The 144,179-nt window shown below is 38.6% G+C and overlaps 2 protein-coding genes, 1 long non-coding RNA gene and 2 pseudogenes across 7 annotated transcripts; 3 read left to right on the forward strand and 2 right to left on the reverse strand.

The window, feature by feature from the left end:
• Positions 1 to 8,098: 8,098 nt before the first annotated feature.
• On the forward strand, positions 8,099 to 25,563 carry LOC143869853 (DExH-box ATP-dependent RNA helicase DExH3-like; annotated as a pseudogene). Its single transcript, XR_013244915.1, has 19 exons — positions 8,099 to 8,589; positions 10,420 to 10,574; positions 10,800 to 10,887; positions 10,981 to 11,217; positions 11,962 to 12,057; positions 13,325 to 13,513; positions 13,592 to 13,751; positions 13,832 to 13,962; positions 17,044 to 17,214; positions 17,322 to 17,593; positions 18,776 to 18,947; positions 19,148 to 19,331; positions 19,499 to 19,568; positions 19,836 to 19,844; positions 21,568 to 21,627; positions 23,357 to 23,509; positions 23,606 to 23,715; positions 23,763 to 23,853; positions 24,211 to 25,563. The product of XR_013244915.1 is annotated as a DExH-box ATP-dependent RNA helicase DExH3-like (transcript).
• Positions 25,564 to 26,398: 835 nt separating this feature from the next.
• Positions 26,399 to 47,487, reverse strand: LOC143855497 (uncharacterized). 2 transcript variants are annotated; one of them, XM_077365631.1, is made up of 2 exons: positions 46,132 to 47,487; positions 26,399 to 27,752 (listed from the first exon to the last, which is right to left on the reverse strand). In XM_077365631.1, exon 1 carries the CDS (start codon positions 46,996 to 46,998, stop codon positions 46,159 to 46,161), a length of 840 nt encoding a protein of 279 aa, XP_077221746.1. In that variant the 5' UTR covers positions 46,999 to 47,487; the 3' UTR covers positions 26,399 to 27,752; positions 46,132 to 46,158. The 2 variants fall into 2 exon arrangements, with proteins under 2 accessions (XP_077221746.1, XP_077221741.1); XM_077365626.1 differs by lacking the exon at positions 26,399 to 27,752 and adding an exon at positions 28,306 to 28,718.
• A 4,103-nt stretch (positions 47,488 to 51,590) lies between these two features.
• On the forward strand, positions 51,591 to 67,923 carry LOC143869854 (DExH-box ATP-dependent RNA helicase DExH3-like; annotated as a pseudogene). The gene is made up of 19 exons (XR_013244916.1): positions 51,591 to 51,614; positions 51,663 to 51,716; positions 51,810 to 52,038; positions 52,792 to 52,887; positions 54,155 to 54,343; positions 54,422 to 54,581; positions 54,662 to 54,792; positions 57,871 to 58,041; positions 58,149 to 58,421; positions 59,600 to 59,794; positions 62,310 to 62,513; positions 63,293 to 63,362; positions 63,545 to 63,697; positions 64,152 to 64,456; positions 64,552 to 64,611; positions 65,798 to 65,950; positions 66,047 to 66,108; positions 66,243 to 66,294; positions 66,652 to 67,923. The product of XR_013244916.1 is annotated as a DExH-box ATP-dependent RNA helicase DExH3-like (transcript).
• Positions 67,924 to 68,141: 218 nt separating this feature from the next.
• Positions 68,142 to 72,955, reverse strand: LOC143855504 (uncharacterized). The gene is made up of 2 exons (XR_013237901.1): positions 72,101 to 72,955; positions 68,142 to 70,026 (listed from the first exon to the last, which is right to left on the reverse strand). It is a non-coding gene; the product is annotated as an uncharacterized LOC143855504 (long non-coding RNA).
• Positions 72,956 to 87,093: 14,138 nt separating this feature from the next.
• LOC143862731 (Phototropic-responsive NPH3 family protein) lies at positions 87,094 to 89,211 on the forward strand. 2 transcript variants are annotated; one of them, XM_077373818.1, is made up of 3 exons: positions 87,094 to 87,208; positions 87,308 to 87,374; positions 87,503 to 89,211. In XM_077373818.1, the coding sequence occupies exons 1-3, from the start codon at positions 87,117 to 87,119 to the stop codon at positions 89,066 to 89,068; spliced, it is 1,725 nt and encodes a 574-aa protein (XP_077229933.1). In that variant the 5' UTR covers positions 87,094 to 87,116; the 3' UTR covers positions 89,069 to 89,211. The 2 variants fall into 2 exon arrangements, with proteins under 2 accessions (XP_077229933.1, XP_077229932.1); XM_077373817.1 differs by having other exon boundaries at positions 87,096 to 87,208; positions 87,302 to 87,374.
• The last annotated feature ends 54,968 nt before the right edge of the window (positions 89,212 to 144,179 follow it).

Consider the following 144,179-nt stretch of genomic DNA (forward strand, 5'->3'; position numbering starts at 1 on the left):
CAAATCTTTAATTGAATTGATTAAATCACTTAGTATTTTCCATGAAATTAGATTTCAGGAGATTTTTCACATAGATTGAAAATGAATAAATCAAGAAAATCAAAAGACATCTAGGAATCACATTGAAATTAGATCATCTAGGATACATGTCCCGTAGTTTGCACATGAAGAGAGTTTAAATGAGCCTTTTAAAGAAATTTAGATGAGTTATTCATTGGAATTGAAGACCGGATTATCGGGCAAGAATGGTGCATATAGTGGTAATCCGCCATACCTTCCATTCTCATAATCAGGTAACGAATCTAGACTTCTGTGATCGCATATCATTGCAGTGTCACTTATGGGTCCTAGGTCCCTTACTTAGGTGGCGACTCTGGTCATTCTCTTTTGCGTGAAATTTAGATTGCTTTAGTGATCCCAAGTTCATGGAAAAGATGATTTATATTAATAATTAAAAGCACACGCCACTCGCGTGGGTACGAGAGACCAAGAAAGAGAGGCAGGTCGCGCCCTTCTCACGGGATCGGGTTCCACACCTGGCAAGGGTTGTTCAATCACTTCGGCAAGAGGGACATTCAAGCCTTCATCACAATACATAAGCCCAACATACGCACGTAGATGTTACCATGCCCGCATAGGGCATGCTGAGCTTAGAGTTAGGCGAAGCCAAAACCAGCTACTCTCGAGAGATGTGAGCGTCTTTCCAAAATAGGAATACACTAAACCTTTGGCCCACCTCGGGCATGTCGAGCGAGTCTAGAAAGGTGTCCCTGAGTTGCCTTTTCTTGCTAGGGATGTCATCACCCTAGCCCGATGCTCAAACGGTCGCAACTCATTTTACCCGAAACTAGAGGTTATTTCAAACCTTTAGTTTTGTCCAGAGTCATGTTTGCAAACCCATATCATCACATTCCTTGGATAAGCAACTATTGTACCATGGAAGGATGTTCGTCTTACGGTTAATACGCTTAACCAAAAGACCCTGACTGTGGTCCCATCTTTTGCAGGTTATTGTAATCCCTCAATCATCTTCCTATCCAGACAATCTTGGTCTCAGCCTCGTCAGGCTCTACTGCTTTTCGCGTCTCGATCCATCCTGACTATCATTATAGTCAAGACGGCGAAGCTCTGCTCGGATAAGTTTATCTTCCCCTAGACTTGTCTCAACCACCCCGGTTAAATCGTCTTTGAAGTTGTCTTTCTCACACAGAGATGACCTTCCCGACCCATGTTATGGTCAAAAGCGGTGGAGCTCTGCCCAAATAAAGCCGTCTTCTTGTACGAAGATAATCTTGTCATTACCATTGCTATGGTCACAGTACCCGAGCTCTGCTCAAATTCTAGTCAGTCTTTCCAAAAGGTTAGACTCATCCCGACCATCCATTATGGTCAAGACAGCGGCAGAAATCTGCCCGAATTGTCTTCATCTTCCTCTGGGAAGATGACCTTTTTCTGACCAGTGTCTTGTTCATAATTCAGGAGTCACACTTAGGTTTGTCTTCACTATTGAAATACAGGTGTGACAATCTAAGAGGGGGGGTGAATTGGTCAATTAGAAGTTTTAGGCTTAATTAAAGAAGATTAAAAATTAATCCATTTAATTAAACACTAATTAGTTTAACCCTTGTTTAAATAAGTATATCAATAAACTTTAGGGATTAAACTTTCTAATCATGCACATTTAGCTAACCCTTGTTCAAATAGATATTATAATACAATTTAGGGTTTAGACATTTATCTTAAGTGCATTCACTAACCATTGTTCAATTAAAGTATAAACATAAGTAAGGTTAGAGATTACCAATTACCATACGTGCGAGAGAGAGAGAAAGAGAGAGAGAAGAGAGCAAACATCCATAAGGCACAAGATTTATAGTGGTTCGGTCACAACTTGACATACTCCACTCTTCCAAGTTTACTTCCTTGTGATCTTCACTAAAATGATGAAGCCGTACACCCAACTCCTTCATATCCAAAGGGAACAAACCCTTACTTTTCCATTCTCAACGGCCAAAGCGAAGCCCTTCGCACAAAGCCTTGACAAGGGATTCGAACCCTTGCACATGATTCACCGTTCTTCACGGGCTGAATCGGAACCCTTTTCTTCACCTTTCTTTACGGGCCGAAGTGGAGACCCTCACATGAAGAACAAATAAAAATAAAAACTCTCTTGCCTCTTAATAGGCGGATTACAACATTGAAAGCTCACATTCACTCCAAGAAATAAACAAATAAAAGCCCTATGGAGTGCCTCTTGATAACATGTAGAATGAAAGATCAAAGAGGTTTTTAGCTTTTGAAATAAAAAGGTTGAAGCTCAAAGAGAAATGGGATTTGATATTTCTCTAATGTTCAAAAGCTTCTAGAGATAGGTTTTGAATGATGTATATATAGTGTAATTGAAAATATGACCGTTTGGGGTAAAACTGTAAATAAACAGCTTGAAAAAGTCAAGCAGAAAATGCCCCAACGGCTAGTTTGCTCGACCGCGGCGCTCGACCGGGCTATGGTGGTCGTCGGCTCCTATCGGGCGTCCTATTCTATTTTTTAAATTTCATACCGTCGCGGTCGATCGGCCACATGGCGGTTGCCCGGCGAGGGCTTACTGTTTGCTCAAAAAATTTGTTTCAAAAACCTATCTCAGTTGACCGACCTACGGCGGTCGCCCGCCCTGGACCAAGTTGGATTGTTCTGTTTGAAACAGAAGCACATCCGCGGTCGCCCGGTTTAACCCGGTCGACCGGCCCGATAAAATTCGAGATGGCCTGGATTTTCAGGTTCCATCCCGTGGTCGCCCAGCCTAGCTCGATCGACCGGCCCTGAGTGAAATTCCATTTTAACTTTAAAATCCAGGGACTTTTGGGCTATGGTCTTTGGGTTTAAGTCCAAGGTTTTCAAACACATTTTTGGGTGTGTTGATGGTTTTCAAAGATGTAAAATGTTAAGTATAAAAACCATTTGAAAACCTTTTGAAAGTGCATTTAAACATAAAATTAAGAGGACTCCAAATACATTCTAAAAATGAATACCATGGGTCTTCTTGGAATGTCTTGGCTCCTTTGCACTTTCTTGGACTTCTTCGGCTTGGGTGAACATCTTGACCTTCGAGAAACGGTTTGCGACTCAGCGCGGAGGTGTCCGTGACATTCCATACTAAAGGAACCGCCCAGGGCTCACTGGATTCCCTGTCCTCAACGTAGAAGAACCTATTCTTCCACGAGTGTATTGAAGAGGGGATGCCGGTGATTATTTTCAATTCAGGGCGCTGGCTAATGTAAATCCAGCCCCCCTCCTTATGCCTCTTCAGATGTGCACAAGCACGGAATAGCGGCACAGACACGCTTCTTTCCAGCCGGCCATGAACTAGGTACATGAACCTAGTCAGTAACCTCCACAAGTTCGGGGCAACCTGGGCTGGGGCCAGTCCGTAATATCGAAGCACCGCGGCGAAGAACGGGTGCAAGGGAAACCTCAGTCCGGCCCTCAACGACTCATCATAGATGCAGACGTCCGAACTTTTGTTGCAAGCCCTATCTCCCTCTATCGCCGCCCTCAGCTCAAACCTCGGGGGCACACAGTATTTATCTCTAATATCCCTCATCATGGACTCATTAAGGTGATTCTCCTCGATAAGAGCCCGCATGTTGTATTTAGGGTTGGCTTCCATCCGGGCTCTAGCGACGACTTCAACAGCCCGGCCAGGAAGAAATGTTGTGGACGCCTCAACAACGTCACTACTAACACTCCCTTCTGCTCGGTGATGACTATCCGTTGGGAGTGGGGTGACGTTCAGATCCAATATCCCCTCGTCCTGATCCACCCCATCGTCGCTGTCTACAACATTTACTCTAACGACTGGACTAGCCATTACATGACCCTGAGTTGGACTAGACTCTGAGCTACTACTGGAGGAGGTCTCAGAACCGGACTCGGAACTTGAACTACTATGAGACATGAAGCAGAAAAAAGAAAGGCTGAGAAGAATACTGGGCAGAGTAGAAAGCTCCTAAATCCGCGCACGACTCCAACCACGAACTACGCAGGCCGAACTGGCAGAGCAGAAAGAAGAAGAAAAGAAAAAGAGAAGTAGAAAGTGAAAAGTGAAAAATGAGAGGTAAAAACCTCCTTTTATAAACTTTGCCCAAGGCGGTGGGCATTTAATGTAGGGCACACACTTCGAGGGCGCTTGAATGGTGCCACGTGTCTCTTATTTATGATGGACACACACTTCGAGGCAAACGCATGATCAAATACGCGCGTATCTCCAAGAAGCTAAGGGTCTCCGCGCGTATCTCCAAGAAGCTAAGGGTCTCCAGACAGAAGATAATGGTTGAGTCCATCACAGGAATCAGTCTGGCCCAAGCCGGACTAGATATGACGCGTCTTGCAAAACGACAAAAATCAGTCCGGCCCAAGCCGGACTGGATATGACGTGTCTCGCTAAACGACAAGAATCAGTCCGGCCCAAGCCGGACTGGATATGACGCGTCTCGCAAAACGACAAGAATCAGTCCGGCCCAAGCCGGACTGGATATGACGTGTCTCGCAAAACGACAAGAATCAGTCCGGCCCAAGCCGGACTGGATATGACGCGTCTCGCAAAACGACAAGAATCAGTCCGACCCAAGCCGGACTGGATATGACGCTTCTCACAAAACGACAAGAATCAGTCCGGCCCAAGCCGGACTGGATATGACTCGTCTCACAAAACGACAAAAATTAGTCCAGCCTAAGCCGGACTGGATATGACGAATTTCCGGACTCATTTCCGGACTGAATTTCCGGACTCATTTCCAGCCGAACTGAATTTCCGGACTCATTTCCGGACTGAATTTCCGGACTCATTTCCAGTCGAACTGAATTTCCGGACTCATTCCCAGCCGAACTGAATTTCCGGACTCATTTCCGGACTGAATTTCCGGACTCATTTTCAGCCGGACTAACGAATTTTCGGACTCATTTCCAGCCGGACTGACGAATTTCCGGACTGAATTTCCGGACTCACTTCCAGCAGATTTCCGGACTCATTTTCGGACAGACTTTGCTCATTCAGGAATGTGATTAACCACACTTCCCCAAGTCACTCAATGACTTGGAGAACTGGGGGGCCACTGATGGGGTGTAAAATCTTCAGCCTGTAACAGGCCGCCACCTGTCCTGGAGTAGGTGACCTCAAGCCTATCACAGGCCGCCACCTGTCCTGGAGTAGGTGAGCTCCAGCCTATCACAGGCCGCCACCTGCCCTAGAGTAGGTGAACTCAAGCCTATCACAAGCCGCCACCTGTCATGGAGTAGGTGAGCTCTAGCCTATCACAGACCGCCACCTGTCCTGGAGTAGGTGAGCTCCAGCCTATTACAGGCCGCCACCTGTCCTGGACACCTCACTAGGTTTTCCCCTATAAAAAGGGGTTCAAAGCTCAAACCAATGGGTAATAACCTTCATCTCCACCCGAAAAACTCTTAAACTAGCTCTGCACTCCTGCTCATAAACTGACTTGAGTGTCGAAGGGCCTGTCCAGAGTAAAACCCGGGTTGGTCTTCTGACCTCGCTTGCCTTTGTGCAGGACTCAGCCCTCATATCAAGACTCAGCCACTTCATTCCACTTCACTCCGGTCCCTCAGGACTCACCTCCTCGGGTCATCCGGCTTGCTCTTACGTCACTGCTGTACCTGTTACCGATTTTCGGTCTAACAGGGATCATCATCGCAGAAGGTGAACCACCCACTTTTTTTAGACCTTAGGTGAACCACGAACAATGGCTTTGTCTATATCTTTCTTGATTATAGAAATCATGTACTCAAGGAAAAGTGAAAATTTTAGGGAAATTATTCACATTTCTATGTATTTCTTTTGTTCTACTACATATAATTACTTGGGATTTTTGAATCATGACTCATCCGCTAATAAATAATAAAGATAATCCAATTCTGATCTTTATTAATTGATATTAGGGCCAAATTGGATGGTCCATATGTTGAAAAATTGATAATCAATAAATGTGGGAAGAAACATTTGGACCCATTTTAATGGGGCCCACAATATTTTTATTTGGGCTCCTAATTGGGGCCCACGAACTCCCTATGGTAATTGTGAAAACTTAGAATGTAAAACTTTGTTAGGACTTGAGAATCCTTATTTCTTTACGACTAACGCAAAACTTGAAGCCTCGATGACTCTAAAATCCCTACCTGAGGAATCCCGGGCATTCCCAGAATGACCAACAATCCATTGGACCTCCCCAAGTGACTTATAGCCCAGTAATTCGTCAGGGGATTTAAAATCCCACACGACTAAACCCTCCCTAACTTTTGTGCAACTGCAGCTTGCAGCTAGGAGGAGGAAGCGGATACCTTTGCTGCCTCCGGATCCACGTCATGCATCATGGATTCATGGCACTGAGGCTCTTTGCTCCAACAGATGAAAAAGAACCACACTGCAAGGTATGAAAATCCACAATTTTATATGATGTGCGCGCCATTTTCTGAAAGTACAGTGGGGCCCACTTCTTAGGATGATCCAAACCTTTCATTTGATGGGCCACATCGTAAATAGGCTGTACCCAAAAATCATCTTCATAGGATGATCCTAACCATCCGATCTATAATGGAACAATAAATTATATAAATATCTACACAGAGTTAGGCTCATACTGGACTTCATGTGCGCACATCATATAAATCTGAAAATCCAATCTCTTGTAGAAGTCTATGCATTAAATTATCTAATCGTTCATTTGATGGGCTCTACTATAGATGACCTATAATCCCTCAAAACCGAAATGGACAGTTATGATCACAAGGAATCCATTAAGGGCCCGTTTGGATGCCGAGAAGATTTTGATTTGGATTTCTCACATTTGCAGCCCTTTTTGCGCTATAATTTGGATAGGATCAAATTCTTGGAAATTCTTGGATTTCTAATTCAGCAGCTGACAGTGAAAAAATTAGATTTCTAAGTTTGCTGTGGAAATAAGAAATTGGAAATCCACAAATCTAGGAGTTTCCTTCACCTTCTTTGCTCCTCAACCTCGCCCCTCCCCTAGGAAGTACGCCCTTCCCTCTCTATCTCCCTCTACATGAGCTGCCAGATCTATTCAATTTGTATTCAAAACTCAATTCCATATCCAAATACAAAATGGGAGGTATCCAAACGGGCCCTAATTGTTTGCCTGATGAAATTTTCAGAACTACCCATTGATTGTGGGCCTTGACAGATTAATGATATTCTTTACCGAGAAATTATATGCCGAACGAGCGTATGAGATCGTACTCAGCATTATCCTAAAAGCGGGCTTGATATTTGATCCCACATGATAATCTTAAAAAGCGGGCTGCTGTTGGATCAAATATCAGGGGTGGGATGATGAATACCACCTTGTAAGCCCGTTCCTCAGTTAATTTCTTCTTCTTTACCTTTCACAACTTCATTTAAGTTGGACTTGATTGGCTAGGCTTTTGAGGCCAAGGAATCTGCTTCTTGACTGTGGGAAGCCACTGCTGAAGAGTCGGGAGCGTGTTACACATTACGATTACGGAAAGTTTGTTTCCTGAGTTGTACGGTTGCAACTTTGGTTGGGTTTTATCCGCCCCTCGACCCGATCTAAAAATAGCATGGGTCGGGTTTAGAAATCATAGTTCTTGGGTTGGGTCGGGTTTAAGACAAAATCTGGTCGATCTCAAAAAGAAATTATGGTTTGGATCATCCCATGATGTAAGCCTTTGCTGTACATTTGAAAAAGGGCAACGTTTTCAGCACTACTCTATTTTGACGAGGGCACTCTAACTTTATTAAAAGTACGGTATGGCCCACACCATAAGATGATCCAAACCGTCCATTAATGGGCCACAGCCTAAATAGTTTGTGCCCCAAAAATTGTTTCCATAGGTTGAACCTAACCCTCTGATCTATAGAGGGTTAGGATCAATACTCCAACATTCCGATCGGAGGGTTAGGATCAACCTATGGAAATGATTTTGGGGGCACAACCTATTTAGGCTGTGGCCCATCTAATGGACGGTTTGGATGATCCTATGTTGCAGGCCATACCGTACTTTTAATAAAGTGTCCGCCCTCGTAAATACAGTAGTGCTGAAAACATTTGCCTTGAAAAATACCGGACTGTAGGGCTTAAACCCTATAATGGTTTCTATCTTCTGCGTTGGATAAAAACTCACTCCCTCGCTCTCATTTCAACTCTGCAAACTGTCAAAACCCTAGAATTTCGAATTTATTCAATCTTCGGCCATGCTCTCGAATTCCATCTACCGAAATCTAAACGATTTTTTTCAAACCGTGTAAACTAGGGTTTCATAAAGAGCCATGTCTGTAGAGATTTCAGAATGCAATCAGGGTTAGGGTTTTTTCTAAGGTTCAGCAAGTTGGCAGCAACACTGTCAATTCGCTGTTTTTCGACTCGCGATTATGCTTTGCCCAATCTCCTTCGTTTTTCAATCTGCAATGGAAGAGATTTCAGAAATAGGTTTGGGATTTGGTCTAGAGCTTTGGTTTCAGAAGGTCGGAATTATTGTGGATACGCAATAGAACAGTATTCAGATGATGAGTACGAATGCGAATTCGATAATCATCAGGTTCTTTTGTTTTCTTTTCTCATTCAATCCTTTTTCCTTTAATTGCACAATTTAGAAGGAAATGATATGATTATGATTGATATTTAGATGTATATGATTACACAATTTAGATGGAAATGATATGATTATGGTTTAATTTAGACGGATATCATCATAATTTAAGGGTATATCTGAATAGGTTTGTTTCAAGTTCATCTTTTTGTTTATGTGAAAAAAGTAGAAAATTTGTAAAATATTTTCCATTTCCATTTAAATTTATTTTCCAGAAAATTGCAGGAAAAATTTTTTTGACAAATTTTTTTTCTTGGGGAAATTTTTCTCTTTCTACGATTTAGAAGAAAATGATATGATTATGGTTAATTTTGACGGATATTATGTTTAGTGCCTAATCGGCCGTAACACAAATAAACAAACGGAAAATAGAAAAAGAGTGGGAGAGAGGTTGATTCGAGGCAACCGGTGACTCTCCTACAAAGATTCCTTTCTCCTCTCATTTCATTGAAATGAAGAACATAAACACAAGCACAAAGAGAAAGCCACATCATCAACCCATTTACCCCACTAAGCACTAACATGACACATGATTAAAACTAACACCCATAACCCTAACATAAATAACCATCTAATAACTACTTTGTAACTATACTACATACACCATAAGAGGTACGTATCATATTATTATAAGTTGAAGGTCCCTCTTAGCAAAAATTGAATTGGATTGGTTCAATTTATCTCTTTTCATGTGGAAAAGAAATTCGGAAAGTGTAGAAATATTTTCTTTTACAAGCGTTTCTAGAAAATTCTTGCAATCCAATGTGGAGTGGAATTGATGGATTTTTCGTGTATTTTCTATGGTAACAGTTGAACAGATGGACCATTGAAGTACTGATGTGAATCTGATTTGCTTCCTTGACTTGTGAAATTATCGATGGAAGTTTGATGATTTCTTCCCTTATATTTGTTTGAATTTTGCATTGGAAGGGCGTTAAGTAGTTTATTTTTATTTTTTATGGTATTGTCTTGACGATGAAAAATGGTTATATGCGTTTTAATTAACCTTTTGAGTTCTATTGACTAGAATTTTGAGGCATTTATATGGGTACATTTGAAGAAACAAATCATAGACTGATGAACATTTCATTTGACTAGTGGAAATTTGATGCCCCTCTTATCATTTGTTTTGAGTCTGCATTGGAAGGGCTTTGAATAGCGTTACAATCCATTTGATTGTTTAGGCCCTGTTCGTTTGAGACCGTGTCAACCGATTATGAGCCCCAAACCAATTATTTGACTCAAAATTACGTTTAATTTAAGTCCAATAATCTGATAGTGGCTCACAATCGGTTGTCAAACGAACAGGGCCTTAGGGTTTTGCTCCAATGAAGAAATGATTTTTTTTTTCTGAATTGAAGAAATATGGAATCTTTAGTTCTATCACTATTTTTGAGGTAACTCTTTCAGTCCTATTGGTGTTTTTTCAATGGGATTTTGTGGAATTTGCAGCATTTCTACTGTAAACTTCAAGATGTGCAGATCATTAAAATGTGGTCAATGTTGTTTTACTTGTTACTTATTGTATGTATTTCTTTACTGAAAATCCAAGTCAATATTTTGTTTAAATTTTCATTTGAAAGGCCTTATTTAGTGTTATAATTCATTCAGATGTTCTAGAAAAGTGCAGAAAATGTTATAATTCTTAAAAAGAAAATGAATTTGCATTTGAAGGACTTCGAGTTTCCCTTATTCTCAAGATCTTTCTTGTCATTTCCTTGTCCTTTTTTTTTATCAATTTAGAAATGAATTAGTTCTAAAGTGAGATTTTCATGGTAGGCATCTTCGTCAGTGGCCAACATTGATGAATGGAGATGGAAACTTAGCTTGCTTTTACGTAGTGAAGAAGACCAGGAGATAATTTCTAGAGATAAAAGAGATAGGCGTGACTATGAACAAATCTCCAACCTTGCCAAAAGGATGGGCCTTTACAGGTAGCGAAACATTACGTTCTTTATCTTATTTATGTTCTAGTTATCAATTGACGGTTGTTTCTGTTATTGATGTTTCCTTAATAATGTTCTTTTAAATTTCGTAAAAAAAGTTCTATCGTTTCAAAAAATAAAAAATAAAAAGTAATTATTGCGATTGAAATTTTTTCTCATGTTCTATATTGAACTTATACACCATTTCTGATACAATATTTATGACATATTTAGTGAACTGTATGGAAAAGTGGTTGTGGCAAGCAAGGTTCCTCTGCCTAATTACAGGCCTGATCTTGATGAGAAGCGTCCACAAAGAGAGGTAATATCCTTTCTCTATGAAAACCCATGCATTTTATTTTACATTTCATGCAGGGAATCAAATGTATCTCAAAATTTCATGTTGTTTTAACAGGTCGTGCTTCCACTTAGCTTGCAGAGGAGAGTTGAGGGTCTACTTCAAGAAAACCTTGACAGAATGCAATTAAGTTCTGACAAGGTCGGAGATAATCTTGTAGATATCCCAGTTGCCAATCAGATTGAAGATGTGAACGTGGATGAAAGCCAGGATTCTTTGCTTGATGAATCAGTCATGGAAAAGATTCTCCAGAGAAAGAGTTCCCGTATGCGTAATTTGCAGAGAGCTTGGCAGGTTAATCATCTATCAGCTTTCATTTTTTCTCTCTCTCTGCAAACATTAGCTATATGGTGTTAATTTATCATTTGTTATGATTTAAAAAAAATTATTATGTAATTAAACAATTCATTGCAGTACATTGGATAGTTGTAATGTTATATTATGTTCTGCTGTTGCTCTCTTTCAAATGAGATATTTTTCTCTCTTTCCCTCATAGGTACTATGTTTCATATTCCTATTTTCATTCTTATTTTACTTTATGTACATCATGTTTCCTATCCCGGTCCCATGTGACTCAGGTGTGACTTGTGTCCTGGTTTCAGACATGTGCACCAGGTGTCACACACAATGACCCGGGAACATCCATTTCGTTTTGTGATAATATTGAATGGTGTATTATCATACAAACACGAGTTTGTGATGGATCACTTTCACAGGGCTACTAGTGATCTGCCAACAGTTCTTAGTTGTGCTAGGTTGAGCTTTAAAATTTGAATTGAGTTATAGAACCCTGGTTTTATGGGCCTGTAATTTTGTATTTTTCACTACTCGGATGAAATTTATTATCATTTTAGCCCCTCTAGATTTTTGGGCTTCTAATAAATGTTTTTTTTTTTTTTCAGAATTTTGTGAAGTGTCACTTTTAAACTACGTTTTGTTGAATTTATGTTCCCATAGCATCTATTGACGTTTCAAGTTTATACTTAAATGATTGCTAATTCCCGCAGCATTACTAAATTGGTGAACTTCAATTAACAGGAATCACCTGAGGGCATGAAGATGCTGAATTTCAGGAAATCTCTCCCTGCTTACAAGGAGAAGGAGAGGTTGCTCTCTGCGATTGCACGGAATCAGGTGTTGCTTTGGTGCTGAGATCCTTCCCTATCAGGGTATTTTCAGCCGAGTATGTTGAACATCATTTATTGCAATAATGGAAAACTTGTTAAGGAAGCCGGATTAAGATTGTCTTATAAATTTTGATTTTATTGCATGCTCAATTTGGCATACAATACAGTATGTTGTAGAACACCAGCCTTTAAGTGCAGACAATAATGAAACCTAAATGCACCTTCCTAGTTTCATGAGCTTTTCTGTCTGATGGAAGTAAATGAGCTTCTGCAATCTCTTGCTATTGATTCGCAAAATTTTCCACTAGGCTTCCCTTGTATTATGCAATGTAATGAACATAGATGGCGTTGAATTCTCTTATATTTTTTGATTGCCATTCTGTCATATTTTTGGAGTGTCATTCTGCCGTATTCTTGGAAATACTTTATCTCAAATTTCACACAATTGCAGGAAACAACAATGATGGGGACCATCTTGGGTATTAAAGGGGTCCTTGTTTATTTTTGGAGTGTCAGGAAACAACAATGATGAGGACCATCTCGGGTATTAAAGGGGTTCTTATTTATTTTTGGAGTGTCATTCTGTCATTATCATTCAGGTGTTGTCACATTGATGTGGAGTGTCTACCATTGGAATGGGTCTTTAATTATAATGAATTTTTATGGATTTATGATATTTAAAATTAGAAAAATGTATATTGAATAAAAACTAATCATATATGTTTTTAGCTATTTATTTTTGTTAAAAAATCTTTAAAAATGCCGGGGTTTTCAAAGGGCATGCAAAGAGTTGTGATTATCTTTTTACCAAAGTGATAACCCTCACAATCTCATGGGTGAAAATTGTGCCTTGCTTTAGATCTGTGTCCGCTTTCGATCTTTGGCATGGGTGGGCGACAAGCCTTGGGTGTACGAATCTGTGCATGCAAAATTGTAAGATCAGTATTAATTTGGATCCTCATCTTACATAATAAGGGTTAATGTACTATGCCACTCTATCTTATGTGTTCACCACTTGGTTAAATTTGCTTGTCAGTTGTTGCATGGGTGTTCTGCTGGAGCTGATATTATATGCCAGCCATTGATATCTTTTATGAACTGGATATGGTCATGGAATTCCTGTAAATGAATCTCATCAAACACAGCTTTGTTGTTGTTCTAACATTTAGTGTTTGCAAATTATTAGGTTACACAAATATCGGTTAGTTACTTTCTTTTGGTTATACATTTTTTATGTCACGGGCTTGATTTGCTTTCACCATTTATAATGGCAGGTTGTAGTGATTTCTGGTGAGACAGGTTGCGGCAAAACTACTCAACTTCCTCAGTATATATTGGAATCAGAGATAGAATCTGGCCGTGGAGCATTCTGTAGTATCATCAGTACACAACCCCGAAGAATATCTGCTATGGCAGTTTCAGAAAGAGTTTCTAGAGAAAGAGGAGAGCATCTGGGTGAATCAGTAAGCTTTATTACACTCAGTGCTCATTTTTTTTCGCAATGCAATCTGCCTATTTATAATGTAAGCTTTTTTTGGTAGGTTGGTTACAAAGTTCGATTAGAGGGGATGAAAGGTAAAAACACACATCTGCTGTTTTGTACCAGCGGTATTTTGCTTAGAAGGTTGCTGGGGGACCGTAATCTCAATGGTATAACACATGTCTTTGTTGATGAAATTCATGAACGAGGCATGAATGAAGGTGTGATTCTTGACGAACTCGATCAAATCTCAGTTCTCTGCTATGTAGTTTTTACTGATGACAGTAATTGTATACTCCAGATTTCTTATTAATTGTGTTGAAGGATCTTCTCCCACGTCGTCGGGATCTGAGATTGATTTTAATGAGCGCCACTCTTAATGCTGAGTTATTTTCAAACTTCTTTGGCGGAGCACCAACAATTCATATTCCAGTAAGATTATGCCTAACACTATTGGAATATTATGAAACTCCCCTTCAAGAAAAAGTCCTCTACTTTTGTTTTCTGCATGATGCATCAGTGATGGCAATAGCAATGGTGGTCTTTGTTTTTGACTTACAGATTTCTAATAGATATTATTTTCTGAGCTTAACTCATGGTAAAGGATATCATATGTTCTCATGATGCTATTTTGACTTGCAATTACATTTTTGACATGCATTTATTTGCTCAATTTTTCCGTCTAGTAGGTCTATTTGGAGATCCTGATTAGTGGGTTGCTTGTCTTTGTTCCTTGTACTAATGAAAAATGGAAATTGATTTGTAATGTTGAATGAGGCTAATGATGGCAGTTGCCAAAAAAAGCTGCAAGTCTAAGCTGTTGAAGTTAGCAGGTAGGAAATCGAGATTCCACGTTGTTGGTAAAATTGCTGTTCTGATGTTATTTCCATACATTGGCCTCTATTTTGCTTAGTTAAATTTATCTTGATTCTTGAGTTGTTTCTTGGTGAGTTGTTAAGCCATTATAGATGGTTGTCTTGCTTATGTGATGGATTCTAAGGATGTATTTGTGCTTATCCTAGCATTTTTCGAAGTTTCATTCTAAAATTCTATCATTTGCATATGTTCCCATTTATATCCGAGATTTTACAGGATTATCACCTAAATTTCCAATTGAAACCGAATAATTTCCGTTTATGTAGCGTAGGAAACTGAAATTTAAAACCTTCTTTTATTCCACCCTTCCAAATAGCGCCCTCCACCTCATATTTCCAAAACCATGTCTCTAGAAGAGCTTTGTTCCTAGTCCCTGATCTTCAATCTTCTATTTCACCCTTCCTATTCGATTTACTTTCTCCCATTCCTTTAGGTGATGAAATTTTTTACCATCCTTACCACCTCCTTGAAGGAAATCTCTTTGCATCTGTTTCAATTTGTTTTCCATCATTCCATGAACTTAAAAAAGGACATACAATACACCGATGGGTTAGAGAGGCATTAATGAGAGAAATCCTTTCGCCCAATGATAGGTAGTTTCTCTTACAAATAACTACCTTTCTTCCCACTCTTTCAGTTATTAACCTCCACAAATATGGATGGAGATCTCAATCCCAACGAAAACCTAAATAATCGTTAAAAATTTCCACCTCACTACAACTAAACTCCTTCATCTTTACTACATTACCTCAATGTAGACCTCTTACCCGAAGCCATCATCAACTCAAATCAACTTAGGATGCATGGTAGATTCTTGGTCGCATTTGCCTCCACAAAAAAACCAATGTCATTGATAGCCTTCAAGTGTGAGTTGGGAGGGATAGAATTTTCCACGACAAATTAGTGTTTTGAGATTTAAACCCAGACGATAACTCGACCAAGTGAAAAAAGAGTCGACTCACGTGAGTCAATGATTGATGCGAACAAATTTTCATTAACCAAGGCAAATCAAAGTAGTTTTTTATTGACTTGGTATGGCGAAACTTAAACTTGGATGAGAACTCGGGCAAGTTATAATCTAGTCAAGGCAGGTGAGTCGATGGTTGACTTGGGGAGTTTAAACAATTCCATAAGCCTTCAATCAACCTCCATGCTTCCCCAACCCTAGCATTTTTCTAAAAGCTTCCCCTGCCATTGTGAAAAGTAGAGACAGTAGATCTCTTTGTTTAAGTCCTCTTGAAGTAATGAAGTCTTAAGACACCGATAGGACTCCTATTAACAAAATGGAAAAATGAGTTTTAGAGATACATCTATGAGTTCATATCATACATTTTGTCCCAAAATCCATTCTATCCCTCACGTAGTCAAGGAAAAGATCTATCCACGTGGTTGTAACTGTCATCCATATCAATTTTACAATCACTGTTAGTTTACCTTGTTTGTTTTAGATTGATGGCATTCATTAGCAAGAAGAATTCCATCAAGTATTTATATCTGTTCAAAAAGCACCTTTAACTTGAGATAGAATCTTCACCAATACCTTTAATCTATCAAAAAGAATCTTCCCAGGCAATTCTGTGGAGACCAAAACCCCAGCTAATGGGTCCAAAACCCTTAACCTTTATAGCATCAACCTTTTTGGGAATCAGACAGGTAGAAGTAGAGTTGGCCTATCTATCAAAGCAACCCTCCCATAGAATTCCTTCACTATCTTCATAAGGTCGTCTTTGATGGAACTCCAATTCTCTTGGTGGAATTTCATGGAGGAACCGTTTGGATCTGACTCTTTATCATTTTTCATCTTGAAAATACTCTCTTAAAATGATATGCAAATGTGACCTTACGATGCTCATTCTTCTCCAATATGATTTAAGCTTTGAAAATTCTTTTGATGCAAGTTTTCCTCCTATTGGCCATTCCATGGAGAAACATGGCGTTCTTATTCTCTTCTTTAAGCCACTTTAGTCTAGACTTTACCTCAAACTTATTTTCTCCAACTTCATGATGTTTTTTTTCTGGTAACTTCATGATGTCGTCAAAGTTTTTAAGACCTCCTTTCGTTTTCCTCACTATCAAGGTGTGTGACCTCTAACACTGAATCATCTTCAATAACTTGATATAAATTGACTTAATATATTAAGAAGATAAGATGTTTATACTTCTGTCATACTTGTTGAAATATTTAAGTTTACCCGGTTTTCGTTTAGTTAAGTAGCTGCAAGATTTTTTATATTGTTTTTACTGTATCACTGTGCTCAGCATTAATCAAATTTGCACCAGTGCTTGCGTTTGGGCTTCCATGAACTGTCAATAATACATTACAAATAATTGTTAACCGGAAATTTTTAAGTTTAATCGATTTTCATATAATGTGTCTGCAATATATTTTATATTGTTTTTACTGTAAGACTGTGATATACATTAATCAAATTTGCACCAGCACTTGCGTTTGTGCTTCCATGAGCTGTCAATAATACATTACTTATAATTGTTAGCTGGAAGCATGATTTTAAGATGCCATGATGATTACATGAAACTTATCTTTCAAGATGATTACATGAAACTGAGCAAGTTAGGATTCCTTTCTGTTACTCATTCAGTATTCATTTCAATGTTTGTATCTAATCTTCACCCCAGGGCTTTACATACCCTGTAAGGGCGCACTTTTTAGAAGATATATTGGAGACAACGGGATATAAGTTGACTTCATTTAATCAAATTGATGATTATGGTCAAGAGAAGTTGTGGAAAACACAGAGGCAGCTATTGCCAAGGAAGAGAAAAAATCAGATCACTGCACTTGTTGAGGTATATCATTATCTCGGGAAGCATTTGATTGAAAATGTATATATTACAAGATTCCTGCCTTGAACTGTTGTGAGAATACGATTATATTTCCTGCTATTTTTGTGCAGGATGCACTTAGCAAATCAAGCTTCGAAAACTATAGTTCTAGGGCACGTGATTCTCTGGCTTCTTGGACACCGGATTGCATAGGATTTAATCTCATTGAGGCTGTTTTGTGTCATATATGTCGGAAAGAATGAGCAGGTGCTGTTTAGTATTCATGACAGGGTGGGATGATATTAGTTGTTTGAAAGATCAACTTAAGGCACATCCGCTCTTAGGAGATCCAAACCGGGTTCTGTTGCTTACATGCCATGGTTCAATGGCTACATCTGAACATGTGTGTTTTATCTTTTGAACATTGTAAAGTTGCTTATGAACTGATTAGTTGCATATCCATGTACTATTTTGTAACTTCTTGCCTATGAATTGCAATTTTTACCATTTTCACGATTTATCACAAGTTTTTCTGCTAAACTATGGAGCAGCTATCTGGAAAGGGATACAATGATACAATACATGGTTAGAGAACTCATTTTCAATTTCCATTGGACCATAACGTTTTGTATCTTTAAGTCAGATTTAGATGGTCATCTCTTGGTGGAAAGGAACTCAAGCAACATTATATCAAAGGGCATCGATGACGTCTGTGGGGCCATAGCCTCTAGTGGATTTTATTTTGGATGTTCTGAATTTTTGTGAAAGGATAAAGCTGTCCTTGAAGCACATAAGGAGATCAGAAAATAACTAAATGGACTTTTTAGCAAGTGAGGGTGTGGAAAGTTTGCTAGTGTTAGGAAATAGTGTTAAGAAACTACTATTCAATTTAACTGTCACTGTAGTGGACTGTTAGTTTTGTTTGTACTTGAATAGTCAACCTGTCGCTCTCTAGCTTCTCTTTCTCTTCTTTATTTACTCACGCTTATTGATACTCATTACTAATATTCATGTATTGTCAAACAAAAAATTTATCTTAAACTTTAATGATCTTATCAAGATAGTGTGGGTCATTTCCTTCCTTTCATCCAAGTAACCATTTGTTTTTTTGTTAATTATGTTATGATTTGATTAGTATGAAGCTGAGCTATCCATGGACACAGGGCACCTTTTTTTTTATATCTGAGTAGTGAGTAGAGAATTGGACTTGATTCAAGGATATCAGAAATCGCTTTCAAGTATTAGTTGACCAGCACATTGTAAAGCACATAAACTTGACAATAGAGATGAGTTGTCTGTTGATGCATGCTGAAAATGCTTAGATGGGATTACGTTACGGATGTCTACCATCTGTTGTAGAATTAATTTTAGTCATTTACGATTCGGTAGATTGCACTTATCATGTAAGTCACAATCGCTTTTGGTGTTCTCTCTTTTCAACATGTTTATCTCCATTATTCAAAAACCTAAAAAAAATCTTACTTGCATTCGAACTGCTCAATTACCTGTTTATTTTGCATAAATGAAGGAGATGTAGGTTTATATAATTACCTACCAACTGATATGTTGGTGATTATGTTTGCAGAAACTCATATTTGAGAAGGCTCCACCAAATGTACGTAAAATAGTTCTTGCTACAAACATGGCAGAGGCAAGTATTACCATCAATGATATTGTTTTTGTGGTTGATTGTGGAAAAGCAAAAGAGACCACATATGATGCCCTAAACAATACACCTTGCTTCTTCTGCTCGCCAAGTAAGATATCTCATACCATAGCTTGTCAACTTTCCTTGCAATTACGGAAGTACCATTTTTTTTTGTTTTTTCATCTTTCATGGATTGCTAAGCAGAGAACTTGTCCACCATTTACTTTGAGGTGCTGTTGAGTATCAGGAGTTGCATGTTACTCTTCTAGATGAAATTGCTTGATTCTGTTTCTTTTACGTTTTTGCAAGGTGTGCTGGAAACAAATGTGACAAATGGACCTATCGTAAACTGTAAAACCAAATCATATTTGTTTATAAGTTCTTATATTAAACAAACTGAATCTATCAAATCATTTTGTTTTGAATTCTCCACCAAGCCAAGATGTGCGGCATTCCAAAAAAAAAAATCAAGCCAGGATGAGCAGATAAGCTTGTAACTGCAATCATATGTTTCATTCTTATATGATCTATTTACCCTAAAGTCATGTCATGAGCAGGTTTACCTGATCATGTTGATGACTCCTCGTCTGGCCGGCATCAAGGATGGGCTTAGAGACAAGGTAGTCTCTGTTTTTTTTACCTTCGTGTTGCTAATTTCAGTGAGGCTGAAGCTAGAGCCCTCCTTGAAGGTCTAAATGCTTCTGGAGATTATTCGGGAAGACATATTAGGGTAGAAGGAGACTGCTAATATTTTCTTGTGGGCTTCCTCCAAGTGCCTCGATCATTGGAGAGTAGCTAACTACATAACTCATATTAGATACATCAGTTGAGGGTTGACATTTCTTTTGCCCATATCATTCGTCTAGTCAATGTCATAGTCGATAATCTCACTAAATTCAGGTCATACAGGGAGAGATTCGCAGTATCTAATACCTTTTTTATTGTCTTGTGTTCATTTTATTTCTGCTGTTTTTATTCTTTTTCTATGGATATGCAGCCACACAAGGTTAGATAAAATTAAAAATGAAGACATCCATAAAATGGTGGGGGTGGCACCAATTGAGGAGAAGATGAGAGAGCATCGCTTAAGATGGTTTGGGCATATCCAACGTAGGCCTTTGGATGCTCCAGTGAGAAGAAGTGACTCGTGCCAAGTTGATGGAGTAAAAAGAGGAATGGGCAGACTGAAAACAACTTGCGTAGAAACAGCGAGGAAAGACTTGATAGCTAGGAACATAACAAAAAACATGACCTTGGATACGACAGAATGGAAGAAACTGATCCATGTAGACGAACCCAACTAGTGTCAGGACTAGACATGGTCAATTTGAGCCGGGTAGATTCTTTCACCTTCTTCATGAAAATTTTCCAAGGGATTCATTAGCCGACCTCAACTAGTTTGGGAAAAAGGCTTAGTTGAGTTGAGTTGAGTTGAGTTGAGTTTCTCCTTGTAATAGGGGGCTTCCTCAGCACTTATCCTGTTTGGTTTTTCTTTAATGAAGATGCTTTCATCAGAAAAGAAAAAAAGTTTCCATTACTGCATGTTTTGTTGTTGTAGGCAAGAAGTTATCAATCTTATTGCATTTTGCTCATCTAAGGGACTGTCAGTTGAGATTGTCCATATGTTTCATTGGTGTTCTACTGTTCTTATTCCAACTTCTTACATACCACATGACTACTTCTGATAAACTATAAAGCAATCAGAAGCTAGCAAGCTCATCCCTTCTCATAAGGTACAACAGCAAAATCTTTCTAACCAAGAGCTGCAAAAATGTACTTATTGCAAAAGTATCCACACTCCCCCGTATGGATATTTTTTGTAGGATGCTATATTTATGTATGCTATGTTGCTTTCTGTTGTAGTTGAAATTCCCGTTGGATTTTTCGTTAGTCGTATACTTGGATCCTCTTGTGTCTTCTTTATGGGTACACATGTACTGAGCGATGTATATGACATTCTCAAAAAGTATATACCTTAAAAGTATAAAACTAATCCTACCCCTGCACGCTGACTTGTTTGATCAATTGTGTACTGTGTACTTTCTAACTATCACTAGCACAAATCTCTAGATAATCAAGTGGATTCCATGATGAACAGTGTAGTTTTTATTCAAAGAGAATGAAGGAACCTTCTTTCCACTCTGTTAGCTTTTAGTCACTCAGGGCGTTATCGAGTACAGTGTCTTTCATGCCACATGTTTGACCTGCTTAGCATTGCAGCATCTTGGTTTCTGAGTTTTATGTTGCACCATTCAACTGTTAAATCTTATTTTCATTCCATACTTCTTTTGTATACAAGGTAAACTCTGTTTTTATCTGAATGGTATGAACTCTTTTTTGCATATGAGATTACTAAATCAAGCTATGTTACTGTTTGCATCAGTTTGGCACCCACTTTGAGGTATCCATGTAACATAGCTTCGGCATCTTTAAATGGAGAGATTGTTACGGCATACTTCATGAAAAATAGCTAAAAGAAAATCTTTTGCATCCATGAATCTATATATAAGTCTTGAACTAGTGTGTAACCACATTTATATTCTAACTTGCATATCTCAACATATTGTTTATGTGAACGATCATCTTATTTCCCGCTGTCTTTGACTTGCTTCTGTAGAGAAGGGGTAGTGCTGGCCGTGTTCAGCCAGGAGAGTGCTATCATTCTGTTATTGATGTTGGTGACATAACATTCTTAGTTTACCTAATTCATGTATAACCTTAATGTGCAGCACAGAGAGAAGTCTATGTCTTTCAAGACAATGGATGATGGCCAGGTTATGCTATATGCGGTAAGTGTGGGATATAGTAGTTAGAAATGTTATTAATGGGAAGGTAGTACATGTTCTATGTGGTTGCGGTCCCAAAAGAATGTGGGGGAAGAAATTGCTATGCAAATTCGTGAAATGGAATATGTTTGAAAAGAGAAAGATGGGTTGACATTGAAAAAGAAAATGGTAGTGTTTGGAGTCGAAATTTTTTTCAGTTCTTTGGAAAAAAATGTATAGGTTTTTAGCCTTTCTTTCCTTCTAAACCGCAATAAATAAAAACAAAAAACTGTGTTAAGAGTTGATTGAAATATTGAGATAATAGCTCTTGATGGAACAAGTGTGTTTCTTCTGTATTAATGTGGCGTTGGGTAGGTCCGTCTCAAAAAGAAATTATGGCATTGGGTAGGAATCCCGTAATTAAATAAATGGGAAGAATTGTTGGGTTGGGGCCTAGGGTGGAATTCTTTTCACATTTGATTTAATGATGAATATTGTCTAACTAAATTGCACCCAAAATCCAACCAAGTTGCACACCCAAACTAGCCCTAAATGATCGGTCCTCATTTTGAAATTGCCATGTGTATGTTACTGTGCAGTACTTATGTTTCTGCAGTTTAGACTCCATACCCATCCTTATACACGAAAGAACAAATACGGGTACATATCTGGATATATGTGTATTCATAATGCCATTCACAATCTCATAAATGACTTACTATTTATGTTTACCCTTGCGAATATGGATACATATGCACAATCACACATGCACACGTTATACATGCACACACACACAGGGAAATAATATCTTGACTCTTGTTTAGATAATGGTACTCAGGACTTTGTTAATCACTTTTTATTGGCTGCTGATAGTTTTTTGGAAATTGTGACACTTTTAACTGCTAACTAGAAAAATGTACAATGATGAAAGGAGTGCTATTATTAAAACACGTGCACATATCTTTTCCCGTGTATTTACACATTGTGTGTGTGTGTGTGTGTGAATATAGGAGTGCCATTACTCTTCTATGACTTGCATTAAGGCTTTTTTTTATAGTTTCTATGATGCTCTCAATAACCAGTCAGAAAAGTGGTTAATAAAGGGCGGTGTGCCATTATACATAGGGAATTGCTAGCATCCATCGCAAAAGGCATTTCGCGGCTGGTCTGTCACATGTCAGACCACCCACCTCGTGAATGGAGACAGAGAGCAAAATGCCTTTTGCTATGGACCCTAGCAAATCCCTTATATATATAATAATAATATGAATATAATCTATTATAATAGAGGAATGATAGATACAAGGGAGCCCTTGCATAAAGAGCCACAAAAGGGCTCTTCATTGGATCCAAGTCATCAAATGTAACTGATTTTACTTTTTCAACCAATTTTAAAATGTAACTGAAAATGACGTGGATCCAATGAATAGCCCTTTTGCGGCTCTTTATGCAAGGGCTCCCTTGTATCTATCATTGCTTATTATAATATTATATAAAAAAGATATTGTTGTATGTTTGGGTGGTGGATATAGATATGGATGCATGAAATGGATGTTTATATGCTTACATAGTACATGGATGCATTTGTCATAATGCATAGTTACATTTTTTTTCTGAGGAGAAATAGTGCACGTCTACATTCATCAAAATAGTATGCCTGCTTTTTGTTTAAATGCTTCACGTCCTAAAACTATGGATATTCATATAGTTCTCAATTCAATTTAACCCACACATGGTATTGGACCTCTTTCAGAATTCTGTGAATGCTCGTTACCAGACCATTCCCTACCCTTGGCTGGTCTTCAGTGAGAAAGTCAAAGTCAATACCGTTTTCATACGCGATTCTACAGGTGTATCTGATTCAATACTTATCCTTTTTGGCGGTGCTCTTGCTCGTGGAGTGATGGTAATTTCGTACGAGACCTTTTTTTAATCTTTCTCTGCTAACTTAAACTATTCCAAACTCCAGCGGCAACTAAAATGGCTTTTATATATATTTCAGGCAGGGCATTTGAAGATGTTGGATGGCTATATTGATTTCTTCATGGATCCGACTTTGGCAGAGTGCTGTTGGAACATTAAGCAGAACTCGACAGACTTCTCCAAGAGAAGGTAAGCCACACTATATAGGGTAAAGACCTCACATGTTTTGGGCCAAGCTCTCTTGGCTGTGAGCATCAGAATGTGAAGCTCACGAGTTCCTGCTGTTGGAACATTAAGCAGGAACTCGACAGACTTCTCCAAAAGAAGGTAAGCTACACTATATAGGGTAAAGACCTCACATGTTTTGGGCCAAGCTCTCATGGCTGTGAGCATCAGAATGTGAAGATCACGGGTCCAATCCCAGCTTTCCACCATATGGTTGAAGTCATGTGAACTTCATGCTAGGTTTGAAAACTCAAAACTCAACCCAGAGTCGAAGACTCTTGGTTGAGCAGTCGACAAATTTTTGAGTTTGAGCGAGCCTATTTGTAATTTTGATTTTTTATTACTTGAATGAGTTCTTTCATTTGCACATAAAAGCTGCAATTCAATTTGAGTCTTGATTTAGTGGAAGTATTTTGAAAACTCAAATCGAGTTTCTAAACTTAATGTGTGTGCTTGCAGCTTCAAGATCCAACACTAGACATTCACAAGCAAGGCAAATACCTTATGCTTGCTGTGCAGGAGCTGGTAACAGGAGACCAATGTGAAGGAAGGTTTGTATTCGGCCGGGAAAGCAAGAAGGCTAGGGTTACTACTGATGAAAACGACAATAAAATGAAGGATGGCACAAACCCTAAAAGCTTGCTTCAGACCCTGCTAATGAGAGCAGGACACAGCCCTCCAAAGTACAAGACTAAACACCTCAAGACCTATGAATTCAGGGCACTGGTGGAGTTCAAAGGGATGCAATTCGTGGGAAACCAAAGAAGAACAAACAACTTGCTGAGAGGGATGCTGCTATAGAGGCATTGGGCTGGTTGACTCACACCTCTGACAATAACAAGGGTGAAGATGACGATTCCCCACCCGACGTCACTGATAACATGCTGAAGCTTCTGGGGCGGCGCAGGCGGTCTAAGCGCCGCCCAGGTTGATGACTTTTTTTTTAATGACATAGGGTATCCCCACCCCAATTTTTATGGCGGGACTATTCCCTACAGATGCGCACAATCACCCGTAAACCACACGCATCAGGTAAACCCAGGGGATTCGTACTCGCGTCAATGGGGAGCATACCCATGACTTCAAGCCAAAGAGCCACACCCGTACGGGTTAAGCTTGATGACAGTTATTAGTGTCTGATGTGTCAATTGGATGCCAACTTGGTTACAGGCCGATGAGTTATAACTATACCGTATATGTGGGTGGCCTACATTCAAGCAGAGATGTGCGAATTTGCAGTAATTTCTGCCATTCTTTCGGAGTAAAAGTCGTGATATGGCAGATTTGCCGAGTGAGATCTGCAAGTTTCGGCTTCTTATTAAAGGTGGCAATAAATATCAGAGAGAATGCCAACTTACCAGTGGAGATTTCGCCCCTTACAACGAACGGCGGGTAAGGTATGAATTAGCGTAAATCTTTGGTTATATGTATAAATTTATTAATTTAAGCGTAGTAACCATTTCTTGGAATACACAATGTTCAAACAAAGAAAAATCCCAGAGTATAGATGTTGTTCTACTTATTGAAATCATAACAAAAAGCTTTGGATGATAGAAGGGATGCAGGATTGACTGATTGTGGGCATCTGTGAGATGTGGTTGGTCTAGATTATATGCAGTGATCAGGCACACCAGACCCATGGAATGGTTCAATATTCCAAAGAAAATAGTGGCTGTTATCTCGTGCAAAATTCAGCTGTGAAATAGCTTTCTGCAAAATTGCCTAGCAAATCCCTATATATTTAGTATTTGAATGTGTAATTTCTTTTCAAATGTTGAGAGAGAAAAAAAAACCAAGTTGAAATGCCTCTTGCGATGGTCCCTGGCAAATCCCTTATTATATTGTGTTTTATTATGCAACTCCGATTGCTTCCTTGGGGATTCTCATATCGATCTAACTTCTAATCATGATATAGACAATTTAGGGATGCACTAAAAACATCCATGTCTTATTAAGATTAGTGCTTTATCTCTGGTCGGGTTGGATCGAGTTGAGACCAACCCTAACCCAACCCGAGATAGAATTCCCTCAACTCTAATCCCAACCCAACCCAACCCGAGCCTTGGGTTGAGGATGGTCAACCCTAACCCAACCCGTCTCTAAATTTCTCAACCCTAACCCAACGCATCTACCCAAAATTGGGTCGGGTTGAGTCGGGTTGGTTCGGGTGGGTCAAACGGAATAATACAATAATCCAAAGAAAATCAAGATAAAATTAGAGGACGGAGGTCAGGTAGGGTTGCCAAGGCCTCAACCCTAACCCAACCTGAAATTAAATCGGGTTGGATTTTCCCAACCCTAATCCAGCCCTAAGAATGCTAACCCAACCCGAGCCAAAATTGGGTTGAACCCATTGGGTTCGGGTTGAGCCCAACCCAAGTTGTACCCCAAGATAAGATGCATTGGTCTGTGTGGTTGTTATATCGTGCAAAAGTCAGCCACCAAATGGATTTCCGTTAAATTGCTTAGCAAATCCCATTAAAACAGTAAGTATGGTTTCTCGTCTTAGCAACCCAAATAAAACTAAACAATATACGCATTAAAAATATGAATAAAACCATATGTAAATGAGACGATAAGGCCTATTTGAAAGCTAGTAACTATATCTTCTTTTTTTTTTTACCGAACCCGAGGTTGAGTCCGGCCCAACCGACACCAGTATTTTTGTACATAAATAAACATTAAGACTTCTTCAGAAAAGAATGGTGTGATCTTAAGGTGCAAAAACTCTTAGCACCTAAGTGCTAAGTAGACAATGCCAGTGGCACAGGCCGATCCATGCTACTCCTGCGTCGCATGCTATCTCTGTTGCTCCTCCTCTTCTTCTTCATCTTCTGAACAAAGGGATCGCTTGAAGGTAACTGCAACTCCTTTTTTTTTTTTGAAAGGTGACAAAGCAGAAACAAGAAAGCCATAGGGACAATAAGGTCCCATGCAGTACTTACAGCAGGACCCTCAAAACAGAAACCCACACAAAAAAACCATCCACCCTCCTAGCCTTTAATTCACTTCCCTCACATCCTCAAGTCCTGAGAATTAACAATCTCCAGACCCTCCTTTTCGACTCCGTTTGGCAACTATCAGCGTGTTCATTTGCTGATCTCTTCATACGATCGAAGGCCGGTCCAATTTTCAGAACTACATCTCTAGTTTCTGAGATGATGTCTACTAACTTCCATGGTCCACTTGCTTTGTTGCTGGCCCATGCTATAACATTTGCGTAATCACATTGTATTATTAAGGGGACAGTCATAAACTTTTTGTACCATCTTAAACCCTACAAAAAATCTCTTGTTTCTCCCTGTCACACACTCCGAATGGACTCTAAAAGAATAGGAGCACTCATCTCCTAGAGTGACGGACGATGCCTCCAATGCCCGCACTCCTAGGATTGTATTTTTAGCTTCCATCAAGAGTGAGTTTCACCCATCTGATTAGAGGGGTGGGGCACCACGTTGGCAAAGCTTTAAACTCCATTTCTTTTCAACCATTATCGTTCTCCAATTTCTAAGGATTTCTCCTATACTATAACTAGAAGTAAACATGTCATTTCTTCCCCAAGAATTGATATTGATTTTGATATCTATCAATATTCTTGCCCATTATCTCTTTTGATCATTGAATATTGGATTGTTCCTCTCTTTCCATATGTACCAAATCAATGCAAAGGGTCCTAACCTCCATTGCGCCTGACCCGCTTCACCAAATGGCCCACCGCTCCAATGCACCATGATGTTCTTGATAGTTCTATGGAGTACCCAAGAAAGACCGAAACATTTGATAGTAGATTTCCAGTCGACGAGAAGAATCTTGATTTCATTCAAAATCTTTAGTGCTATAAACTATTTTTTGTTTCCTATAATAACAATTAAACCACCAAAACTTGATGCATAAGCCATGTCTACCTGCAATTGATGTGATATATATTGGCAGTCATTGGACGACCTACGATTGGATGACCCTTTGGCCTAAACGTTGCACCAATCGGTGAACTCTTGAGCCTACAGACAGTTAAGAATCCATTAGTGTGTTTTTCGGGCTACTGCCCATCCAAGTGATGGCCCTTCAATTGGACAAGTTGGATCAATGGGCATGGCCAATGATTTGATGGTAACAAAGGTTAAATTCTGAGCAGTTTATGATTCACAGGATCATAGCTCCAATTGGTATTGCCAGCCACTTGTTTTGGTATCGTTTGTGTGAGTCAATGGAAAAGATCCTTCTTAAAGGGATGGATGGATAGATACCAAAACAAGTGGCTGGGGAATATCAGCTTCAAACAACCACACCTCCCAAAACAGCATTTTGCAGTTCACATTTGCACGAGAGAATGGCCACCTCAGATGAATTAAATGAAAAAAGATAAAATCTGAAATCTGCTAAAAAGTGAGGCTGTGTGGCTGTTCTCTGCTGCAAAAGTGACTCGCGAAATGGCTTTCGGCGAAATTGCCTAGCAAATCCCCAAGTTCAATTACTGTAGTCTAAAATGAAAAAAGAAATCCTATGATTAGAAAGATCTTACATGGTTCAAGAAAAGCATGCTCAAGAAAAAAAGAAACTAAATCAACCACCAATGTACATTAGCCAACCATGTAAAAAGTTCCACATGCAGTTCGTAAAAGCACTAAGATCTATAGCAATCAAAGTCCTGAAAAAGTGCCAAAAACTATGAACCATGCTTCCATGTCCTTTAGCTTCCTAATCTGGAACTGAGGAACATTAGATTCTAAATTGATAAATATTCACTACTTTGATATAAAGTCAGCAATCTAGAGAAAATAAATAGAGAATCTTCTCGGTAGATTTTTGTAGCATCATAGAGAAAAGAGTAATCTTCCACTAATCTCAGGAATCATCAAAGAAGCTCCTATAAGCAAACTCAAATGAACCCAAGAAGCCAATGACACAAGAAACTAGCAAAAGATAGAAGACCCCATGGTATCGCAAAAATGGAATGAAATTTGACCCTGCCCATGAAAAAAATGGTTGAATTGATCATCTGAATCAAGCATTTGGTTATGTTTAAGTTCTAAACAATGTATGGATAGATAAAATTGAGTGTCAGCTATGTGTAATTAATACACATTTTGTGATCTGTAAATTTAATAAACAAGTCACAGGAGAAGCTACAAACTATTCCTCTTAAGAGGGACCCAAAAGACCAGAACGTTCATGTTGTGAAATAGTAGAATAGTTCACTTAATGAGTATAGACACGGTTTTCTTAACTTCAACATAGATTGGTAAATGTTCTGGAGGTCAACAAAAAAGACATCCACATATCAGCCAAGGAAACCACTCTATTGAGTGAATAACAATGAACTTGCAAAGATTAGCACACTGAAAAGGTATTGAATTCTTGACAGTCAAAATACTATTTCTCATCTAGATAATCTTTGTTTCATACTCTCTATACTGTGAAAAGGACAGTAGAACTTCACAAAATATAATATGGAGTAAAACATCAAGACTTGCCTCATAAAATTAATCCCTATAAATTATCTCCCTTGTTGCTAAAAGGTAGGATTGCAAGATTAGAAGTAAACGCCACTGCCATAATTCCCATTAAGTCTCCAAGCTAGAATCTGACAGGTAAATTCCTTCCAACAAAAATATTAGTATGCCCTTCCACCGTTCAATATTCTCATATGCACCATTAGAGCATGGATTAAATGTCAATCTTCACCCATGGTCCTCAAAATTATAAGGGCCCATCATCAATAGGACCCCCAAAACCATTTGTAAATCTGTTTTTTACAAAAGACTGTTGTATAACAAAAGTAATGAGTACTATTTCGACTTGAACCTCAAATTTGATAAAAGAGGTTGCTTCTTCAAAAAGCGGAAGAAAACACCAGTTACATTAGATCAATGAGCACCAAACATCCAGGGCACAAAACCAATCAACACGGGATTTCCAACTGCCTCACAAGTCACACACATGCTAGGTCCTCGTACAACTCTTCAGCCACCACCGAGGTTCCCGTCCACAGCCTGCTGGGCCTAGGGTGTTGAAGCATGTCACGGGAAGCCAACCCCTTGAGGTATGAGGGCATCCCAGTGGTTTGGATAGGAGTGCCCACCTGACACTCCGACAACATGACCCTTCCTGACCTTCCTCGCCCTTCTTATACCACAATGCACCCAAATTCTGCAAATCATTGCTTTTCTCACTTCTCCTGACCTAGGGTGTTGAAGCATGTCACGGGAAGCCAGCCCCTTGAGGTATGAGGGCACCCCAGTAGTTTGGATAGGAGTGCCCACCTGACACTCCGACAACTTGACCCTTCCTAACCTTCCTGGCCCTACTCGTACCACAATGCACCCAAATTCTGCTAATCATTGCTTTTCTCACTTTTCCTGACCCAGGGTGTTGAAGCATGTCACGGGAAGCCAACCCCTTGAGGTATGAGGGCATCACAGTAGTTTGGATACGAGTGCTCACCTGACACTCAGACAACTTGACCCTTCCTGACCTTCTTTCCCCTTCTTGTACCACAATGCACCCAAATTCTGCAAATCACTGCTTTCTCACTTTTCCTGGAGTTATCATCCGCATCACTGGTTTTATGCCATTGTCCCTTTGAATTGGCATTGGACACCAACACTTTCATTGGGCACACCTCTGTGCAACACATTTCAATGATGGTTTTGAGAACTCCATCAAACACAACTATGGTTTTTCGTGCCCCCTCCAACACGAAAGATGGTTTCTTGAACTCCAAACATGCGGTCGACATGCAGTAAGAGACGCTCTTCACGACCCCCCCTTAAATATTCTAGCATTCATCTCTTTCCACAACACCCCCATACAGCAAGGAATGAAATAGTCCACAATATCCTACTTTTTTCCTCCAAGGGGCCATTTGCCAACACTGCCTGTTCCCCTAGAAAATAGAAGCCCACTTTTGGAAATATATGTCATACTACAAGAGATGATAGTATCATTACCGAGCAATACAAATAGGATCAGATGGTACCGGAAGTATGGCACAATATAGAGCTTGCTTTACATAACTCTCTAGCCTAGTGCAAGGAAGCAGGATTCTTCCCTGGAGCCTTCGATTCCCGCTTTGGCAAACTTGAGCAGGATTCTTCCCTGGGAGCCTTCGATTCCCGTTTCGCTTCCCGCTTTCGATTCCCGCTCTGGCAACCTTTGCCCTAGTGTTTCTAGACCCGAAGATGGATCAAAAGGCTAGCACTCTAGCCTGCAATGAACGGAGATCTTTGCACAACTCTTCAACCATCACCAAGGTTCCAGCCCAGAACCTGCTAAGCCTGGGGGGTTGAAGCATGTCAGCATGTCAGCATGCCACAGGAAGCCAGCCCCATAAGGTGTGGGGGTATCACATTAGCTTGGATAAGAGTGCCCACCTAAGGTGCTGTAGTCGCACACTCTCAAAGAAGCAACAAGACAAGGTCACCTTTCTAATACCAGCTGCATCCCCAAGACAACATGAACTACATTGCACCATACCTCTCATCCTTAATTCCTTATAGAATTTACTAATGGAAAATGAAACTAGACTGCGCTTGGAATCTTTTGCCTCATTTTCATCCTTGAACCATATAATTTCATACGAGCTAGGGTGTATCACCATCTTTAGCTGGACCATGATTTGCATTACAATGTTCTCACAATTGCCCTATTACTATCAAATTGCACACTTCTTGTTTGTAGCACATCGGTTGTGGAAGATGTGTAGCCAGTCTTCTTCTACAATCCTAGAAGAAATCATACTTCTTTGGGTGACTAATGCCTCACCATGATCACTCCATGTAAGCTCGTCCTATGTAGTTCACTGTCGTAGACTGGATATCCTGCATCACTTCATTTTCCTCTTCTTCAACTAAGTTTATAAACTTCTTGTTTAAATAAACTAACGATATCTGCCCAAATCCAAGGCATTGGAAGCAATTAACAGTACCTCCATACTGATTTGCACAACTAGTTCCCGCTCAAACATATCTAGCTACTGAAGTTGGCAGATTTTCTCTTCAACATTGAGGATTGCTGAAAGAGCTTCATTTGGACTACTCAAGACTTGGAATCCTTACCGTACCTTTGGATGTGCAAACCCTCCAAAAAGGAAAACAACCTAAGACACGATGCAAACCTAGGGTTCGGGAGCCCTTTATTGGGAACTTTTGGAGCATAAATTAGTTGTAGCTTCAATAAAAAAACAGCGCCACCATTCAATTAATAGAATAAACAATCAATGATAATCAAAAGCAATCATGTTTAACCAAAATTTCTAGCCTTCAAGATATTACATTAATGGGAAAATTCAGCCTAGTAGTTTTGCAAACAGAAGGATCGAGAAATTAGATCCATAAACAGTAACAAGAGTCCACCAATCTGTCCATAAAGTGGAATAATGTATACTGTCAAACTAGGGCCCAAATAAGCTAGGATAAATGTAGGGGAATCAAAGGTGTGAAGATACGGGGAGGTGGACGGGCTGGCCAAGAAAAAAAGGTTGTATATATATATATATATATATATATATGAGAAAAGTGTAGCTACACACTCATGTAGCTAACTTAGCTACACCGACGGCTTAAAATAAAGTGGGCCCCAAATTGTTTGGGTGATGCAAACCATTCATTTGAGGGGCCCTCACATAGATAGGTTGTGCCCAAAAAATCAGCTCCATAGGATCATCCCAGCCCTGCGATATGTGGAGGCAAAAATGGACGTGTAAAAACCTTCACAAATCTGTCCATTTTTTCCTCCGCAGTTTGAAGGGTTGGGATGATCCGATGGAGCTGATTTTTTGGGCACACCCTATCAATGTGAGGGCCTATCAAATGAATGGTTTGGATCACCCAAACAATGTGGGCCCACTGTATTTTAAGCCGTCGGTGTAGCTAAGTTAGCTACATGAGTGTGTAGCTTCACTTTCCTCTCTCTCTCTCTCTCTCTCTCTCTCTCTCTCTCTATATATATATATATATATATATATATATATAGAGAGAGAGAGAGAGAGAGAAAGAGAGAGAGAGAGAGAGATAAGCTTATCTACTCGGTCGGGTTAAAAACAGTGGGGGCCCACATTTTTTGGGTGATCAAAACCATTCATTTGAAAGGCCCTTACCTAGATAGGGTGTCCACAAAAAATCAGCCCCATAGGATCATCCTAACCCATCCAACAGTGGAGGGAAAAATGGGGAAAAATGGACAAACACAGTTTGTCCACAAATCTGCCCATTTTTCCCTCCACTGTTGGATGGGTTAGGATGATCCTATGGGGCTGATTTTTTGTGGACACCCTATCTAGGTAAGGGCCTTTCAAATGAATGGTTTTGATCACCCAAAAAATGTGGGCCCCCACTGTTTTTAACCCGACCGAGTACGCTCACCTTTCCCTATATATATATATTTGAAAATGGTAGCCAAATTTCATTATAAACAAAAGAGGACCAAGATGGTTAATATAACGATGGAAAAAACAGAAATCAGACCAAAACAAAAACTAGTACAACTCAAGGTGGAAGGGAGTCCAATAAAGCCAATAAAGCCAAATATTCCTTGGAAACTCCAAGCCAACAGAGGGACCCTTTGTCTCCTCTGCTATTCGGCTGCATCATGGAAATCCTCTCATGTATCCTGAAGGAAACTGTGCATATGGGTCGCCTAACTACTCCATTTTCTAAGGGTAATCTCTCCATATCCCACCTGTTTTATGCTGACAATGTCATGCTATTTGCAGATACAACGCAAGCCAATGCAAAGCAGATTATGGAGTGTTTAATCAGATTCAGGGATTGCACTGGATTCGAAGCAAATATAAGAAAGTCAGAGGTCATCTTTGCTAGATGCAATCAGAGACTTAAAGGGAAGATCAGTAGAATTCTGCAAATGAATGAAGGAATCCTCGCTATGTAGTATCTGGGCCTCCCCCTCTCTTCTAAAAGAATTACTAGTGCTGATTGTGCTGGTCTGATCTCTAAAATCCGAGGGAGGATTTCCGCCTGGACCAATAAACTCCTTTCCAGGGCGGGGGGAGTAGAGCTTGTAAAGACTGTTTTAAACTCGTTTAGCATTTATTGGTCTACGGCATTCAGATTACCAGTTGGAATTTTGAATGAAACTGACAAAAAATTTCATAATTTTGTTTGGGGAGGTGCTTCTCTGACTAGATCATATCACTCGATTAATTGGGATCAGGTCTGTTCCCCGAAGGAAGAAGGGGGAATCGGAATTCGTAGCATTCATGAGGTAAGCAGAGCTCTTCAGATGAAATCTCTTTGGGGGGTGCTGAATCGCAAAGGGAGTCCTTGGGCAGATTGGTTCCACTGGAAATATGTCAGGAAAAAAAAATTGGACGATTAAATCCCTCAGCATCCTTCATGGGGTGCTAGGGGCATGTTCCACATCAGGGAAGAGGCAAAGAAACTCATATGCTACTCCGTTGGTAATGGAGAAGGGATTGATTTCTGGGGCCAACCTTGGCATCCATCGGGAGTGCTAAACCAAAGAACTTTTGATGATACACTAATAAAATCGATCCCAACTACTACCCCCATCAGTCAGCTTATGGAGGATGGCATCTGGGCTGAAAGCGCAACTAGGATTGAGATGGGAGAACTACATCATCTTATAGACTCGGCTATGATCGATGCTAAAAGTTACCCTGTGTAGATCCCCGAATCAAATGGAAAATTTTCTCTCAAATCTGCATGGAGTGAAATAAGAAATCATCGTTTGAAGGTCTCGTGGGCTTCCTCTGTATGGTTCAGAGGGCATGTTCCTAAGCACTCGTTTTCTGTGTGGCAGGCAATTCAGAACAGGCTCGCAAAAAGGGACAGATTACTATTCCTTGGTATCTCCAGAGAAACCAATTGTTTACTATGCAATTCAGATAGAGAATCTGTGAATCACTTCTTTTTCCAATGTGCCTTCTCGGCTTGGATATGGAGGTCAATTCTCTAGCGATTTGGTGAGAGACGAAGGCCAAAAAATTCTACTTCTGATGAAGAGGAATGGATCAGATCCCAATTTACTGGAAGGGACCAATGTGCTACTGCCATTAGAGTACGGTTCTACAATTTATCATATTTGGCGGAGCGCAATGTTCGGCTTCATGGGGAACCACCGTCTCATAAACAGATCATTCTTAGAAGAGTGCTTGGTTGTATCAGAAACAGATTTCTGTATCTGAAGCTGCCTGATGAGCATTATAACCGAAATTGGAGCTTTGCGAGCAGTTCAAGGTGCCCCCTATTTAGCTCTAATCATTCTCCTAAAGAATGCTATTGGGTGAAACCGGAGAGGAATATATTCAAGCTAAACTCTGATGCTTCGGTAGCTGAGGGAGGTGCTGGAATCGGGGGAATTATCCGGGATAGCAGTGGAGACCCGATTGGCCTATTTTCTGAATCTGTTGAAGCTAAAACAAATTCACATCTTAGAGATGGAGGCTATTATGCAGGGGCTGAATCTGAGGAAAAAGAAAAATTGCTTGAACATATGGATTGAATCGGATTCCCTGGTTGCAGTTAAGGTGATAAATGGAGATTACGACTGCCCTTGGCGAGCTATTCCCTTGCTAAACAAACTTCATGAGTCCCTGGATAGTTTTGAAGCCTGGTAGGTATCTCACTCGTGGAGGGAAGCTAATCAACCGGCTGATTTTCTGTCTAAATATGATTGTATTTGTAAGGGGTTGGATATAGACTCTAGAGCTATGCCCCCCGACCTTATTTCCCTTGTTCAGCAAGATGCGATTGGCACTTGCTATTTCCGTGTGTAATTTTGTTGCCTTCTTTCTAATATACGCTGGTCAGGGTCTGCCTTAACCCCAGCTTGCCAATCAAAAAAAAAAAAAAAAACTCCAAGCCTAGCAAGACTATCAGCCACTGCATTGGCAGACCGTTGCACATGCTGAAAAACAACCATGGAATCTCTCACACAGTCAAACATCTCGTAAAAAAATCTGTCAAATCTCCAAGGATGCTTTTTAACCCCATTGAATCATCGGATCACATTCAGTGAATCCCCTTCCACCACTACTTTACTAAATCCCCTTCTAGCTAAAAGGTTCAATCCTTGGTAAACTGCTCTGACCTCAGATTCTGTTGCATCCGCTACTCCCAAAGGACCCGCAAAAGCCCAAATAACCTCTCCCTTATCATTCCTTAGGAATCCCCCTACCCCTGCTGGGCCTGGGTTCTCCAAGGGTTGTGACTATAATTGTGTGGTTCAAAAAAGGTAGCAAAAGGATCTATGATGTAATCGGGAATATGAGGAAAGGCTTACCTTGGTCGCGTGTAGGCTTGGGTCTCGTACCACATAGCCTAGGAGCTTCCAAGAGCTGATAGAGCTATAGTGGCAGCCATGGTCAGCCAATGTGTTATTCTAGCAACCAAGGAATGGAGAAACTGGACAGGAAAGGTTGGGAAAGGTAGGGGACAACAAGTGGCAGCAGCAAAGCAGTAGAAGGTAAGCTAAAACCGTTGTAATTGCAGTCCTAACAGCAAAGGGAAGTCCGGGCAGCAACGATGTGTAAAACAACAGATTTGGTGTAGAGAAGAATGGAGGAAAGTGGGGAGACGGCTGTTGTAACAGCAGTATTACAGCAGGAGAAAAGAATGACAGTTGCTCCAATAACAGCAGAAACTGTCAGAGAAGAGAGGAGAGAAAGGGATAAAAAAGGAGGAAGGGGGGGGTTGAGCTGCAGTCCAGCAATTAGCTGGTTGGCCGTGGAAAGGTAAGTGCAGGGAATAAGGTGAAGGGAGAGTAGGAGATAAGGATTGGGAGGAAAAAAAGGCTGACGTCTGCAGCCTTGGGGGAGTGTTGGCCAACAACAAGGAGGGGGGACAAACTGCAAAAGGGAATAAAGAAATACGGGGAGACAGAAGTGAAGACAAAAGAAAGGAGAGAAGGAAGGGTGAAGAGAAGGAAGAGAAAGGGAGGAATACAGAAGGAAGGAGGAGAAGGCGGGTAATCGACAGAGAGGCGTGGGGAGGTAACTTGCAGTTGCCTTGAGGATGTCCAAAGGCGGGGAACCAAGAGAGAGGGAGAAGGGGCATACCTTGTGGTTGCCTTGGGGGAGTCTTTTCTTCAAATCATGTGACGCCCTTAGGGTTAGGGGATTTGGGGTATTTATAATTGTTTGGGAATTTAAGCAGGGGGGCCACTAAGACTCCAATAAACAAAAATTAAGTCAGTTTAAGACTATTTACGTGAATAAGTGGTGGGCTTTAGGGGCACTTAAGTGGTTAAGTAGTAGCCCGCCACCCCCACCCCACCCACCAAACCGCCCGCCCGCCAGCCCAAATGGTCCCATATGGAATAAAAGACCATATAAGTGAGTGCGCCATGGAGTTGGCTAGGGATAAAACAGAAAATAAAAGGGGAGTGAAGTGGGCCCTATGTGATGTGGACAGCCACCAAATCTAAGATAAATATGAACTACAAATAGTAATAAAGCCTAAAAATGTAGCGAAAATAGAAATAAAATATAAGCTAATCAAGTCTCTAAGCACCTAACATCCTTCTATGCTTTTTGTTATGTCTTGTACAGAAAAATAAGCAAATGTAGATGCATGCGTCATAAATAAAAAATGTGTTTTCTTACAAAGTTCCTTAGAAGTCATTCTGTTTTCTCCTAACATTTAGCTTGTAGACTTATTTCTGAAGCCGAACTCTGTAACTATTCTAACTATCCTATACGTCATGCCTAACTTAAAAATTCACAAGCCCCTTATAATTAAAAAAAAAGGACAAAACTCACTAGTCCCACAAATGGTCCTCCAAGGCCTTCACCCCAGACTCATAGACACATCCTTGGATTCTCACCCCTCAAAACCAATCCAACATCTCCCTCCCTCCCTCCATCATTACCTATTTCCACATCGTCTCCAATTCCATTGGCCCAAAAGCGCCTTTCAACCTTCTATACCCAAGCACACCCTCCTTCGATTTACATCCTTCCTCCTACTTTATCAGAAGATACTTCCTGTAATCCTCATCATCATTACATAAGAATTTCCTTTGAATTTTCTCAATTTGATATATCAGATAAACTGAGCACTAAAATAAAGACATTATGGACATGACAGAGCCAATTTAATCAGGTTAATCTGCACACCCAAAGATAGATATAACTTTTTCCACAACAAAATCTATGTCTCCACCCACTACTAGATCGCAAATTGCTTTTTGAGGCTTTCTAAGATAAGGCCTATTCAATATTGAGAAAGAAGGCCATCTAATAGTATTATTAGAAATTTCCATATTGTTGTTATGCCAATTTGATTTGTCTTACTAAGGCATGAGATTTGTTGATCACATATGAATGGATGGAAAGTCTCTTCTTTGATAAATCAATCTAATTCAACAAATTCGTTCTCACATTGGTTTCTTTCTTCGGACATAGCGCCGGACAGAAGCATGTGACGGGGCATGGAGCTCAAAAAGAGGATGGGGTGAATTTCTTTGTGATTATCCTTCCAAGGCGAGAAAAAGTCATCTTCATGAGCACGGGCATTCTAGTCAGGTTTGCTATATGTCAGGCAAAAAGCCTTTTTTCCATGAGCATGCGAGGCAAAATCGACAAGGGAGTGCGCTGTTAGGGCTTTCCGTTGCCTTATTCAGATAGCCTGATAATGACAGAGTTAATAAACTGCAAGATCTGTCTCACCATTCGTATGGAAAGCACCAACCAAATCTAGCTCCTTAGATAAAGGAGACACCTCATCTTGGAGATCACAGCCATCCTCTAAAATAGTGGAGCTTATCTTTTATGATGGAGATGCCACAACACCAAGCTGATAAACATCTCCTAAATCTCACGTGAATGTTAGCTATTAGGAAAAACCAGTTCATTTTCCTTATCTTTTGATTGGTCCATTTGAATTGTCATAGCTATCATGTAATCTTTTGATTGGACCATTTGAATGGTCACAGACTCATAGCTATCATGTAAACTACACGTAAACCATCTATATATGAGAGAAAAACTGTGTGCAACAGAACGAACAATATCAGTCCACTTCTTGAAACGTCTTTATGGTATCAGAGCTATAGATCTATTGAGATCTCTTGCTCTTTGCGATCATAGCCTCACCCACCTCATCTAGGCAAACTTCTACCACAAACACCCTCGGTGCAACTCAAGCTCCATCTCCCCCAATCTCTCTCACTGCCATAGCCAACTTGATTTCAATCAAGTTAACATCCACAAATTACCTAGTGTGAAAAAACCAGTTCCCTCCCATCCTCCAGGGTCAAAAACTCATTGGATATGTTAACGGGGACATCATGCCGCCTCCTCAATTCCTCCAAATTAATGATGGTTCAATGGTTCCTAATCCGGCCTACGATGCGTGGGAGACTACTGATCAGATAGTCTTAAGCTGGATCAATGTCACGCTCTCGGAGGAACTATTGACAGAAACTCTCGGACTTCATTCGCCGTGTGGAAGTCCTTGGAAGATACCTACGTGCATCAAACAAAAGTGCGTGAATTTCAATTGCGGCATCAGTTGCTTTCTTGCAAACAAGGTACATCGACTATTCTTGATTACCTGGGGCATTTCAAAGCCATTGGAGATGAGCTAGCTACCATTGGCAAGCCTATCCCCGACAGTGACAAAGTATTTTCAGTGCTCCATGGAATTGGACATGATTATGAAGCTCTTGTCACCTCTATCCTGGCAAAACCCCCATACCCAATATATGATGAACTCGTTCCAACGCTCATCAGCCAGGACATACAAGTTCAAGCAAACAAATCTGTTTGTGACACGCCTGACTCAGCCTTCGTTGCTCGCCAAGGAGGAAGTCAGAAGAAATCTCATCAAAATTTCAGTAGTAGGAACTCCAACAAGCCTTCTGGCAACACCAACAATCATAGATCCAATGGTCAAAATCACAATCATCGCGGCTCGAATCAGAATCATCGATCGAATCCAAACAATACTTCCAACAACCACTATGGTGCTTCGAGCAGCAATCCAAAACACCACATCCTAAGTTCAATCAAGATGTTTGCCAACTATGCGGAAAACGATAAAATAAAGCGATAGATTGTTGGGAAAGGTTTAATCAAGCTTATCAATCAACCAACATTCCCACCTCTCTCGCGGCTCTTTCCATAACAGATCCGGATGATTTTCAGTGGGACCTCAATACTGGAGCAACTTCTTACATGAGCAATGATCCGGGTAATTTAGCTTCTCTGAGTCCCTACAATGGAAAAGGGTCGTGTGTACGTTTGAAATGGGGATGCTTTACCCATTACCCACATTGGTTTTACTAAGATTTCTAGTACATGTGGAAATCTTTCTCTTAAGAATGTCTTACTTGTTCTTGCTATACAAACAAAAGAATCTACTCTCAGTTAGTCAGTTATCCAATAATCATGACTGTACAATTGAATTCTCACAATTTGGCTTTGTTATAAAGGATCGAAAAACGGGAATGATTCTAGCAAAAGGACATAAATGTGGTGGTCTCTATTCCTTCTTAAATAATGGTGAAGCACACCTTGCAATAAGACCCTCTTCCACTCTTCCCTTAGAAGACGTATGGCATCAAAGGCTGGGACACCCTTCGATGAAGGTTCTTCAATTGTTGATAAAGGGTGTCAATCTACCAATTTCTAGGAACGATAAAAGTTGAGCGCCTCTGCGAGGGATGCCAACTTGGAAATAGATGCCGTTTACCATTTGCAGATGAGGAAGACTTATGCTCCATTCCTTTCATGTGAATTCACTCTTATGATTTGGCCAACACTTTGAATAGGGGTGAAACTTGGGTCGGGTTGAACCCGAATTTGGGTTGGGTTGGGTTGGGTTGGGAAAAATCAACCCGAATTGGAAATCGGGTTGGGTGGGGTTGGGGTGTCGGGCAACCCAACCCGACCCGAAACCCGATTTCCAATTCCGATATGTATAAAAAGTTTACTTCTATGTTTGTTTTGTCATTATATAACTCAAATCTAGAAAGAAATAAAAAACTTGGTGAAAGTTGTCCTAATTAACCATCTTGTTGGGGAACATCTAATGACTAGGTTGAGATGGAAATACAAAAATAAAATGGAGAAATCAAACAAATGGTGAAATCGGGTTGGGTCGGGTTGAGAAAATTACAAATCGGGTTGGGTCCAGTCGAGTTGGGAATCGGGTTGGGTCGGGTTGGCCTCAACCCGACCCAACCCGACCCGAGTTGCACCCCTAACTTTGAATTTATTGCTGACACATGTGTCGTGTCCGACACGAAACCCGTCTCCACACGCGTCGGCACTCTTTAAGACACTTTTAAGTGTAAAGCTGGAAGTGTCATTAACTTTATATGCATGTACGTGTATGAGTGTGCCACTATTTCTAGATTTTTAGGGGTTTCCATGTCAAATACCTCGTATCCGTGTCAAAACTCGGCACACGAATTTGTGTCCACAAATCATGATTATATGTACTTTCTGTTTTAGCCGTGTCCCCATTTCTAAATTTGGGGAGTTTGCCGTGTTAGACACTCGTGTCCGTGTCCACAAATCATAGATTCAGTCAGACATATGGGGACCTGCTCCAATTAGCTTTGTAAATGGCTATCAATTTTATCAAATTTTTATTGATGAATGTAGTAAGTTCACATGCTTTTATCCGATGAAAAGCAAATCTGAGGCTTTTGCTTGCTTTAAGAAATTTCAGTCGATGGTGATGAATTTCTTTGGAAAACCAATTAAAATATTTCAAAGTGATGGGGGCGGAGAGTACAAGTCTCATCAATTCATTTCTCACCTTGATTATTGTGGCATTAAACATTATAGCTCATGTCCCCATACACCACAATAGAGCGGAATATTAGAAAAGAATCATAGACACATAATGGAGACAGGTCTTCTTTTTCATAGTAAAACCCCCAAAAAATTATGGGTAGAAGCCTTCACCACTGCCACATATCATATAAATCAACAACCCTCCCATGTGTCGCATAATGCTCCCCATACTCAGCTCTCTATGGATCTCACCCTGATTACACATTCCTCCGTCCGTTTGGATGTTTTCGTTATCTGTATCTCAAAGACTACAATGCACACAAATTCGTACTTGGCATACCATGTGTGTTTGTCGGCTAAAATGACATGCACAAAGGGTTCCACTGCTTACATCCTCCAACCGGGAGACTACATATCCCGGTATGTTGTCTTCGATGAATCAATCTTTCCTAGTCACCAACATTGAATCTCACCAAAGAGCTTCCCATCCTACCCACAACCACATCACCTTCCCCACCATCATCACTAGAAGTATTAACCACGTCACCTTCACAACCACCATTACCAGTCCACTCTGATCCACCATTTTCACTTCAACAACCACTATCCTTTTCGCCAAATACAATGACTGCCTTGCCAAACTCCCATGTCATCCTTGAAGGTGAAATATCCGTTTGTCTCCCTCCACTTTCTCCATCCAGAGTCCCCACTTCGGTTCCTTCCTTAGAAACCACATCTACTCACCATATGATAACGCTTTCAAAAGCTAAGAATCACAGACTAATTCATACACCCCAGCCTCTTAATCAATTGGATTCATCACAATTGTCCTCTATTCAACGATGTTTACTTGCCTACATTGATGTGCTTGATGAACCAAAGTCTGTTAAATCTGCCTCCCTATGGTCCAATATGCAATAAAACTATACAAGACAATATAAGTGAGTGGGCCATGGACTGGGCTAGGGATAAAAAAGGAGTAAAGTGGGCCTTATGTGATGTGGACAGCCACAATATCTAAGACAAATATGTACAACAAATAGTAATAAATCCTAAATAAAATGTAGCAAAAATAGAAATAAAATCTAAGCTAATCAAGTCTCACATGAAATAAAACCAGCTCATCAAGTGTGCTGGATCACATCAACTATGAATCCTTCAAGGATCATCGAAAGATGGTCCAAACCAATAAACTTCCACTCCTCTCTAATTTCCGAGAACCAAGGCATTCTTGTCATTGGAAATCATATACAACAACCAAAAAGACGAGTTCATGGCGTTATTGCTGCACTATAGATCCTCCCAAAAAGTAATTTTATCGCTCACAAGTACAGATATAACATTATCCAAATAATTGGAAAAAATCTTAAAAATCCAAAAAAAAATAAAAAAAATTTACACCTCATTTCCCGAATCAAATGTGAATTTGACGAATAATTCATCAAGTTCTTATATATTGTTTCAAAATCTCGTGAGAAATTCAACATTAAAACTCCGTTTCTTTCAACGTAAATTTTTTTTACGTTCATTTTTACAGCATAAAACAAATTCTACGTCCATTTTTACGTCGAAAGAAACAGCGCCTAATGGAAAATACATTGTAGCAGAAATAAAACTCACATCCTAATCTCGCAAACACAAGCACCTAACATCCTTCTATGCTTTTTGTTGTGTCTTATACAGAAAAATAAATAAATGTAGTAGATATGTGTTGTAAATAAAAGAAGTGTTTTCTTAGAAAGTTTCTTGGAACTCTTTCTGTATTATCCTAACATTTACCTTGTCGAGTTATTTGTGAAGCCCAACTCTGTAGCTATGCTTACAACTATCCTATGCGTTACGCTTAACTTAAAAATTCACTAGCCCCTTATCGCTCAAAAAAAGGTGTTGGGAGAGGGGGGGGGGACTCAGGAGCCCCACAAATGGTCCTCCAAGGCCTCCATCCTAGACTCATAGACAGATCCTTGGATTCTCACCCCTCAAAAGTCAAAAGTCAAAACCAATCCCCCATTTCTCTCCAATTACCTATTTTCACAAACCTTCCACATCGTTTCCAATTCCATTGGACCAAAAGAACTTGCCTCATCTCCTTCAACCTTCTGAACCCCAACACACCTTCCTTCGAATTGCACCCTTCCTCCTACTTTATCAGAAGATACTTCCTGTAATCGTCATTATCATTCCACAAGATTTCCCTATGAACTTTCTTAATTCGATATGACATAAATTGAGCACTAAAATATAGACATAAAGGACATAGACAGAGCCAACTTAATTAGGGTAATCTGCCCACCCAAAGATAGATACAACTTCTTCCACCACAAAAGCTATGTTTCCATCCACTACTAGATTACAAAGCCCTTTTTGAGGCGAAGCCCAAATGTGATGACGGAAGACCCACCCTCCCATCCCAAACCCCTAGGAATAAACACCAAAGTTATCAATATGCCCAAGTCCTCTACATTAATCTCCACCACCATCAAATTTGCCAAATAAAGTGGCTTCAAGGCATCTAACAGCATCTTGCAAATGGAAGGTATGCTCCTTCGATGCATCTCTTAGTTATCTAATCTAAAGCCATTGACGCGCACTTCTTGATGCTTTCACAGTCAGCCTACTAAGTACCTCATCCACCAAGGTGAACGGGAAAGGAGAAAGTGGATCACCTTCTCGAAGACCTCCTTGCTTTTAAAATAGCTTTTGGCAGAACCATTCAAATGGAGGCATTGTAGGACTTGTGCATGCATAAGAATATATTGGGAGTGTCGTTTCTTTCGAGTCCACCCATTAGGCTAAGAGGCCAGAGGGGATGAATGTATGTAGAGTTGTCCTATCAATGAATAAGATATGCCCGTCAAACTTCCTAGCCTATAATAAAAGTGGTGCGTCTTATTGATGGTGATATTCAGATAGACATGGCCTACATTACCAGACAACAATACATGCAAAATAAAGGACTAAGGGTAATTTAATAATGTCGGGAAGAATTCGAAATTGAATTTCAAGATTATTGGTCGTCAATGAGAGTTACGGATAGGTTGATCCCTCCAACTTTTTTTCTAAAACCATGCTTCTACTATGCAACGAAAGCAAATCCAGAAAAAGGTGATTGAGGATTTGATCTTGCCTTGGATTGTCTGGAGAGAAGTTGACATTGCCATAGAGGCTTCACAAGCTACTGCGGAACTCGGAACTTGAGAATACTAGGTAGTGTAGATGGACACCATAGAGAGGCATGCATTAGCAACAAGTGGGCATTGAGGAGGAAGTATACACCAGAAACTTCATACTTACTTCCCTATGAACTCTACCAGTTTTTCTTTTCTTAACTTTTACTTGCAAAAACAACATAGAAGTGCAAAATTTGAAGAATTATGCAATCTAAACTTCAGAAAGATGAAATGCATGTAATCAATCTAGGTATGACTTTGAAACTATAACCACACAAAAGATGCAAAAATGAATGCGATGGAAAATATGCTATTTAAGAGTCCCTATAACCTCATATAGATACAAAAACTGATTCAAAAATGAGTTTACAAAAACAAAATTGTTGTTAGATTGACTCTAGAGAACACAGACTTCAACAACCGTGATCCTATAAAATCTACAACCGCCGGTTATCTAGGACTATAAACTGATTCAATTGAAGCCATGTCCTGGCTACAGTTGAACCAATCTTCTATTGAGGGTGCCGATACCTCTTTAGGTCTTACAATTCCTAGATGCTTCGGGTCATAAAATAGCTTATTCACTTCTTTTTTTCTTTTTGAACAATAAAAAATATCTCATTTACTATGTTTTCTATGTTTTTGAATTGTCGCTAGCTTCAGGTTTGTGCATTCACTTTCTACTTATGATAGCTAACGTGTGACCACACGTCCTAATTTTTTGGGAAATTTGAAATTCAGGAAATTTGCAAAATGGATGACCAGTGTATGAAAATTGCTAACTTTAGCACAACTTTTTCAACACCACAACCTAAAAACATGATCTAGAAATGTGTTTGAACTCTGAACTAACAGTATTTAACTGTGAATTTCTTGTTACATTTTCAAGGTCAAAATGCATCCTAGCTTTGAAACATAAAGGCTGAAGATAACATCAAGGAAAATTTTTTTATTCCTTGTCACTTTAGTGGGCTTTTGGAATTATTCAGAAACAATTATAACTTAAACAAATAAATCAATCAATTACAAGCTAAAAATGATGGTAACAAATCAAAATACATAGAAACTCAAGGCAACCAAGTGCTAACCTATGATCATAACATTATAATAAATAAAAAAATGCTATTAATTGACTCATACGCAGAAGCAACACAAGCAAAGTATTAATTAACTCATAAGCATAACCAACCCAAACAAACTTCTATAAGCATTAATTAGCTATTGAGAACTTATCAAACCAGATGGTTCTATTTCTCAATCTTTCTAAAGAAACCAAGGCCAAAAGGATTGAAAAAAGTTAGTCATGATGAAGTTTTCCTCAAAAAGTCAAGCCAATCCAAATTTAACAACATAAAAAGCCTACCATCCACATTCTCAAAGAGTATCACTACAAACCTAGATAAAAAGAAACCCACAAGATAAAAAAAACATTTACGAAAAAGATATTAATTCATGCCCAATAGCATATTATACCAAAACACATACCAAATCATTCAGATCACTCCTAGTCCGCTACTGCTGATTCTGCTGCTGTTGCTGAGGATTTGGCGGTGGTGGCATACCAGGGCGAGGCGGCCCATAAACAGGAACAGACCCACCCGGCGGAGGAGGCATACCCGGCCTAGGCGGAGGCGGAGCCACCATACCCGGCCTAGGCGGTGGCGGCGGGCCCCTCATCATCTGAGGAGGCGGACCCATAGGCCGCTGCCCATACTGCGGCGGTGGCCCAGGGAAAGCCGGCGGGCCCCCACCAGGCCTCACCGCAAATTGCATACCCATTGGCGGAGGCGGCATGCCCCGACCCATACCAGGCGGAATCTGCCCAGGAAATCCGGGCATATGCCCGGGCGGAGGCGGACGAACAACCGGAGCCGGAGGATAAGTCATAGGCGGCGCGGACAACTGAGGACGAGCCAATTGAGGCTGCATCATACCAGGGGACGGCCCACCAACGCCTCGGACCGGGCCCGCAAGGCCAGGCTGAGCTTGAACAAGTGGAGCAGTAGGGATACCACGGCCTGCGGCACGGCCGAGGCCAGGGCCGGAGATTGCGGCTGCTCCGGCAGCTTTGGCGCGAGATTCTTCAGGAGGCGGAGGGCCTTCGACAGTCATGGAGATTACCTCTTCGCCACGGAGGAGGACTAACCCTAGGGTTCGGCGTTCTTCACGTTCTTCGTTTTTTTTGCCTTTGGCAGGTGGGAGGCGGCGAAATTCTTCGCAATCGCCTAGGACGAGGTTCATGTGGCGATCGAAGGCCATGAATTTTCCTATGAGTTGGCGACCGTCTTGGATCGTGACTCTCATTCTGTAGTTGATGTATTGGAGCATTTTCGAGCTTTTTGACATCGACATTTTTTCTTCCTCTTGATTTTGGGTTTTTTTTGGGTTTGGGTTCTGGAGATTTATGGTGGCTCTCGGATGGGAGTTAGGGTGTCGGATGGGAGTTGGCGACGGTTGAGGATAAGTAATTGTGCTGGGTGCCCAAGGTTGCAGATGGGTTAGGACTTGGGATTTAGGGTTATGATCTATGAAGAGAAGATGGGGGTTTTGAAGATCCTCTTGAAGAATGTCATAAGAGACGCCGTTAGCTATACAGAGCACGCAAGGAGGAAGACGGTCTCCGCCATGGATGTCGTGTGCGCACTCAAGAGGCAAGGGAGGACTCTGTTTGGATTCGACGGTTGAGGATAAGTGATTGTGCTGGGTGCCCAAGGTTGCAGATGGGTTAGGACTTGGGATTTAGGGTTATGTTTCTGTTTTTTTTTCTCTGTTGTGGTGTTTCTGCTTTTTGTAGTTGTGGGGTCCGTAAAGTTCGAATGTTGTATGTTGCAAAGTGTCTGAAAATCAAAATTTGCATGCAGTAGTGGAACTATCGGAATATAAAGAGCGAGGGGCCCATAATTATTCCATGGAATTACTTTTCACGGTTGCCAAACACTGCCTTGGTGATGCAAAAAATCAGCATCTTGAAAACATCTTAGAGAAAGTCTTTTTCATTACGCTTGATCAACGGTCTACAATCATCTCATGAGAGGCCAAGGGCAATATTCCAGGTTTGCGATGGCCTAAAATATTCATGAACATATATGGTTTGGTGATGGAGGCAGGGAAAGCTCAACCCAGCTTTACCTCCGAAAGCACATAGAAATCAAGATGTAGTCAAACAGATGGAATGTAGAAGATCTAAAAATAACAACTATAGTTTTTCCCCAGGCATTTTGGGAGAGAATGAGAAGCCTTGCATAACACGCCCTTTAGTCTCTATTAGAGTTGAGCCCATAGCTTCATGACTGGTGCTCAATGTTTAGTATCCAAATCATAATAATAATAAGGGATTCCCCAGGGACAATTGCACAAGGCATTTTGCAGGTCGGCTGTGTTGTAAATTTGAGGGCACTGTTGTTGATAAAAAACAAAAACTTGTTGCTTCAAGGTGTGATATCACTTTCCTTAAGACAAGATTCGCCCCCACTAGTAGTGTGCAAAGGGGATCCGCGAATTGCCTCAAAGATACAATGAAGCCTAGTAGGGAAGCCCTACTAATGTTTGATGACGCGTAGCACTAGCGGAATCAAACCCGAAATGCCCTTCCGAAATTTCAAGCCTTAGAGAAATTTCTAGATAATGTTTCTGCAGAAAAACAGTATCTAGAACAGTAAACGAAAGAAAAACAGTATATAGAAATACTTGGGGATTTTGTAGGAGTGTAGAAGAGAGTGTAAAGTCTGTCAGAATTGCCAATTCGTTTTTTTTTATATGAAATGACTGAATTCTGCACATTTTATAGACAACCTGGTGTCTTTTCAGTGTGAAAAACACCTCTACAGGGCACCTTTCCAGAATTTTTGAAATATGACCGTTAGATCGCACCCATTGATATTGAACGGTCCTGATCGATTCTAGAGGTGACTGTTGGTTTGAGTAAAACCTCTCTCCAACCCAGTCATCGTTAGATCAACCATCTATGGTGTGGATCGCACCCCCTTGGCACATGACCGTTGGGGGAAGGGACACAACCCATTTGATCACACTCTTTGACCGTTGGAGTTATGGGCCCGTTGGGCCGACCGTTAGGTCTGAACCGAAACGGGCCCACCGTTAGGCCCGAACCGAAGCCCAACCCAACCGAACCATTCGGCTTGATGGCCCTACAAACCATTTGACCCACCCATCCGACCGGTCCACCTTCATCTTGATCCAACGATGCATATCAAATCTGGAAAAATTAAAGGCTCCAATCGCTCCTCGCGACATTGCGTACGTGCGAAGTGCAAAGTGCGCCTAAAAAAGCGCCACTATGCGCCCTATAGCCCATTGCCCACGCCGCGCGCGCGCGTGTGCGAACGGTGCGTTGCACCGTCCCGCGGGTCCAACCATGGGTTCAACCCAATGTGCAATCAACAAGAGTTAGAAAAGGTAGTGCTTTATAAGCCCTTCTCTTTCTTTTCTCTCATCCGCTACGGGACTATCTTTTCAACTACACTTCTACATCCTTTTGTAAAAGCAAATATTTCCAAGAAAACATTTTCTTTTTCCCAAACGCTTTTGATAAAACATTTTTTAAAACACTAAAACATGTAAAATACATGATTTTGAAAATGCAAAATCACTAACAATCCCCCACCATTTTCAAAATCAAAGAAAATTTTCTCATCAGGCTTGGAAATCTTATGCATAGATGAAGGTATCTCTTGATTTGAACCTTCACTTAGTGAGGACATATCAAAGTTAACCAGAATTGCATAGTAGACGTATCTTTGAACTAGTTATTCTATATGGTTAACCGGATACGTCTCACACACAAGATTTGACCTCTTTGGGCAATTTCTAAAACCGACACATGTACTGGCCTTGTGTCTATATCTTGGTTTCATGAGCGCTCTAGAGACTAGCCAGGTCTCATAGGAAACGGCACCACTCCCACACTCACATAGGTAGGCTTATCAAGAGTGCCCCTGTAACTGAAACACTCCAACACTATGTTATAAGCCTATTAAGAGTTTAAATACTCAGCCTTCTCCTTTTAAACATTACAGGTACCAAGCACTTTACCTTGGGATGGCAAATAATACAGATTATAGTGCTTGCAATCACTCCATATGATGTACTTGGACTCATTGAACTCAAGACTTGATGTTTATTCAAGTGTTGAGTTGATGTTCCATCATTGGTGACTATTGGTTAATGGCTTTAACCCCATCCCTAATGATGTTTTACACACCAGATCTCTTGCAAGAGCTTTAGTGAATGGATCGGCCAAGTTTTGGCTCGATCTCACAAATCCAATAGTTACTACTCCATTAATAAGTAACTCTCTTATAGCACTATGTCTAAGTCCTATATGTCTGGACTTACCATTATAAACATGATTATGTGCCCTTGATAGTGTGGCCTGACTATCACAATAGACATAAATCGATGGCATTGGTTTAGACCATAACGGAATTTCTAATAACAAATTCCGAAGCCATTCCGCCTCTTTACAGCATGCTGCCAGAGCTATAAACTCTGCTTCCATAGTTGAAGTTGTTATGCATGTCTGTTTCTTAGAGGCCCAGGAGACTGCTCCCCCACCAAGGGTGAAAATCCACCCACTGGTTGATAAATGGTCTATCCAACTAGCATCAGAGTATCCTTCTATTACAGTTGGATACCCACTATAACATAAACCATAGTCTATAATTTTCTTTAAATATTTTAAAACTCTATAGACTGCATTCCAATGAGAAAAACTAGGATTACTGGTAAACCTACTAAGTTTACCTACAGCAAATGCTATGTCTGGCCTAGTACAAGTCATAGCATACATAAGACTACCAATTACACTAGCATACCCTAAGTTGAGAGATAGTCCTGCCACTATTAAGATACAACTTTATATTTGGGTCAAAAGGTGTTGAAATGGGTGAACATTCAAAATGGTTAAACTTTTTAAGAACTTTCTCAATATAATGTGACTGTGTTAGAATAAGACCATTATCCTGTCTTATGATTCTAATACCCAAAATCACATCAGCTTCACCCATATCTTTCATATCAAAGTTTTGAGAAAGATATGATTTAGTACTTTGAATGCTTTCAATATCGGTACTAAAAATTAACATGTCATCAACATATAAACAAATAACAACACCTTTGCCACCCTTAAATTTACTGTATATAAATTTATCTGACTCATGTATCTTATAACCATTTGACACTAAGACTTTATCAAATCTTTCATGGCATTGTTTAGGGGCTTGCTTAAGCCCATACAAAGATTTGATAAGCTTACATACTTTATGCTCTTGGCCTGGCAGAATAAATCCCTCAGGTTGTTCCATATACACTTCTTCATCAAGTTCACCATTTAAGAATGCAGTTTTAACATCCATCTGGTGAATGTGAAGTTTGTATATGGAAGCAAGGGCAATCAACACTCTAATGGTAGATATCCTAGCAACTGGTGCATATGTGTCAAAGTAATTAATACCGGGTTTTTGAGTAAACCCTTTGGCAACTAACCTTGCCTTAAACTTTTCTATGGTCCCATCTACTTTGATCTTCTTCTTGAAGATCCATTTACATCCTATAGGTTTAGACCCAGGTGGTAGATCAACCAAAATCCAAGTTTTATTACCAATGATAGAATCCATTTCGTCATTAATTGCTTCTTTCCAAAAAGCAGCATCTTGTGACTTTATGGCTTCTCCATAGGTTTGAGGGTCACTTTCTATGCTTAAGTTTAACAAGACAGAACCTTGGAGTTTTTCTCTTGTCCCTTCTACCAGGTAGGTTACAAAATTAGGGCCAAAACTCCTATCCCTTCTATCTCTTGAACTTCTTCTTATTTTATTAGGCTGTACACTGGTTCACCAACTTCTGTTTGTGATTCTAAAGGATGATCTACAGAATTTGTAGGTTCAATTTCTTTAGGAATTGAAGTGAACCTATTTTCATAGAAAATGGCATCTCTAGACTCAATTATGGTATTGACATCTATGAAATCATTAGGTTCTATAACTAAGAACCTATAGGTTCCTCTGCCTAATTACAGGCCTGATCTTGATGAGAAGCGTCCACAAAGAGAGGTAATATCCTTTCTCTATGAAAACCCATGCATTTTATTTTACATTTCATGCAGGGAATCAAATGTATCTCAAAATTTCATGTTGTTTTAACAGGTCGTGCTTCCACTTAGCTTGCAGAGGAGAGTTGAGGGTCTACTTCAAGAACACCTTGACAGAATGCAATTAAGTTCTGACAAGGTCGGAGATAATCTTGTAGATATCCCAGTTGCCAATCAGATTGAAGATGTGAACGTGCCAGGATTCTTTGCTTGATGAATCAGTCATGGAAAAGATTCTCCAGAGAAAGAGTTCCCGTATGCGTAATTTGCAGAGAGCTTGGCAGGTTAATCATCTATCAGCTTTCATTTTTTCTCTCTCTCTGCAAACATTAGCTATATGGTGTTAATTTATCATTTGTTATGATTTAAAAAAAAAAATTATTATGTAATTAAACAATTCATTGCAGTACATTGGGATAGTTGTAATGTTATATTATGTTCTGCTATTGCTCTCTTTCAAATGTGATATTTTTCTCTCTTTCCCTCATGGGTACTATGTTTCATATTCCTATTTTCATTCTTATTTTACTTTATGTACATCATGTTTCCTATCCCGGTCCCATGTGACTCAGGTGTGACTTGTGTCCTGGTTTCAGACATGTGCACAAGGTGTCACACACAATGACCCGGGAACATCCATTTCGTTTTGTGATAATATTGAATGGTGTATTATCATACAAACACGAGTTTGTGATGGATCACTTTCACAGGGCTACTAGTGATCTGCCAACAGTTCTTAGTTGTGCTAGGTTGAGCTTTAAAATTTGAATTGAGTTATAGAACCCTGGTTTTATGGGCCTGTAATTCTGTATTTTTCACTACTCGGATGAAATTTATTATCATTTTTAGCCCCTCTAGATTTTTGGGCTTCTAATAAATGTTTTTTTTTTTTTTTTTCAGAATTTTGTGAAGTGTCACTTTTAAACTACGTTTTGTTGAATTTATGTTCCCATAGCATCTATTGACGTTTCAAGTTTATACTTAAATGATTGCTAATTCCCGCAGCATTACTAAATTGGTGAACTTCAATTAAACAGGAATCACCTGAGGGCATGAAGATGCTGAATTTCAGGAAATCTCTCCCTGCTTACAAGGAGTAGGAGAGGTTGCTCTCTGCGATTGCACGGAATCAGGTGTTGCTTTGGTGCTGAGATCCTTCCCTATCAGGGTATTTTCAGCCGAGTATGTTGAACATCATTTATTGCAATAATGGAAAACTTGTTAAGGAAGCCGGATTAAGATTGTCTTATAAATTTTGATTTTATTGCATGCTCAATTTGGCATACAATACAGTATGTTGTAGAACACCAGCCTTTAAGTGCAGACAATAATGAAACCTAAATGCACCTTCCTAGTTTCATGAGCTTTTCTGTCTGATGGAAGTAAATGAGCTTCTGCAATCTCTTGCTATTGATTCGCAAAATTTTCCACTAGGCTTCCCTTGTATTATGCAATGTAATGAACATAGATGGCGTTGAATTCTCTTATATTTTTTGATTGCCATTCTGTCATATTTTTGGAGTGTCATTCTGCCGTATTCTTGGAAATACTTTATCTCAAATTTCACACAATTGCAGGAAACAACAATGATGGGGACCATCTTGGGTATTAAAGGGGTCCTTGTTTATTTTTGGAGTGTCAGGAAACAACAATGATGAGGACCATCTCGGGTATTAAAGGGGTTCTTATTTATTTTTGGAGTGTCATTCTGTCATTATCATTCAGGTCTTGTCACATTGATGTGGAGTGTCTACCATTGGAATGGGTCTTTAATTATAATGAATTTTTATGGATTTATGATATTTAAAATTAGAAAAATGTATATTGAATAAAAACTAATCATATATGTTTTTAGCTATTTATTTTTGTTAAAAAATCTTCAAAAATGCCGGGGTTTTCAAAGGGCATGCAAAGAGTTGTGATTATCTTTTTACCAAACTGATAACCCTCACAATCTCATGGGTGAAAATTGTGCCTTGCTTTAGATCTGTGTCCGCTTTCGATCTTTGGCATGGGTGGGCGACAAGCCTTGGGTGTACGAATCTGTGCATGCAAAATTGTAAGATCAGTATTAATTTGGATCCTCATCTTACATAATAAGGGTTAATGTACTATGCCACTCTATCTTATGTGTTCACCACTTGGTTAAATTTGCTTGTCAGTTGTTGCATGGGTGTTCTGCTGGAGCTGATATTATATGCCAGCCATTGATATCTTTTATGAACTGGATATGGTCGTGGAATTCCTGTAAATGAATCTCATCAAACACAGCTTTGTTGTTGTTCTAACATTTAGTGTTTGCAAATTATTAGGTTACACAAATATCGGTTAGTTACTTTCTTTTGGTTATACATTTTTTATGTCACGGGCTTGATTTGCTTTCACCATTTATAATGGCAGGTTGTAGTGATTTCTGGTGAGACAGGTTGCGGCAAAACTACTCAACTTCCTCAGTATATATTGGAATCAGAGATAGAATCTGGCCGTGGAGCATTCTGTAGTATCATCAGTACACAACCCCGAAGAATATCTGCTATGGCAGTTTCAGAAAGAGTTTCTAGAGAAAGAGGAGAGCATCTGGGTGAATCAGTAAGCTTTATTACACTCAGTGCTCATTTTTTTTCGCAATGCAATCTGCCTATTTATAATGTAAGCTTTTTTTGGTAGGTTGGTTACAAAGTTCGATTAGAGGGGATGAAAGGTAAAAACACACATCTGCTGTTTTGTACCAGCGGTATTTTGCTTAGAAGGTTGCTAAGGGACCGTAATCTCAATGGTATAACACATGTCTTTGTTGATGAAATTCATGAACGAGGCATGAATGAAGGTGTGATTCTTGACGAACTCGATCAAATCTCAGTTCTCTGCTATGTAGTTTTTACTGATGACAGTAATTGTATACTCCAGATTTCTTATTAATTGTGTTGAAGGATCTTCTCCCACGTCGTCGGGATATGAGATTGATTTTAATGAGCGCCACTCTTAATGCTGAGTTATTTTCAAACTTCTTTGGCGGAGCACCAACAATTCATATTCCAGTAAGATTATGCCTAACACTATTGGAATATTATGAAACTCCCCTTCAAGAAAAAGTCCTGTACTTTTGTTTTCTGCATGATGCATCAGTGATGGCAATAGCAATGGTGGTCTTTGTTTTTGACTTACAGATTTCTAATAGATATTATTTTCTGAGCTTAACTCATGGTAAAGGATATCATATGTTCTCATGATGCTATTTTGACTTGCAATTACATTTTTGACATGCATTTATTTGCTCAATTTTTCCGTCTAGTAGGTCTATTTGGAGATCCTGATTAGTGGGTTGCTTGTCTTTGTTCCTTGCACTAATGAAAAATGGAAATTGATTTGTAATGTTGAATGAGGCTAATGATGGCAGTTGCCAAAAAAAGCTGCAAGTCTAAGCTGTTGAAGTTAGCAGGTAGGAAATCGAGATTCCACGTTGTTGGTAAAATTGCTGTTCTGATGTTATTTCCATACATTGGCCTCTATTTTGCTTAGTTAAATTTATCTTGATTCTTGAGTTGTTTCTTGGTGAGTTGTTAAGCCATTATAGATGGTTGTCTTGCTTATGTGATGGATTCTAAGGATGTATTTGTGCTTATCCTAGCATTTTTCGAAGTTTCATTCTAAAATTCTATCATTTGCATATGTTCCCATTTATATCCGAGATTTTACAGGATTATCACCTAAATTTCCAATTGAAACCGAATAATTTCCGTTTATGTAGCGTAGGAAACTGAAATTTAAAACCTTCTTTTATTCCACCCTTCCAAATAGCGCCCTCCACCTCATATTTCCAAAACCATGTCTCTAGAAGAGCTTTGTTCCTAGTCCTTGATCTTCAATCTTCTATTTCACCCTTCCTATTCGATTTACTTTCTCCCATTCCTTTAGGTGATGAAATTTTTTACCATCCTTACCACCTCCTTGAAGGAAATCTCTTTGCATCTGTTTCAATTTGTTTTCCATCATTCCATGAACTTAAAAAAGGACATACAATACACCGATGGGTTAGAGAGGCATTAATGAGAGAAATCCTTTCGCCCAATGATAGGTAGTTTCTCTTACAAATAACTACCTTTCTTCCCACTCTTTCAGTTATTAACCTCCACAAATATGGATGGAGATCTCAATCCCAACGAAAACCTCAATAATCGTTAAAAATTTCCACCTCACTACAACTAAACTCCATCTTTACTACATTACCTCAATGTAGACCTCTTACCCGAAGCCATCATCAACTCAAATCAACTTAGGATGCATGGTAGATTCTTGGTCGCATTTGCCTCCACAAAAAAACCAATGTCATTGATAGCCTTCAAGTGTGAGTTGGGAGGGATAGAATTTTCCACGACAAATTAGTGTTTTGAGATTTAAACCCAGACGATAACTCGACCAAGTGAAAAAAGAGTCGACTCACGTGAGTCAATGATTGATGCGAACAAATTTTCATTAACCAAGGCAAATCAAAGTAGTTTTTTATTGACTTGGTATGGCGAAACTTAAACTTGGATGAGAACTCGGGCAAGTTATAATCTAGTCAAGGCAGGTGAGTCGATGGTTGACTTGGGGAGTTTAAACAATTCCATAAGCCTTCAATCAACCTCCATGCTTCCCCAACCCTAGCATTTTTCTAAAAGCTTCCCCTGCCATTGTGAAAAGTAGAGATAGTAGATCTCTTTGTTTAAGTCCTCTTGAAGTAATGAAGTCTTAAGACACCGATAGGACTCCTATTAACAAAATGGAAAAATGAGTTTTAGAGATACATCTATGAGTTCATATCATACATTTTGTCCCAAAATCCATTCTATCCCTCACGTAGTCAAGGAAAAGATCTATCCACGTGGTTGTAACTGTCATTCATATCAATTTTACAATCACTGTTAGTTTACCTTGTTTGTTTTAGATTGATGGCATTCATTAGCAAGAAGAATTCCATCAAGTATTTATATCTGTTCAAAAAGCACCTTTAACTTGAGATAGAATCTTCACCAATACCTTTAATCTATCAAAAAGAATCTTCCCAGGCAATTCTGTGGAGACCAAAACCCCAGCTAATGGGTCCAAAACCCTTAACCTTTATAGCATCAACCTTTTTGGGAATCAGCCAGGTAGAAGTAGAGTTGGCCTATCTATCAAAGCAACCCTCCCATAGAATTCCTTCACTATCTTCATAAGGTCGTCTTTGATGGAACTCCAATTCTCTTGGTGGAATTTCATGGAGGAACCGTTTGGATCTGACTCTTTATCATTTTTCATCTTGAAAATACTCTCTTAAAATGATATGCAAATGTGACCTTACGATGCTCATTCTTCTCCAATATGATTTAAGCTTTGAAAATTCTTTTGATGCAAGTTTTCCTCCTATTGGCCATTCCATGGAGAAACATGGCGTTCTTATTCTCTTCTTTAAGCCACTTTAGTCTAGACTTTACCTCAAACTTATTTTCTCCAACTTCATGATGTTTTTTTTCTGGTAACTTCATGATGTCGTCAAAGTTTTTAAGACCTCCTTTCGTTTTCCTCACTATCAAGGTGTGTGACCTCTAACACTGAATCATCTTCAATAACTTGATATAAATTGACTTAATATATTAAGAAGATAAGATGTTTATACTTCTGTCATACTTGTTGAAATATTTAAGTTTACCCGGTTTTCATTTAGTTAAGTAGCTGCAAGATTTTTTATATTGTTTTTACTGTATCACTGTGCTCAGCATTAATCAAATTTGCACCAGTGCTTGCGTTTGGGCTTCCATGAACTGTCAATAATACATTACAAATAATTGTTAACAGGAAATTTTTAAGTTTAATCGATTTTCATATAATGTGTCTGCAATATATTTTATATTGTTTTTACTGTAAGACTGTGATATACATTAATCAAATTTGCACCAGCACTTGCGTTTGTGCTTCCATGAGCTGTCAATAATACATTACTTATAATTGTTAGCTGGAAGCATGATTTTAAGATGCCATGATGATTACATGAAACTTATCTTTCAAGATGATTACATGAAACTGAGCAAGTTAGGATTCCTTTCTGTTACTCATTCAGTATTCATTTCAATGTTTGTATCTAATCTTCACCCCAGGGCTTTACATACCCTGTAAGGGCGCACTTTTTAGAAGATATATTGGAGACAACGGGATATAAGTTGACTTCATTTATTCAAATTGATGATTATGGTCAAGAGAAGTTGTGGAAAACACAGAGGCAGCTATTGCCAAGGAAGAGAAAAAATCAGATCACTGCACTTGTTGAGGTATATCATTATCTCGGGAAGCATTTGATTGAAAATGTATATATTACAAGATTCCTGCATTGAACTGTTGTGAGAATACGATTATATTTCCTGCTATTTTTGTGCAGGATGCACTTAGCAAATCAAGCTTCGAAAACTATAGTTCTAGGGCACGTGATTCTCTGGCTTCTTGGACACCGGATTGCATAGGATTTAATCTCATTGAGGCTGTTTTGTGTCATATATGTCGGAAAGAACGAGCAGGTGCTGTTTTAGTATTCATGACAGGGTGGGATGATATTAGTTGTTTGAAAGATCAACTTAAGGCACATCCGCTCTTAGGAGATCCAAACCGGGTTCTGTTGCTTACATGCCATGGTTCAATGGCTACATCTGAACAGGTGTGTTTTATCTTTTGAACATTGTAAAGTTGCTTATGAACTGATTAGTTGCATATCCATGTACTATTTTGTAACTTCTTGCCTATGAATTGCAATTTTTACCATTTTCACGATTTATCACAAGTTTTTCTGCTAAACTATGGAGCAGCTATCTGGAAAGGGATACAATGATACAATACATGGTTAGAGAACTCATTTTCAATTTCCATTGGACCATAACGTTTTGTATCTTTAAGTCAGATTTAGATGGTCATCTCTTGGTGGAAAGGAACTCAAGCAACATTATATCAAAGGGCATCGATGACGTCTGTGGGGCCATAGCCTCTAGTGGATTTTATTTTGGATGTTCTGAATTTTTGTGAAAGGATAGCTGTCCTTGAAGCACATAAGGAGATCAGAAAATAACTAAATGGACTTTTTAGCAAGTGAGGGTGTGGAAAGTTTGCTAGTGTTAGGAAATAGTGTTAAGAAACTACTATTCAATTTAACTGTCACTGTAGTGGACTGTTAGTTTTGTTTGTACTTGAATAGTCAACCTGTCGCTCTCTAGCTTCTCTTTCTCTTCTTTATTTACTCACGCTTATTGATACTCATTACTAATATTCATGTATTGTCAAACAAAAAATTTATCTTAAACTTTAATGATCTTATCAAGATAGTGTGGGTCATTTCCTTCCTTTCATCCAAGTAACCATTTGTTTTTTTGTTAATTCTGTTATGATTTGATTAGTATGAAGCTGAGCTATCCATGGACACAGGGCACCTTTTTTTATATCTGAGTAGTGAGTAGAGAATTGGACTTGATTCAAGGATATCAGAAATCGCTTTCAAGTATTAGTTGACCAGCACATTGTAAAGCACATAAACTTGACAATAGAGATGAGTTGTCTGTTGATGCATGCTGAAAATGCTTAGATGGGATTACGTTACGGATGTCTACCATCTGTTGTAGAATTAATTTTAGTCATTTACGATTTGGTAGATTGCACTTATCATGTAAGTCACAATCGCTTTTGGTGTTCTTTCTTTTCAACATGTTTATCTCCATTATTCAAAAACCTAAAAAAAATCTTACTTGCATTCGAACTGCTCAATTACCTGTTTATTTTGCATAAATGAAGGAGATGTAGGTTTATATAATTACCTACCAACTGATATGTTGGTGATTATGTTTGCAGAAACTCATATTTGAGAAGGCTCCACCAAATGTACGTAAAATAGTTCTTGCTACAAACATGGCAGAGGCAAGTATTACCATCAATGATATTGTTTTTGTGGTTGATTGTGGAAAAGCAAAAGAGACCACATATGATGCCCTAAACAATACACCTTGCTTGCTGCCATCCTGGATATCACAAGCTTCTGCTCGCCAAGTAAGATATCTCATACCATAGCTTGTCAACTTTCCTTGCAAATACGGAAGTACCATTTTTTTTTGTTTTTTCATGTTTCATGGATTGCTAGGCAGAGAACTTGTCCACCATTTACTTTGAGGTGCTGTTGAGTATCAGGAGTTGCATGTTACTCTTCTAGATGAAATTGCTTGATTCTGTTTCTTTTACGTTTTTGCAAGGTGTGCTGGAAACAAATGTGACAAATGGACCTATCGTAAACTGTAAAACCAAATCATATTTGTTTATAAGTTCTTATATTAAACAAACTGAATCTATCAAATCATTTTGTTTTGAATTCTCCACCAAGCCAAGATGTGCGGCATTCCAAAAAAAAAAAATCAAGCCAGGATGAGCAGATAAGCTTGTAACTGCAATCATATGTTTCATTCTTATATGATCTATTTACCCTAAAGTCATGTCATGAGCAGGTTTACCTGATCATGTTGATGACTCCTCGTCTGGCCGGCATCAAGGATGGGCTTAGAGACAAGGTAGTCTCTGTTTTTTTTACCTTCGTGTTGCTAATTTCAGTGAGGCTGAGGCTAGAGCCCTCCTTGAAGGTCTAAATGCTTCTGGAGATTATTCGGGAAGACATATTAGGGTAGAAGGAGACTGCTAATATTTTCTTGTGGGCTTCCTCCAAGTGCCTCGATCATTGGAGAGTAGCTAACTACATAACTCATATTAGATACATCAGTTGAGGGTTGACATTTCTTTTGCCCATATAATTCGTCTAGTCAATGTCATAGTCGATAATCTCACTAAATTCAGGTCATACAGGGAGAGATTCGCAGTATCTAATACCTTTTTTATTGTCTTGTGTTCATTTTATTTCTGCTGTTTTTATTCTTTTTCTATGGATATGCAGCCACACAAGGTTAGATAAAATTAAAAAAGAAGACATCCATAAAATGGTGGGGGTGGCACCAATTGAGGAGAAGATGAGAGAGCATCGCTTAAGATGGTTTGGGCATATCCAACGTAGGCCTTTGGATGCTCCAGTGAGAAGAAGTGACTCGTGCCAAGTTGATGGAGTAAAAAGAGGAAGGGGGCAGACTGAAAACAACTTGCGTAGAACCAACGAGGAAAGACTTGATAGCTAGGAACATAACAAAGAACATGACCTTGGATACAACAGAATGGAAGAAACCGATCCATGTAGACGAACCCAACTAGTGTCAGGACTAGACATGGTCAATTTGAGCCGGGTAGATTCTTTCACCTTCTTCATGAAAATTTTCCAAGGGATTCATTAGCCGACCTCAACTAGTTTGGGACAAAGGCTTAGTTGAGTTGAGTTGAGTTGAGTTGAGTTGAGTTTCTCCTTGTAATAGGGGGCTTCCTCAGCACCTATCCTGTTTGGTTTTTCTTTAATGAAGATGCTTTCATCAGAAAAGAAAAAAAGTTTCCATTACTGCATGTTTTGTTGTTGTAGGCAAGAAGTTATCAATCTTATTGCATTTTGCTCATCTAAGGGACTGTCAGTTGAGATTGTCCATCTGTTTCATTGGTGTTCTACTGTTCTTATTCCAACTTCTTACATACCACATGACTACTTCTGATAAACTATAAAGCAATCAGAAGCTAGCAAGCTCATCCCTTCTCATAAGGTACAACAGCAAAATCTTTCTAACCAAGAGCTGCAAAAATGTACTTATTGCAAAAGTATCCACACTCCCCCGTATGGATATTTTTTGTAGGATGCTATATTTATGTATGCTATGTTGCTTTCTGTTGTAGTTGAAATTCCCGTTGGATTTTTCGTTAGTCGTATACTTGGATCCTCTTGTGTCTTCTTTATGGGTACACATGTACTGAGCGATGTATATGACATTCTCAAAAAGTATATACCTTAAAAGTATAAAACTAATCCTACCCCTGCACGCTGACTTGTTTGATCAATTGTGTACTGTGTACTTTCTAACTATCACCAGCACAAATCTCTAGATAATCAAGTGGATTCCATGATGAACAGTGTAGTTTTTATTCAAAGAGAATGAAGGAACCTTCTTTCCACTCTGTTAGCTTTTAGTCACTCAGGGCGTTATCGAGTACAGTGTCTTTCATGCCACATGTTTGACCTGCTTAGCATTGCAGCATCTTGGTTTCTGAGTTTTATGTTGCACCATTCAACTGTTAAATCTTATTTTCATTCCGTACTTCTTTTGTATACAAGGTAAACTCTGTTTTTATCTGAATGGTATGAACTCTTTTTTGCATATGAGATTACTAAATCAAGCTATGTTACTGTTTGCATCGGTTTGGCACCCACTTTGAGGTATCCACGTAACATAGCTTCGACATCTTTAAATGGAGAGATTGTTACGGCATACTTCATGAAAAATAGCTAAAAGAAAATCTTTTGCATCCATGAATCTATATATAAGTCTTGAACTAGTTTGTAACCACATTTATATTCTAACTTGCATATCTCAACATATTGTTTATGTGAACGATCATCTTATTTCCCGCTGTCTTTGACTTGCTTCTGTAGAGAAGGGGTAGAGCTGGCCGTGTTCAGCCAGGAGAGTGCTATCATCTGTATCCGAGATGTGTATATGATGCTTTTGCAGAATACCAGCTTCCTGAACTTTTGAGGACTCCTTTGAACTCTCTCTGCTTGCAAATCAAAAGTTTACAGCTTGGAACTATTGGGGAGTTCTTGTCAGCTGCTTTACAGCCACCTGAACCCATGGCAGTAAGTATTTCTTCTGTCGTTACTTCTTCTATTGTTATTTATGAGCCAAGAACGTTTCTCTTTGCAATGTGCATACTTCTATCTATGTGGTGGCTTCCATTAACCGTAATCTGTGTTTCACAATTTATAGATGAAATACTTGAGTCTTGACAAATGACAATAACCTCATGTCAAATTCGTATAATTAGGCTGGCCCAAGTTTAGTGTTATAGTTATGAGGATGTTCATCTCATTTCAAAAGGGAGAATTTAATGGCATTATTTGGATGCTGTTTCAATGAATACCTGTACATTGTCTCATGCGTATGATACATTCTAAAAATATTCCAGTAGCAATTTCTTAAACTTTTTGGCCATCGGTTGGAGAGGTCATTGGGCTCATTTTTCACATAATTTTCTTCTCATTTAAATTGCACAGAAATAAACAACTGAAAAATTGCCTGTGTGGAGAATCGACTCGATGTGTCTGACACGACAAACCCAGCATATCTGATGAATCAACTATTCGTTGCAGTTATTTATTATAATTTTTTTTTGAATGGTCAGTTATTATTATAATTGAAAGATAATTAAAAAAGAAGAAGTAAAGATAATTAGCGGCGTGCTTGTTTGATTATTTCTGCTGCGTATATTTATTCTGACTGGATATGTACTCAAAGAGATAGTAGATAATTACATGTTGTAATAATTCTCTCTCTTATTGGCATGGTGCCTTTGCATGTTGCTGTCCACACTTCCTTTTTGTGCACGCGATATTAACAAACTCCAGTGTACTGGCAGGTCCAAAATGCAGTCGATTTCCTTAAGATGATTGGAGCATTAGATGAGAAGGAGAACTTGACGAATCTTGGTGAGTTCACTTCTTGTTGAGTTTTGTGAGGTATATATTCTCTGGGAGGACATACCTGATAGCCAATCCGTTTTTTTTTTTTGAATGAAGATAGCCAATCCTTTATTTCTTAACAGTTACCATGTGTCATGCATCTTGTGCCTAATTCCATAGATACTCATCCATGTGTTTGTATTTTTCAGGGCAATATCTGTCGATGCTTCCAGTGGATCCAAAGCTAGGCAAGAAGCTTATCATGGGTGCAGTCTTCCTGTGTCTCGACCCTATTCTTACAGTAGTGTCCGGACTCAGTGTTAGGGATCCTTTTCTATTACCTCAGGACAAAAAGGACGTAAGTTTATATGTTGCCTTTGTGGAGACCATTTTCCTCTTAGTTCTCTGCTGGTTTTATTGACCACTTATCAATTGCAAATTTATACACTGCCATATCGCCTTAGTTCGTGTTTCCGGACCCCTCTCTAAATTAACAATGTCATTCTTGTTTAGAACTTTATCTTTACCTGATGGAAGATTTATTATTTTACTCTTTGAATTCTAGGATCCCATGTCATTAAATCAACATACTCTTCTCGCTGTTACTCTTGATGGTGTTCTCCACTTACATCCTAAGAAAGTTATTTGTATTGTATGATGATCCACACCATTGTCACGGTTGCTAATGATATATGTTGCAACCTCCACTTTTCATTTTTCGCTTTTCTTGTTGGGCTCAAAAGCAGGGAAAAATTAAGGATATACCGAGAAACACCGATAGGAATTACTGATGTTTATATTCTTTCATTCATGTAGCAGGGACCGCAAAATCAAGATTCTCTGCAAAGGACTATAGTGATCATATGGCTCTTGTTCGTGCATATGAAGGGTGGAAAGATGCAGAAAGAGAGGGTTCAGCCTACGAATATTGCTGGAGGAATTTCCTTTCTGCCCAGACTCTTCAGGCTATCCATTCCCTTCGGAAACAATTTAATTTTATTTTGAAAGATGCTGGGTTATTAGATTCAGAACCAGGCACCTGCAATAGTCTGAGTCACAACCAGCCCCTGGTTCGTGCTGTCATCTGTTCTGGTCTCTTTCCTGGTATATCATCTGTTGTGGTGAGGAATTCATTTTATTTACATGCATTCTGTTATTGATGCTGGTGACATAACATTCGTAGTTTACCTAATTCATGTATAACCTTAATGTGCAGCACAGAGAGAAGTCTATGTCTTTCAAGACAATGGATGATGGCAAGGTTATGCTATATGCGGTAAGTGTGGGATATAGTAGTTAGAAATGTTATTAATGGGAAGGTAGTACATGTTCTATGTGGTTGCGGTCCCAAAAGAATGTGGGGGAAGAAATTGCTATGCAAATTCGTGAAATGGAATATGTTTGAAAAGAGAAAGATGGGTTGACATTGAAAAAGAAAATGGTAGTGTTTGGAGTCGAAATTTTTTTTAGTTCTTTGGAAAAAAAATGTATAGGTTTTTAGCCTTTCTTTCCTTCTAAACCGCAATAAATAAAAACAAAAAACTGTGTTAAGAGTGGATTGAAATATTGAGATAATAGCTCTTGATGGAACAAGTGTGTTTCTTCTGTATTAATGTGGCGTTGGGTAGGTCCGTCTCAAAAAGAAATTATGGCATTGGGTAGGAATCCCGTAATTAAATAAATGGGAAGAATTGTTGGGTTGGGGCCTAGGGTGGAATTCTTTTCACGTTTGATTTAATGATGAATATTGTCTAACTAAATTGCACCCAAAATCCAACCAAGTTGCACACCCAAACTAGCCCTAAATGATCGGTCCTCATTTTGAAATTGCCATGTGTATGTTACTGTGCACTACTTATGTTTCTGCAGTTTAGACTCCATACCCATCCTTATACACGAAAGAACAAATACGGGTACATATCTGGATATATGTGTATTCATAATGCCATTCACAATCTCATAAATGACTTACTATTTATGTTTACCCTTGCGAATAGAGGAATGATAGATACAAGGGAGCCCTTGCATAAAGAGCCACAAAAGGGCTCTTCATTGGATCCAAGTCATCAAATGTAACTGATTTTACTTTTTCAACCAATTTTAAAATGTAACTGAAAATGACGTGGATCCAATGAATAGCCCTTTTGCGGCTCTTTATGCAAGGGCTCCCTTGTATCTATCATTGCTTATTATAATATTATATAAAAAAGATATTGTTGTATGTTTGGGTGGTGGGTATAGATATGGATACATGAAATGGATGTTTATATGCTTACATAGTACATGGATGCATTTGTCATAATGCATATTTACATTTTTTTTCTGAGGAGAAATAGTGCACGTCTACATTCATCAAAATAGTATGCCTGCTTTTTGTTTAAATGCTTCACGTCCTAAAACTATGGATATTCATATAGTTCTCAATTCAATTTAACCCACACATGGTATTGGACCTCTTTCAGAATTCTGTGAATGCTCGTTACCAGACCATTCCCTACCCTTGGCTGGTCTTCAGTGAGAAAATCAAAGTCAATACCGTTTTCATACGCGATTCTACAGGTGTATCTGATTCAATACTTATCCTTTTTGGCGGTGCTCTTGCTCGTGGAGTGATGGTAATTTCGTACGAGACCTTTTTTTAATCTTTCTCTGCTAACTTAAACTATTCCAAACTCCAGCGGCAACTAAAATGGCTTTTATATATATTTCAGGCAGGGCATTTGAAGATGTTGGATGGCTATATTGATTTCTTCATGGATCCGACTTTGGCAGAGTGCTGTTGGAACATTAAGCAGAACTCGACAGACTTCTCCAAAAGAAGGTAAGCCACACTATATAGGGTAAAGACCTCACATGTTTTGGCCCAAGCTCTCATGGCTGTGAGCATCAGAATGTGAAGCTCACGAGTTCCTGCTGTTGGAACATTAAGCAGGAACTCGACAGACTTCTCCAAAAGAAGGTAAGCTACACTATATAGGGTAAAGACCTCACATGTTTTGGGCCAAGCTCTCATGGCTGTGAGCATCAGAATGTGAAGATCACGGGTCCAATCCCAGCTTTCCACCATATGGTTGAAGTCATGTGAACTTCATGCTAGGTTTGAAAACTCAAAACTCAACCCAGAGTCGAAGGCTCTTGGTTGAGCAGTCGACAAATTTTTGAGTTTGAGCGAGCCTATTTGTAATTTTGATTTTTTATTACTTGAATGAGTTCTTTCATTTGCGCATAAAAGCTGCAATTCAATTTGAGTCTTGATTTAGTGGAAGTATTTTGAAAACTCAAATCGAGTTTCTAAACTTAATGTGTGTGCTTGCAGCTTCAAGATCCAACACTAGACATTCACAAGCAAGGCAAATACCTTATGCTTGCTGTGCAGGAGCTGGTAACAGGAGACCAATGTGAAGGAAGGTTCGTATTCGGCCGGGAAAGCAAGAAGGCTAGGGTTACTACTGATGAAAACGACAATAAAATGAAGGATGGCACAAACCCTAAAAGCTTGCTTCAGACCCTGCTAATGAGAGCAGGACACAGCCCTCCAAAGTACAAGACTAAACACCTCAAGACCTATGAATTCAGGGCACTGGTGGAGTTCAAAGGGATGCAATTCGTGGGGAAACCAAAGAAGAACAAACAACTTGCTGAGAGGGATGCTGCTATAGAGGCATTGGGCTGGTTGACTCACACCTCTGACAATAACAAGGGTGAAGATGACGATTCCCCACCCGACGTCACTGATAACATGCTGAAGCTTCTGGGGCGGCGCAGGCGGTCTAAGCGCCGCCCAGGTTGATGACTTTTTTTTAATGACATAGGGTATCCCCACCCCAATTTTTATGGCGGGACTATTCCCTACGGATGCGCACAATCGCCCGTAAACCACACGCATCAGGTAAACCCAGGGGATTCGTACTCGCGTCAATGGGAAGCATACCCATGACTTCAAGCCAAAGTGCCACACCCGTACGGGTTAAGCTTGATGACAGTTATTAGTGTCTGATGTGTCAATTGGATGCCAACTTGGTTACAGGCCGATGAGTTATAACTATACCGTATATGTGGGTGGCCTACATTCAAGCAGAGATGTGCGAATTTGCAGTAATTTCTGCCATTCTTTCGGAGTAAAAGTCGTGATATGGCAGATTTGCCGAGTGAGATCTGCAAGTTTCGGCTTCTTATTAAAGGTGGCAATAAATATCAGAGAGAATGCCAGCTTACCAGTGGAGATTTCGCCACTTACAACGAACGGCGGGTAAGGTATGAATTAACGTAAATCTTTGGTTATGTGTATAAATTTATTAATTTAAGCGTAGTAACCATTTCTTGGAATACACAATGTTCAAACAAAGAAAAATCCCAGAGTATAGATGTTGTTCTACTTATTGAAATCATAACAAAAAGCTTTGGATGATAGAAGGGATGCAGGATTGACTGATTGTGGGCATCTGTGAGATGTGGTTGGTCTAGATTATATGCAGTGATTAGGCACACCACACCCATGGAATGGTTCAATATTCCAAAGAAAATAGTGGCTGTTATCTCGTGCAAAATTCAGCTGTGAAATAGCTTTCTGCAAAATTGCCTAGCAAATCCCTATGTATTTAGTATTTGAATGTGTAATTTCTTTTCAAACGTTGTAAGGGGTGTGAATAATCCTATAGGGAGTGCGAATTTATCATCACCCTTGCAAAATTGCATAGACATTCCCCATTTATAAAGGAAAATGTATCAGCATAACCATATTTTGATATTTTCACTAGCCCATTTTCACTAACCCATCTTGTCTTTTAATTTTTAAAGATCCGTAAAAAGGTTATTACACTTCCCACCCAATTAAAAGAAGAAAAGTTTGTGGAATGTCAATGATACATTGAGTAGCAAAAAGATGCAAAATTAAGTTGCATCTTGAAATAAGCTACGAACATACTCAAACCCTCAAGTGGGCCGGATTCACATGCTAATTGGATCCAAAATTTATCTCCTTATCGGATCAAATTCAGATTCAGTCTATTCTTCATCTTCTTTTTTTTACCGAACCCGAGGTTGAGTCCGGCCCAACTGACACCAGTATTTTTGTACATAAATAAACATTAAGACTTCTTCAGAAAAGAATGGTGTGATCTTAAGGTGCAAAAACTCTTAGCACCTAAGTGCTAAGTAGACAATGCCAATGGCACAGGCCGATCCATGCTACTCCTGCGTCGCACGCTATCTCTGTTGCTCCTCCTCTTCTTCTTCATCTTCTGAACAAAGGGATCGCTTGAAGGTAACTGCAACTCCTTTTTTTTTTTTTTGAAAGGTGACAAAGCAGAAACAAGAAAGCCATAGGGACAATAAGGTCCCATGCAGTACTTACAGCAGGACCCTCAAAACAGAAACCCACACAAAAAAACCATCCACCCTCCTAGCCTTTAATTCACTTCCCTCACATCCTCAAGTCCTGAGAATTAACAATCTCCAGACCCTCCTTTTCGACTCCGTTTGGCAACTATCAACGTGTTCATTTGCTGATCTCTTCATATGATCGAAGGCCGGTCCAATTTTCAGAACTACATCTCTAGTTTCTGAGATGATGTCTACTAACTTCCATGGTCCACTTGCTTTGTTGCTGGCCCATGCTATAACATTTGCGTAATCACATTGTATTATTAAGGGGACAGTCATAAACTTTTTGTACCATCTTAAACCCTACAAAAATCTCTTGTTTCTCCCTGTCACACACTCCGAATGGACTCTAAAAGAATAAGAGCACTCATCTCCTAGAGTGACGGACGATGCCTCCAATGCCCGCACTCCTAGGATTGTATTTTTAGCTTCCATCAAGAGTGAGTTTCACCCATCTGATTAGAGGGGTGGGGCACCATGTCGGCAAAGCTTTAAACTCCATTTCTTTTCAACCATTATCGTTCTCCAATTTCTAAGGATTTCTCCTATACTATAACTAGAAGTAAACATGTCATTTCTTCCCCAAGAATTGATATTGATTTTGATATCTATCAATATTCTTGCCCATTATCTCTTTTGATCATTGAATATTGGATTGTTCCTCTCTTTCCATATGTACCAAATCAATGCAAAGGGTCCTAACCTCCATTGCGCCTGACCCGCTTCACCAAATGGCCCACCGCTCCAATGCACCATGATGTTCTTGATAGTTCTATGGAGATTTCATTTTTCCCTATTTCCAGACACTCTCCTCACTCATGCCCTCTCAATTCTCTCCCTCTCCCACGTCCCACCACTTGATAAACTAGTATTTCGTGGAAAATACTTTCATGGCAGCCTGCATAATCGGATAAACATCACTAACAATTACTTCCTCGTTCGCCAAACTGTTCCATGCCTCTTCTACATTATGGTATTTGAAGCATTAATTTGCCATCAAGGCAAGGGGGGAAAAATCCTAGTTGCCAAATATGCACTAATCTTTATCCTTCTCCCTCCTCTGCCCCTCACATAGCTGGGCCCATAATTATTCCATGGAATTACTTTTCACGGTTGCCAAACACTGCCTTGGTGATGCAAAAAATCAGCATCTTGAAAACATCTTAGAGAAAGTCTTTTTCATTACGCTTGATCAACGGTCTACAATCATCTCATGAGAGGCCAAGGGCAATATGCCAGGTTTGCGATGGCCTAAAATATTCATGAACATATATGGTTTGGTGATGGAGGCAGGGAAAGCTCAACCCAGCTTTACCTCCGAAAGCACATAGAAATCAAGATGTAGTCAAACAGATGGAATGTAAAAGATCTAAAAATAACAACTATAGTTTTTCCCCAGGCATTTTGGGAGAGAATGAGAAGCCTTGCATAACACGCCCTTTAGTCTCTATTAGAGTTGAGCCCATAGCTTCATGACTGGTGCTCAATGTTTAGTATCCAAATCATAATAATAATAAGGGATTCGCCAGGGACAATTGCACAAGGCATTTTGCAGGTCGGCTGTTGCATGAGAAAGCAGCCTCATAGGCACACTTTTCAACAGATTTTGTCATTATTCATTTAATTCATCTGAGGTGACTGCTCTCTGATGCAACAGCCGGCCCTCAAAATGCCTTCTACGATGGTCCGTAGCGAATCCCTATTAAGTTCAACTGATTTGCTAGGCAATTTCGTGGAAAGCCATTTCGCAGTTCACATTTGCACGAGAGAATGGCCACCTCAGATGAATTAAATGAAAAAAAGATAAAATCTGAAATCTGCTAAAAAGTGAGGCTGTGTGGCTGTTCTCTGCTGCAAAAGTGACTCGCGAAATGGCTTTCGGCGAAATTGCCAAGCAAATCCCCAAGTTCAATTACTGTAGTCTAAAATGAAAAAAGAAATCCTATGATTAGAAAGATCTTACATGGGTCAAGAAAAGCATGCTCAAGAAAAAAAGAAACTAAATCAACCACCAATGTACATTAGCCAACCATGTAAAAAGTTCCACATGCAGTTCGTAAAAGCACTAAGATCTATAGCAATCAAAGTCCTGAAAAAGTGCCAAAAAATATGAACCATGCTTCCATGCCCTTTAGCTTCCTAATCTGGAACTGAGGAACATTAGATTCTAAATTGATAAATATTCACCACTTTGATATAAAGTCAGCAATCTAGAGAAAATAAATAGAGAATCTTCTCGGTAGATTTTTGTAGCATCATAGAGAAAAGAGTAATCTTCCACTAATCTCAGGAATCATCAAAGAAGCTCCTATAAGCAAACTCAAATGAACCCAAGAAGCCAATGACACAAGAAACTAGCAAAAGATAGAAGACCCCATCCGAGTTATCGATAAATTAGGAACGAATCATAATTCCTTCTTTGAAAGCCCTTTTGCAATCCATACATGTTCACCTTTGAGCTTCTCCTTTAAAGCAAGGGCAAGAATTTCTCTCCATGCATCCTTATGAAGAACAAAAACCTCCTTCGTACAGACCTTGGATAAGGCCAAAGCAACGGTGGCAGAAATGATAACTCGGATATCCAATGAATAACGACTAACAGGGCGAAATTTAATGGAAACAAAAATGAAATTGGTATGCCAATAGCGAAATTGGGTTCAAGTAGTGAAGGAACTAGGATGCTAGTGATCAAATTCTTGAACATGAAGAGATCCAGACCCTCCTCCAACTCTTCTTCTTCTTCTCAAAAATCAAATCTTCAAACCCCAAAATATATTCCTTTTCCTTTTCTTTTAAAATGAACCTTGATCTTAAGAGACAAAGCGACAGCCTTCTTCTCAAACCCTTCTCAAGAAAATCACTCAAATACGCAAAAATTACTGGAGCTTCCAATTTTTACCAGTGGTAATGTAAGTGGAGTTTCAATAGGGTTAACATCAATACTATAACAATTACACTAAGTCATCTTACCTAATATAGCAATAAAGAACAAAGCCAGCAATAATTGGAAATTATGGAAGCTAAAATGAGCATCACTACATTTATTCAATGCACATGATCAATTCTACATAAACATCCTCAAATAGCTTAAGGATCACAAAACTCCTTTCTTCAATCAGTTACATAATTAATCTCAGTACATTATGACTGACTGTATTGGTAATCATAAATCATGTCCTAATTTCTTTGCTATCTTAAAGTATCAGCATAAATCAAAACATTGACCATCATTTCATCGATTTATAATCATAGATTAACAAGATTAGCAATATATTTAAACTAGCATCAACCATAGAAATCAAATCCAAAACTTTATAAACACTGAAAGAGGGAAAAAAAAATGGAACCTTAAGATCATGAAGGTAAAGTTTAATCTAACTTACCTGTGCTAGATGACTGTGATTTTCTCCTTCTTTACAAATCCTTCTTACTCTCTTGATTATCTCCGATCTTCTTCTTTTCTTTTCTTTTTTCTTTTTTTAATTCCTCCCGATCTCTCAATTTCTTCTCAAAATCAGCAACTTCTCTTCTCTTTCTTAATCAACAGATATTACAGATGGATCAAACAAAGAAAGAAAAAAAAAATCTGAAGCTTCTGATTTATAGATCGATGGTTAAGGGCTTCGGTTGTTAGAAAAATTTAGGGTTTCAAGCAAGTGCTTGTGATTTGAGGTCAAAGAATAGAGAAAACAAGAAAAACAAAGTGTAGAAAAGCTTGCTGACTACAAAAATGGCAGAAATTTTGCCAGAATCTTACCAGCGATTGGTCGGAGAAGAGAGAAAATGGTGAGGCTTAGCAATTTGGGTTTATAGCATGAAGAAAAAAAAAGAAAAAAAAAAGAAAGGGAAAAAGAAAGAGCTAATGAAATCAATTAGTGCTTTGTTAGCCGAAATCAAACCGTAGAAGTTGATTCGGTCAGAGGTTTGCCGGAACTTTTGCAGATCTAGCCGGAGAAGACGCAAAAAGGTTAGAGGTAGGGTTTTCTCTCTTCTCTTTCTCTCCGATTTTTACGAAAAAATGAGATCCTCAATGGCCTTTTATAGATGAGGGGATCAATGGTAGCGAGAGATGGCGAAGTGGAGATGGAGGCTAGAATCGGATTAGATCCATGGTGCTTGAACTCTTCTCCTCCCTCTCTTAAAACCTCTCTGTTTTCTTAAAAAAAATGAGATCCCCCTTGTTAGAAAACCCCACTCGATTGCCCTTTTAAAGGAGGGAGTGTGGGCTGATTTGAGCACCCTCCCAGCTTTGATATACCCACCCATATTTTTAATGACAATGGGTTACTCTCTTAAAACTATAGTGGGCGGCTCGGTTAATGGAGGGAAATAAAAAAAAAACAATGATAATTTGATTCCCCCATCTTCATATGTACAACCCCCTTAAGATCTAATTATGACCATTTTTTCTTTAGCCACGGGGAATGTGACTTTAGATAGAAGGACCAATTACCAATGGGGGACAAACATTAGGCAGAATTATCAACTGGACCCAGGCTTTTCAAAAATTACCAATGGGGGACAAAATCTGTCTTATCAGTAAAAGCTGGACGAAAATACCCTTTGGCATATAAAACACGTTTTGACTTTAAAAGGGGGTTTTCAAGTCTCTACGATTGGGGCTATTAGGTATCAAAATGGGTTACCAATTTCAGAATGGGCTTATCAAGTCCCTGAAAATTGGCCGAGAGTTCTGGAGTTTTGGAAGAGGGTTTTCAAGTATTTAGGAATGGGGTTATCTAGTATAAAAAATGGGGTTACTAATTTCCGAATGGGGTGATCAAGTTCTTGAAAATTGGCCAAGGATACTAGAGTTTTGGAAGGGGGTTTTCGAGTCTCTGGGATTGGGGTTATCTAGTATAAAAATGGGGTTACCAATTTCTGAATGGGCTTATCAAGTCCTTGAAAATTGGCCGAGGGTACTGGAGTTTTGGCATGGGGTTTTCAAATCTCTAGGATTGGGGTTATCAAGTATCAAAATGGGGTTACCAATTTCCGAATGGGCATATCAAGTCCCTAAAAATTGGCAGAGGGCATTAGAGTTTTGGAAAGGGGTTTTCAAGGGACTTGATAAGCCCATTCTGAAATTGGTAACCCCATTTTGATACCTAATAACCCCAATCGTAGAGACTTGAAAACCCCCTTTCAAAGTCAAAACATGTTTTATATGCCAAAGGGTATTTTCGTCCAGCTTTTACTGACAAGACAGATTTTGTCCCCCATTGGTAATTTCTGAAAAGCCTGGGTCCAGCTGATAATTCTGCCTAATGTTTGTCCCCCATTGGTAATTGGTCCTAGATAGAAATATAAGGAAAGTGATATATCCAAGGCTCCTTTTGCTTCATAGACAGCCCCATCTAGTGTCTTTTCTACTTTAATTCGATTACTGGGCAGTCCCTCATTTAGATGATTCACACCCCTTCCTCTTTCAAGATAACCCCCTCCTAAGACAATTCGTACTCCTCTTGCTTAATTGATTTATGGGCTGACCTGAGTGCATCCTTTCCTCAATAATGCACCCCACTTCTTAAACACATGTGATTGATAACAGTACACCCACACTTGATATCCACACCAATTCAGCTTGTCTTTTCTGCCATTATTCGCCTGTTTTCCGCAAAATTTTGCAGGGATACTCTAGGTATAACAAATGGCCCTTGGTAACTTCTTACACACTAATAGACAGTATATTAGAAGAAAGATCAAAGCATGGCTATAATCAAGTATTTGAAGCTTAGGGGTACAAATAAAATGGGTGTCAATACCAAAACTCAAGGGTATTTCTCAATTTTTTTCAAATCTTGGGGACATGAGGAATGGTATCGAGGTAATTGAACAGTGAATATTGATTAGGTTCAGAATCTTTCGGGCTCCACAAAGGCTTCAACAATGGTCTCCAAATGGGTATTTTCCAAGTTCTTTCACACTCAGGGCTCGATCTTGCGGAAATTTCGAGATTGGGCTTCAAAATTTTATTCGATTTCGAGAATTAGGGTCCGGTCAAAATGGGGTGTCTACAGTGCCAATGTACAAAAATATCATTCATATTTTCATTTATTTATGTCTATTTACGAGGTACTTTTGTAATATTTAGAAGCTCCTCAAAATGACAACCAACATTTTATCTTTTCTTAAAATGATTCCCATCTTTCAAGTTTTCCCCTCTTCCTTCTCCTAACCTTAAGCCCTAATTGCGTACGTCATAAGTAAAACATAGGACGTAGCACAGGAAGATGGACAGATCGATTCGAAATGAATCCTGACCCCACTCAATATAGGATACAAAAAGCACTTCAAAAAAGATTCGACCTATAATGTATCCAAACAGATCAGGCCTGAAACATAGAAAGATTTGATCTGAAGTAGATCTACTAACACCCCTACTTGAAAAGATTCTTCATCTTTTTCTGTCAATTTCTTGAGCATGAAATACCGATGCTGCTAGAATCTGTGATGGAGGGCGAACGACTCGGATCGCTGGTCCTACCTCCTGTTGGGCTCGACCTGTGACACCTGCCTCCGCGTACATGGTTAAGGACCACTCGCAGTCGGAACTCCAAGGGAACCCTTCATAACTCAAGTCAGATCGACACAGCAGGAAAAAGTAAGAGCTGGACGGAAGAGACGCGAGGAGATCGTCGTGATCAGATGGTGAATACGCACACCCGAGGGTCTGTTTTCCCGAAGGAGGAGATGGGCTGGGTTCAACTAGGGTTGCAAATTGGATCTGGTTTATGCCAACCTGAATCCAATCCGAAACTCTAAACCGTTAACCCAAATACAAACCCGACCCGACTCTCAACCCAATGAAGGCTAACCCAACCCGACTCAACCTGACCCGAAAATTTAATATCTCAACCCAAACCCGACCAGATTTCCCAATTCGGGTCAGGTTGATCCGGTTATGGCGATATCCCTGTAGGTTTGTATGTTCTAAAAAACCAAAGCAGGAAAATGGCAAAAAAACATTTTTTTTAAATGTCGGGTTTTGATGCGGGTCGGGTGAACCCAACACCTGAACCCGAACCCAACACGGGTTCAACTTCCCCAACCCGAACTCGAACCCAACCCAACCCAAACACAGCCTGACCAGCGATTTTTTTGGGTTGAACCTGACATGAGTTGGATTCCTAGGCTCAACAGGGTGCTTGATGTGTATTCTGATCCTGAGAAGACCAACAGTCTCAAAGATCCCAAAAGTCCCTTTCTTTGAGTGGGCGCTTCCCCCTTTGTAGGCGAGTTCCGATTTTCCTGGCACGATGTGGCAGTGATGTGGACCGCATATGTCGCGGGAGATCTCAGCATTGCAGGGTTAGTGTATGATCCTAGAAGACGATACGACGGGGCAGGAGGCCTGGTTCTTCTAATGGTGACAGGTTGGCAGCTAATAGATACTGTAACTACCCAAAATACCCTTTACGAAATTTCGTTCCCCTTTATTTCAAGGTGGCGTTTTTGTCATTAGAATCTGGCTTTGATTAGGGCTTCTTAAGAAAGCCTATAAATATATCATTTTGTAACTAAAACAAACCCTAAATGTTTTCTTCAGCCCTAGAGAAAGAAATCCGAGAAAGAGAAGGAGAAGACCGAGGAGATCGCAATTTTAGAATCAAAGCTGCGAACCAACGTAAGATCTATGTCCTATGAGAGATTCTATATATTAGGAACCCTAACTTAAGAGCTTTAGGATTGATAAGAATTGATTTAGATGTTTGATTTCATTAAGAAAATAAGAACTGATCTTGAATTCCATGGGATTAGCATCGTTCTTAATTCTGATGAACTCAAGATCAGGAAATTAGAGTTTTGGAGACTCGACTTAGAATCTTTAGGGATTTTTCTTAAATCGTATGTTTGAATTTGGAGCGTGAAATTAGGTTTGACAGATTCCTCTTATCGATACGAATCCATCGGATCTGACCTCACGCAATTTGGAGTCAGAACGAATAAGATATGAAGTTTTGAGAAAATCGGATTAAACCTGGAATTTTTAGTCAAAAAAAAAACCTAGCTCACACTTCAGACGCCCGCCTTAGGGTGTTCAGGCACCCGAAGGGGCTATTCGGGCGTCTGAACATGAAGGGACTGAAAACTCGAGAGTTGGATTTTGGAAAAAGTCTCAGAGACGGCCAAAGGGGGCGTCCGGATGGGGTGTCTGGGCATTCGAAGATCTTGGTTGGGCGTCCGAACCCGCCTGAAATTTGAAAACTAGTTTTGAGTTTTGGATTTTGATCTTTTGGCTTTTGGGTTACCTTCTGTTCAGATCAGGATATTGAAACCTAAACGGAATTAAGGAAAGAACAAATGACATTAAGGTGCGTAATAATGTACTACTTTGGGTATTTTGTAAACACTATACACTTTGAATTGATATTGACTATTGGAACCCTCTATTGATACCTTTGAATCTCTGAAAAAGCCTTGGGTCTAGCATGCCTAATTCTGTTCTTACCTATTTAGTACCGTATCATTATGAATCTGAACCTTTGAAATAACTGTTAGGAATCTCAGTTTTGAAATTTGAACCTTGGAATATAAACCTTGGACACTTTCTGAACACTTCTGTGGAGGCTCGGGTATTTCTGAAACCCTGCCATATGGGGGTAGTACAATTGGTGAATTTTGAAATCCACCGTGGGGGTAGTACACTGGAACTTCTGGCCCATCGGTGGGATAAATCTCCAGCCATGTCAACTTGTATCTGAATTTTGAGGAACTAGTTCCAACACCGTGGACTGTCGGTGTAAGCAATAACATGTCTTCTGGACAATGCCGATGACTCTGAAGTGTATTTGAATTCTGAAAACCTTTTGGCTTTGACCATAACTTAGATATTTGAATTGATTTGTTGCACCATTAATTCAGAACCTTATTTGACATGCACTTGTATCTGTTTTGTGCCTATTGATTCAGTTAAGACTTCAGTATTCAGTTTTGATTCTGTTTATCTGACCCCTATTGAGCCTTGGCATGCTTAGATCTGTACTTAGAGTAGTGCTTTGTTATGTACTGAGCTTTTAAGCTGACTGTGGTTATATAATATTTTTCAGGTCTTGACCCTTGTGAGGTTAACGAGGAACATGACGCTTAGCATTTGGACTGGACTTTGGCTTGGAGATTAGTCTAGTTATTTTTCAATTCATTAGGAAGTGAGTACTTGGAATAAGAAGTAAAGACTTAATTGTTTTATTTTGTTATGACTCAGGGGAGAGCTGAGATTTGATTTGACTCTGTGGGTCAACACTAATTGAGAATTTAATGTTTTAGGTACGAAATGCCAGGTTTGTTTCTGTTATTGCTTTGCAGCCTTGTACATTTGTGGGACTTGTCTTGCAGGTGTACGACACTTTCATGTCCTACGCCCAGGGTGGGGGTTTGGGGCGTGACAGAAAAGTGGTATCAGAGCCTAGGGTTTAGGACCTAGGTAGAATCATTTGAACAAAGGACTTTGATTGTGAGAATTGGGGATTTAGATAAGGATCATTAAGGAAGCGCTTGATGTGTTTGTTTGTTTCGGGGACGCCTGATAACACATAAATCAATCGTGCAATCAGGACCCAATTATAAATTCAAATGCACCTGAGGACGCTTGGGAAGCATGCGAGTTTGCAATTGGGTAAGAATCATAAGGAATATAAGAGATAGATATTAGCTCCAAATGGGAATGTTTTGTATTACGATATGAATACAACATTTGTATGTAAATATGTTGTAGACAATATTCTGACTAAATGTTTTATTGGATTTAGGAAGAATATGCCAACTCGAGGAGGACGTGGTGGTCGTGGAACTCGAGTGAACCATACTTGACCCCTCCATGACATTATGGGAGGAGATCAGGATGTGGCTCAAGAAGAGCCAGAGATTCAGGAAAATCAGAACTAAGGGGTTCAGGAAGAGCAAGTTATTCAGGACCCTCCAAATCAGGGAGGCCAAGTACCGAATGAGAATCCTAAGGCACCTCCGCCTCAAGATGAGATTGAAAAAGAAAGGACTGAGATGAGAAATTTCACGAGAGCCATGATTGGATTGAAAAATCAACAGCGTCAACAACCTCCGCAACACCAACCAAAAGTTTAAGGACCACCAGTGGCAGGACAGCCACACCAAGTGTTTGGAATTTTTGAATTTATGAGGCTTGCACCAAAAGCCTTCAAGGAATCGACTACGTCATATGATGCTGAGTCATAGTTGGAGAATGCTGAAAAGGCCTTTGAGGCAATGAACTGCAATAGAAATGAAGATAGGGTTAGATATGCTACCTATATGTTGGAAGGGAGAGCCCTTCATTGGTGGAAAGGAATTCAGAGGAAGTACGAGCATCATCAGGGACCTTTCACTAGGGCGATGTTTTGCACAGAGTTTCTTACGAGATTCTTTCCTCGTAGCACTCTGTACCGTATGCATAAGAAGTTTACCTAGTTGGTGCAAGGAGATATGACTGTGGAAGATTATGAAGCGGAATTTGATAGGCTAGCTCGCTTTGTACCTTCTATGGTACCTGGCGATGAAGCAAAGAGGAATAAATTTGAATTTGGATTAGCCATGTATCTAAAGAAAGGAATAGCTGGATCTACTGCCCTGGAATCGTATGACGATTTGGTAGAAAGGGTGAAGAAACTTGAAGCAGTTCATCAGGAAGCAAGAGCCTATGCTCAAGCTAATCAGAAGAAAAGGAATAGAGAAAGTGAAATCAAAGGAGGACAAGCTCCAAGGGGGTCAGCCCCGAATCAGCAAGCGCCCAAACCTCCTGCTTTTAAAGGGCCTAGAGGAAAGCAAGGAAACCGTGTGGGCTATCAGAATAAGTCAACACTGAACAGATCAGTTGCCCATAAATGTGAACGTTGTGGAAAGAACCCCCTACTGAGACTTGTAGATGTAATATTGCGCCTTGTTTTCAATGTGGCGAGGTAGGCCACAGAATCGCAGAGTGTCCACATCCAGCGGGCGATGCCCAATCAGTTCAGGGGACGCCTATGGTTCGAGCTCAGACAGTACAGACTCAAACTATTCAGAGCAGAGCCACACCAGCTACTTCTCAAGGGCAGCAAAGGACCGACAGGCCTCGTGTTCCTGCACAAGCTTACGTTGTCACTCATCAGGACGCTCAGGCTGTTGGCATAGTAGTATCAGGTACTCTGCCTATAGCATCCTCTTATGGCCATGCATTATTTGATTCTAGTGCGACACACTCGTTTGTTTTATCTACTTTTGCTTCACTACACTGTTTACCTACTGTACCCTTTGACTATGACTTGTGTGTTCGTACACCAGTCGGAAAGGAATTTTGACTAATAAAATCAGTAAGATGTGCCATATTAGAGTTGGAATAGAGAAATGTTAGCAGATCTTATCTTGCTGGATTTATTTGATTTCGATGTGATTTTGGGAATGAACTGGCTGTCAACCCGTTATGCATTGGTAAATTGTAATAAGAAGTATGTAAATTTTGAGATCCCCTAGAGAAGAGAAGTTTTGTTTTGAAGGGAGTGGAGCTCACTCGACTCCTATAGTTTTGTCTACAATGCAAGCTTGTCGGCTTCCTAGACAAGGTTGCGAAGCTTTCTTGGCATCAGTAGTTGAGGTTAATGATAATGATATGAAGGTTGAGAATATCCCTGTAGTTAGGGAGTTTGCAGATGTATTTCCTGAAGACCTTACAGGTCTACCTCCAAGCAGAGAAGTTGAGTTTACTGTTGATTTAGCTCCTGGAACAGCGCCTATCTCTAAGGCCCTGTATCGTATGGCACCTTTGGCAATGAAAGAATTGAAAAGTCAGTTGGAGTAACTGTTAGAGAAGGGTTTTGTGCGACCCAGTTTTTCACCCTAGGGAGCACCAATCCTGTTCGTTAAGAAGGAAGATGGAAGAATGAGGTTATGCATAGATTACAGAGAATTAAACAAGGTTACCATAAAGAATAAATATCTGCTTCAGCGGATAGATGACTTGTTTGATCAATTAGAAGGGGCATGCGTGTTTTCAAAGATCGACCTTCGATCAGGTTATCATCAGCTTAGAATTAAATCAGAAGATGTTACAAAGACAACCTTCCAAACTCAGTATGGTCATTATGAGTTTCTTGTCATGCTGTTTGGATTAACTAATGCCCCGACAGCTTTTATGGACCTGATGAACAGGATATTTAGACCATTATTATATCAGCTTGTGGTTGTGTTCATTGATGACTTTTTTATATACTCTAAAAGTCAGTTTGACCACGAGTATCATCTGAGAGTTTTCTTAGAGACTTTAAGAAAAGAGAAGCTATATGGGAAACTGAAGAAGTGTGAATTCTGACTCGACTCAATCTCCTTTTTGGGTCATGTGATTTCTAAAGACGGAGTATCAGTAGACCCAAAGAAGATTGAGGTGGTAATGTTGTGGAATAGATCGAATAATGTTCCTGAGATTCGTAGTTTTCTGGGTTTGGCGGGATATTACCGCCGTTTTGTTGAAGACTTTTCACGTATAGTTGCCCCTTTGACACGGAAGGGGACAAAATTTGTTTGGCCTGAGGATTGTGAAAAGAGCTTTCAGGAATTAAAACAAAGGCTAGTTTCCGCTTCCATCCTAACTCTGCCTATTAGTAGAATGGGATTTACAATTTACAGTGATACTTCAAAGAAAGGCTTAGGATGTGTGTTGATACAGAATGGCAAAGTGATTGTATATGCATCACGCCAGTTAAGACCTTCTGAAGTGAATTACCCGACCCATGATTTAGAATTGGCAGCCTTTGTGTTTACTCTGAAAACTTGGAGGCATTATCTGTATGGAGAACCATGTGAAATCTTTACTGATCATAAAAGTCTGAAATATATTTTTACTCAGAAAGAACTCAACATGAGACAGAGGCGTTGGTTAGAACTATTGAAGGACTACGACTTAAGCATAAGTTATCACCCGGAAAGACTAACGTGGTAGCTGATGCTCTAAGTCGAAAGTCGTTTGTTAATCTGGCAACTTTGATTTGTTCTCAAAAGCATATTTTGGAAGATCTCTGAAGAGCAGAAATAGAAATCCGTGGTCCAAACTTTGGGGTAATAATGGCAACAGTCCAAGTTCGACCCATATTGCAAGAAAGAATCAGAATAGCTCAGGAATCCGACTCAGAACTTTGTAAAGTCAGAAATAGGTTAGAAGAAGGATCTGAATCTGAATTTTGAATTCATAATTATGGTACCTTAATGTTTGATAACAGCATTTGTGTTTCGAATGACTTTGTTTTGAAAAAATGAAATTTTGAAAGAAGCTCACAGTTCTCGTTATGCTGTACATCCTGGACGTACGAAAATGTATAAGGACTTGAAATGAAATTACTGGTGGAATAATATGAAAAGTGAAATAGCTCAATATGTATCTCAGTGCCTAACTTGTCAGGTATGAAAAGAGAAATAGCTCAACATGCATCTCAGTGCTTAACTTGTCAGGTGATTAAGGCAGAACATCAGAGAGCACCCGAAACACTACAACCACTCCCCATCCCAGAATGGAAGTGGAAGGAGATTACGATGGACTTTGTGTCGGATTTACCTCGTACTCCCTCAGGCAATGATTCTGCATGGGTAATTATAGACAGATTGACAAAAACAGCTCATTTTATACCCTTTAGAAGTGGCCTGACACCCGAAAGGTTGGCCAGGTTGTATGTTGATCAGATAGTTAAGTGTCATGGTGTGCCTAAAGTCATTGTATCTGATAGAGACACCCAGCTTATGTCTCAGTTTTGGAATAGCTTACATTCAGCAATGGGATCTTCCCTTAAGTTCAGTATTGTTTTTCATCCTCAAACAGATGGACAAATTGAGAGGACCATCCAGATCTTAGAAGATATGCTCAGGGCTTGTGTTATGGATTTGAAAGGATCTTGGGATGATCATCTTCCCTTGATTGAATTATCTTATAATAACAGTTATCAGGCCAGTATTCAGATGGCACATTTTGAGGCACTCTATGGGAGGAGATGCAGATCACCTATATGTTGGGATGATGTAGGTGAGAGAGGGCTCTTAGGATAGGATTTGGTTCTGCAAGCAGTGGACGAAATTCAATTGTTTAGAGAGCTTCTTCGTGCGGTACAAAGCCGACAAAAGAGCTATGCAGATGTCAGACGAAAAGAATTGGAATTTCAGATCGGAGATAAAGTGCTTTTGAAAGTTTCACCCACCAAGGGAGTGACGCGGTTTGGGGTTAGAGGAAAACTCAGCTCGAGATTTGTGGGACCCTATGAAATATTAGAAAAGATTGTAAAAGTAGCCTATCAACTGGCCTTACCTCCATTGTTGTCTGGAGTGCACAATGTGTTTCATGTATCTATGTTACGAAAGTACGTACCACATCTGAACCATGTGATTGAATTGGAACCTCTGAATCTAAGAGAAGATCTGTCGTTTGAAGAGCAACCTATCCGCATTGTGGATCGTAAGGACCAAGTTCTCAAGAGAAGAACTATTCCGTATGTGAAAGTTCAGTGCTAGAATCACTCTAAATGTGAAGCCACCTGGGAGCTGGAGGAGAAAATGAGGGAAAAATACCCGTTTCTATTTGAAAATTCAGCTACGTGATAAGTAAATCTCGAGGATGAAATTTTTGTTAGGAGGGTAGAATGTAAATACCCAAAATATCCTTTACAAAATTTCGTTCCCCTTTATTTAAAGGGAGCGTTTTTGTCATTAGATTCTGGGTTTGATTAGGGCTTCTTAAGAAAGCCTATAAATATATCGTTTTGTGGCTAAAACAAACCCTAAATGTTTTGTTCAGCCCTAGAGAAAGAAATCCGAGAAAGAGAAGGAGAAGACCGAGGAGATCACGATTTCGGAGTCGAAGTCGCGAACCAAGGTAAGATCTATGTTCTATGAGAGATTCTGTATATTAGGAACCCTAACTTAAGAGCTTTAGGGTTTATAAGAATTGATATAGATGCTTGATTTCGTTAAGAAAATAAAAACTAATCTTGAATTTCATGGGATTAGCATCGTTCTTAATTCTTACGAACTCAAGATCAAGAAATTAGAGTTTCGGAGACTCGACTTAGAATCTTTAGCAATTTTCTTAAATCGTATGTTTGAATTCAGAGCATGGAATTGGGTTGGACAGATTCCTCTCATCGATACAAATCCATCGGATCCGACCTCGCGCAATTTGGAGTCAGAACGAATAAGATATGAAATTGTGAAGTTTTGAGAAAATCGGAATAAACCTGGAATTTTTCGTCAAAAAAAAAAAAAAAAAACCACCCTGCACTTCGGACGCCCGCCTGAGGGTGTTCGGGCGGCCGAAGGAGCCACTTGGGCGTCCGAACGTGAAGGGATTAAAAACTCGAGAGTTGGATTTTGGAAAAAGTCTCAAAGACACCAGAAGGGGGCATCCGGATGGGGTATCCGGACGTCTGACCCCACCTGAAATTTGAAAACTAGTTTTGTGTTTTGGATTTGGATCTTTTGGCTTTTGAGTTACCTTCCGGGACCCTTATTTGTTACTTATGTTCTGTTCTGATCAGGATCTTGAAACCTAAATGGAATTAAGGAAGGAAACAAACATCATTGAGATACGTAAGAATTGGCGAATTCTGAAACCCACTGTGGGGGTAGTACACTGGAACTTCTAGCCCGTCAGTGAGATAAAACGCTAGCCCTGCCGACTTGCTTCTGAACTTTGAGGAACTAGTTCCAACACCGTGGACTGTCAGTGTAAGTTTGAGGAAACAAACATCATTGAGATACGAATAAGATATGAAATTGTGAAGTTTTGAGAAAATCGGATTAAACCTGGAATTTTTTGTCAAAAAAAAAAAAAAACCCACGCTGCACTTCGGACGCCCGCCTGAGGGTGTTCGGGCGGCCGAAGGAGCCACTCAGGCGTCTGAACGTGAAGGGATTAAAAACTCGAGAGTTGGATTTTGGAAAAAGTCTCAAAGACACCCGAAGGGGGCGTCCGGATGGGGTATCCAGACGTCTGACCCCACCTGAAATTTGAAAACTAGTTTTGTGTTTTGGATTTGGATCTTTTGGCTTTTGGGTTACCTTCTGGGACCCTTATTTGTTACTTATGTTCTGTTCTGATCAGGATCTTGAAACCTAAATGGAATTAAGGAATGTGGGGGTAGTACACTGGAACTTCTAGCCCGTCAGTGAGATAAAACGCTAGCCTTGCCGACTTGCTTCTGAACTTTGAGGAACTAGTTCCAACACCGTGGACTGTCGGTGTAAGCAATAACATGTCTTCTGGACCATGCCGATGGCTCTGAAGTATATTTGAATTTTGAAAACCTTTTGGCTTTGATCATAACTTAGAAATTTGAATTGCTTTGTTGCACCTTTAATTAAGAACCTTATTTGACATGCACTTGTATCTGCTTTGTGGCTATTGATTCAGTTGAGACTTCAGTATTTAGTTTTGATTCTGTTTATCTGACCCCTATTAAGCCTTGGCATGCTTAGATCTGTACTTAGACTAGTGTTTTGTTATGTACTGAGCTTTTCAGCTGACTGTGGTTATATAATATTTTTCAGGTCTTGACCCTCATGAGGTTGTTATTTTCTTATGATGTATGTGGGGTTAGTTAGTGCATAATATTGGGTATGTGTTTTAGTGTAATGGCCATTAATTGTGGCAAATGTGTTTAGGGTAGTGAGAGTTAGTTATTTATGATGTCTTATTAGTGGGTAAGTATGCTTGTGATGTGGCACTCTCTCTTGCTTGTATTTATGTAGTAGCAATTTAATGAAAAGAAAGGAAGAAGATTTTTACAACAGCAAAGGAGACTTTGTTTTGGAGAGTCACGGTTCCTCTCGAATCGAGCCGCTGGGAGGTCCGGTTGCCTCGAATCAACCTCTATCCCCCCTCTTTTTCTATTTTCCTAATGTTTACTTGTGTTACAGCCGATTAGGCACGTAACAGAGGTTAACGAGGAACATGACACTTAGCATTTGAACCGGACTTTGGCTTGGAGATTAGTCTAGTTTTTTTTTTCAATTCATTAGGAAGTGAGTACTTGGAATAAGATGTAAACACTTAATTATTTTATTTTGTTATGACTCAGGGGAGAGCTGAGATTTGATTTGACTCTGTGGGTCTTCACTAATTGAGACTTTAATGTTTTATTTATGAAATGTCAGGTTTGTTTCTGTTATTGCTTTGCAGCCTTGTACATTTGTGGGACTTGTCTTGCAGGTGTACGGAGCTGTCATGTCCTACGCCCAAGGTGGGGGTTTGGGGCGTGACAGATACAGTGCCTTGTACGGTAGAGGCATGATTTGACGCAGATATTGGCAGTGACAAGGCGGGATAGAGGTAAGGCACCATGGAGCTTTCTTATAGGCCACACTAGGTGATTCAGAGGCCTTCACTCGGAGAGGGGATAGGGCTGAGGTCACTGGAATCTAGAGACGCTCCAGGACAAGATGTCCCTCCCCAAGCCCGCCTACGGCCTACTGCCTCAGCCGAGAGGCCTAGCCGTGACGGTGACGTCATTTGTACTCATTGTATTAGAGTCAAACTTTTTTACTCCAACATATACTTTAAAAAAAATATAACCTGTTGAAATTGGCTCGACCATGTTTTCATTTTAATTGTTGCACAAATTCAACTTCATCTTTTCTTTTTTTTTAATTGGCTTCTAAAAGAGCTTTTTGGGATATGTAATAATCTTTGACAGCTGTTTAAATAATAAAAGACAAGAAAGATTAGTTAGTGCGTTATCAAAGCATGCAGTGCCAATATCGGTAGCCAAACTATATCAAAGTAAATACCTGTAGATATCAATTTTTTTCTAAAAACTTTTTACAGAAAAGGAATATAATGAGAAACTTACGCTTAAGATTTAGCCGCGTTTGTATAGGAGATTCAAAAATGTACATAGAATGTATAGTGTAATATAGTAAATCCTACAAAGGGCCAAAACCAAGGAATCTATGCTTACCTAATCGACGGTTAGGATTGTGTGGATAGCGTAACATTTGAGATATAACACATCCATGGTAAGACCAAGTGAACCGTCCAGATCATTGATCGTTGTACAAGTCTACCACATGTACAGTTCTTACGGCTCTGTTACCATATGATGGTGTGGCGCACGAATATCACTTCATACTTGAATTGGTTCGACCCATATAACATAAATATGATTCCAACTAATTAATCCGTTCTGTGGGAGTCATAGCCGTAAAATCACTTTGATCAGACAATCTTAACCATTCGATCTTTGGCCTACAAATGTGCATTTGAGAGAGAGAGAGAGAGAGAGAGAGAGAGAGAGAGAGAGAGAGAGTGCACCTGATCTTTAGCTGTACGCTTAAATCATCCCGTTTGGAAATCATTGTGCACCGAGATATCTGGCTATTTGAAATTTGAATTATCAGTCATCTAACGGAACTGGTCTCTTTCAACATGCATTTTCCATGGCAAGGCAAAACAAACCACTCTTCCCAAGCTCTCCAACACACACAGAGAAATCAAAGACAATGGCCATCAATGACAGCAGAGAAAGCTGGTATCCTCTCTCTCTCTCTCTCTGTCTCTCTCTGACTAATGAATAATCAACTGTTTTCTTTCTTTTCTGTCTCTCGTTGTTATCTTTTTCCAGTTTCAGGTTTTCTGCATCTGGGTCTCTACCTATTCTCCTTCATGCTTATGGAAAAACCTTCCATTTAAACCAAGTAAGAACAACACTCAAAACAATCTATTGACTCATTTTCTTTTCTTAAACTGGCCTGAAATATATTGATCTTCTCTATAATTCTTCTCCCCTTTTCGTCTTCAACATAATTTTTCCTTTACATTACAGAAACATCTGATTTCAAGATCAGCAAAGCTAGCCTTAATACTTAGAGAGAAAAAGAAGAACCACCAAGATCTCTCTTGTTGCTTCACAGACATCCCCGTAGACGTGGAAACCTTTGAACTCGCCGTGAAATTTTGCGAAGGTTACGAACCCGAGCTCTCCTCAGAAAATGTTGTCTCTCTTGCTTGCATTGCATATTACTTAGAGATGACTGAAGAACACAGCCCCAATAATCTCCTAAGGAAGACTCTTTCCTTCTTCAAAAAACGAATTCTTCCCAATTGGAATGAATCCATTAAAGCTATTCGAACCTGCGAACCTGTTCTTCAACAAGCAATCCAACTAGGCCTCATTGATGCCTGCCTGAATTCAATCACTGCAAAGGCCCTTTCTGATCCAAATCTCCTTGGCAAGCCGATCCATAATCCGGCCAACCAGGATGAGACTAGCCTTCATAGGCCTAGTACAAGAAGAAAACTCTTTGAAGTTGACTGGTGGTTTGAAGATTTGACGACATTGACTCTCCCACTTTTCGAGCTTGTTATGTCGGCAATGATCCAGCAAGGAGTCCCACCAGAATACATTGCCGGATGCCTATTCAGGTATGCAAAGAACAAGGCTGTCCAAGAGGTAAAAATAGATAGATATGTTTATCATAGGAGTCCCCACAAGGAGGTAATTGAAGCTGTGGAGAGGCTGTTGCCTGATAAGAAGGGAATCCTCCATTGCAAGTTTTTGTTCGAAATGCTCCGATGGGCGATCGGAACGCAAGCTTCGGCCTCTTGCCGAAATGGGTTCGAAATTCGGATCGGAAAACAGCTTAATGAAGCTGTTGTGGAAGATCTTAGAATACCTTCTTATGGTTACTCATGCGAAACTCGATATGATATCGATTGTGTAATAAGGATGTTGAAAATTTTCTACGCAAATTATACTTCTCCAGACCCATATGGAGTAATTGGTGTATTGGAACTAGTAGATGAGTACTTGGCAGAGGTCGGAAAGGAGACAAATCTGAAGAGGGAGACATTCATGGCACTCACCGAGATGGCGGCGGGGACATCTAGTGTTGTGGGGCGTTGCACTGATGGCATCTACCATGCCATTGATGTGTACTTGGATTCACATAAGCATTTGACAGAGTTCGAAAGGGAGGAGATTTGTCAAGTGTTGGATTGTGAGAAGATGTCTAGGGCAGCAAGTGTACATGCTGCGCAGAACGAGCGGTTGCCCCTAAGGGTGGTGGTGCAGGTGCTATTTGTTGGACATCTGAGGTTAAGGGAGGATATTGCCGGAGTGTTGCCGGATTCTGATCGTGGATCGCGAGAGGAAGAGGAGAAGGTGGTGGAGGGTGAGGAGGATGAGATGAAGAGACTTGATTGTAGGGTGATGGAGTTGGAAAGGGAATGTTGCGAAATGAAGAGAGAGATTCAGAGAGGAAGTGGAAATGTTGGAGTTAGAGGGAGGAAGGAGAGCGTGTGGAAGGGCATGAAGAGGAAATTTGGGTGTAAGAGTAGCTTCCATGACTCTATTTGCCATGTGAAGGTATACCCAAAGCATGGTGTGTGAAATGGCTTTTGCTAATGTTTTTTTCCTGATAGAAATTTCAATGATTTGCTAACTTTGTGATATATTAAGCTTTCTGTGCTCACTAAACGTGTTTGGATGGATTTAGCTAATCCCTGGTGTTAATAAAATACTCATAGCTTACCTACCAAAACAAAAGAAAGGAAACAGGCTTTGGGTGGTTGTGAGAATTATTAACCTTTATCTCTTCTTCATATCTAAGGCTAAGAAAGCTTAGATGCGACTTCAAAAACTGAGATTCCTTCTCTTTTCTAAACTTTTGGCCACAAAAAGGTGTGGATTGTTTATTGTTTTCACTGGTCATCTTTTGCTATATTTTAATTGTTCCTGGTTTCCAGTGGTTTTCTCAAGTACATTAGATCAAACCAATAAAAAAAAAAGTACATTAGATAAAGGCTACGGATATTGACACTGCCACATTTTAATAATTGCACTAATTCACCTTGTCTTTTCATTTTTAACTGGCTTCCGAGATCTTTATGGAAGTGCAATAACTTTGATAACTGCGTTAAATAATAAAAGGCAAGCTGAGTTAGTGTAATTATCAAAATATGTTAGTGCCAATATCAGTAGCCTAGTTAAAATATACATAAGATTCAACTAGGGTTTGGAATTTGCAATCTATTTAGCAGACATAAGGTAAATATATTTGCATGGTTTATGGGAAGGGAAATGACATCCACACACCCCTGTTTTGATTATGGCATTTCTCACTTTATTAAATGAGATTTACTAGCTTCTATCGCGAAAGGCATTTCGCAGATGGTCTGCTGCATGTAAGAGCAGCCGCACAGGCTTACTTTTCAACATATTTTTTCTTCATTCACGAGGTTGCTACTCTGACATGCGACAGACCATCAAAAAAGGCCTTTTGCAATGGACAATAGCAAATCCCTTTTTAAATAGTACTCTAGTTGGGTGCTGATTCTTTAATGGAACTATAACATCCTATATCAACTGCAAAGTTTAACATAGAGGAGTGGCATTATAAAAACAAGAGAGTGTGAACATCATTCCATCTGGGTTACTGACACGGATACCTTTGAGGGGGAAAGAATGGTAATCCACAAGCTACCTTCTCTTAAAAGTCCTTACATCAATCGCGGCTAATCCCACATTACAAACTAATCTCCCTTCTAAAGAAATCTGAGCAGTTGCCAAAGCAATTGAACTAGTGATATCGAATCTATTTCCCGCAGCCATATTATGTCTATCAGATAAGAATAAGTAAGCCATTTTAGATGGCTCAATACTGACACTGAAACAAAAGTACTCGTCATTCCGATGATCGTCATAAAACAAGTGGATGATTTCTTAAGAATCGATCACATTTATATGTAGAAAACTCTACAATCAGTGAATTGATTCCCTCAATGATCTGGAAAAATTCATGCATTTATAACAGTAAAGAAGTAAAATTCAAAGCTCATAGCTGATTCAGTGGACAAGTTTCGTCAAGACTGCCTCAGCGCACTGCTCAAATCTCTGTAGAACCCAGTTGTTCTGAACTATGTCAAGACTTGAGACTATGTTTCTCTGCAGTCAAGCTCTCACACAAAAGGATAAGTTGTTTTCAGAAAGCAAATGGGAATGAGTGCATCCTAATAGTGATCAAGAAAACATGAATTTGCAGCAATAAGGTTTCTGTCCACATTTTTTTTATTAAATAATGACGGTTCATTTTGATATAAATATTAATAGGGGGAATTGGTCACTGTAATCGGGTTGGTGAATGGGCAGAACAGATCTGGATGTCACTGGGCCAAAACAAACCTTTGAAACCAAAAGGGTTGGCTTGATTTCAGTCACTGATTACCTCATCTTATAACCAAAAGCTAATGCCTCTAGTAGAGTGATTTGAAGTGGAAACTAGTTTAGACAAAAAAAGTAATAAATGCCTAAAAGAAACTAGTTTAAATTGGTACCAGAACTTTTCTAAATGCGATTTTAAGTGGAAACTATTTATACAATTAGGAATGAGTTTGACTGAAAGAAGACCACAAATTGGTACCAAGACTGCATGCAATGGTAGGGGTGTAAGACAAAGAATGAGCTGGTTCTTCTGTGTTTTTATTCCTTTTTTTCGAAGGTTAACCAATTCATTAGGGCCTTGTTTGGATTGCTAGAAAAACCTCACTGGCAGAAAATTTTATCATGGATGTTTTTTCTTTCCACAATTTAGAAGGAAATGATATGATTATAATTAATTTGGAGGCAATTTATCTCAAATCGAAGGTCCCTCTAAGCAAAAATTGAATAAGGTTGTTTCAGGTTATATTTTTTCATGAGTAAAATAAGTAAGAATTTAGGAATATTTTTCCTTTACAAACTTTTTCAGAAATTTCTGCAATCCAAACAAGGCCTAAGGGTCCGTTTGGCTGCACCAAAAAGTGGAAAAATCAAAGTAAAAAGACACATTTTCCATTTCCTGACATTGTTTGGTTGCCATTTACTATTCACATAGCAGTCCTTGCCGGCTGTCCATTTTCCAAATGCAAGCAGTTCTGTACAGTTTGACTTAGCTCTGAAAAGAAGAGAAAAGGGAAAGTAAAGAAATGGGAATCCATACTCCTTACCTTCTACCTTCTATATTATGAGCATCTAAATGAACCATAATGGTCGATTCCAGTAAGGGTAAATAACAGGGGGTAACCTATTTCGGGGTAAATCATTGGAGGGAAAACTAGGGTAGTAAATCTATAACTTTTCTAATAGATCAGAGGACTAGAATCACCATCTCAAGAAGTTTTTTGTTCCATCAAACTCCTTTAACACAGTATTGACCAACATGTTCAGGATAAGGAGTTAGTTCTGCATTTCAGATAGAGTATTTTGTAACAATAAAATGCAGTATACCTTTGAAGGATCAAAGCCAGACCCACCCATCGGCATCATTTGTTGTTTGTCATCTTGAGCTGAATCACCAATTATATTAGTTCCCAAAATAAGTACCGATATTTGTAGCTATGTCGGTCAATCTACACCTTTGGGTCAGAGGAAGAGGTATCTTTGCTGAAAGAGTAGAAATAGTGAAGCAATCAGCAACCATATCAGAGCATCCAATGACATATCTTTGAGTATAAAGACCAGAGATATAGAAAATAGAAGGTATATGACATAATGCTGTTCCAATGCTAGACTGGAAACTAGTAAAGTCAAACTGACTTAGTGAACAAACTAAAGAGGAATACTACGAAATTAAATACAAGCTAAAAGACAAATGCTACTGAAAAATTCAATTCACAGCCTGAAAAGAATGAAGAAAAGATATTTGACAGAAACTCAACATAGAAGTTATAAAAAAACTATTACCCAAAAAATCAGCAGAACATCTAAAGTAGTGACATTTGACAATAATAAAAGAGCAAGAAACTAAAGACAATAATATATAGTGGGCGATGATATTTTAACCCCCTCCCCTCTCTCTTTTAACATGATTTGACATAAAAAAGTGTCACTGTTCATGCTATAAGGGGGCGAATGCACACTGCAGGGGGGGTTGAAAATATCATTTCCCTATATAGTAGGCCAACATCATAAGCCAAGCCACAAGCTGGTATTATAGCCACTCATGTGTCATGTAGCAATTTACACTTAACAATTGTGGCATGTCCAATGTATCCTTGTTTCTGCAATATAGATGAGCTTACAGCATATGTACTAGTTTGAGAGTATCAGATCTTTGTTTATGTTTGACAACTTCCTATCACTGTATGAGATTTTCATTAGTGGGTATGATTTGAAGGGAATGATCTAACAGGACAGCGATGATATAAATCTTAGCATGGTAAAGTTTAATTAAAATCCGAAATTCTAACTATTGTTAATGGAGTATATTAGGAAATAGTTCTTAAGGATAACAAGTCTTCAAATTTCAGAGAAAAATGATGTTCGAATTACAGTGGACCATCTAAGCTTCAATTGACAGATATAAAGCTTTATTTATAGTGTACTACTGCTCAAAACGTCCTTTTTCTCTTAGTTTTCTAATATATGCACCAATTATACTGTCACCCAAATCCTTTTTGTTGTATAGCAAGCTCTAGCCATTCACATGGCATTTGAGTTTCTTCTTTATAGATATCATGAACAGTGAAGATGGTTTGCTGATTCTCCAACTGTGATTCTTTTAAGAACAAATTAATATCAGTTTGTTGGAGGGTAGCATAACCCTGAGCATTGTAAAATAAAAATCGGCATTGATCAGTACACACAGAAATCAACAATCTGTTTACCTCTATATAAGCATGAGAGGTTAGGGATGATCCTAAAGGGCTCATTTTTGGTACACACCCTATCCATGGAAGGGCCTTCCAAATGAATGCTTTGGATCACCCCAAAAATGTTGGGCCACATGAGTTTTTGAAGCAGCTGCTCAGATACTCTATCTGAGCAGCTGCGCAGGAACACTATTCTCTCTCTCTCTCTCTCTCTCTCTCTATATATATATATATATATATATATATATATATATATATATATAGTCTAGGATTCTAAGTCTCCTTCTCAAGATAGGATCGAGTCTAGGAATCCCACCCAAGTCTAACTCTAATTGCTTATCAAGATAAGCCAAAAAGAGATTTCTCATGTCCCATCACAACTGATTGGATTTATCCATTTAAGCTTGTTGAGCCCACCAACCTATGTGGGCGGATCATTGGGTTTGGGTAACTAAATGCATATCCCAACATCTCCCGCTCGCACACACAGGGAAGGAATCTCTCTCATCAAAATCTCTTCTACTCATCTCCTCATACTGGAAATGGAATGTTCGACCTAACGAGAAAAGAAATACAACAATAGGAGTCATGTGTTAAGTCATCATCTAACTAACACAGCACATCACTCGGAAACATTTCACTTATGTCCCAGACAGTTTGATTAGACCGGATTCAACACTGTTAATCCCTCAAAAATAAGCAGTGATATACCCCAAGATATGTAATGTACTCATGACTCATATCGAAAAATACAATTCGGACATAGTCGCCATGGCTATGAGTCACACAACATGGTGTAGTATAAAAAAATCTTCCCTAAGCTCTCATGCCACTTCAAATAGGCTCAACAGGTTTCCTAGACATGCCCCGCGAGGTCGCATCAATCATGATCCTAAGGTACATTCTAAAGTAGCATCATTGAGTTTCTTCTTTAAGACAGTCTAAGGTCAAATAAAGGGCACAAATAGGATCAAAGTATTATTTATGATCCATGTGGTTCACACAATGACGAAGCATGGATTCATTCATCACTACCACTATTGGTCGTCGCTAAGCACATACAGTAAGTTATGTATGTTATGGCGTGATTCCCACAAAAAAAGGTATGCCACTTTAAAAATAAAAGAATGCCATACGAATCTTAGTCTAGTTGCAAAATACAAGTGCCTAACCTGAGTTTCAGCACAGTCACTTTTACAGCGCCTTCCTAAAATCTCACATTCGGCTACATACAGGCTACATAGAGTCGTGGAGATGCTCTATGATCAACCAATTGATGGTCTCACCTTAGCTCCAACTATGGCGACATATAGCAGATAAGCTTGTAGTTTATTTTGCTCACCATTCAAGCGCCAAAGATATGCATGTCTCATCTTGCTCGCTATCTAAGTTCCAAGTTGAATGTCCCGTGTATATGGGTCGATTCAAGCTCGGTGACATTTTATTAAAAACGTATACTCAATCACAAAGAATATAGCAATCCATAATGAAAATGTGAATCTATATCAAACGAATGGTAAAAATGTCAATCACTAAAAAAAATGTCCATAAAAAAAAACATATCAAATTCTACTAAGTCCCATACTCCTCACATGAGAAAGGAATAAATCTTTAGCTATGGGCTTAGTCAAGGGATCATCAACCATACTACTAGTGGAGATGTGCTTTAGGACCACTTCTCCTTACACAACTTTATCTCAAATGAAGTGATATCGAACATCAATATGCTTAGTCTTACCATGGTACTTGGGATCCTTAGCATATGCTAGAGCAGCTATGCTATCACAGTAAATTAGTACAGTCTCGTCAGTATGTGTTTTAACATCCAACCGCTTCAAGAACCTCCTTAGCCAGACAACTTCCTGAACTACTACCGAACATGCTACGTACTCTGCTTCCATCATGGACAGGGGAACACAAGTCTTCTTCTTACTACACCAAGAGATAGCTCCTCTTGCTAGTAGAAATGTGTAACCCAATGTGGATTTATGCCCATCTCTATCATTAGCCCAATCAGCATCGCTGTAACCTCTCAGTCTCAAGTTTCCACCATGATAGAATAAGACGAGGTCAGCGGTCCCATGACGGTATCAAAGGATCCTTTTCACTGCCTTCCAATGAGCAAATCCTGAATTGCTTTGGTAATGACTAACCATGCCAATTGCGTAGCAAATGTCTGGACGTGTACACAACATTGTGTACATCAGACCCTACCGCAACCGCATAAGGTACTTTGGACATTTTATTCTTTTCCTCATCTGTCTTTGGGCATTGGTCTAGGCTTAATATGTATCCCTTCTCCATTGGAGCGTCAATAGGTTTAGAGTTATGCATGCGGAAGTGCTCAATGATCTTCTTAATGTAAGTCCCTTGAGACAAACAAAGAAGTTTCTTTGAGCGGTCTGTTATGACCTTAACTCCAAGCACGTAATCTACTTGACCCATATCCTTCATCTCAAAAGGAGAGGATAGCCACTTCTTAGTGGCGACAATGGAATCCATATCATTTCCAGTAAGGAGAATGTCTTCAACATACAAAGTTAGAATAAGAATACTTCTCTTGGATCGTTTTATGTACACGCAATGGTCTTCTTCAACCATTTCAAAACTAGCAGAGGTAATGAAATGGTGAAACCTAAAGTACCACTGTCTGGACAACTGCTTAAGACCATAAATGGAACGTTTGGGACGACATACTTTGCGCTCGTCCCTTGACTTCAAAACCCACTTGTTGAGTCATATAAATCTCTTCATCCAGTTCTCCATTGGGAAATACAATTTTAACATCCATCTGAAAAAGTTCTAAATCATGTTTTTTGACAATAGCTAGGATAATGAGTAGAGAGGCAAACCTCACCACATGGGAGAATGTATCTCCATAATCTATACCCTCTCCTTGAGTATAACCTTTCGCCACAAGATACGCTTTATATTTATTAGTTGAACCATCTCCCTTGCGTTTAATTTTAAAGACACATTTGTTTCCAATGGCCTTTTGCCCAGGCACAAGGTCAACTAATTCCCAGACCTGATTCTTAGCCATGGAACTCAACTAATCTTTCATAGCAACCATCCATTCACCACTAATGGGTGATGAGAGCGCTTCCCTAATAGAAGTAGGCTCATCATCATCAATCGGAGTGCACATGAAAACATTAGCCCCTTCAATCTCAAAATGACGACGAGAAATGTTTTCGCATTTGCTCCTATGCACTAAAGAATCTTGGGGATGTAGTGGTACACTCCCACTATCTGGCACACTACCACTAGGTTGCAGATCACTCTCACTATCTTCAGCGATTACAGGATTAGAAACTAATTCCTCACCCTTGCCTTAAGATGGTAAGATGTCTTCCTCCTCCAACTCATAGAGGTCAAGATCCTTATTAGTGTCGCCTATGCTAGGAAAATCATTCTCAATGAAATTTTTATTGCATGACTCTACTTCAATCATTCCTCCATCGCGATGTTCACCATACATCACATAGCCTTTGGAGCTCTCAGAATATCTTATAAAGATATGCTTTCGAGCTATAGGTCCAAGTTTCCCATACTTATGGGAGGGGTTGTGAACATAGCCTGCCGATCCCCATGGCCACAAATGCTCAAGATTGGGCTTTTCACCATTCCAAAGTTCATATGTTGTGGAGGGAATTGATTGAGAACGCACTCTATATAGTACGTAGGCAGCATCCCCCCCCCCCCCCCCCGCCCGCCCCCTAAAAGGATATTGGGAGTTTGGCATGCGCCATCATGGACCTAACAATGTCCAATAAAGTTCTATTTTGCCTTTCCGCTACACCATTTTGTTGCAGAGTGCGAGGAATAGTAAGCTGCCTGTGTATCGCCTTCTCCTCACACAATTCCTTGAACTGGTCAGATAAGTACTCACGTCCACGATCAGCATGAAGAGCCTTTAAACTCTTTTCTTTCTGGTCCTCAACCTCTGCTATAAAGCATTTGAAATAATCCAAAGCTTCAAAGCATTGAGCTATCAGATATACATAATCGTATCGCGTGTAATCATCTATCAAAGTAAGGAAGTAAGAGGCCCCATGGGATTCCTTTCCATTCATAGGTCCGCAGATATCTGAATTAACTAGTTCTAGAGGTTGAGTAGATCTTTTTACCTTTTCAAAAGGCTTTCGACATGCTTTACCGGCTAAACAAGGCTCACATATAGGTAGAGTGACCTTGGCGAGAGGGCCTAATAGGCATTCTCTAGCCAATCGGGTCATTCTATCTTGTTCTATATGTCCTAGTCTAGCATGCCAAATAATAGAATCATTTTATTTATTAGTATCAACCACACAAGATATAGAGGAAATTGAATCAATTAAATCTAATTTAAAGAAATTATCCACAAGCGAACCATGTCCATAAACTACGTCATCTAAAAAGATGTCCAACTTATTGATGAACACATTTATGTGTGAATCCTAGGTAAGAAATCATGCATATTTTTAATGTTTAGTGCGATGCTACTAAGGTATCTTCCTTGTTTTTGGTGTTTCAGGATTCTAATTGGAGTTTTGAAGGAATTGAAGCTAAAAGATGAAATATTGAAGAAAAATAACCAATTTCCAATGTTGGCTGAATTTAAAAAGAGATCAAGATGACAGAAATTTTGACTACATATGATGATCCAGACCATTCGTTGGGCAACCCAACCGTTGGATTTGTCAACATATCCGGACAACTGGGGCCCAACTATGTGTATCGCATCTGTTTGGAGTTGGAATTTTCGTCCAACAATGAATGGGTCGAACAAGGTGAAGCAAGATGGAAAATCTCACAAGTACAGTAAGTGGTGGGTTCGGATCGTTCCATGGAAATAATTTGTGCGCAACCAATTTACACTGCGATCCATCAATTGAACGGTCTGGATCATTGGTGGTACATCCAATTTATAATAGGCTACCGATTGGAAGGTTTGGATCAGTTCAAAATTAGATTTCATCCATCTATAGTGGGCCCACTCTCTCTTGCCATTCGGTCAATGCTAGTAGCCTATTAATTTGAATGGTTTTGATCAACCAAGGAAGTGGCCCACTATGTTCGTAAACAACAAATTTACATGCAAAAATGCCATGTGCTCGGTCAACTATTTACACCATCTCCTTATGCACACCCATATCCCTTTTGTTTTTATGCTAGGAATTTACATGGTGTAGCCCAATAGTACAACCGACCCATGCATGATGCCCATGTATTTTGAGAGTTGCTCTTTTTCAAAAATGGTAAAATCTAAATGTGCATGGGAAGGTGACTATAAGGCTTTTATAGACACTTGCTTTTGTTGGTAGTTTGGTGAGCCCTCTCATAATCTAATTCAAGGACCATTTATAATATTTAGCAACCAAATACTTATGGAAAGTTGCTGACCTAGCCATTCCTCTCTAATATACCCAATTTGTAAAATCTCATAATCTAATTCAAGGGCCCATCACTTGCTTTCTAAATACCCCAAGTTGGAGTTTCCATTCCTAAAATTCGGTCACCTAGTGGGTCCCATCCATATATGCCAACCCATTTTGGTTATTTCCGTTTGTACAAGAAACTTTTTTATAACATCTGTTGCTTGTTTGCATGGATCGGATAAAAAATTGGAAAGTCACTACATGTGCATGCATGGTAAAAAAAAAAAAGAAAAAAAAAAGAAAAAAGAAAGAAAGAAAGAGAATGATATATTAAAGCAAAGGCAAGGAATTCATTTTAGAAAGTGGATTTTTGTGGTAAAGCAAAGGCAAGGAATTCATTTTAGAAAGTGGATTTTTGTGGTAACTTGCCATATTCTTTCATTGAAATACACGCCCATTTGGGGAAAGCAATTCACGTGAAGGCATGAGTCTAAAAAGGGGTAGTCATCATTCCATGCATGGTACATGCAAAAGTTAGAAAGTTTACTATTTTTTTTTTGGCATGTTTGTTTGACTATGGAAACCAAGTTGGAATTGTTTTTAGTATTTCACTTTTGGATATCTCTCTTTAGAAATTCGTGGGATACTACTTTATGGGATATGTGAAAAAGGTGAGTGAAATAATATAAAAAAAGAAGAGAAAGGAAGCTATGAGGAGTGGACATATCACTTTTGAATAAATATAAAGGAGTAATATTAGCCTATTTCCTCTCTTGGAGTCAATGTTGTAAGAAATTGGTGCAACTTTCTAAGGAAGAGAGAGGATTGAATTTTGAAACAAGGGGAAGAAAAATTATTATAAAGAGGGAAATAGGGGTGGTCGGCCAAGCTCTCTCCTTCTAGGTATTCTCTGCATTCTCTCTATTTCTTGCTCTCTCTCTTTTTCTCTTTTTCTTGCTCCAATTTTTCACCCACTTTTCTCTTGTTCTCTTCAAAGAAATTTCGCCCATCACTTGGTCTTGTTCTATCTTTCTCTTCAAATTGCATAAAAGAGTGTGGTGTGTTCATTCATTCGATCCAACCGTCAAAAGTTCAATCCAACCGTCAAAAGTTCATTATTTATTCGATTAAATACTCATAAATAATAACATCTTTTTATATCTTATTATTTATAGACTGTTTAGTTGGATTTTCAACCTAATTTAAAGGATTGTTTTAATTAATCAATTTTATCCAAACCCATGGTGGATTCTAACCCTAAGTAATCTTTTATATTGAATTAAGGTTTTTACACTATTCCAAATTACTTTTGCAATTTTCCAATTAACTTAGGCCCTTAGAATTTTGGTTTTCTAATTAAATTAGATAAATAGTTAAAAGAGATCATTAGAACCTTGGTACACTTTGCCTAAATTAGGATTTTAAATAAAAAAGATCTTAGTTAAATTTGATTCTTAGATTGATTAGAATATACGCTTATATATAGTATTGGCTCCGAGGTCAAGTCCATGGAAATCCTGAGTCCATTCCAGGCAACATTATATCATAATTAGTATTCTAATCGGTACAAGAATAGGATTGACAACTAGATTTCTCTTCCCTGAGTTCGACCCGTATTTATACGATCTGTGCACTTGCAGTTATTTAATAAATCTAACACCTATCACCAACGAAACTAAAAGAAAATATGAAGCTAGAAGATATATAACTAAAAGTAAATTATGCTGAACTCTAGGAGCGTAGAGCACGTCGTGTAGTAGTAGTGTTAGTCCATATAGCAATGGGAGCTTATAGGTACCAGCTCCACGTACTTCTTCACTAGTGTCGTTACCCATATAAACTCTCTGGGTGCCTGTTGGAACATGCCGATAATCTATGAAACCCCCTCGATATCGAGCTACATGATTGGTTGCTCCTGTGTCTAAAATCCATTCAGGGAGAGTGTGAGCAACTAAAATATGAGAACATACACAAATGTAGAGAGAGTTTCAGCTCAGTGCACTCACGAGCGAAGTGACCCAGCTTACCACAATTGTAGCACTTCATCTTAGACTTGCCTTTCTTTCCACCATGCTTGCCTCTACGGTGCTTGTCTATCTTTCATGCCTTAGGTGCAAGATTCTTTTCTTTGTTTTGCCCGCCCTTATTGCCTTGTCCTTTGTGCTTGCCACCTTGGGCGACTTCGGACCGCCTCGTGGCGCTCCGCTTCCAATTCCACATTGAAATACAAGGTAACAACCCAAGAGGGGGGGTGAATTGGCTAATTAAAAATTTGGAGCTTAATTAAGGGGATTATTAAAAATCATTTTACCAATTAAGCCTTAACAAATCTAACCCTTTAAAATCAATGAATACAATGTAGAATAGGGATTAGATATGACTTTATGCTTATATACTCTAACCATTGTTCAATGAAACATAAACACAAGTAAAGGGTAGAGATTACCAAACACCAAAGTGCAAAGAGAAGGAGAAAAGAAACCATCAACAAGGCACAAGATTTATAGTGATTCGGTCACAACTTGACCTACTCTACTCTTCCAGGTTTTTCTCCTTAGGATCTCCACTAACTAATAAGATTCTTCAACGGGCGAATCTTAAAGCCGTACACCAACTCCTTCTTCAAAGGGATCACACCCTTTTCTGCACGAAGCCTTGTGAGGGCACCTCCCTCTTACAATGATTCACCTTTCTTAACAGGCCGAATCGAAGACCCTCTCAAACAAATGAAGAAATAAAAAGAAGAACTCTCAATGCCTCTAGATTAGGCTGATTACAACTTTGAAAGCTCACAAAGACTCCAAGGAAGATAAAATGTAAAGCCTATGAAGTACCTCTTGATGATATATACAAAATACAAGTTCAAAGAGGATTTTAACCTTTCATATAAAATTTTAGGTTCAAAAAGATAGGATTTAATCTTGTCAAAAGGTTGTTTTGAAAGGTTTAGATAGTGTATATATAGCTCACAAGGAAATATGACCGTATGGAGGTAAAACTGTAAAATACAGGGTTGAAAAAAGTCAACCTGCGCAAGCCCCAACGGATCTATTTCCATGTCGTGGCGGTCGACCGAGGCACAGCGGTCGCCTGCCCTTATCGAGCTCTTAATTTGAATTTCAAATTTCATACCGGTGCGGTCGACCTGCCCTAGGGCGGTCGCCCGGAGAGGGCTGCCTGTTTGAAATAAATTTTCAGCTCAAAAAACACTATCGCGGTCGACTGTACCTATGGCGGTCGACCTCCAAGCCCAACCTGGATGTTTTCTGGATTTCTAGAAAACATATCTGCGGTCGTCCAGCTTACCCCGGTCGACCGGCCCGATAAATTTTGAGATGCTCTAAAATTCCAGGTAGCATCCCGCGGTCGCCCGACATAGCCCGGTCGACTGGCCCTGAGTAAAATTCCATTTTAACTTTGAAATCCAGGGGCTTTGGGCTTTGGTCTTGAGCTTAAGTCCTAGGTTTTCGAACACATTTTTTGAGTTTGTGTATGGTTTCCAAAGATGTAAAAGGTTAAGTATGAAAACCATTTGACAACCTTTTGAAAGTGCATTTAAACATAAAATCAAGAGGACTCCAAATACATTCTAAAAAATAAGAACCTTGAGTCTTCTTAGAATGTCTTTGCTCTTTGCACTTTCTTGGACTTCTTCAGCTTGAGTGAACATTTTGAACTTTGTCTTGGCTCTTATCCTCCAATCTTCAATGCATGTTGAGGTACATGAGGTGTCACCATGGCATGTTCAACTCCAAGCTCCTTCTTGACACTTGTTGGGGAATTTGTGGGATCTTCATGTTGAGCTCCTTGACTTGATCATCTCCAAATGGTGATGACTTCAATGTAGATGCAAGCTCTTTGTTCATTGCTTTCTTGATCCACATGTTATGTGTTGAGTTGAGTTGTATAATGGCGATTATGACATGAAATTCCTGTATATAACACAACACTTCAAGGCAACACATTAGTCCATAAAAGCTAATCAATTTAGTTTGCTAGCATGAAAAGAAGAAGGTAATGTGAATGATTAACCCATGGGAACCCTTGGGCTTACACACATGTCGTGAGATATCAACAAAATTTGTAATATTATCATTGTGAGTCATAATTTGCTTTATTTGCACCCATGAGTCGGGCAGGGACCTAATCACAGCCTAGACCTACTGCTCATAAGTAAGAACATTCCCAGCACCTTTAAGATCACATATCATAGCCGACATCACCCTAAGGTGCTCAGACATAGTGTAGATGGGATTCTTACGGTATACCTCAAATTTCAGGGTAAGGATTCCAAGCCTAGTAGTTGAGGTACCACCAAAGTCAAATTTCAGCTGGTCCCACATGGCCTTGGTAGTGAGGTGGTTCTCAGACTCCCCAATAAGATCATCATGCATGATTCTTAACATAGTAAAGCGCACGCTACGATCTTTCTTAAACCAAGCCTGGTAGGCTTCAAGATCACGACGGTGTTGGGCCATAGTTCTATCAGGAAGTGGGGCCATGGTAATGGTTAAGTGTTCCATAAGATCTTGCTCATTAAGTAGATATTGGATCTTCATATGCCAGATGTCATAATTGGTCCCTACTAGTTTGTCACCCTTAGTAAGGTCTGCAATCACATTCTTGATGGCCATTGATTCACTAAATTCAAATTGCGCAAGGAATGAAATTAGGTACACATCTTTTTCATTCGTTCCAAAAATCCAATTGCGAAACATTATCCTTCCCTACACCACGAGATTAAAAATTTGTAACAAACTCGTAATCATCTCTCATGTGTGTAATTTAGGAATATGCTTTCCAATTGATTTTGAACAAAATGTATATATTGGGAGGAACAAATATCTCCCTAATATTATCCACAATCCTTGATTATTAATTAAGAAGAGACAATAATATATCCAAAAGAATTGCGCCATACAACAAGTGCGCATGGACTCAATTGGCAGTCTTAGAACTCATGCTAAGATGATCCTATATGCATAATGTTTGGTGCGAAACACATCCCCATACAAGGCTTTCAAATAATAATTACAACCCATGAATAAAAATTTTACAACTTTCGAACAAACCTACTACAAATGATATAATAAAACAATAAATCAATAAGGGGATGCCGCGCTTCACATTGTGCCTAGTGGAACCATCTTAGAATATACACCAAACAACATGAGTCCTTTTTCGATTGCCAATTAAAAAAAAAAACACCCATCCATTGTTCCTGAATCTAACATGGTTGCACACAACAAAACAATAATAATACAGGCCTAAAAATGGATGGTCCAACCTCATTTAATCCCCAAGGGAGTGGGTTGTATGGTCATGTAAATAGGGAAAGTACTGTACTTTTCCCCAACACACCCGACCTGAATGTTTTTGAGATATTTTTATACTGGGGTTAGTTTGGCACCAGTAGCATTAAGTAACTTGAACCAGTCAAAACTTGTTCGATTCTCATCGGTTTCAATATGCATAATATGCTTGACATGGGGACGTGCCACGAACGGTATTCACAAACATGTTTTCCAAAAAAAAATTGTGGGTTCCACTTAACTTTTGGCATCATCTTCTCCAAATAAATAATATTTCTTTCAGTTAGGGTTTTCAGTAAAACATGATTATTTCAGCTTGTCTTTCTCAGTCATTCAACCGTTAGATCAACACACAGTTCCGCCAGCATGTTCACCTATCGATCCTTAACTGAAAAACAAGTTCTGAATCACAATGAGTTGTCCGGATTATTACCAACAACGATTACAGTCTCCATTGAAAAACACATCTTCAAGGGTCAGTCTTAGAATATTTAAAAAAATACCTTAGTTGTATTTTAATTAGCAAATATGCGATATCATGGCGAATCATCAAGTATAACGATCACTCTAATACCAATGTTATAAAATAAGCAATCATGAAGCACCTTGCACACAAAGGGTTAGTGAATCATACCTTATTTGCGCAACCCAAACATATAAGTCAGGATCTTGTCTTGATGTTACGAGCCTGTTGATATCACAATCAATCCGATAACGATCTCATTGTATGTTGTAAGAGAGGCTACCAGAGTTGCTCCTTCGTTCTTCATTATCACAAATCCGAAAGCCTAAGGATGATGGCTCTAGAGAGACAGGAAAACTTGAGGGAGAGAAAGACGGGAGAATGAACATCTCATGTTCTACCATTTTAGGGAATTTGACAACATATATAGAGTCTAGGATTCTAAGTCTCCTTCTCAAGATAGGAGTCTAGGAATCCCACCCAAGTCTAACTCTAATTGCTTACCAAGATAAGCCAAAAAGAGAATTCTCATATCCTGTCATAACTAATTGGATTAATCCATTTAAGCTTGTTTGGGCCCACCAATCTATGTGGGCGAATCATTGGGTTCGGGTAACTCAATGCATATCCCAACAAGGTCAATGTCCAAATTTGAAATATCCAAGAGTCAATAATCATAATCACATATCAGAAATCAGAATCAATACAGTTAATAGAGGCAGAAAATTCAATACATCTCGGGGTAATAGGCTTAGTCCATAAATCAGAGATTCTTGTCGACAAGGTAATGGTACTATGCATTCCCTGCTGATACGTCCAGAGTCCAACGTAATATGCATTCCTCATTGGTGGGGTATTATGCATTCCCCACAGACAGGGTCCCGGGTCCAACGTATTATGCAAACCCGATCTAGAGTTACCAACGTATTATGCATTCCTCATTCGCAGGGTTCATAAGTCAAATCTAAGCCTCCCAAGAGCTGCAAATCATAAGATAATACAATGGTCAAATATGCGCATCATAGACTGAGGGTACATGAATCGATTCAATAACTGGTTGTTAAAAGGGAAGTATCAAGAGGGGTTGGAAACAACCCACTAAATTAACCCTTATTATTTGATGTCCTTCGTAAGTCGCACATTGATTACCTATGATTAGTAACAAGGTATAGCCTATTAAGTTTCAATCATATAAAAAAACCTCCAAAACGTGTCTAAGATGCCCACAAAGGATCGATTGCAGTTTCGATGAAATCGGGGGCTGTAGATACCCCCTTTGACCGTGCCCTAAACCTCTTTGTGTAAATAGAAAATCCTTCAAATCAAGGCATTAGGGCCCCAAATTTCACCCTAGGATAGGTTAGGCTCCCAACTATGTCCTTGCAAAATTTCATCACAATCCGAGCAAAAATGCCTAATAAGACGAGCCGAATAAGAATTGTAGAGCGAAAGGGGAGTGAAATATCGTGTAAGCCAGCCAATTTTTACGCTAGAACAGAAAGGGGGGTGCATTATCCCTGTAATGTCGCCCATGAAAAGTTTCATGTGAAAATACCCACCATTTAGTTGAAATACAACATATACATGAATAGGGGGTTGTCCAAGGTAACTTAAGGGGCGAAAATTTTCTTTTAGTCAATTTTTCATTAAACTTTTTCCAAATGGCCACCCTTTTGCAACCAAAACCAAAGCAAAATTTTCGACAAGGGGTTATCCTATAAACTAATAAGGGACAAAAATTAAGGAAAAACTCTATAAATAAAGCATTTTGGCTCTCATTTGAAAAAAATTAGGGCTTTTAATCTAATTTTAGAGAGAGGGGGAGAGAGAGCTTTCTAGAGAGAGAAGATTCTAGAGAAAGAGAGCTTTCTAGAGAGAGAGAGAGAGAATTCTAGAGAACGAAGGAGATCTAGAGAGAGAAAGAATGAATTTAGAAGGAGATCTAGAGAGAGAAAGAATGAGATCTAGAGAAAGAAAGGAGATCTAGAGAGAGAATGAATGAGATCTAGAGAGAGAAAAAAGCTTTCAAGGAGAGATCCAAGAGAAGAGCAGAAGGTTAGTAGATTTTGAGTTTGATTTTGAGTTTCCTTTGAAAATCTAGTCTAAAATGAGAAATCTAAGTGAAAAATGCTTAAATATGGTTAGATCAAGCAACCTAGGGTTAAAATCTACCAAAATATGTTTAAAAACATTTCTCATTTGAAGATCTAAAGAAATTCACCTTAGATTTTGAGTTCTAGTTTAATTTCGATGTGAAAATGGCAAAATAAAGTGCTGTCCAGGTTTTTTTTTGCCATTTTTTTTATCAATTTTCAGTTGGAATTCATGATAATTTCTTGCGAGAAGGTGTAGTACTCGTTGAGATCTTCAATTTGGCATATAAAGGCCCAAAATTAGCCAAGAAACGAAGAAGTTATGACCGTTTTAAGATTTCAGCTCAAATTCGGTGTAAAATGACGAATCTATGTGTGTTTTTGTGAAACTTCCTTAAAGATCTTCAAAAGTGAAACTAACATAGTTAGATCTAAGCCTAATCAGCATATATTATTATATATTTGTGTCAAATTCTCATAGATCTTGTGTTTGAATGAAGTTTTGATGTGAAATGTCATGAAATTGTGTTGAATTACATGCTGTCCCGATTTTATTTTCAAATTTTTACTAAAATACGGTTACACCTAGCACAAGTGATACACATAGAAGTTGTAGATTTTTCCGAGATCTTTGATTTGACATCTTCCGGGCCTCATAAAGATAAAAAATGAAAAAGTTATGCTACTTTTAAGATATTAGCCAAAACACTACATTTTCATATTTGGACTTGATTGAAAATGGCCGTTTGCCGGCCACTTCCGGCAAGATCCAGCCGAAATTGTCAGGAGAGAAACGTTTATTGGATCAATTTACAAAAACGTTGTAGTTGAACACTTTTCTTGAAAATATATTTTTGATCCTCGGTTTTGGAAAACCAAATCAGAACTTTTGAAAGGCAAAACTGCATAAATGAAATCTGAAATCAGGCCAAAGATGGCCGTTTTCCGCCTACTTCCGGAAAGATCCAGACAAAATTATTAACGGAGAAACGTTTATTTGATCAATTTTCTAAAATGGTGTAGTTGAACACTTATCTTAAAAGTGTATTTTTGATCCTCTGTTTGGAAAAATAAATCAGAACTTCTGAATAGCAAAACTACAGAATTGAAATCTGAAACCGGAGATGGTCATTTTCCGGCCCCTTCCGGCGAGAACCGGCTGAAGTGCATAACGAATCAAATTTTTCCTGATGTGTCCCCTACAACTTTGATGTGTATCACTTTTTCTAGTTGTACCATTTGGATAGTGTAAGTTTAAATACAAATTTTCAGCTTCCATATAGAATGCAAATATGTGCTTTTATGCTTGATTCATGCTTAGCCTAGTGGGCGATGAAGGTGTTAGCCCAAGCCCATCCTTTAGGGGGACTTAGTTAGTCTCAATAGCATTTCCCCCTCTCTTTAGACACTTATTTTTAGTCCTTTAAGTATCATTCCTTGCTCTTATCATTGCAAGGGAGATGAAGGCGTTAGCTCAAGCCCATCCTTAGAGGACTTGCTCGGTCCAAGTAGCACTCCCCTCTTTTACTTAAAAGACTTGCCCAGTCTTAGATATACTTACCTTAAGCCATTAGATTTTTTTAGCTCCCTCATTGCAAGGGCAATGAAAGAGTCATCTTGAGCCCACCCTTTTAGGAGACAGGCTATGTCTCATGTAGAAAAAGTGAAACCCTTTGGAGACAGGCTTTGTCTAATTAGTGAGTCAACCCATAGGAGACTATCTCAAGTCTCATAAGCTGCACCTCATTAGAAGACTAACTTAGTCTTTTATTTGCCTAACCCCTACTCTATCATTACAAGGGCAATCATAAGGTTACTTGGAGCCCTCCATAGGAGACATTTAGTGTCTCACTAGAGTTAGTTGTTTCTCCTATAAGAGACAGGCTTTGTCTCATTGGCCCTAGTTGTCCTCTTATTTTTGGAGACATGTCATGTCTCATTAGCGCTCCTCTTAGAGTCACTAGCATAGGAGTCCGTCCTTAGCCAGAAAGTCCTTCCTCTAGATAGGAGTCTGTCCTTTAGTGTTAAGAGTCAGTCCTTTAGTTTCAGGAGTCGGTCCTATCTTCATAGGGAACTAGGATTCTGTCTAACCGTTCATCAAGTCATGTGATTCTGTCCAATCATTGCAAGGCATAGGATTCTGTCGAACCCTTGCAGAGTCCTGATTCTGTCCAACCCCCCCGCAAAGTACATGATTCTATCCAACCTTTGCGGGATATTAGGAGTCTGTCCTACCCTTGTGATGATAGGAGTCTGTCTTCTTGACTAAAAAACAACAAAAACACTTGAAAGATATGAAAATAAAAATAAAATCTGAAAAACCAAAAATCTCAAAAGTCTTGAGTCATTAGTAGTAGTTAGTAAAGTTTGTTCCGAACTACGTTGGCTTGATCCCTTTCCACAGGGTACATAGGTAGCTTGGGATCCTTATCCCAAGTTCCGTCAAACCTTTCAAAATAAACATTTAAAAGCTTCAAAAAATATAAAAATTCGTCAAAACCTTTTCAAAAATATATTTCCCTAGAGTTAGGAGTCTGCCCTGATTGTGTTTGTTCTAGAGTTAGGTGTCTGTCCGAGCTAGGAGTATGTTACGCCTCTATCCCGTCAGTTGACGATCAACATCGCTGATTGATGGCTAGACTAGGATGCGCTAGTGAATCCATTATTTTTTCTAGGGACACAGCCTAGTTATAAATAGGATGTAGGGCCCACCTGCATTAGACTAAGTTAACTTGCATCTAGTTAGGGCATATAGGGAGTCCTAAAAATCCGCAATTTACTTGAATTTAAATAATCTCAAAAGAAGTTATTAACAACAGGTCAAGTCTTCTAGGTCGAATCTAGGAAAGCAGTCCTAGAGGGATTAGGCATCATAGATTAGAATAGGGCGAAGAACTACGTTGCCTTGATTCCTGTAAAGAGGCGAGGATACGTAGGCTTCTTTAGAAGAACATCAGATCATCTAAAGACTCAGGCTTAAGCATTAGAGTCTTAGGGTTTGTTGTTAGTACTTTAGGACTAGTGTTTGTAGATTGCTTATGATTTCTTGCATAGAATCATGATAGTGTGTAATCATTTCTTTACTTACTCACATGTTTAGCTGTAGCATTCACATGTTTACATGTCTTGCTCACATACTTAGCTGTAGCATTTACCTGCTTATTTACCTTGATCATATGCTTAGCTATAGCTCATTTATCTTTCTAGCCTATCGTATTTGTTATATCTTTTGCAGACCTTATACCTTAAGGTGTAGCATGCGTGTGTTTGTCCATCAGAACTTAGACACCAATTAGGTATGACACTCATAACCTAGCTATTCTTAGGTGACATTTCTTTCATTTCTTTTGTGTGTGCTTATTATTCATCTCAGAGACATGCATGATTAGATAGAGTTTCTCCCAAAACTCTTCAAAATTAATAAATAAATAGCATAAGAGACCAGGTGCTTGCACTTGGGCGGATGAGGTGCTCTTCAGACCTTCCAAATTCGTAACCAGGCACAAACCTTTTGTATCTCTGATTATCCATTGCAATAGAGCATAGTATGGGATCCAGGGCCGACTTCCTTGGATGGCGACTCTGAGTTATTTTAGGTACGTCTCGAGTCTGGGCTAGTCCCCAAATCGAGAGGTATCTCATTTTATATCGCCACTCATGCTGTGAGAGGCACTCTTTCGAGAGTTCCTTGGTAGAGCTCTCCTTCATGTGTGGAGGTCTCAGAGGATCGACGTGGATCTCGTGTCCATGCCGCCGTCCTCAGGATCTGGGTGCACAGGCTGGCGACTCTGCTGAGGATCGAACGAGAAATTGCCTAACTCTAATAAAAATGCCTTTTTTATTTAATTTTGAAGAAATTTGGGCCAAAATCATTATAGATGGGAATATTTTCGTTAGAAATCCAGGGGTACCAAATAGGTGCGTAAATAAAACAAGGGCTCACACACTCACGCTCATCCCTTACATATATATCTTGTTTTGTGGTTATTTTCTTGCTATGGTTTGTTGTGGATGTGATATCAGATTACCTATTTCGGAGAGATACTATGAGTAGGAGCCGTGAGGGCTATACCCGCCTTGTAGTGCCACCGCACCAGTAGTATACTCAGCACCTTGACACTTCGTGTGTAAAACAGACAGAGTTCATGCACTGGACTCTATGTCACAGTGTACAAGTAACTACGTACCCGGCTAGGTGGACCTCACAACCTTACCCCCTCTATATACTGCATTGTCCTTTTGTTTGCATATAGGGATGAACATGTGTTGCTTACACATGTTGAGCCTATAGTTAGGGGCCTTGTCCTACTATAAACTAGGGTAGCTCACATTATGTGGCTACAGCTCAGTCCTAGCACACTCACAAGTCTGTCATGAGTCAAAACCTTTTTTAACTCCGCTAGATTAGAATTAGGGCTGGTGCCCCTGGTTAGGATATATATATATATATATATATATATATATATATATATATATATATCTATTGATTATTAGATTAGGGCCCTCTTCTTAGTTAGAGTTCTTTATCTTGTTCAATCAATCAATCCATTCATTATTCAAGTCATGATCTATTCTTCGATCTTTTGATCGTCGGATCCGACCCATTGTCACATGTCATCATCTATAGTCAGTTCTTCATCTGATTACTTTTCTTCAGTGACCATATTCCGTTTTTCGACTATGAGTCTATCTTGCCACCATTATTTGAGTGCAAGTATCTTTGCTGAGAGTCCCATATTACTGAGTTTACATTCATATACCCTTATGTTGACCTATGGAGATTCCTTTGTGAGGCCGTCATGCAGCCGAATTTTTACCGAAATATTTTGAGTATGGCCTCTATCTTTCAGAGTCAGTGATGAACCATGAGTTCACCTTACCATGATTCTTTTGGTTGTTTCAATCTATATATTCTGTGGATTATCTTTAGATTATGAGTTCTTTATCCATAATCTATTTCTTGATTCATTGTACATAGAATTGATTCATGTTATCCTTCATGGATTTTCCATTCTTGAACCGTGATCACTACTGGATTAGCTAAATCTTGTCTATCTATCTCACGAGTGCATGATTATTGTTGAGATAAGAAAACTATTTAGAATAGGGGTGTTTATTATTCCTAGTCTTTCATACCTAAAAGAGAACAGTCATGTCCAAAGAAGACTTAAAGCTATGGATTGAGGATTACTAAGGACTTTGTTGATGTAGATCGTATTATCACTGCCTATTTTCCTTTGACCTTCATAAGATAGTCTCTCTTTGACCTTCTAATTTAAAATACCAATAGATATGCTCAAGATGGCTCTTATCTCGATTTGTTCAAAATTTTATCCCATGACTATGGATCTAGTGTATGTGCTTCCAATTCAAAAGTCTGAGTTCAGCAGATGATTATCCCTCCAAAGACTAATCATTTTCAAACACATTTGATCCAGGTAATTTATTGCTTCCCTTACATTGCCAACATAGCCTTTTATTGCCTCACTTAACCTAGGCCTTTTAGGGATACTTTTTCTGAGATTCCTACTCCGGGATCGAACTCTGTAGTCATCATTATCATGGAGGAAGGCATGCTATCTGTGAACCTTCAGTGCTAGTTCATTACCTTCGAGGAAGTGCCCTATGTTTTGAAACTTGTCTTTCATTGGGTATACACCAATTCTCTACTATCAAAGTTGGTAAAGTTTAGTCGTATCAATGTCAACTTTAGCATGATGTTTATGTCAGTCTTTCTCATTGAGTCAATGTCCAGTCCTTTGTCAAAATTCAATATAGAGCTCATTGAGGCACGTAAAAAAACATCATCCATGTACTTGAAATTTCTATTGAAATAAACTCCTGGTTCCAACATCATCAGTATTCTTGTGATTCACTCTTAGATCTGATGTGTAACAAAAGAAAGACACCCTTCTCGGATGAGAATGCAGACAAAATTTCCCTCAAGATTTAAAAGATGGTCAAACGAGAGGAAGAGCGTCGTGCATAGCCACTCAAAGAAGAAATCGAAGCTATCGATAGTGGTATCGAAATTTGCAACTCGGGAAAAAAGGATTGGCAAAACTTTATCTTCCGAGTAGTGCGAGGAATTGATAAACCTGCTTAGAGGGGTTTAGAGTATTCTTGCTTGATCCTATAAGGATAAACCGGGTGAATGCCCTGTCGTTGAGCAAAACAAGACTCCATCAGCTTTAGACATCGAGAGAGTGAAAATTTCAAGAGAGATAAGCATCAGATATCCAGTGGAGCTGATGAGAGATTGAAATAGGACTTTCAGATGCAAAGTCATATTCATGGAACTTGATCCCCAAAAAGAACACCTGGGTTGTACATTTTAGTGGGATTTCCTATCATAGTGGTCAGAGAATAGAGATAGCTCCTATGTCAAAAAGGCACCCGAGCTATGAGATTTCAAGACCAAGCATTCAAGGAATATGGATAATTCCTTTGACCCAAAAGAAACAAAACATCTAGAAGAAAGGAAAGCATGAGAGAAAAACAAAGAGGAGAAGGGATGAGTCCCTGTGGGACCCGATCCCGCGAGAGGGGTACGGCGCGAGCCGCCACGCTCTCTCTTGGTCTCTCGTACCCACGCGAATGGCGTGTGCTTTTTTATTATTGATTTTAATTACCCAACCAAGCAGGCAGCAACCAAGCCATAGGGTGCAAACAAGCGTGCAACCCAGTACCCATAAGGGCAGGGGTAAGCCGCCGATCCTAGCAAGGTGTGATTTAATTCATCTTTTCCGTGAACTTGGGATCACTAAGGCAATCCGAATTCCACACAAAAGAGAGTGACAGAGTCGCCACCTAGATGAGGGATCTAGGACCCATATTTGACCAGAAATCTAGACTCGTTACCTGGTTACGAGAATGGAAGGTATGGGGAGTTACCACCACATGCACCATTCCTGCCCGATAATCGGTCTTCAATTCCAAAAGTTAACTCTTTTGAATTTCTTTTAAATGGCTCATTTAACTCTGTATTAATGTGCGAACTACGTGACATGCATCCTAAGATCTAATTTCAATGTAATTCCTAAATGTGTATCTTAATTTTCTTAATTTGTTTGAATTCAATCTAAGTGAAAGTTCTCCTAAAATTCTAATTTCATGGAAAGTCCTAAGTGATTTAATTACTTTTAATTTAAGGATTAATATACAAAACCCCACTTATGTGTGGAGCCGACTCGTGATTAGTATGCCATCAAGCATCCAAGCTGCCTACGTACCCAAGCCTCACTGGGATCAGAGTCGACGTAGTTCGGTGCACCTAAACTAAGCTACTTATGCCTAACTCATCTAGGACACTGCTCTAGACTGGATTGACTGTTTCAACAGTTTTAAGAGAAGTTATTTAATTCAAGTTGAAGATTTTATTATCCTAGGACTTCATCTAAGATGCTATATGATCCTATCTAAGTGCAAGTTGTCCCTTAGACTAATGCAAGTTTACCTACATCCTAGGTAACTAGTCTTGTCCTAGAGAAAAATTGGGTGACTAGTGTAACTTGATCTATGGCACGGTTGCTATCCATAGCAAACGCCCTTGATGAGGCTGGACTCCTAACTCTAGGACTCCCTAAAACCTAGGACACGACATGACGTAAGTGTTCCTAAATGGGGCTCTAATGGTTCTTACGATGGAAACGGCAATCCAACGGTTCCGAAAGACATGAGGTAAATTGATTCAATTTGTTGAAATTAATGATTTTCAGATTTCAAGGATTCTCGGTTCCTAAACCTCTAAGGAATACCAAAGGCTCTATGGTTCGTAAATTTTGGCCTCGAATCGCTACCACGGAAGGGAATCGTGCTCTCAACCCTCGTATAATTTAGCATGTAAGTTATGGTATCTTATTGCCTGGCATATTTCTCAGGATTTTCGTGGACAGTGGACCTCAGAGCCAATAACATACTATAATTTACACACTCTAATTATGCTGGATTGATCGCAATTAGCATACGATTATGGTTACGATCTCGGCATCTAAATTATCCTAGTAGGGCCATTTTACAAAGGAAATCTAAGACTCCTAAGATTTCTGTTTCAGCGGCTTAAGGAATGAATACGTGACAGCAAATTAAAGTTCCCTGGAAATTTTCATAATGATTTTGGTTAATTTCGATTTTTAATTGATTTTATCAATTTCAGATCACATGGATGATTTTTCAAATGAACTCATTGTAAATAAATTTGAAATAAGTTGAAATTTCTAAAGTAATAAGATATGAATGAATATAGTCTACTGTAAAAATTTCATGAATTTTAAATACGATTTAATATCAATTTCAGATTTTTAAAGGTTCAGATCAAATTATGAGTTTACACAGCATCTCCTAGGAAACAAATTCCAAATCAATTGAAAATTTAACAGTAATATGATATTTGCAATATAAGATTACTGTAAAATTTTTGAAAATTTTAATTATGATGTGATATTAATAAAAAACCTCACAAAATATAGTTGTTTCAAAAGAAAATATCAAACGATATACCAAATAGAATCCTAAAATTATTAAAAATTCATGGCAGAATATATCAGTATCATATTATTTTACTACAAAATTTCATTAATTTTAGAACTTATTTGGTATATTTTGCATTTTTCTTCTTCAAAAAGATGTCTTTTAAGAGTTTTCTATTTTTTAAACATGATTTTTGAAAAAATTATGACTTTGAAAGATGTCCTTTAACATTGTTTTGATATGATGAACAGAAAAAATTATAATATTCCTAGAAATAAATCATCCTAAGATAGCTGTTTTTTCCAATTTCTTAATATCCCGGTCATTATTTCAAATTAAATTTTAAAGTTCATTCAAATTCTAGAAATCCTTAGATCCAACATTTGATCCAATCCGATAGTTCTTTATTCCCATTACATAGATCATTGCATTAAATTTTGAGACGAATCGGACTTTGAAACACTCATGTAAACCCGATTTTGAGCCAACCCATATATTATTGAATTAAATGAGCATAAATACTAAAACCATGAAAAAATACGGAATAATTCTAGAAAAATATGAGAAGAATGAACCTACCTTTGGTATCGATCGGAGCCTAATCCGAAAGCACGAGAGACCGCGGATGATGATTTGATGCCGAAATTCCGAGATTGAATCCGAAAGCCTCTCCCAATGTTTGTGAAAAATAATCTTTCCTTTCCCAAGTGTGTGAACCAACGGATGATCAAACTTCAATGGAGAGAGAGAGAGAGATTGAGAAACAAGATGGATGGTGAGAGTGAGAGATGGGCTATAGAGAGGGGAGATTTTTTTAGAGAGAACCGAGTGAAGGTGAGAGATTTTGAGAGAGAACCGAGTGAGGGTGAGAATGAGAGAGGGCTGTAGAGAGGGTGAGAATGAGAGATGGAGAGAGCTTGCTGTTGAGGGAGAGCTTGAGAGATGAGAGCTTGTGGAGATGGAGAGAGCTGTTGAGCGAGGGAGAGGGAGCGAGCTGCTGAGCAAGGGAGAGATAGAAGACGTTGAGAGGGTGGGAAGAGAGAGCTTTGAGAGATGAGAGAGGCTGCTGTTGAGGGTGAGATGGGAGATGTTGAGAGGGTGAGAAGAGAGAGCTTTTAGAGATGAGAGAGGCTGCTGTTGAGGGTGAGATGGGAGATGTTGAGAGGGTGAGAAGACTGAGCTTTTTAGAGGTGAGAGAGGCTGCTGTTGAGGGTGAGATAGAAGATGTTGAGAGGGTGGGAAGAGAGAGCTTTGAGAGATGAGAGAGGCTGCTGTTGAGGGTGAGATAGAAGATGTTGAGAGAGATATGTGAGAGATGAGAGTGGGAGTGGGCTGCAGAGAGGGATAAAAATTGAGAGAGGGTTGTCCAGACTCGAGAGATTTGAGAGAGACGACCTTTTTCTAGAGATGGAGAGAGAGTTACTTGCTTTAATTAAAATGAAGAAAGAGAGACAGACGTTCCACTCCTAAAAAGAAACTTTTCTTTTTTTTCGTGGCTTTCCAAATACCACATACTAAAAGACCTTCCCACAATAACGAGTTTCCAGAGCAAGAAAATTTTGTTTCCAAATAATAATGAGCTATTTATCTCATGAGATATTACAAAGGAAAGTATTTTATATTCAATGTAGAAGCTTTCCCAAATTCGTTCCTTTCAATCAACCATCGTTTTGACTTTTCAAAACTCAACATAAAAATAAATTAGGAACAATCGATTTATTTTCAGAATAATATCTTGAAAAGAATTTCTTCTAAATGAAGATACTTCTCTTTCTTTTCTTCTTACAAGGTGATAAGATTATTTTTCCCAAAGTGGAACCTACCTTTAGCTTGACCGACCAAGATTTTAACTATAGTGGCCCACTCCAATGTTGCCCAAATACATGAGTTCCCCCACAATTATTTCAAAACACTAGTAGCCCTTTTCCTTAATTTGACTGAATATAAATGAAATAACGGGTCTCATTTGTGGTAAATTCTTTTCATGTTTTAAATAATCGTGGGTCCAACTCAAATGTGGCCGAATGCATAAAAAAATCTCAGAAATTGGTGGGACTCATTCCATAGAATGATCCAAGCCATCCAATTGCCGAGCCACGATGTAAATGCGTCGTACCCCCTAAATTGCTTCGTAAGATGATCCAAACCATCCAATTTAATGGGCCAAAATGTATCTTGGTTGTGCCCCTCAAATTGGTTTCGAAGCATGATCTTAACTGTTCATTTGATGAGAGGCTATGCAATTTGGATGCACCCCCAAGTCATTTCTACAAGCAATTCGAACCATTCATTTGCAAGGCCACAACGGGATGTGCACAGAAATTAACTCCATATGATCCGAACCATAGATTCATTAGGATACATCAAAGAGAGTTCCCCCCTCACGAGCAACTTCAAGTATTGGATCCAAGTAAGCCAAAACTCATTTCTTCATTAAAACAATATGCGGGCCCTCCCCGTTTGATCAAAATCTATACAAACGCTCAATGCGGACCCACCAAGCAGGTCCAAATTCTCTCTTGCTCGGATTCTCGTGAATAACCCTTTTCAACACTTAGCAAGACAACGCGAGACATGAAGAAAATGACCGAAAAGATTTAAAAATGTAAGAGATGGACGCGGAAATGAAAGACACTAGAAAACCGATAGAAAAACACTAACTTCTTTGTTGATTAAAGCGGAGCAAAAAAGGGGGTGTTTACAGTCCCTGCAACAACTCCTTAAGAAGATCAAAGATCCCGATGGTGGAGTCAATGAGGTAGATTGAATATGGAAATCGTCTTCAACATTTGGAGACTAATGAGAATGAAGAATCTTGAGCATAAATTCAAGATATTTGAGATAAGAATAAATTCAAGCTCCCGAGATGAGAGTTGAGCATTATGGTTGAAGTCTTGCCCAAGTTCTCGACAAAAATATTCAAAGCCGTTGAACCTTATTCTTCAGAAGCTCACACATCAAAACACCAGAAAGCCATCCTTGGTAGTTTTAACGCCTATAGCCAAAATCCTAACGTCAGAAAAATCGCTTGCAAATTTTTGAGCCAAAGGTTAAGCCAAATATTTCTTCCAACCATATTATAAACCAAGGGCATTTATGCACCCGAACTACGTCGGACCTGATCCCCAGCTCTTTAGGGGTACATAGGCAACCCGATCAACTCAGGTTCGGTCAACCTTTGGGAAAGTAAAATTATTTCTTTTCAATCTTTTGAAGCTAACAAGCTAAATCATTTTTTGACAAATCCCAAAAGCGAACTATGCGGACCTGATCCTCCATTTTTGGGGTACGTAAGCAATCTAACAAGACAAGATTCGGTTGAAATCGTTTGAACCTAAGAGATATCTTACCATTTTGAACCCAAGCCTACCTAGAAAGCCCTTCTGGTGGAACAAGCAAAGGTTCAAGGCGAAGAAAACAAAAATAGAAAAGAAAAGAAAAGAACGAGAGTCTGAAAACCCACTAGGTTGAAAACCCGAAAGGGCGGCCTAGAGAAAAGTGAAAGTCATGTACTTGCTAAGTCAATAACCAAAGGGATTAGCTTATGCGAAAGTAAGAGTAGTGGTCTGCTGGATTGAAAACCTGAGAAGACAATCTAGTCAGGGGCAAGGACTTCACATGAAGAGTGAGATGATGAGATTCAGAAGGAGTTCTTTAGTCAAGAAGAATTCCAAAGTTTGAGCAGTGTAAGGAGTGCAAACAAAAGTTAAGGCAAGTGGTTTGTTAGACCAAAAACTTGGAAGGTAATAGTCATAACTTCCTGCAAAGAGAGAAATTAATGAGATGGAAAAGAAGGGTAGGATCCCGGAATCCGAGTAGTGTTGGCGAGACTTACTTTGATACCTCTCTAAGCTAGGGGCAACGAAACTGAGCAATTCGAAGGGGGAAATAACCATGGCGGAAGTCCTGATGGAGGAAATTAGAACCTTTTGACATATTCTTCAAAATTACTCTGAGAGCGGCTAAGCCTTACCATAAAAAAATATAATAAAACATCAGATCTGAGAATGGATCAAAAGTTAGTTGAGTTCTTGAAATAAATGTTGAGTCTCTTCAAAGTCAGTCAAGTTTATTGAAAAATCTGAATCCTCCTTGATCGAGTCCTTGGAAGTCTGTTCCTCATTCATATTCGTTTTCTTTCAAGGTCCAAAATTGTTTGGCACTGAAAAGAATGGGTGTACACCTTTCGAAATGAAAAGAAAAACCAGAGTGGATCCTGGCTTAGGAATCACAGAAAGGCAAAAGATAAATTGTTCAGACCTGCTAAAGACATCAGAGCCTCAAACAATGAGCAGTAAAAGAAGAAATTCCCAGATTCAGTCATTGTGGAGATTGTCTTACCCATATACCAAAGAATGAATCTATACAAACTCAAATTTTTCCTACCTATCATGGTTTTGCTTTCTTAAGATTTTTGTCATGGAAGTACATCACACAAGGGGCATCTTTTATGACTTACGTCATAAAAGATGTCAAGCATACAAAGATAACTAGGATAGCTATTCTTAGTAGATAGAGACAAGAGAAGCTTGAGTACGTTACTTTGAGCCAAATTCCTCAATTGAAATCATCCTCAGCAAAGTCAATGTTTAGAAAATCAATTTTTCCATTGGAGTCTAGAATTAGCTCCCACAGTCTCCAAAACCTAAGCAGAATGTTATTCACCTTTTGAAAATAGTCAATACCTGAAAAACCCATCAAGTTACATGAATTCTGTTCTTAGCACATATCATGCACTCCCAATTATTCTCGACAAGAGAAAGCTATTCAACTGAGAGTCTGTCTCACCATTTTATTGAGAGTCTGTCTCATCATTCTGTCCAAAGTCTCCCTGAGAGCAAACCACCAAAGTCTCCCTGAGAGCATCCAACCAAAGTCTCCCTCAGAGCATCCATCCAAAGTCTCCCTGAAAGCACCTGCCTCTGAGAAAAAACCAAATTCTTCCTGAGACCATTCGCCCCTAGCGTAAAACCAAATTTCTCCCTGAGAGCATTCGCCCCGAGCGTAGAAAGAAGAAAATTCTCCCTGAGAGCATTCGCCCTGAGCGTAAAACCAAAATTCTCCCTAAGAGCATTAACCCCAAGCGTAGAACAAAATTCTCCCTGAGAGCATTCGCCCCGAGCGTAAAACCAAATTCTCCCTAAGAGCATTCGCCCTGAGCGTAAAACCAAATTCTCCTTGATAACAATCGCCACGAGCGAAAAACCTAATTCTCCCTAAGAGAATTCACCCCGAGTGTAGAACAAATTTCTCCTTGAGAGCATTCGCCCCGAGCGTAGAAAGAAGAAAATTCTCCCTGAGAGCATTCGCCCCGAGCGTAAAACCAAATTTCTCCCTAAGAGCATTCGCCCCGAGCGTAAAACCAAACTATCATTGAGAGCATTCGCCCCGAGCGTATAACCAAATTCTCCTTGATAACATTCGCCCTGAGCGTAGAACCAAATTCTACCTGAGAGCATTCACCCCGAGCGTAGAACCAAATTTTCCTTGATAACATTCGCCCCGAGCATAGAATCAAATTCTCCTTGATAACATTCGCCCCGAGCGTAGAGCCAAATTCTCCCTGAGAGCATCTACCCCGAGCGAAGAACCAAATTCTCCTTGAGAGCACCTGCCCTGAGCAAACAACCAGAGCATCCCATTTGAAGACCCCTGAGGCACCCATCCCATTTGAAGACCCCTGAGGCACCCATCCCATTTCAAGACCCCTGAGGCACCCATCCCATTTGAAGACCTCTAAGGCACCTATTCCATTTGAAGACCCTTGAGGCACCCATGATGACCCTTGAGGCACCTATTCCATTTGAAGACCCCTGAGGCATCCATTCCATATAATGACCCTTGACGTATCTGATCCTTTCAAAATGTCAATCTATGCAAAATTATTTTTCTTTATTCATTTTTCCTTAACCAAACTTGGGCCAGTCAAAATGTGTTGTCTGTTCAGCTTTGGCATTCCCGTGACAAGCACGCTCTACCAAAGAGGGGCATCGGTAGACACCCCATTTTGACCTTGCCCTAAACCTCTTTGTGTAAGTAGAAAATCCTTGAAATCAAGGAATTAGGGCCTCAAATTTCTCCCTAGGATAGTTAGGGTCCCAACTATGTCCCTGCAAAATTTCATCAAAATCCGAGCAAAAATGCCTAATAAGACGAGCAGAATTAGAGTTGTAGTACGAAAGAGGAGTGAAATATTTTGTAAGCCAGCCCGTTTTTACACTAGAGCAGAAAGGGGGGTGCATTATCCCTGTAATGTCGCCCATGAAAAGTTTTATTTGAAAATATGCATCATTTAGTTAAAATACAATATATATATGAATATGGGTTGTCGAAGGTAACTTAAGGGGCGAATTTCATTAAACTTTTTTCAAATGGCCACCCTTTTGCAACCAAAACCAAAGCAAAATTTTTGACAAGGGGTTGTCCTATAAACTAATGAGGGACAAAATTAAAGGAAAACTCTATAAATAAGGCATTTGGGCTCTGATTTGAAAAAAATTAGGACTTTTAATCTAATTTTAGAGAGAGAGTGAGCTTTCTAGAGAGAAAGAGAAGATTCTAGAGAGAGCTTTCTAGAGAGAGAGAGAGAGAATTATAGAGAAAGAAAAAGATCAAGAGATAGAAAGGAGATCTAAAAAGAGATCTAGAGAGAGAAAGAATGAGATCTAGAGAAACAAAGGAGATCTAGAAAGAGAAAAAAAGGAGATATAGAGAGAGAAATAAGTTTTCAAGGAGAGATCCAAGAGAAGAGCACAAGGTTAGTAGATTTTGAGTTTAATTTTGAATTTTCTTTAAAAATCTAGCCTAAAATGGGAAATCTAAGTGGAAAATGCCTTAAAATGGTTAAAACGAGCATCCTAGGGTTAAAATCTATCAAAATATGTTTAAAAATATGTCTCATTTGAATATCTAAAGTAATTCACCTTACATTTTGAGTTCTAGTTGAATTTCGATGTGAAAATGGCAAAATAAAGTGCTGTCCAGGTTCTTTTTTGCCATTTTCATCAATTTTCAGTTGGAATTTATGATAATTTCATGTAAGAAGGTGTAGTACTCGTTTAGATCTTCGATTTGGTGTATAAAGGCCCAAAATTGGCCTAGAAACGAAGAAGTTATGGTCGTTTTAATATTTTAGCTCAAAATTTGGTGCAAAATGGCGAATCTATGTGTGTTTTTATAAAATTTCTTAAAGATCTTCAAAACTGAAACTAACATGATTAGATTTAAGCCTAATCAGCATGTATTACCATATATTTGTGTCAAATTCTCATAGATCTTGTGTTTGAATGAAGTCTTGATGTGAAATGTCATGAAATTGTGTTGAATTACATGATTTCCAGATTTTATTTTTAAATATTTACTAAAATACGGCTAGATCTAGCGAAAGTGATACACACAGAAGTTGTGGATTTTTCCGAGATCTTCTATTTGACATCTTCTGGGCCTCATAAAGATGAAAAATGAAAACGTTATGCTACTTTTAAGATATTAGCCAAAAACACTACATTTTCAGATTTGGACTCGATCGGAAATGGCCGTTTTTCGGCCACTTCCGCCAAGATCCAGCCGAAATTGTCAGCAAAGAAACATTTAATGAATCAATTTACAAAAACTTTGTAGTTGAACACTTTTCTTGGAAATGTATTTTTGATCATCTGTTTTGCAAAACCAAATCAGAACTTTTGAAAAGCAAAACTGCTTAAATTAATCTGAAACCAGCCCAAAGATGACAGTTTTCCGGCCACTTTCGGCAAGATCCAGCCAAAATTGGCAACAAAGAAAAGTTTATTTGATCAATTTTCTAAAACGTTGTAGTTGAACACTGTTCTTGAAAATGTAATTTTGATCCTCTGTTTTGCAAAACAAAATCAGAATGTCTGAAAAGCAAAATTGCAGAATTGAAATATGAAATGTGCCCGGAGATGGTCGTTTTTTGGCCCCTTCCAGCGAGAACCGGCCGAAGTATATAACTAATCAAATTTTTTTTGATGTGTCCCTTACAACGTTGATGTGTATCACGTTTGCTAGGTTTTGCCATTTGGATAGTCTAATTTTAAATACAAATTTTCAGCTTACATATAGAATGAAAATGTGTGCTTTTGATGTTTCATTCATGCTTAGCCTAGTGGGCGATGAAGGTGTTAGCCGAAGCCCATCCTTTAGGGAGACTTAGTTAGTCTCAATAGCATTTCTCCCTCTCTTTAGAGACTTTTTTTTAGTTCTTTAAGTATCAACCCTTGCCCTTATCATTGCAAGGGCAATAAAGGTGTTAGCCCAAGCCCATCCTTAGGGGACTTGCTCGGTCCAAGTAGCACTCTCCTCTTTTACTTAAAAGACTTGCCTAGTCTTAGATATGCTTACCTTAAGCCATTAGATTTTTTTAGCTCCCTCATTGCAAGGGCAATGAAAGAGTCATCTTGAGCCCACCCTTTTAGGAGACAGGCTATGTCTCATGTAGAAAAAGTTAAACCTTTTGGAGACAGGCTTTGTCTCATTAGTGAGTCAACCCATAGGAGACTACCTCAAGTCTCATAAGCTGCACCTCATTAGAAGACTAACTTAGTCTTTTATTTGCCTAACCTCTATTCTATCCTTGCAAGGGTAATGATAAGGTTACTTGGAGCCCTCCATTGGAGACTTTTAGTGTCTCACTAGAGTTAGTTGATTCTCCCATAGGAGACAGGCTTTGTCTCATTGGCCCTAGTTGTCCTCTTGTTTTAGGGGACATGTCATGTCTCATTAGTGCCCCTCTTAGAGTCACTAGCATAAGTCCGTCCTTAGCCAGAAAGTCCTTCCTCTAGATAGGAGTCTGTCATTTAGTGTTAAGAGTCAGTCCTTCAGTTTCAGGAGTCTGTCATATCATCATAGGGAGCTAGGATTCTGTCCAACAATTCATCAAGTTATGTGATTCTTTCCAATCATTGCAAGGCATAGGATTCTGTCCAACCCTTGCAGAGTCATGATTCTGTCCAACCCCCCCGCAAAGTACAGGATTCTGTCCAACCTTTGCGGGATATTAAGAGTCTGTCCTACCCTTCTGATGATAGGAGTCTGTCTTCTTGAGTCAAAAACAACAAAAACACTTGAAAGATATGAAAATTCATAAAAAATCTGAAAAACCAAAAATCTCAAAAGTCTTGAGTCATTAGAAGTAGTTAGGAAAGTCTGTCCGAACTATGTTGGCTTGATCCCTTTCCACAGGGTACGTAGGCAGCTTGGGATCCTTATCCCAAGTTCAGTCAAACCTTTCAAAATAAACATTTAAAACCTTCCAAAAATATAAAAATTCTTCAAAACCTTTTTAAAAATATCTTCCCATGGAGTTAGGAGTCTGTCCTGATTATGTTTGTTCTAGAGTTAGAAGTCTGTCCTAGCTAGGAGTATGTTACGCCTATGTCCGGTCAGTTGGTGATCCACGTCACCAATTGTTGACTAGACTAGGATGCGCTAGTGAACCTATTGTTTTTCCTAGGGACACAACTACATAGGATGTAGGGCCCACCTGCATTAGACTAGGTTAACTTCCATCTAGTTAGGGCATATAGGAAGTCCTAAAAATTCATAATTTACTTGAGTTTAAATAATCACAAAAGAAGTTATTAACAACAGGTTAAGTCTTCTAGGTTGAGTCTAGGAAAGCAGTCCTAGAGGGGTTAGGCATCATAGATTAGAATAGGGCGAAGAACTATGTTGCCTTGATTCCTGTAAAGAGGCGGGGATACGTAGGTTTCTTTGGAAGAACATCAGATCATCTAAAGACTCGGGCTTAAGCATTAGAGTCTTAGGGTTTGTTGTTAGTACTTTAGGACTTGTGTTTGTAGATTGCTTATGACTTCTTGCATAGGATCATGATAGTGTGTAATCATTTCTTTACTTACTCACATGTTCAGCTGTAGCATTCACCTGTTTACTTATCTTGATCAGATGCTTAGCTGTAGCGTTTACCTGCTTATTTACCTTAATCATATGCTTAGCTGTATCTCATTTATCTTTCTAGCTTATCGTATTTGTTATATCTTGTGTAGACCTTACACCTTTAGCTGTGGCATGCGTGTGTTTGTCCATCAGAACTTAGACACCAATTAGGTATGACACTCATAACCTAGCTATTCTTAGGTGACATTTCTTTTTTTTCTTTTGTGTGTGCTTATTTTACATCTCCGAGACATGCATGATTAGATAGACGTCTTCTCGGAGATATATGTTCACATTTCACATGACTTTCGCCCAAAACTCTTCAAAATAAATAAATAAATGACATAAGAGAGCAGGTGCTTGCACTTGGGCGGATGAGGTGCTCTTCGGACCTTCCAAATTCGTAACCAGGCACGAACCTTTTATATCTCTGGTTATCCATTACAACAGAGCATAGTAAGGATCGAGAGGTATCTCATTTTATATCGCCACTCATGTTATGAGAGGCACTTTTTCGAGAATTCCTTGGTAGAGCTCTCCTTCACGTGTGGAGGTCTCAGAGGATCGACGTGGATCTCGTGTCCACGCCACCGTCCTCAGGATCGGGGTTCACAGGGGCATATTGACTGATTGTATTGATAAAATAGAACATATGAGCCTCTACTATGGGGGCGGGGTCGTGTGACCGTTTGAGGTTTGTGTCACCCGGATCCCAAAATTAAAATCCCCTGTAGACACCCCATTTTGACCGAACCCTTATACACCTTGTTTTAATAAAAACCCTATCAAGCGAGTGATTTAGTGTCCCGAGTTTTACCCTATAATAGATTAGGGTCCCATGTAGTTGTCTGTAAAATTTCATCAACATCGGACAAGAATTGCAAAATGAGATAAGCTGAGTTCGTAGTTTTGTATAGTGTAGTACAATAGGGGGCGATTTAAACAAGGAGGGTGTGTCATTACGAATATTATGTGCAACAACAATAAGAGCTAAATGCCATCCTTTTTCTTACTCGCACCCTTTCCATGAAAAGTTAAACAAATTACACCACAAAGGGGGTTGAATTATTTGAAAGGAGTTGTGTCGAGGTGAAAAGCATAATATTATTATTATCAAAGTAGAGGAGTGTCTATATCAGTATACCAGTCAGCCAAAAGGAGAAAGGATAAGCTGGTACAGTTTTCAAAGCATGGTTGTATGGATACCAATTGCCTTTCTATGCTAAAAGAGGGGTGAGTCATCAAAATGGGTTGAAGAAAATTTATTATTATTTTGGTAATGAGCAAAAAGAGGATCAACTATCCAAAAAGGGGGGATTACTTTGAAAAGAAATGAAAACATTGTATTTCTTCTTGCTATGTAAGAAATGAGAGGTGAAATAGAGTGAAAGGGGGTGTCCATGTGAAGCAAAGAGATCAAAATATCATTCCCCTTTAAATACCATCAATCAAGGCTAAGAAAGAGGCTTTTCATTGGTTCGTGAAAAAATCAGAGGATAAGGAGGGCGAGAGTAAAAAAGAGGAAAGTATCAAACCCTAACCCTAATCTCCCCTTTCTTCTCCGGTCGATCCACACCGCCGGCTAATTTCATCTTCTCCGGCTGATATTTTGCCGAAATCCGATCAACTTTTGATCAGTGTCACCATCACAGACCTCATTTTCTCATTTTAAACCTTAGCACAATTGTAGATACCCTAACTTTGAGTGTTTTTCTTCATTCAAAATCCTCAAGTTTTCTAGCTTTAAACCTTAGATTCTTCTTGAAAATCATAGATCTAGCCTTTTTATCTTTCATTCAGTTGAATTAGAATTCTGGCTTTAATTCAATTGTCCTTGACGGAATCCAGTAAGTTCTTTGTTTTCTTTCAAGGTTCGTGCAATTTTTGTGCTGGATCAGCATTTTTCTGGCATTCAAATCAAAGAAAAGAGGAATTTGATTGAGGTATGTTGTAAAATTTGTTTGTTGAAAGTTCTGGTGACATTAGATTTTGTTTGAATCAAAGGAAAACATGAGATTTTTTATGCTTGCATATGAAATTTATGAGGTTTACACATCTTTGATTCTATGAATTGCGAAATTTGCATATGTTTAGTTTGCTTTATGAGCATATTATAAGATCTTTATGTTCTTAGTGACGTGAATTTGAGATTTGTATAGTTTTATGTGTAAAAATTTTCAAATAGAATTTTCAATTTTTTTTTTTAAGTTTTAAATTTGAGATTTGTGAGGTGTCGGTAATTTTAGTTTTTGAATAATGAGAGCCATGAGATTTTTGGGCTCTGAAAGGGAGATTTGTGAAACTTATGAAATCCTTGTAGGTTTACAAATTTGTCGTAATCTGAATTCTAATAGTTTAAAGGTGTGAAATGAACTTCATATATTAAACTTGATTTTATTTGGAAAATTTATAAGATGAAATTGGCGAATAAATATTGGTTGATTTTGTAGCATAAGACTGAAAACTTCATCAATTATTTCTTTTATGTTATTGATTGAGTATTAGTGTGATAGTTTCAAATGAATTGAATAGGTAAAAAACAATTTATGTCAGATGGAACACTTTATTGTGGTTTAAGATGATTGTTTTTTACAAAAATAAAAAATAAGTCATGATGAGGAAATTTGCATAGTATGAGGGTAATGTATGATGGTCAAGGCATTGGTGATAGTTTTGTTTCAAGATTTATAAAAAGAAGGAGAGAAAGATATTATTCCTATCATGATCTTATTTGAACAGAATTTATGAGTTTAATATTGGTAGCATTTAATATTCATTAACGGATTTTATTTAAAAAATAATTGGAAGTAGGTTATTCTTTTAAGATGAGAATCATTGAAATGCATTTGTGTTTAGATTTGCAAAATTGTATTGAATTTTGGAGTACTCCAATGGATAATAGGGTCATTTTTCATACTCATTTCAAAAATAATATCTTTTTAATGAACTGGTAGGGCGATACATATTTGAGGAGATAATTTTTACTAGAAATGTCGTTAGTTGTATTATAGTTCATTAAACTGTCACATTCCTTGGAGTTACACTGATTAGTAGAATCATTATATTACGTTACAATAAATATGCTAATGCCTGAATCTAGTAGTGGTGTTATTAATCTTTTCATTTTTCATTTTCAATATGTTGAGATGATTATGTGAATCCCAAATGAGTTGAAAGAAAATTATCATATGGTTTAGATTTGCGAAGTGTAAATTGTTTATTTGATAGTTATGGACATTTTGATTAGACTTTACAAGGTGAATAATTCTGGTAGGTTTTAAATTCTTATCTAAAATAGTTCTCTTTATTTTTATGTATAACTGCGAATTTAAGATTTATTAGGTATATGAAGTGGAGAATAGTATTCTGAATATTTTTAGTCAGTATTGAACATGAAAGGAGTTGAGCAGGATCTTTATTTATTTTTTCCCGTATGATACTCAGGAATAGTGTTATAATAGAATAATTGTATTTTTTTTGTATCATCAGGAGAACCGTGATATTCTCGTATTATACTGTTTGGGATGTATTGGATGTTTAAAAAAAATCTATATTTGGGATATTAAGTGAATGAAAATATTATATGAAGTCGGAAGGGATTTATATAGTTACCTTGTTTAAGATGGTCTTAACTCTGGTATGCTTTGTTTCCAGGTTAGGGCATCTACTCATTTTTTTTATGATCATTCCCTTTGGACAGTGGCATTTTAATTTTAATGTTTACTTATACTTCAGTTTATGCTATATACTACATTTTGGGAAAACACTGAAATGGTTTTGATGCTTATATATAGTTGGTTTAGAGTTTTTAATTTTACGTGCTACTATAGTATTTTCATTTTGCGTCAGGGAAATAAACAAGTAGGTTTAATTTTTCTTAATTGGATCATTTACATCATTATGGTATGTTTAAGAATAGTGATGATCTTGTCCCTTATTTATTTAGCACAATACTGTTTATTATGTAAGGCGGAATTTTTCATGTTAACAAATGGTCTGTGTGATAATGTTGATTCTATACTTGATACCTGTTTATTCGTTTAAACCATCTAAGAGATTTAGTTTTGGCACGATTTTTTACATTTTCAGGTTTATTTTATTTATATAAAAAAGGAGGCTGCTCTTTGTTCCTAAAAGTAAACTTTGAAATGATATCTTTGTATAAGGATTTCTATGTCGCTTGTCATATGTTTTAAGGCTAATTAGGTTTTATTCTATCGAGTAGGGAAATAGCAAATGAAAGACATACTATGAATTTTTTGTATAGAAGTGTTTAATTATCTGTAGTAATAAGCTAGAATTATGCCTTGAATTCTGTCTTACCATTTATTTATTTTTGGAAAATGGAACTAGTCTATTCATGTGCAGAGTAGCTGTGTTGAAGTAATAACATTGAAGTGTTTAAACTAGTACCACTAGGCTTTGATGCTAGCAATAACCTGTTCTAATAATCACCTGGAAGCAGTTTTCTTTTGTATTTTTAATTAGATACCCCTTGTTGTCATTGATGAAGATGGCAATAATTTAAAGGTCTTCCTATTTAGTAGTCGTTTCAATCAAATTGTATTCATTGTCTTTGCAAAATATGAGTTAGGGGTATTTGAAATTATATTTAAACTATTCTATCTGCACTTTATTCTGAATGACATTGAAAAAGACTATAATATTTAATGGCTGATGGTATTAAACAGAGGTGAATTTTATAAGGATGGTATATTTTCGCTTAGCCATAATAACTATTTTAACGATTTAGGTATGGTAAAATCAAAAGATTATGCAAGTGCCTTACAGTTTAAGATATTATTATTAGAAATAAAAAGGGCAGTTAAGTATAGATATTTGTATTAACAGGTTTATGGTTTGGAAGAATTTTGCTTATTTTGGTCTACATAGAATTATTCAGGTTTTGGGGTTGGAATTCCCTGATTGGAATTGGAGTTTATAGTGCAGTTGTTTGTAATTAATATTGACAACATTTCTTTACACATAATGCCTTGTCTTATTGATTAGTGATTAAGAAAGTATTTATACTAGTGTTCACTCATGTAAGATTTTAGTATCTTTAGTTCTATTGGTTATTTTGATCTTCTTATAGATCACCCATGTTTTTCTAAGTTTACTTTTATTCTCTCCCTTAGGTTATGGCTATGATGATGTTAGCTGGAGCCTCCCCTTTTAAGATACAAGCCTTGTTTTATTAGAAAAGTACCCTCTTTTAGGAGACTAACCAAGTCTCAAGTTGCACCCCCAACTAGTTGAGGACCAACTTGGTCTATTAGTTGCTAATACCCTACTTTATCATTGCAAGGGCAATGATAAGGTTACTTGGTGCCCCATACGAGATATACACTGTCTTATTAGAGTTAGTTGTACCCCCATTGAAGGCAGGCTTTGTCTCATTTCCCTTGTTTATCTCCTCTTCTTATAGGGGACATGTTTGACTTATTTGCACCCCCTCCTAGAGTGTTAGTCGTGCTTTGCCTTATTGTGGGACCCGATCCCGCGAGAGGGGTGGGGTGCGGGCCGCCACGCTCTCTCTTGATCTCTCGTACCCACGCGAATGGCGTGTGCTTTTTATTATTGATTTTAATTACCCAACCAAGCAGGCAGCAACCAAGCCATATGGTGCAAACAAACATGCAACCCAGTACCCATAAGGGCAGGGGTAAGCCGCCAAGCCTAGCAAGGTGTGATTTAATTCATCTTTTCCATGAACTTGGGATCACTAAGGCAATCCGAATTCCACGCAAAAGAGAGTGACAGAGTCGCCACCTAGATGAGGGATCTAGGACCCATAATTGACCAGAAATCTAGACTCGTTACCTGGTTACGAGAATGGAAGGTATGGGAAGTTACCACCGCATGCACCATTCCTGCCCGATAATCGGTCTTCAATTCCAAAAGTTAACTCTTTTGAATTTCTTTTAAATGGCTCATTTAACTCTATATTAATGTGCGAACTATGTGACATGCATCCTAAGATCTAATTTCAATGTAACTCCTAAATGTGTATCTTGATTTTCTTAATTTGTTTGAATTCAATCTAAGTAAAAGTTCTCCTAAACTTCTAATTTCATGGAAAGTCCTAAGTGATTTAATTACTTTTAATTTAAGGATTAATGTACAAAACCCCACTTATGTGTGGAGCCGACTCGTGATTGGTATGCCATCAAGCATCCAAGCTGCCTACGTACCCAAGCCTCACTGGGATCAGAGTCGACGTAGTTCGGTGCACCTGAACTAAGCTACTTATGCCTAACTCATCTAGGACACCGATCTAGACTGGATGGACTGTTTCAACAGTTTAAGAGAGATTATTTAGTTCAGGTTGAAGATTTTATTATCCTAGGACTTCATCTAAGATGCTATATGATCCTATCTAAATGCAAGTTGTCCCTTAGACTAATGCAGGTTAACCTACATCCTAGGTAACTAGGCTTGTCCTAGGGAAAAATTGGGTGACTAGTGTAACTAAATCTATGGCACGGTTGCAATCCATAGCAAACGCCCGTGATGAGGCTGGACTCCTAACTCTAGGACTCCCTAAAACTTAGGACACGACATGACGTAAGTGTTCCTAAATTGGGCTCTAATGGTTCTTATGATGGAAACCGCAATCCAACGGTTCTGAAAGATATGAGGTAAATTGATTCAATATGTTGAAGTTAATGATTTTCAGATTTCAAGGATTTTTGGTTCCTAGACATCTAAGGAATACCAAAGGCTCTATGGTTCGCAAGTTTCGACCTCGAATCACAACCATGGAAGGGAATCGTGCTCTCAACCCTTGTATAATTTAGCACGTAAATTATAGTATCTTATTGCTTGGCATATTTCTCAGGATTTCTGTGGACAGTGGACCTCGGAGCCAATATCATACTATAATTTACGCACTCCAATTATGCTGGATTGATCGCAATTAGTATACGATTATGGTTACGATCTCGGCAGTTAAATTGTCACAGCATAGCCAATTTACAAAGGCAATCTATGAACCCTAAGGTTTCTGTTTTAAGAAGTTAGGGATTGAATTTATGATGAAAATTTAAGATTTTTACTGACTTTTGTATTGATTTGCTATTAAATTGTGATTTAATATCATTAAGACCGGATTGTTAGGAATACACAGTAACCCTAAGCAATTGAACTCCATATCAGTTAAAAATTTTCCAGTCATAAGATATTGATAATTGTAGCTTACTAGAAACATTTCATGAATTATCATTAAGATTTGATATCAATTTCGGATTTTCCAAAATTTAAATCAGATTATAGAATAACACATCAACTTGTAGCATATCAATTTCAAATTAATCCAAACTTTCACAGAATAAAGATAATCATGAGATTAGACTACTGTATGACTTTCATGAACTTTTATTACTATTTGATGCCAATTGAAATCCACACAAAAATCGGATGAAACCAAAGAATTACTTAAAAAGCAAACCTAATAGTATCCTAAAATGAAATAACAAATTTCAGTAGATATATAATAGATTATAAAATTTTCTATCAAAATTTAAAAACTTAAAAATTAAATCTCCTCCATAAAATCGATTTTTAAATAGAAAAGGGGAATTTGTTTCCTAGAAATTGAAACCCATTTATTAAAATAAATTACAAAACCATATTAAAACTTTGCAAAACCAATTTAAAATTTTTATCTAACATTCCAGTAACCTAAGTTACTGGTTTGTAAAGGAAATTTTCAAAAATTTACTAATCTAATACAAAAAAGAATTACGGCACGTAAAACGAAAAAGCGATTAGAAAACAAATAAAAAAACCTTTTTTCAAAAAAAAAATCTCATGAAAAATTCAATTTATTATTGAAAATTAATTCTGGAGAGTTTCATTAATTTTTAAAATATTTTGATATTTATTAAAAATGGCCGAAATTTAAAATAATTTAAAACCGGATTAAACAAATTCAAAAACATCCAAACTTTTTTGTGTATTCTGGAAATCAAAACATTAGTTTGGAAATAAGATTTTATAAATTTTGGACATGGTTTGATATACTTTTGGATTCGTTCATCAAGAAATAATCCCTTTCGGGGTTATTGTTTGAAAATTAGAATGAAAATTTAAACGGCAAAACCGTGATTGAAAATTAAGTTTTCAGAAGTATTTTATTTTATAGAAATCCCAAAAAATATCAGTTTTTAAAGAAACCCACGTTTTCTAACACTTGCTTTGATAATCCGATTTAAATCCATATTGAATAAAAAACGAAAGAATATCATTATTAAATGGAGAAAATTTAATTTTTGGATCAAATTTTGGATTTTGAAAACTCATAATCTATATTATAACATACTGGAATTTCAAGAAAAAATTCATTGATTTGATCTATCAAAAGTAAAACCATAGCATGCTTTTCTACTTTTGATATTACAGAGATAAAGATCCTACCGTTGATCGCGCTCCTTGTCTCTAGGGTGCGTAGATCCGAGGTATATGCTTTGTCGCACCCTTTTATATGATGAAGAAGACCCAAACAATACTCCAATAATTCTTGATTGTGTGATGCATTGGAGAAGAAGAAGGAATTCAAGAATTCCTTTTGTGAAGAACACTTGAGCGAGAGATCACACTTCAAGAGAAAAGATATTTTTTTTTTCTTCTTGGGAGGAGAGAGAAAAAAATGAATTTTGATCTTTTTCCAATCTTTTTTAGGATTGTTTGCTTTGATTTTTATACAAAAAAGCTAGGGTTAAGAGAGAAATAATAGTTCCCAATGTGAGAGCTCTCATTTTTGGCTTGTTTCCAATTTTCCCCTCTTGCTTGCTTTCTTTCTTGTTTCCAAATTGGATTTGATTCCAATCTTAATTTATTGTCAATCAAGACATGCTATTCTTTATTACACATTGCTTCTTGGAAGAAAACCTTTTTCAAGCAATCATTCCCCTTTTCCTTCTTTTCTTTTTTTTTATTCTTTTTATTTTTCTTTTAACAAATATGATATCACCATTGTGACATCATCAAGGTTGGATGCTCAATTCATGTGGGTCAGCCATGTGGGGCGCCGACCATGGTGGTCGACTCATATGGGTGAACCCACATGAGCTCCATCTTTACGGGCTTTAGCCCAATGGGCCATTTCACACGGGTTTCGGGTTTTTCCGTAAAAATTCAATAAAATCTTTCTAAATTCAACATTCTATATATGGACCCAACCCATTTGACATTTATGGTGCATCCCTCACACATGATCGAACCATCTTTTTTGGGAAAATAATTTTTCGGACCAAAATGCCCCTATTTGACAATTACACATCCAAATGTGACCAAAATAACCTTAAATTGGTTCACCCCTAAAGAAAAATGTTAAAAATGGAAAGTCTTTGTGATCAAACTTCAAAAATAGAAACTTTTAAAGTTGGGTCCTTTTGATGAGCAATATCAAACAGGATCATTTGGTACCCCTTGAAAATACCCAAAATGCCCTCAACACTTAGAATTTTCAAATTAAGCGAAACTCCTGAGAAATTCTAAATTTAGCAGGTTTTCCAAAATTCAGAAAATCATTCATAATCTCTCAGACATATTTCGGGGATCAAAAGAATTACACAGGAAAAGACCAAATTACTCCGAGGTGCTAGAATTTGGCGAGACTAGGGAAAACCTTGAGAAATTCTAAAAATAGCAGATTTTTGAAAATTTATGAACGGACTCACAACTTAGGGACTAAATATGATATGTTTGGAAATGTCTAAAATACCCCCGAAGTGCAAGACTAAGAGAAAATCTTGAGAGATCTAAATTTAGCAGGTTTCCCAAATCTTACGAAATTACTCTTAATCCATCAGCCGTACCCTCGAGATGGTTTTGGACATATGAGAAATGATTGAAATATCCATAAGATGATGAAAATGTGGAAGCCCCATGAGTTTCTAAAAATATCAGCTTTTTCAAAATTTGTAAAATCGCTCAAGATTTCTCAAATATAACTCGGGGGTCAAACGAGACACATCGGGAATGACCAAAATACCCCTGCAGTGCAAAATAGGCAAAAATGAGGGAAACCCAGAAAATTCTAAAAATAGCAGGTTTTTTCATTTGCTTGGAAACTTGAACTTTCATCTTTCAGAGGCGAAAGGAACCCCCTAGAGACCTTCAGGATCGCGAATCAACTTCAAAACTCCCATAATGAGGTGAAATCTACCCTAAAATGCATAGATGCCTAATCTAATGCTGAATACGGACTCAAGACTCGATGATACTACCGAATCTTTCGCTTTTTAAAGCGTAGCAAAATGGGGGTGTCTACACTTATTTGCACCCCCTCTTTTAGAGGTATTATTTAATAAGTTTGCCTATTAGATTAAGTGTTTATCCTTTAGTTAGGAGTACATCTAATAGAGTATGCCTTTATACATTAGTAGTTTGACTTTTGCCATGGATTTTTTCTTCTCTCTTAAAGACTAGATTAGTCTTATTAAACCTTTACCTACTTGGGATCTTATCATTTCATTTTTTTAGGACACTATTTTACTTCTTTTAGGGTTTCCTCTTTAGCCCTAGGGATTTTTACCCTAGTGTGTTGTTTTGCATGTTCCCTTCAAGGGTCAAAATTATTTTAAAATCCAAAAACATCAGAAATTTGAAACTCCAAAAAGATTGAAACATTTTAAAATCTCAAAAAATTCAAAACATCTGAAATGCCAAATAATTTTAGGAGCGTATTAGGAAAGTTAGTTTCTGAACTACGTTGGCTTGATCATCTTCCACAAGATACGTAGGCAGCTTGGGATCTTTATCCCAAGTCCAGTCAAACCTTTGTAAATAAACTTTGTGAGTCTTTTAAAAATCATTCAAACCTTTGTAAAAAAATATTTTAAATCTTTTTAACAAACAATTTTAAAACTTTATTTTTAAAAAGGTCTTCCTTTAGAGTTAGGAGTTTGTCCTAGATGTTTAGAGTGTTTTAGAGTTTAGGAGTTTGTCCTAGATGTTTAGGAGAGTCCTAGAGTTAAGAGCCCATGTGCGGTCAGTTTGACTATATAGCTTAGCGCATAGTCTGTTGATGGCTAGATTTAGGATGCACTTAGTGAGCCTATTATTTTTCCTAGAATACAGCCTAGTTGCACATAGGATGTAGGGATCACCTGCATTAGTCTAGGGCTAACTTGCATTTAGTTAGGGCATATAGGAAGTCCTAAAATCCACCAATCAACTTTAACCTAAATAATCGCATTCAAGAAGCTTTAAAATCAGTCCGATATTTTAGGTTGAGTCTAGTTTAGTGGTCTAGGCATTGTAGCTTATAATAGGCCACAGAACTACGTGAGCCTTGATTCCAAAAAGGGGCTTGGATACGTAGGCAGCTTGGATGGCTGGTCATCAAAGTCCAGGTGGATACTGTTGCACATTTTTTTATTTGTTTAGAGTTTTAGGGGTTTATGGTCAGTTATTTGTCTTAGTTTATTTCATAGGTACATACTAGTCTATTTACTCCTTTCTTCTGGTTATCTTTATTTCTTACACAACCTCACATGTCTACACACACTTAGCTGTAGTGTTGAGTTGTTTTCTTTACTGCTCTTTACATGTTTAGATGTAGTGTTCTTATTCTTTTATTGTTTCCTTATTGCTCTTCACATGTTTAGACGTAGTGTTCTTATTCTTTTACTATTTCCTTACTGCTCTTTACATGTTTAGATGTAGTGATCTTATTCTTTTACCGTTTCTCTTATTGATATTCACATGCTTAGTTATAGCACTTTATTGCTTTCCTATTATTATCTCTTGATCACGTGCATAGCTGTAGCTCCTTTTACCGCTTTCTTGCTTATTCCAGTTTATCATATTTGCTCTTTTATACTATTACCTGCTTAGCTGTAGCTATACATGTGGTTGTTTACTGCTTTCCTAGATTTGATGAGCTAGGGTTAGATGTGATGAGTTAGGACTTGGATATTTATTTTTCTTTATCCATCCCCGGGTCATGCATGCTTAGGTAGACGTTTTTTCGGGGATGTCGATTCCCATTCACATGATTTTTTCCCAAAACTCTTCAAAGTCAATAAAAGATGGCATAAGAGACCGAATGCGCTCTAGCAAGTAGGATGCCTAACACCTTCCCTACTCATAACTAGGCACGGACCCAATTATCTCTGGATTTATCCATTACACAGAGTAGATTTTTTGTTCCATGGCCTATCCATGGATGACGACTCTTTATTATTTTAGGCACGTCTTGGTTTGGGGCTCTGTCCTTGGATCAAGAGGTATCTCATTTATTCGCCACTCATGCTATGCTTTGAGGGTGGCATCATTTAGAAAGTTCCTTGGTAGATCTCTCCTTCATGTGGAGATCTAAAGCACCGATGGGACTCGTTCCTCGCCGCTTCTCAGGATCGGGGTCCACAGCCCCCAAATTCAACTGGTTTGGATGTCCGACGAGGTCCCTTTAGATGCCCGAGCCATTCTGAATTCTCGGGACCAGAGAGTTGATTTTATTAATCCCATTGCAACGGGCGCTCAAAGGTGTTCCTTTGGACGTCCGTAGACATTTCGGGCTCCCGATTCAGGCTCCGAATTGACGAATGAGAATTTTTCTTTCTGGGGCATTTTTTACCCGATTTTCACCAAATCTAAAGAGACCATAACTTCTTCGTTTCTCATCGAAGTATAACGAGGTTGGATTCGTTGGGAAGCTTATATGGGTTGTTTACTAAGGATCCAAAAAATGTGATGGAGATTCACCGGAACTTTGTTGGATGGTGAAGAACGAAAATGGTTTTTTCAAAGAAAGAACAAAACCAACCCATGGTTTTTTCGAATCGGATAAATCGCAAGTTGCAACCCTAGGTGCAACCTTGCCATTGGGCTCTTGCAAAGGCACCATTCAGTCTATCATTCCTCTAAATAAGTTTTCATAGAAATGTTATCCATTGTCCACAAAGCCATAGAATTTAAATTTCCAAAAAAATTGAAAGATGTAAATCAAATAATAAAAAAAACTTTCTAAGAAGAAAAATCCATGAACAAACATTTCTGGAAAAGAATACTTTCTAAGAAAATCTTTCTACACATCCAAACATGACATATATAATATCAAGATTTTTTTTTTTAACACTCGCAAGCCCAATGGCAAGGTTGCACCTAGGAGTTCACTATATAAAAACTCTTATATGATGCATGCTCATATTTTACGATGAAATATATGAGTGAGAATAAGTACAAGTGCTGCCCACTTCTTCAATGATCCGAACCATTTATCGTCTCCTATCAACGATTTTAACCCTCCAATTTATGGCAGTTAATTAATTGGAGGGACACAAAACAAAAAAGAAACAGTCTTCATTTACAACCTCAATTAGAGGATTAGAGTCATAAGATGAGAGTCGACTCTGTTTTCGTAGTTAGCAAAACTCCATTTTAAATGGAAAAATACATGTTCTATTGGTGCGCTGTTTAAAACTCCCTTTAAATTTTTTACTACAAATAAAACTCCGTTTTTTGAGGCAAACATTTTAAATACGTTTTTTTGGCCAACTTTCCAATTTTACCCCTGCCATATTTTGTAAATGACAAAATTCTAAACTTATTTGCTTATGTTTCCGTTTTTTTTACTACATTTTTTTTGAACCAATGCCATATTAAAGTCGAATGTTTGCCTTCCCATTCTTTTGCTGAATCATGTTTTGCTAACTATGGTCCCATCCATAGCAAGACATACTATTTGGTTTGGATCATTGTCAAATAAGTAGGCCCCGCTTGTGCTTCTTCTATCCACTTATATTTTTCCTTTGACTATTCATGTATCAAATAAGAACCCTGATTTGGGAAAAATTATTTAAAAAATTCAAAGTTTTGCTGAAATTGTGAATTAATGGTAGACTATTTAAAATCATGAAAGAGGGGCTGTCAAGTACAATCAGAGTGGTTTTAGGGCAAGAATACCCTTCTTGCTTTTCCCTCCACCTTTTAGAAACTAATCCCAATGCACTTTCACCTTCCTTTTTCAGCTTTTACCTTCTTCTTCCCCAAGCCTTCCAAATGGTAAAAACTCCATACCCATTGCCATTGCCATTAGAAAAAAACTCCATTGCCATTGCCGTTAGGAAAAACTCCATTGGGTCTCTTTATTTTGCTTTGGATAATAAACCTATGCTCTGGTAGGTCCATTGTCCTCCATTTGCTTAGATTTTACATGTTCTTTGCATGTTTTTTCTGTTTACAGTAATATGGTTTATTTTCATCCTCTTTACAGTGGTCTCTTTGTTTGCTTTACATGTTTGTTTTGACCTCTCTCTCTCTCTAGAGGGAAACCCGAATGGAATTCTTATCTATACAATCATATTTGCTTACATGTTTGAACCAATTTTTAAATCTCAGAACCACTTTTTATACTCCGGAACCAGTATTTATTATTCGAAACCAATCAATAGTGGTTCCTAGAGTAGACATAGTTATTCTGGGTGTGTACATACACTCATGACCCTATCTAATCAATATGAGGCACTATGTAAACAGTCAGAACATCTATTTATACACTTGGAACCATTATTTCAACTTTTGAACCAGTAAATTAATGTTCCAAGAGTGTTGCCACCACAAGTAAGTTATGGTTCAATGGTTCTAAACGTTATAAAAAATCAGATGCTCTATTTAAACACTCAGAACAGCCATGTATACACTTGCAACCATTTTGTAAACCTTGGAACCACAATTAAGTGGTTTCGATTGATTAAATAGTGGTTCCAAGTGTGTAAATTATGGTTCCAAGAGTGTAAATAGTTGTTCATACATTGTAATAGTATTTCATTAGTTGTAAAAGTGATCATGAGTGTATCACTAGTGGTTTAAACACTCAGAACAGCCATGTATACGCTTGGGACCATTATGTAGACCTCGGAACCACAATTTAGTGGTTTCGATTGATTAAATAGTGGTTCTAAGAGTGTACATTATGGTTCCAAGAGTGTAAATAGTGGTTCATACATTGTAATAGTATTTCATTGGTTGTAAAAGTGATCATGAGCGTATCACTAATGGTTTAAACACTTATAATCAGTATCTTTCACTTGTAACCATTATGTAGGCTTCGGAACCACAATTTAGTGGTTTTGATTGGTTAAATAGTGGTTCCAAGAGTGTAAATTAAGGTTCCAAGAGTGTAAATTAAGGTTCCAAGAGTGTAAATTAAGGTTGATACATTGTAAAAGTATTTCATTGGTTGTAAAAGTGATCATGAGTGTATCACTAATAGTTTAAACACTCATAATCAGTATGTATCACTTGGAACCGTTATGTAGGCTTCGGAACCACAATTTAGTGGTTTTGATTGGTTAAATAGTGGTTCCAAGAGTGTAAATTAAGGTTCCAAGAGTGTAAATTAAGGTTGATACATTGTAATAGTATTTCATTGGTTGTAAAAGTGATCATGAGTGTATCACTAATGGTTTAAACACTCATAAACAGTATGTATACACTTGGAACCATTATGTAGGCCTCATAACCATAATTTAGTGGTTTCGATTGGTTAAATATTGGTTCCAAGAGTGTAAATTATGGTTCCAAGAGTGTAAATAGTGGTTGATACATTGTAATAGTATTTCATTTGTTGTAAAAGTGATCATCAGTGTATCACTAGTGGTTTAAACACTTGGAACTACTATTTATACGTCAAACCACTAAATAGTGGTTTCGAGAGTGTAATATTGGTTTATAGCTTATTAATAATGGTTCTAACATTCTAAAGTAGTTGTAACATTGTAAATGGTGGTTCATAGTTTATAATAAATGGTTCAGAAGGTTTAATAATGGTTCTTATACCAATAGGGTTTGCGAAAATGGTGGAAAGAAGGTCTTCTTTTATCTTACACGTTGATGGGTACTTGAAGGATGAAGTATCATTCCAATATATTGGCAAGATAAAGATGTGTTTAATTGTGAATTGCCATATAAAATTTTCAGAATTTCAGTCTCTAATTCAACAAAAAATTTGGACTACAGGAATCGGTGTCTCATTATCTATAAAATGTTGATATGTCATGGATCTATATCAAATCTTGTTATACGACATTCGAAATGATGATGACCTAGGTATGATGATGATGCTTTTTGAGAATAACCTCTTTAATTCTATGAGCCTGTACATAACTAAAGAGTACAGAGTTGGAGGAATTATTTCTGCACCCATCCCCATCCAGAGGAAAATATTAAGTCAGCTGGAAATTGTCATTCCATTAGAATATTATCTCATGTGGAAATTGTCATTGCTCATAAATGTAGCGGATACAAATGAACATTATGAGGATCCTATTTTATATGGAAATATTGGTGTACCTTCTTCTACGTCAGTCGTACCGACTTTGAGCCGTACCTTCTTCTACGTCAGTCGTACCGACTTTGAGCCCCAGAAATAATTCCGTCCGTGGAGTCTCAGCAACACCTATTCCATATGAAGTTGTTGCTCCCAGAAAAGGAATAAGACATGGCGAAGGACATACCAACCATAGGTAAAATATAGAGGGATTGACGGGGGAATTTTGTACCATCCGTTTATGAAATTGTCATTCCATTGATGAAATTGTCATTCCATTATTCTTAGGCTAATATTGATCGGGTGGGTAGATATTCAGTGGACTTGAATGAAGATTATGAGGATCCTATTTTTAATGAGACAGAGGAAGACACAACTCAACATATGACCACTACGATGTAATCTATTAAGAGACTGATTCACCTACATCGCGACGCAGCGTAAATGCGTTCGTCGCCTACTCCAGAGCCGTTTGATTAAGTGAGTGGTTGGAATTATTTAGTGTTAAAAACCAATAGGAAAGGTTTTCGATATCTTATATTCCTCTTCTCCTACTTTCTAGGATGAAAATCGCAAAATTGCCATCTCAAACTGCCTAAAAAATGGCATCAATTTCCCAAACCAGCTAATCCTTTCTCATCTCCTTCTTCACAGGATTTCCTTCGGTCGAAACCACAAAAATTTCATCTTCCAACGCATTTCTCTCGTTATTCCCTTTCCTTGTTTTCCTCTATCTCATTGCTTTTTTTTTTGCTCTTCTGCTTCGTTTGCACTTTACCAGGGAAGATGAATAATTTGGTTTTGGCAGAAAGAAAGTGAGATTAGGTTTCTTCTTTTGCCTAAAGAAACTGGAATTAGTCTAAGGGAAGGCAGGAGGTTTGCTCAATCTAAGTAATTTCATTAGGCTTTGATTTCAAGTAGGATTCTAGGAAGTTCTCTCTTTGTTTAGGAATGACAACCGTGGATCTTCATATCCCAACAGAAATAAGATTCTGGAGCTCGATTTAGCCTTGCATTCATTTGCATATATACAATTGTTTATTGTGATGAGTGATGAATTCTGATGTTAATTATGCCAACTTCAAGCCTCTGGTCTGTTGTTTGGGTTGATAAATTCCTATAGCTTTAATGCCAGTGGACCTATTGCAATATGTGTTGTATTTTTTAAAGTGAACGCTTTGTTTTAGCATAGTTCTATGTGGCATTGGCTTTTAATTGTCTTCATTTGTGAAGAGAGGAGCGAAATTACAAATAGCGAGTGAGGTGCGCATCTTCGAGAGATGAAGATACCTTCTATTCTGCCTGACCGTTTTTCGTTTCCTGGGATATGAATTCTAAATTCTCAAATAGCTTGCAAAGGTCTCCAAAAATAAACAAAATTTCAGTAGACTATAATTGATCTCAGGCTCAGTTTCATCTCAATATTCACATTTCTGATAATTAATCACAAATTTCAAACCGAAAGGAACATGTGAAAAGTTCCTAATTCTGAGAATGAGGTTGGACTCAAAGCTCAATCTTGGTAACTTTCAAAAATTCGAACTCATCTTTTTCCCCTCCACCACGCTTGTACCTATTGTGATGCCTTGCTTAGATGCCTTTGTATTTTTATCCCTGTGTCTCTGATTCCTTCCACAATCCTCTATTTCCAATCTGCCTGGCAAATATTTTATCTCTCAACACTTTCCCCAAATTCGAACTGAATATCTTTTTTCTAGTGATTGGCACTAGTGTTTTAGAGGAATGTGAGATGGGTATCGATGGAATCAACATAGCAGAGAGTAGAATGATGGCTTGGCGGGAAAAAAAATCGAAGAAGATGAACATAAATGGAAATTACAGCCATTTTTTCGGGGAAGAAGAGATTTTTTTCTTTCCGTAATTATGGTGGCCCTAAACAATAGGAAAAGAAAGAAATAGCTTACCGGTCACCTAAACCATCCGGTTTTACCTCTTTTTAATCTTGGCTATCAAACCGATCGAACGGCTCTGACACAGGCAACTAACACATTTGCGCCACGTCGCGATGCATGTGAATTAGTCTCATTATTAATTACATTCAGTTGGACAGTTCTATATTTGTCTCATAGAATATTCATTCTAACATAGTCCCTACCATGCAGGCACGATGTAGAGTTCAGTAGGTATTTTCATAGTGATATGCATGTTAATGGTGCCATTAAATGCGAGGATGGTAACAGTACAGAGGGTGATGATGACTTTGGTGAGGACGATGAGGGCGAAGGAGTGGACCAGGTTGGTGTACATAACGTTATGGGTGACCTGTTCTGTAATACGTATACAAGGGAGCTGATGGAAGTAGATAAAATGGTTGTAGATGAATTAAATGAGGCGAGTATAGGACTTGAGCAACCACTTCCGGTCCTTATCTGCAGAAACCAAGAGAAGATACTCGAAAAAACCACTATTTATAGACTTTGTACAAAAACCATTATTTAGAGACTTGAAACCGCATCAAACAAATGTTAGAGGATCCATGGAACCACTAATACAACAGTTGGAATCACATATTAGAAAGTTGGAATCAGTATTACTGCATAGAGGATCCAGGGAACCACAAATTAGACAGTTGGAACCAGTATTGCTAGGTAGAGGATCCATGGAATATGGGTTCCAACTTTCTAATATGTGGTTCCATGGATCCATTGAAACCATTGGAAACCATTGAAACCCTAAATGAACCCTTAAAACCATTGAAACACTAAATGAAACCTTAAATGAAACCATTGAAACCATAAATGAAACCCTAAACCATTGAAACCCTTTGAAACCCTAAATGAAGGCATTGAAACCCGTTCAAACTATAAGAAAGCCTAAATGACACCATTAAGACCATAGATGAAACCCTTTGAAAACCTTTGAAACCATTGAAACCCAAAGTGAAAGCCATCAGACCATTGAAACCCTTTAAAACCCTAAATGAAAGCATTGAAACCCTTTCAAACTATAAATGAAACCCTT

This window comes from Tasmannia lanceolata, unplaced genomic scaffold (genome assembly GCF_043159265.1).
Source record: "Tasmannia lanceolata isolate RefF3 unplaced genomic scaffold, GAP_Taslan_0.1 ptg000003l, whole genome shotgun sequence".
Lineage (NCBI taxonomy): Eukaryota > Viridiplantae > Streptophyta > Magnoliopsida > Canellales > Winteraceae > Tasmannia > Tasmannia lanceolata.

Coding starts and splice junctions, on each gene's coding strand:
- LOC143855497 (XM_077365631.1), bottom strand. CDS start 46,998: ATGTCGATGTCAAAAAGCTCGAAAATGCTCCAATACATCAACTACAGA.
- LOC143862731 (XM_077373817.1), top strand. CDS start 87,117: ATGGCAAGGCAAAACAAACCACTCTTCCCAAGCTCTCCAACACACACA. Junction 87,209..87,301: donor AATGACAGCAGAGAAAGCTG/GTATCCTCTCTC, acceptor ATCTTTTTCCAG/TTTCAGGTTTTCTGCATCTG. Junction 87,375..87,502: donor AAACCTTCCATTTAAACCAA/GTAAGAACAACA, acceptor TTTACATTACAG/AAACATCTGATTTCAAGATC.